The 116,254-nt window shown below is 52.3% G+C and overlaps 1 protein-coding gene across 5 annotated transcripts; it reads left to right on the top strand.

Moving 5' to 3' along the window:
• Positions 1–10,773: 10,773 nt before the first annotated feature.
• Positions 10,774–112,800, top strand: DNMT3A (DNA methyltransferase 3 alpha). 5 transcript variants are annotated; one of them, XM_063077613.1, is made up of 23 exons: positions 10,774–10,844; positions 37,870–38,120; positions 50,519–50,623; positions 64,402–64,672; positions 70,773–70,816; positions 71,261–71,407; positions 94,135–94,350; positions 94,606–94,764; positions 95,123–95,230; positions 95,481–95,637; positions 95,955–96,104; positions 96,208–96,252; positions 96,967–97,046; positions 97,605–97,717; positions 97,868–98,051; positions 98,242–98,326; positions 100,152–100,297; positions 101,048–101,138; positions 101,316–101,464; positions 102,558–102,643; positions 104,370–104,439; positions 105,207–105,325; positions 106,236–112,800. In XM_063077613.1, the coding sequence occupies exons 2-23, from the start codon at positions 38,058–38,060 to the stop codon at positions 106,375–106,377; spliced, it is 2,730 nt and encodes a 909-aa protein (XP_062933683.1). In that variant the 5' UTR covers positions 10,774–10,844; positions 37,870–38,057; the 3' UTR covers positions 106,378–112,800. The 5 variants fall into 5 exon arrangements, with proteins under 5 accessions (XP_062933683.1, XP_062933685.1, XP_062933684.1 ...); XM_063077614.1 differs by lacking the exon at positions 10,774–10,844 and adding an exon at positions 11,345–11,434; XM_063077615.1 differs by lacking the exons at positions 104,370–104,439; positions 105,207–105,325; positions 106,236–112,800 and adding an exon at positions 101,823–101,914 and having other exon boundaries at positions 102,558–102,644.
• Positions 112,801–116,254: the final 3,454 nt, after the last annotated feature.

The raw sequence follows: 116,254 nt of genomic DNA, 5'->3' as shown, positions 1-116,254 counted from the left end.
TCATGTTTGTGGTTAGGATCTAGTGTGAGCTCGATCTGAAAGGGGAATTTTCCTCATTCCTCTCTTTCCTTGTGAGATGGGATAGAGAGAAGCAGGAGAGGTAGTTAATAGTGGTAATGTTAGCTGATGTTTGTGGAGTGTTTGCTGTGTGCCAAGCGCTGTACTAGGCTCTCAACATCTCTTTTAATTCTTAAAACAACCCCATGAGTTCGGTACAGTGATCACTTCCAATATCAATACTCTTGAGCTCACAGCGTCTGATGAGTAGCCAAGCTGGCACACAAATTCATATCTGCCCTAAGCTAAGCTCCTGCGTTCGCCGCAACACCATCCTGGGCTAAAAGTTTCCCTGAAGGAGATGCCATGGGGTGGGGTAAATGCCTTAGCAGGAAGTCTGACCTGAGTTTAGTGCTCTACCCCAGCTCACTGTGTGGACTTGGGAAATGTACTCAACTTCTATGGTCCTTCGTGCCCTCTCTTGTCTAACAGGAGGTTTGCTCTCTGGGAGTCATTTTTATCATTCTGGGCCCTGATCCTATGTTGGTTTAGAAAAGGAATAAATATGCAAAAGGGAGTCAGACCTGGATTTGGGGATCTGGACCCTAAAGTGGGGCTTGGGATTTCTACCCAGCCTTTGAGCATCCTTACATGTGGTCTGAACTCCACCACCTCAGGAGCGTGGCAGGGAGCCTGTTACCAAGCCCATGTTTCAGGAAACTAAGGTCAAATGAAGAAAAATGACTTCACAGGGTCAAAGGGCAAATTAGAGGCAGAGCCAGGACTGGAGCCCAGGTCTCCCAACTCCTAGCCCAGCTCTTTGGGCTCAGCCCCAGCTTGGGGCAGAGAGGGAAGAGCAAGGAAAGGGAGTAACAACAGGCTGTGCTCCTTTCTGAAAGCTCCAGGGGAGAGTCAGTTTCCTTGCCTTTGCCAGCTTCTAGAAGCCACCCACATTCCTTGGCTCATGGCCCCTTCCTCTGTCTTCAAAGCCAGCAACGGTGGATTGAGCCCTTCCCACACTGCTTCGCTCTAACACCAACCCTTCTACCTCCCTCTTCCACTTCTAACAACCCTTGTAATCACAATGGACCCGTTTGGGTAATCCAGGATAATCTCTCCATCTCCAGGTCAGCTGATGAGCAACCTTAATTCCATCTGCAACCTTAAGTCCCTTGCATGTAACTACATATTCATAGGTTCCAGCTATTAGGTTGTAGACATCATTCTGTCTACCATATGTCCCTTGTCATAAAGGGGACTTCTGAAAATAATTACATTCCTTGTACCTGACATGTGGGTTGAGATTTGTGCCTGCTACTCTCTGCGTGCCTTCCCCGACAAAGTCTATGTCCACCCACAGCCTCAGCCCCTGAGGATTTCCCCTTCATTCTATTTCCTGCCCCTGAGGATAGAGGAGCCAGAGGACCCCACTAAGCCACCCACAGATTCCTGAAACGCAGAAACTATGAACTGGTAAATGTTTAAGCCACTAAGATTTAGGCTCATTTGTTATGCAGCAATAGATGACACATACACTCTTTTCTCCTCAATCCCATTGCCCCAGTGACACTAAGTCCCTTTGTCCTTGGCCTTCATTCACTCATCTTGCTCCCCCCTTGCCTCCCTGAGCCTCCTTCTCTCTCCTTGGCCATCATCTCTCCCTATCCCCAAGTTGTGGCCTACCCTGGTATCTCTGGTCACCACACTCCCCTGAGAGAGCCCATCCATTTGTGGCTTCAGTAAGGAGGTAGGTTCATGTCCATGGTGATGTTTCCCTAGTCATTTCCCCCATTCCGCCAGCTCATCTGGGTTCTTTCCATTTCTCATCTGGCCCCTGAATATATATTTTATCTGGATGCTACGATAACAACCCACATCAGTTAATACATCCCTCCTTGTCATCTCTGTTTTTAGTCAGCAATAGATTGGCTTATAGCTCTCCCAAATCCCTTGGCAGAGCTGGGCACAAATCTCCTGGCCTACCTCCAACTCAGACTCACGATTATCAAGGCATCAGATTATCAATGACTCTCAAGACTGTATTTCCCATCGAACCTGCCTGGTGTGCCTCCCACCTGTAGCTCCATCTGACTGTAGCAAATAAACCAGGGTTTGAATGCCAGTTCTACCTTATTCTGCCTGTGTGCCCTGGTGGCCTCTCTGGCCTCAGTTCTCTAACCTGTAGTTAAAAACTGGAAACACCCCAGATGTCCTTCAACAAGTGAATGGCTGAACTGTGGCACATCTATACCATGGAATACTACTTAGCAATAAAAAGGAATGAACTATTGATACACACAACAATCTGGATGAATCTCCAGAGAATTATGCTGTGTGAAAAAGGCCAACCCCCAAAAGCTACATACTCTATGATTTCATTTATATATCATTATTGAAATGACAAAATTATAGAAATGGAGAACAGATTAGTAATTACCCCAGGTTAAAGGGTGGTGGCAGGTTGGTGACTATAAAAGGGCACCATGGGGAATTCTGTGAAGATGGAAACATTCTGGACCTTGACTGTGTCACTGTCAATATCTTGGTTATGATATTACACCTAAATTTTGAGATGTTATCATTGGGGGAAACTAGGTAAAGGGTAAGTGGGATCTCTCTGCAGCGTTTCTTAAAACTGCATGTGAACCTAAAATTATCTCAAAATAACAAGTTTAATTAAAAAATGACACCCCCTTTACTGAGTTACATGAAACAACTTATAACTTAGGGGGTACATTACCTGATAAAAGAATATGAATGAAAAAAACATTGCTGCTTTTTACCCACTAAAATGATTGTATGTGAAAAGTAGAAACACAGTCGCAGGTTTCTAATCTTTTATCTTGCAGTTCTGTTATTCATCCACAGAAAGCTAGGTGGATGGTGAGATTTCCCATCATGCTCCCCCGAGACAGCTGATTGGCATGGAATCAATGAGGTACGGTTCAGTAGGTGGCAGCTCCTTCCTTCTTCCCACTGGAGGAGCAATGGAAAGGGGACAGGACTTGGAGACATGAAGGGAGGGTGCAGTTAGGGAAGTTCTTTAAGACAGAAGAACCAAGTCTGAGGCGTGGGCCAGTGGTAGAGGGAGACAGAATAAGGGGAGTGACTGCAGGTGTACCTCGTTCATGCCCTGCCTGTGCCACCACATACTGCCCTCTGAGCCACAGTTGTCTGCCCAAACTCAACCACCCTTCAGACCCCGCTCACATCCACTTCCTCAGGGATACTTTCATTCCAGCCAAAGTCTTCTTGTTTGCGCTCTACAATTTATTTATTTGTTTGTTTGTTTGTTTATTATTTATTTTTCATTTATTTTAATAAGATGACCGGTAAGGGGATCTTAACCTTTGACTTGGTGTTGTCAGCACCACACTCTCCTACATGAGCTAACCGACCATCCCTATATAGGGATCCAAACCCGTGGCCTTGGTGTTATCAGCACCACACTCTCCCGAGTGAGCCACGGGCCAGCCCTTGCACTCTACAATTTAGCTCATAATTAACTGGCTAATGTTGGTCTGGAGTGAGCGTAAACTCCACCTCATCAGGCTCCTTGGCAAAATGCTAGGCACTGAATATACAGTACAAAAGTAATTGTTGCCTTATATCCCAGTCAAAGGGATAGCCTCGTCAATTTATAAAGAGGTCGTAAAAGTCAAGAAGAAAGGACAAACAACCTTATAGAAAAATGGTCAAAAGATATAAACTGATAGTTCTCAGTGTATAAATGCAAATGAGCCTTAAACTTATGAAAAGATGTTCAATCTCCTCATAGTAAGAGAAATGCAAAAGAAAATGCACAGCGAGAGACCATTGCTCACCTGTTACATGGGCAAAAATCCAAGAGTTTGACAACATACTCAATTGGCAAGGCTGTCTCATATGTATTCCTGGTGGGGAGGCAAAATGCTATAATCCCTGGGGGTAATGTTTTAAACTTAATTTAAAACAATCTCAAACTTACAGAAAAATTTGTAAGCATGGCACAAAGTACTTATTTTTTTCTGAATGATTTGTGAATAAGTTGTCAACATCATACCCCATTGCCCCCCAAAACTTTAGTATATATTTCTTATGAACAAGAACATTCTCTTTCATAACCATGGTACAAACACCAAAATCAGGAAAGTAACAATGATACAGTACTACCATCAAATCCTCAGACCCCAGTCAAGTTTCTCCAATTGTCCCAATAATGTTCTTCAGAGCAAAAAGATCCAGTTCCAAAATGACACATTTGGTTTTCATGTGTCTTTAGTTTCCTTCGACATGGAATAATAGTTCCTCAATCTTTCTTTGACTTTTGTGACCTTGAAACTTTTGAAAAATGCAAGGCAGTTAATTTGTAGACTATCCCTCGTTTTGTGTTCATCTGATGTCTCTTCAAGATCAAGTTCAGGTATGCACGTTTGGCAGGAACATCACAGAAATGCTGTGTCGCTCTCACCGCATCCTGTTAGGTGGTGCACCGTTTTGATGTGGACCATGACTGATGACATCAACTCGATTTTGATCACTTGATTAAAATGATGTGTTCCAGACTTTTCCATTGTAAAGTTACTTTTTTTCCTGTTGTAATTAATAAATATTTTGTGAGGAGTTACTTTGAGACTATGTAAAAATCCCTCCTCATTAAACTTGCAATTTATTCATTACTTATTTCTTTAAGGGTGGACTCTGGGTTATAATCTGTTATTATCCTTGTTTATTTTGGTGCTCAAATTGTCCCATATTTCACCAGCAGGAGCCTTTCTGCATCCCATAATTCTTTGAGCACTTCCTTACTTTTACATGTGACATATTCTAGGCTCAGCTGTTTCTTGCTTGACCCAACTCTGGAATCTGCCATTTCTCTAAGAAAGTACAGTTCCTTTCAGTAAAAAATGGTATTTAGAAACCAAGATCTGGGCACTAGGTGTGCTCATTGCTACTGAGGTTTCATTGCTTCTAGGTGCTGTTGAGGGACAGAAAAAGGATATATATATACACACACACATATACACACATATTTTATTTTATTATTTTTTTAAATTTAATTTTGTTTTGTCAATATACAATGTGGTTGATTATTGAGGCCCATTGCCGAAACCTCCCTCCCTCTGCCCTCTCCCCTCTCCCTCCCAACAACCTCATATCTGTTTACACACACGTATTTTACATCTACATTTATTTTTATAACTATGTGCATGATGGAGGCTGATGCTGGAGTGCGAGGCAGAGGCTGAGTTGTCTGCTGAGGGAAAGAGCTGAACCAGCATCTAGAAGTGAGGGGACTGTTTTACTGAAGTTGCTGTGGGAAATCCAAAGAAGGTAAAAATGCTTGAATAAAAGTATTGTATACTGGCACATATAGAACCACACAGAATGAATTTGTGCCTTTATGGATTTTCTATGAACAAGGACAGTGGCATTTTATGGGTTACAAAGCACTTTCACATCCACTCTTTGTTTTAATGCTCACAGCATCTGTGGTGGGCATGCACGGTAACCTGCTCTGCAGCTCTGGGTCTTTGGGGGCTAGTTACTAGTCCGTGGAGTTCTCAAGAAATGAGCTTACTAGCAGCTGGCTGAGGTTTTAAGGAAGTAGTATTGCAATCCCCAGGCCCAGTGATTGCTCAACCTCTGAAGGAATCCCCAGGAAGATGTGACTGTGCCAGTAGACACAAAGGGGATGTCATTCCTCCAGCCCCTTAAGGAGAGCAATGAACCAAGGAGTTGTCCCAGGAAGTCAGACCAGGACCTGGCTCCCCTGCCAAGAAGTGAGCCCTGGCCACCCCTGCCAGTAGGGTGCGGTGGAGGCCATGGGCTGGTCACCCCTGCATGCTCTTTCCCTTCTCCCTTCTTCCAAAGTTGGTCTTCATTGTGGATAGGATAATCTGTTTTCTCTCCACCAGTGTATATTTTGTTATTTTGGGGTGGTTGAATTTGTAATTTAACCACAGGGTACGGAATAATAAGATGCCACATCGAGGCTTCATGGAGAGAAATGCACATTACTCAGAGATCCTGGTCTTAGAACTGGCTGTGACTTGGATTATCTTCTTATGGGAAAGAGATTAAGTGCATTTTTAGATGCAGTGGGTTCTTTATATTAGCAGGAGCATTTTTAATAATATCTTTTTTACTGAGATGAAATTCACATAATAGTAACCCTTTTAAAGTATAGGATTCAGTGCCATTAGTACATCCACAATCTTATGCAACCACCAACTCTGTCAAGTAGCAGGAGCATTTTTGGAAGTGCATACATGAAAGGGGTAGGTAAATATGGATGCTGGGTGGCCACTGGTAGAGTGTAATGTGTTTGCCAGCAGCCCTTGCTTTGGGAAACAACCCCATCTCTGCTTAATAGGGTGCTGGCTGGATGTGTCCATCCCAATGCCACCTCTTGCACCACTCACAGGGTGGGCATGTGTTCCATGCTGTCTCACTCGCCGTAGAACCTGGTTCAGGGTAGGCTTGTGACCAAAGCCAGAACAATTAAAGTACTCGTTGGGACTTTTCTGCTAGGGATGGCCCCTTGCATCTTTGCAAATGAAGGTGAGATTGAAAAAAGAAAAAAAAAAAAAAAAAGGGACAGTTGTGTGTCTCAGAACTTGAGGCTCAGGATTAGGGGGGCTTATTGAAGGATCTGGAGCTTCATGTCCTGAAGGCATTAGGGGGCTTCCTGAAGGAAAGGAAAATGATATTCTTTCACTGCAATTCTAAGCTGGGAGAATGTGAACCTGAGATTGCCGGTCACCATCTTTCAAGGCTTTGTGGAGTCTGTTTAAAGTAGCAGGGAAAGATGTCAACATAGTGGGAAGCAGATGTGAGTGCGAGAGAGAGAGAGAGAGAGAGAGAGAGAGAGAACTTTGGATTGGCATTTGAATGCCTGGATTTACCTATTTCTAAACCCCCAACCCTGGGCTTCCCACTTGTCTAAACTCTAAACAACTGAATCCCTTTGTTTAAGCTAGTTTGGGCTGGAATTCTGTAACTTGCAATGGAGAGAGTCTTTAACATAACAACCCTACCTGAAAGGCAGGTGGAAGAGATGCTGTGTGTCACAGATGAAGAACCAACACTGAAAGTGGTCCGGATGTAGCTCTCCTGGTGGATGCGACATGGAGGCGGCACTAAGATGACTCAAGTGGTGAGTCACCGTGGGGTGGAAATCACCCAGCAGGTTGGTAGGTGGGCCAGGTCTGGAAGTCACCCACTGTGGCAAAGACAGATGGAATGGCTTGAGAATAAACTGACGGAGAGTACATAAGTCCTAGCAGGGTGTTGGGGCCAAGGGTAGACCTGCCACCACCAGTCTCATCTGAGTCAAGAGTGTGGGAACTGAGTCTTCTGCTGGAGTCCCTGGGTGGAGGATATTAGAGGAGCATGTTGCTGGTGACAGGGTTAGAAGGGCCACTGTGGTAGTCACTGGTGCTAAACAATGTCTGGTTGTCCCTACTCAGAGGCCCATGGTAGCATTTCCTTCCTGGATCCTTATAGTTGAATGGAGCTATACAATTGGCACTAGCCACTGAGTGACAAATGCCTGCTGTCAGTGTGATACCCTCTGGTGCTGTCCTTGAGATAGTGGCTCTTCCATCAGCCTGGGTCCCTGAAGAGTCAATGAGCAGAGCTCTACCCCTCTGCACACCTGCCATAGGCATGTGACATGAGCAAGAAAAAAACTTTGTGGGGTTTTTGTAATCCACTTAATACATTTAATTTACAGGTGCACCATACTGTATTATTAAAATTGTGGTTAAATATACATAACATAAAATTTACAATTTTAACCATTTTTAAGTGTATATTTCCGTGACATTAGGTGCATTCACATTGCTGTATGACCACCACTACTATCTATCTCCAGAATTTTTCATCTTCTCAAACTGAAACTCCGTACCCATTGAACACTAATTCCCCTATTCCACCTTCCTCCAGCCCCTGATAACCACTGTTCCACTCTGTCTCTATGAGTTTGACTCTTCTAGGTACCTCATTGCTGAAGACTGGATGCCCCACCCCACCCCCAACCTCATTGAAGCTTAAATCCTCACTGTGATAGTGTAAAGTGGGTGGGAAATCCTATTATGGTAATTGAAAGGTGGGGCCTTGAAAAGGTGATTAGATTGTAGGACCATGCCTAGTGAATGGGTTAAAAATGGTGGTCAGGGGTGTGTTCTGAGGGCTTTAAAAGAAGACCACATGAGAGGTTGGTCTCTCTCTGCTCTGCCATTTTCTGCCACGTGAGACTTTCTGGGTCACTGTCATCAAGACTCTCACCAGATGTGTTCCCTGGACTTTGGACTTCCTAGCCTCTAAAACCGTTAGCAACGAATTTTATTTTCTTACAAATTAGCCAGTTCTGTGTATTTTCTTATAAGCAACAGAAACAGACTAATACACTCATATAAGTGGAATCATACAATATTTGTCCTTTCGTGTCTGGCTTATCTCACTTAGCATAATGTCTTCAAGGTTCATACATGTTGCAACATGTGTCAGGATTTCCTTTTTAAGGCTGTATAATATTTTATCATTTGTATATACTACATTTTATTTATTCATTCATCAGCTGATGAACATCTGAGTTGTCTCCACCTTTTGAGTATTGTGAATAATGTTGCTGTAAACATTGGTATACAATATCTATTCAAGTTTCTGCTTTCAATTCTTTTGGATATACACCCAGAAGTGGAATTGCTGGGTCATATGGTAATTCTATGTTTAATTTTTTTGAGGAACCACCATACTGTTTTCCATAGAAACTGTGGTTCAGGATTGTTTGTTACTGCAGGAAAACCTAGCCTATTCTGGCTGACACTGCACCACACTCCAGATTATCTAGAATCTACCAGGATTCTGGTGAGGCCACAGTCAGGCAGACACAACTGAGGAGATACAGGGACCCAAAGGCTAAGCCAATCTGAGCTGAACCCAGAGTGACGTTCAGAGAGGAGGATTAGCCAGCAGTGACATGCCTCCTCTTAGGGCCAAAGACATCAGGGCCAGGATCTGGAACCAGCCCTATAGACACACGGTTGCTTTTTACTGGACACAAACCCCCTAACATGGTCACCGTGGGCCTCTTGATCCCAGCAACACAGACATCCAAGGTCCCACACTTCAACGGCTTCCAATGATGGCATCGTAAATAGCCGTATTGAACAGAAACTCACATTTGCCCGTCTTGGCCCTGAGAATTTCCGCTTATTAAGAACTACAATGTTTTAAAGGTGCCGTGTGGTGATTTCAGAGTCAGATGAACCTGGATTTGAATCCTGGCTCTGCCACTTCTCAACTGTGTGGCTTTGACGAAGCCTCAGTTTCTTCACCTGTAGAGTTAGGAGAGTACAAACTCCCTCACAGAGTTGGTGAAGACTAAGGGAAAAGTGCCATGTCTGGTGCCTGGCACATGGCAGACGCTCAGTAAATGGCTGCTGCTATTTGGGGGCAGTGTTATGTAAGCCCTTGACAAAGGTAGAGGAACGTCAGTCATTTTTCTAAAAATGATATTCCCCTTAGCTGAGGTGGGAGCACCGTTCAGAGTGACTGTGCATGCTCATCTTGATGATGTACAAAGCAAAGAAGCGAGGAGCCTGCAGTTCACATACTCATTGAACCAGGGTTTGAGAACCTACAAAGTGCTGGCATACGGCGTTGACAAACGTGGTCCCTGTCCTCATAGAGCATTATCAATCTCTGGAACTGGCCAGGTGGCATCCATGGATAGCAGGGCCTACCACGGGACAATAGCTTGGAGAGTGATCTCAGATCTTCAGGCTCAGGGATGGAGGATGGGGGTGGGGAAGACTGATGGACCTGGAAGCATTGGAGGGCTTCCTGAGGAAAACCTTCTATCTTGGATGAAAGTTCAGCTCCATGTCCCAAAGAATTAGGAACTGTTTGTGACCCTCAAAGGGATACAGTTGTTGGTGGTGGATTGGCGGTGTTGCATAAGGAGAATGTTAAAGTAGTAGGGCTCCAGCATTCTGGGCCTGGGTGCCCATCTCCAGTAGCCCCTGCCCACAAGCGGGATGGCAGGTGCTTAGGAGGGAGCCAACTACGGCGTGGGTCAGGGAGCTCTGGGCCTCAGGGCACTGCAACGCAGCACAAGGGCTGGGGTCATGGGAGGTGCAGAGTGGGAGATGGCTGGTGGGAGATGGACAGAACAGGGAGCCAGGCAAGGAGACTGTGGGTCAGGGAGCTGAGCCCCAAGTCCTAGAGGTGGCTGTCAGAGGACAGAGATGAACAGAGGGTGGCTGTGCTGGTGGAACTGGATTGAGATGCCCCAAGTCAGAAACTTGGAGCCCTGAAAGCTTTATGGGGAATGAACAGCCCCCACAGTGAAGGGATAAGGGCGGAGTGTAGGTATGCAGGGAGTATTGCAGCTGGAAGAGACCGTCAATGTCATTTAGTCCAACCTCCCACCCCATGAAATCTTTCAGTCTTCCAGTGCTCAACTGAGGGCACCCAACTCTACTTGGACACCTCAAGGTACGGGGAACTCACTCCCTTCAAGGCGGCTCATCGCACAGAGGTGCTTGAGCCTCCAGGACGGCCCGGAGGGGCTTGGCGCTCCCACATTGGCCCTGCCGAGCCGGCTGGCCTCAACTCCGCGGCGGCACCTGGCCGGGGGTTGCGGCGTGGCTGGGCCGGCGCTGCTGTCCCCAGCCCCAGTGCTGAGGCAGGCGGAGTGCAGTGGGCTCTGGTGGAGGTCGGGAGAACTGCAAGGCGAAGGCCGCCGGGGGCTCCGCGGGCTGCGGGGGGAGGCACTTGACACCGGCCCGGGGAGAGGAGGGGCCGCTGTCCCTGCGGCCAGTGCTGGATGCGGGGACCCAGGGCAGAGGCAGCGCCAGGTAGCGGGGCGCCCCGCGGGGGGAGGGCTGCAGCAAGCCTCGGGGCTCGGCTCCGGCCCGAGGGGCCCGGAGCGCGGCCGAGGCGGGGTGCTCGGGCCCGGCGCACGGTCCGGGCGCTGCGGGGTTCAGCCCTCCGCCTCGCAGCGTGCGGGGACCCCCGGCGGGGCCACAGGGGCCGAGAAGTCGGGCCGAGGGCGCTAGGACCGGCCGCGCGCCCAGGCCGCTCGCGCCGCGGCGCCCCGGGGCCCCCCAGTCGGCGCTGCCTCCCGGGCCGGCTCCGCAGCGCCGGGGCCCGGGCCAGCGCGGCCGCGGGGGGCGAGCGGCGGGCGGAGGCCTGGGCCCGCGGGCGGCCGGAGGGAGGGAAGGAGGAAGGCGGAGAGAAGGGGTGGGAGGGGGGGACCCGGCGGAGGAGGCGGAGAGAGGGAGCGCGACAGCGAGCGGAGGGAGGGAGCGAGCGAGGCAGGCAGGCGGGCCGGGAGGGAGGGAGGGCGCGCGGGCGGCGGCGGCGGCGAGAGCAGAGGACGAGCCGGGACGCGGCGCCGCGGCACCAGGGCGCGCAGCCGGGCCGGCCCGACCCGACCGGCCACACGGTAATGAGCGCCGCCGCTGGCGGCCCGGGAGGCCGGCTCGGAGGCGGGCAGGAAGGAGGGGAGGCCGGGCAGGGGGCACCGCGGCGGGCAGTGCCCAGCTCGGGGCACGCTCCTGGAGCCCTGCAACTCGGCGCCCGGCGCCCGCGGGCCGGGGCTGCGGGCGGGGACGGCGGGCCGGGCGGGCCGGGGGATTTCAGGGTTTGTTTATGTCCCCGCAGGCTCGGCAGGCGCCCCCTCCCGTCCCGCCCGCTCCCGGCGCGGACCCCCCTCCCCGCCCCCGCCCGGCTCCGGGCTCAAGTTCAAGTCTATACAATGCCGCGGGGGGCCCCCTCCACCGCCGGCCTCAGCCGCGGTGCCCGGCTCGGCGCTGCCGCAGGGGCCCCGGCCTGGCCGCCCCCGCCTTCCGGGCTCCGCTCCCGCCCCGCGGCCCTGCCTGGGGCCTAAGGCCGGGGCGCTGGAGGGCGCGGACCCCAACCCGGAATAATCGGCCCCCGTCGTGGTCCGCGAGGAGCGGGGGAGGGGGGCGGGGGCCGGGCCCAGCACAGGCTCCGCGGCGGCGGCAGAAAATGGCAGCCTGGCACGACCCGGCCCCCCGCCCCTCCCCCCGGCTCCCGGCCCTCCTCGGCCCGGCGGGGCGGGGGACCCGGGAGGCCCCCGAGGGCGGACCGAGGGGTGATCGCGGGGCCGGGGAGCGCTGCGCAGCGATCCTCCTCCGGCCACCTGTGGCTGGGGGTGCGGGGCACCAGCGGATCCGGGAGGGACGGCGGAGTGGCGACAGTGCCCACTCGGGGGACACACCTCCCCACGGAGAGCCGGGCGGCGCGGGTGGGGGTGTCGTGCCTGGCTCCTCCCTGCTCCTGCCGCGGGCCGTGGGAGCCGGGGCGGCGGTGGCGGCGGCGCCGCAGTGTGGGGGCGGGGCGGGGGCGGGTGAAGATCCCGGCCCGGGCCGCTGGGTCCGGAAAATGCGGGGGTGTCGGGAATGGAGGGGCCGGGGCTGGGAGCTGCGCGAGTGGGGACGGCCGGGTCGCCCCCTGCAGCAGCCCCCCGCGCACACACGCACGCGGACACACTCACGCGCACCCCCGCCGGGCCGGTGCAGACGTGTCCTTGAGAGCTTCGCATCCGCACGCTGAAGGACGAGGCCCCGCCGAGGTTGCGGGTTCGGGGTCTTTGGCCCCGAGTCCCCGCGCCCCGGGAGACCCGGACCTTCAGAGCCGCAGGCGGCCGCGGTCCGTGTCCCGCCCTCACCCCGGCTCCCCTCCCCCAGGCCGCCCTGCCCTCCCTTCCCTCCAGCGCGGACCGAGTTGGCGCTGGTCCAGGGCCCGCCCCCGGCCTCCCCCAGCCCCTCAGCGCTGGGGCCCGCGGCCCTCGGGCTGCCAAACTGCGCTTCGCTTTCCTGGAGCCTCCCTTCTTAGGGGCACCCTCTCCCTTCCGTCCCCGCCTCTGCTGTTTTCTCCATCCCCTCCGTCCTTCCTCTCTCTGCTGCGAGGCCTGTTGAGTAGGTGTTGGCGCCTGGGTGCGTAGTGGGGGGCCCGCAGGTTCTCGGGGACCCTCCCCCCAGCTCGCGAGGGGAGCCCCCTGCGGCTGCACCTTGACCCAAGATGGCGTCCTGCGCCCAGCTGGGCAGCTCTGGCCTGCGTGGGCGGGGGAGGAAGGGCTGGGGCCCCACAGCCACGCCACTCGCCCCCTTTCCAACCAGCAGGGACAGGAGCCTGCGGGAGAAGCGCCCTCCGCCCTGTGACCCAACTCGCCCCTCACTGCCGTGCCCAGAGACTGCCATCAGCATCCCCGGGGACTGTTGAGTCTTCATGTTTCACCCTGGGCTGCCAGCGGCTGAACCGCCTCCTGGGCGGGCGGGCGGGCTGCGAAGGGATCCTGGGATCAGGTGCTGCTCCAATGTGCCTCCTCCCTCCCGGGCAGATGTGACAGCTGCAGCCGGGGAGCTATTCCCCTTGCGCGTTGCTGGGGTGGTAGGACTGGCCTGTGGGGTTTGGGGAGCCCAGCTGTCAAGCGGACCCTCTCAGGCTATCCGCTGTGCTGGCAGGGGCCATCTCCAGGTAGTTTTCTGAGCCTCCGGCCTTTGGAGAGTTGGACTGTGGGGAGTTCTTCCTGGGTTTCTGGCGCAAGGTGGTCCGCCTCTGCCTGCAGGTTCCATTGAGGCCCTGGTTGGGCCGCTTGACAGGCAGCTGTGTCAAAGTGCGCGTCCGTGTGTGTGTGTGTGTGTGTGTGTGTGTGTGTGTGTGTGTGTGTGTGTGTGTGTGTGTGTGTGTGTGTGTGTGCGCGCGCGCGCGCGTGTGTGTACATGTGCCGCATCCATCCGGCCAACTTGTGCAGCGAGTCTGGCACCTGTCTGCCTCCCCTCCTGGGGCCCCTCTTCTCTTCTGGGCCCTGGTGCCCTCTCTAGCCTCTTGTCCAGCTCCTTGGTGCTTGTCTTCAGCTCCTCATCCAATAGGCAGCTCCTGGTTCCTGCTGACCTAGGCTTTGTTACACACACCCCGCTGCCCCCAGGCATGATGCCTTCAGGAGGAGACTGACCCTAGGGAAGGTGAATTCCTTCCAGGCTGCCCTCTGAGCACTGGAGAAGCCTGGAAGAGGACGTCAGTGGCCATCTGTCAGGGTGTCTGCAGACAGGATTCCTCTGTGGGGTGGGGGTTGGACTGGAGCTTGAAGGTCCAGTCCAACTTTAACATTCTATGGCTCTGATTCTTGCGGTGGAATTTCAGACCCAGGAATGGGGGCAGGGTGGTCTGTTTTTCGCCGCACACACAGCGTATGGGGAAGGCTTCCCAGGAGAGGGAGGTATGAGAGAGAGCAGGGCCTCCTAGGGGGTGGGTCTTGGAAAGGAGAGGTGGTGGAAGGGGAGGGGGCCCTGCAGGAGACAGGTTTCTCACGGCTGACTCTGCAGAGGGTGTAAAGTACAGCCTCCATTAAGCCTTCACATGTGTGTGTCCTGTAAGTTGATGTGTGTGTGTGTGGACAATTTCTGAGGTTTCCTTCCCAAGTTCAAGTCACAGTAAATCCCTCAGTCCCCTATGGAAACTTTACTATCACTTTCACCCCCATCTCTGCCATTGGTCCTCTCAGAAAGCCAGCCAGGAAGACAGGACAAGCCGTAAACTCTTTTTGTCCAGGGACACCGGGCAGGAGGAAGTGGAGCCAGGCCTGCACTGGGGGAGCTGAGGCTGCCCCACGCCACTGTCTTTCCTGGGCTGCCGCCATGGGTCTCTCCTCTCAGTTTGTGATCTTCAGGAAACGAGGACCTTGCCTTGACCACCACTGAGCCCCCTGTTGGACATTTGACAGGGCTTCCTGGGGTGTCTGCTGAGTGGCAGGAAAGCTCTGTCGACGTCCCTGCCCTCTCCCGGGAGGCAGCAGAGTGGCCGGGCTCTCCACTCCCCGGGCTCCCCTGGGCACTGTCTCCTTACAGGCTGGTTAGGCTCACGCCTCCCTGAGAGACCCAAGTTCTTTCCCAGCAGCAGCCTGGGCTTCCTCCCTCCCTTGAGGCTCCTTTTTTGGGGGAACCAGGGAGAAAGGAGACTCTGAGAGCAGCCTTGCGGGCACTCTAATGGGTGATTTAAAAACAGACCACCCTGTCCCCATCCTTGGGCCTGAAACGGTACTATCAGAGTCCAAGCCTTAGAATTCCAGATTGCAAGAGAAGAACTTTAAGCTCTGAGAGCACTTAGTTGGGCGCTGTTTGAGGTGGGGGAGGGATAGGCCTTGTTCTTCCTATGGTTGGCAGTGCCTGAGGCCAGAAGGGCCACTTATGTGCCTGTCACACATGCAGTTCTCTCCCTCAGCCCTTCCTGCTGCCTCCAGCTTGCTGGCCTGGGGTCCTCGACTTGATGCCCGTATCCCCCCGAGTCCCATGCCCTGCTGATAGTTGAGGGTGTCTGGCCCCGAGCAGTCAGGGCCAGGACACAGCTCTCGGGAGTCGTTTCCACTTCCGTTTTGGTATCTCATAGGTACTAGAGCCCATCAGGAACACATCTGCCCATTGAGGCTAGGTTTCTGCAGGAACTTTGCTGCTTCCAGGCAGGGCCTTAGTAAACTAAAGGTGCCAGATTCCTTTCCACTTAAATTTTCAGGGCTCATTTTCAGTGATTTCTCTCTTTTGCTATTTTTCTCTAAAAGCCTGACCAAATCTGAGATCCATGAAGTGTCAACCTGAGATCTATATCTGTGTCTGAGCTGCCCCCACTTGGCTAGGTGTGTGGGCAAGACAGGGTTGGGCACATGTGTGTCTGTGCATGTCTGCCGGTGCGTGGTGTGCAGCCACGTGGGGACAGCTAGGACTTGCCTCCACGTGAGCCACTTTCAAGGCAGCATAAGCGAGGGCCCTGGGGTCAGAAGGAACTCTGATTTGACCCCTTCCCAGCTGTACCATCTTGGGCAACTAACTTAATGTCTCTGAGTCTCAGTTTCCTCACCTGTGACACGGGAGTACACGCAGACTCTACCTCACAGGCTGTTGTGAGGATGAATGAGACAAGGTGCGTTACTATCCTAGCAGAGTGTCAGTGCTTGCCGTTAGTTAGCTGTGACTGTTCTCTTCATGTGGGCGGCTTGCGTGGGCTGGCACTGCAGGAGGTGCTCTGAGAAGTCTTGTCCACCTTCCTGCCTCTTCTGCAAAATCTTGGTTAGATGAGGACAGCACTGATTCTGATTCAAAATCTTCGGAGGTGGCAGGCTCCTGAGCACCACTTTGCAATCTGTTCTGGAGTTAACAGTTTGCACAGTCAACAGGTTGTTTGTGTATTCACCTTAAATTCCTCCACCATCGCTATCCTTCCAGCTCTTTATTCTTATTCTGTCTTGAGTGCAGTAGCATTTTCCCACCCTGTTTGCTTCTCTTTACCAGAGATTTGCTGATCATCTCCTCCGAGCAAGGCCCTGTGCTTGCTTTGAGGGGACACCGTTGAGTTTAGGATGTACCCAAATAATTAAAGACTGCAGAGTGAGACTAGGGGCGGGGAAGAGGGAGAAATAAAGTGCTCAAAGGAGAGTGAGGTCATAACCAATCGAGGAGATCATGAGGGCTTCTTGGAGGAGGTGGCACCTCAGAAGGGCCTCAGAGCACAGAAGTGGGGCTTCCAAGCCAAGGGAAGCCAGGCTGTTGGAGAAAGGATGTCATCTGGGGTGGCTGTAATACCCTGGAGGTGGACTGGGGCCTCAGTTGTGCTGGGGGCCAGGCTGAGGTCCCCCATAGGTTTGAGGGGAGGGTCCCTGCACTCCTGTATTGGTTATGGAGAATCGCTCTGAACTGTCCTGCTTGTGGTGGCTGTAGGGGGTGGGGAGTGGAGAGAGGACAGGACAGAAGGGAGGGATGGGAAGGGGCCATCTGAGCTCATTTGGTATAGGATCTTGATTTTCTCTCTCCCGTAGACTAGAGCTTAAGAGCTCAGACTTGGAAAGGAACAGAATAGGGTTTAAATTACACCACCTCCAGGGGGTTGTGGTGATTAAGGGAATCACCAGGGTAAGGTCTGATCTGCATGCCAGTCATGGCAATCACAGTGTGGATGGCGGCAAGAGGGTCACTTATCCAGCCTCCCAAAGGTCTCAATGTCCCCACTCATCCACCCCCTAGGCTGAGGTGCCCCAGCATCCAGAACATTCCTGCAAGGGGCTGCAAACGCAGAGGGAAATAGGGGAGGAACATCAGGTTCCCACCTCTGCAGCCCTGCCGCCTCACCGTACCTCCCCCATACTCAGCAGAACCACCACCAACTCAGAGTGCAGGTGCCTGGGCTGGTGGTTGAGGACCCCAGGTGTGGGCGCAGGTGCCTGGCATCCCCCAGCAAGGATGACCAGTGGGCAGGGCCCTCCAGACCAAATCTCCCTTGCTGATCACATCGCCGGCCACCAGCCAGTCTGGAGGACAGCGACAGGTTGGGTGGGGGGAGGTGCTGACACCTGGGGCTTTCATAGCCGAATCCCAGTATGTGGTGGATTTTTTAAGCAGGAACTGCATTGGCCACTCTCGTCCTGCTGTGGTCCTCTCTGACCCCCGAGGCTTCCTAGCCTTACTTAGATATATGACCAGCTTCTTAATTTTGTCCTTCCTTTGGTCACGCCCCTGCTCGCCGTCATCCCTATTGATCTTCCCTCTCTGTTTCTGTTTCAAATGTCAAGGTCATCTTAAATCCTGAGCGAGTTATTAGCTGCTCTGTCTGGGTGCACAGAGGGGACCATCTCTTGCAGCCAATAACTGGAGAGCTGGACTCGGGTCTACTGACTCCCAGCCTAGAGTTGTTCTTGCTGTAGATGAATTGGGGGTGGGTGCAGAAGATGTTCCAGACATAATAGGTCAGCTAGACCATGGGGTTCCAGTCTTCTTTACTTGAAAAGGTAAAAAGATGCTTAAAGAGGAGATTTTGGGGGCATGGGGTTAGATTTGGGGTTTGCTGAGCTATTGGTTGAATGTAGGCAGTGTCACTGTGAAGGAATCGTCCTGCATGATTAATTTTATAGATTCTGAAAGGATAAGTAAATTTGTGGATAAAGGGGAATCTATTTAGATTCCTCAAGAGCTTTTGAAATGAGGTAGTAAGCGTGTCTGCTCTGATGTGTTAGATGTCACTGAGGTGGTGCTGGGTTACCAAAGAAAGTGTGCACAGTGTAATCTCATTTTTGTAAAAAATTCCTTTATAATATGTACAAATATACACATTTATAAGCTTGTACATACATAGAAAAAGTGGTCTGGAAAGGATTCATACCAACCTGTCAACAGAGATTTTGCCTTTTTACTTTATACACTTTTGTATTCTTTGAAAAAATGTAAATGAACATGTGTTACTTTCTTAATGACAAAAACAAAAATAAAATCACATCTTTTTAAAGTCTGTGGATAAGAATATGAAAACAAAATTAAATCACCCTAGAGCTGAGAGATGGACTCTTTTTTATAACGGGTAAGAAACTGGCTTGGAGACTGACAGCAAGGGGTAGGTTACTCAGGAACTTGTCTTTTCTGGAAGGTTGCAGAGAGAAATATTGCAGACACCAAAGGCCTGCACCGGTAGGACTGGGTGAGAGCAGAAAATCTGCAGCTGGCGGCTGCCTGGTTCACACGAGGGACAGTGGGCAAGGGTAGTTTTTAGGATGGGGACTCGAAACTCAGTTCTGACCCAGGATGGAAACAAGTCATTGAGGAGCTTCCCAAAAGGTGTCAGTCTGGTTGTGGCCCGTACGGTTTCCCAGAAACTGGAGATATAATGGGGTTACGGAACTCAGGAGATGTAACTGGGTCACAGAGCTCAGGTGACCCAGCCCGGGCACAAGGGACCTGAGGAGGCCGCACTCAAGGAGGACCAGTTGAGGCTTCAGGAGGCCACACCAGGAGTGGAAGGATGCTTGGGGAACTCGTCTGGCATGTGGGCTCAAGTTGTGCCCAACTTTGTGATCTGGGGGCTCATGAACAGGTGGCAGCGACCCACGTGTCAGGGTGGAGAGGTGAGGAGGGGCAGGTACAAATTCCTCTGCCTGCCATTATCTGGCTACCCCAGGAGGCTCAGGGCTGGTTGCCTGGCAACAGCGCCCACCTTCCCTTCCACAGCCCTCTCCCCGACCTGGACCATGGGTGCCACTAGGTGCCTCCTCTCCCTTCTGAGGCTGCCCCTGAGAAATGCAACACAAGAAGGGGTCTGTGCACTTCTTTGGTCCCACCCCCAGAATAAGGCAGGAAGAGAAATAAAAGGACCTGTCACGTGGGGGCAAGTGCAAGGCTGGTCCCTCTGCGGACCGGCCCCTTTGTCCCAGGCTGGTAGGGGACAGATGTGCAGAGTGAAAAAGAAGCTCGAGGGTCGGCAGACCCGGATTCGTGTCTCGGCCCTACTATGCTCAGTTGCTGTGAGCCCCAGACAGCTTTAGTTCAGCTGCAGTGTTTTCATTTGTACATCAGGAATAAGAAGGCACCCGCATCTAACACGGGTGGCCCCAGTGAAATGAAATATATCATGAAAACAGCCAGCGCGGGGTGGCACACAGTAGGTGCTCAGGAGGTGTGAGTTCCTTTTCTTTAAGTGGGAGTCAGCTCAGAGCAGCGTGAGGGCGAGGACGACCCCGCAAAGGCCCCGTTGTGCTGGGAGACCCTGTGAATGTTGCTTGTCTTTCTTGCCAGCCCTTAGGGTGAAGGGAACAGAGTCGGTGAGAACGACCCCCAAGCCCATGTGGACTCTGACTGTGGGTTGGGGGCAGGGGGAATGGCAGGGACAGAGAAAGATGTCTCTGTCCACCTCAGCTTTCTCTGTCTGAGCCAGGTCCCTTTTCCAGTGCCAGCAGGGAGTTTCTGGGCCTCTGTTTCTTCCTCTGTAAAGCCAGCGTTTGGCTGCACCTTCATTCATCTCTTCAGAGTCCCCTGCCCATGTGGGGACCAAGTAGGTTCCCCAAGCCCTGCTTTCTGGTCTCTTTGGGACCAGTCAGGCAGTGGCCTCCACTGGGTGCTGGGTCTGCTGGCAGGGCTGGCTCTGACCAGGGCCTGGAGGCATAGGAGGGTCTAGACCACAGCCTGGCCTGGCAGTTGGCATCCAGCGGTGGCTCCTAATGGTTTTATTAGCAGCAACAATGTGGTGCTTGTTGCCATCCGCTCACAGGCTGTGGTTCCCAGCCCAACTGGTGGTGGCCTGAGGGCCCTGCCTGGTACTGGCAGCTCAGCTGGGAAGCCCAGTGGGGCTGGGCAGTTGTCTCTGAGTTGTCTTCTGTCAACACCCTCCCAGCAGCCTGGAATCAGAGAGAGCTGGGCACAGCATGATGAGACGCCCGGCCCCCACGCTGGCAGCACTGGGGTTTTCTCGCCGGAGGTCCCTTGTTTCAGATCCGTGATTAATCTTCATCAGTTCATTTATGAAAGACCTACTGGGTGCCAGCAGTAGCTACACAGATGAAAGGAGCTGGAAGCTAGGTGGGGAGTCTGGCAAGGGAGATGGTCACAGTGTGGCAGGCGGAAGGAGGCCTGGCAGGGTGTGCCTGGGCATTAATGGGGCTCAGAGGAGGGAAGTCTAATTTGGGGGGAGGGAGGATCCGGAAGGGCTTTCTAAAGGAGAGAACGCTTGAGCTGAGCCTCCAAGGGCAGGGAGCAGTTAGCTGGGCACTTCCTGTCCCTTGTGGCTGGAGAGGAGGGAGTGATGGGATAGGAGACCGGAGGCCTAGGCCAGGCTGGGCATGGGAGGCTGGGATGTAATCGATGGGCGATGGTCTTGGAGTAACATGCCCATATTTATATTTGAGAAAGGTCATTTTGGGGCATCAAGGAGGAGAAATTGGGCAGGTGATGTTGGGGGCAGGGAGCGTAGGTAGAAGGCTGGTGCAGAAATCCAGGGGAGCTGCGTATGGGCCTGGAGGAAGGATGCTTGGTGCGACATTTAGGCAGCAGAGTCATTAGCAATGGCTGAGTGATGGAGGGAATGAGGGAGTCACAGGGGACCCTCTGATTTCTGGCTCAGCCAGCTGCATGGGTGGAGATGCTCTTCCTGGAGGGAGGGGGGCGCAGGTTGGTGGAGTCCTGGAGAGACTGGGAGAGATTCCCGTGGGAGGTGGGATCGGAGTTAGGGCTTGAGAGCTGGTAGGCTTTCCCCAGGGGAGTCTGGGCAAAGGCCAGGCTGGCAGGAGGAGGCAGAACCTGAGTCACAGGCCTGGAGGTGGGCGGGTCCAGCGCAATAGATTCGAAAGGCAGGTGTGTTTGATACCCTAAGTGGTAGGCCACCCCTGCAGAATTTTGAGAACAGAAAGGACTTAACCAGGTGCTTGCACCACATGCATTGGGGATGCTGATGTTTGGGGACCTGAGCCAAGGCTTCTGTTTCTTAGCAATTCCCTCAGAAGATGAGCTACAGGGCCTAGACCTTGTCCCTCCCCTCCCTGCTGCACAACCTGGGATAAGTCTCATCACACTCTGGGCATCTGTATGGACTGCAAATTGATGTCAAGCTATCGGGACTTGCAGCCATTCTCCATCCAAAGACAGGTCTGCTGAGATAGGTAGGGACAAGCTGGGGACAGCATTTTTGGTAAGCAAACAGAAAAGAAGCAAACAAAACTGTTTATAGAAGAGAAGTGAGTCTTCTGTGTGTCACATGACATGTAATCTGAAGGCTGTTTCCAAAGAATGATGGGAGAAAAATGATGGGAGCCATATCAGCATCACTGAATCCAGGCAGAGGCAGGGGACAGTGTGACGTTGTGCTGGGGCCACCAGGCTTGGTGCCGGACAAACAGTGCTTTCATCTTGGCTGTGCCACCTCCTAGCTGGGCATCCTTGGGCAGATTGCTTAACCTCTCTTAGTCTGTTTTGCCACCTGCAGAGTAGACATGACCTCACAGGCTCGTGTCTTTGTTTGTTTTGAATGTTGCTTCTTGCACAAACCTGGATACTGGATTTCACTCGCCTTTTAACAGCGTCCTCACACGGCTGGCCTCACAGGGGTTTGAGGGGCATATTTGTGCTTGTACGTTCACTGTGGCTAGGAGGGGCACTTGGGCACATGCATGCTCCCCTTCCTTCCCTGTCTTCCTTGCTGAATTTTCTCTGGCTCTTTGCCTCCCAAGACGCTTGTCCCCTCCTGTCCTCTCCATCAATTTTGAGTTCCTTCTTCCTGGGAAGGCCCATTTATCATCTTCCATTGACTCTCTTGCTCCCAATTCTTTTCTTCAAACCTGGGTCACCCCAGTGCATTTGAAGAGTGTCTTTAAGAGCTAAATGGGAATTAGGGGGGGTCAGTTCCTTTTCTCTTTTTAATACAGGGGAGGGAGGGTCTGTGCAGAACTTCCCAGGGGTTTGTGGTGAGCAAGAGGTCCAGGGAGGGCAGTTGCAGGGCCTTGTGGAACCACGGCTGGGACCTTGCCCTGTAGCTGGCTCAGTGTACCAGGGAAAGAGGTACAGAGCTCTGAGACATGAGCTTGGGGGTGACTTGGCCTGGACTGGGTAGGCTGCCCTGTTTGCAGCACCAGAGCTCAGGAGACAGTGGGGCCAGCTTCCTCTGTGTGGGGCATGAGTAGTGGCCATCAGGCTGCATTGTGGCCCTGTGACATGCAGCCGTGCCCATGGGCAATCCTTGAAGTATCTCTGCCTTTTGGAGGCTCTGGTGGGAAGATGCCTTCTCAGCAGGAGCTCTTGTGGTGGTGGTATTGGCAAGAAGGCCTGGCAAGAGTTGGGCTGTCTCTGGCTGGGGCTGGGGTGGGGACCACTGTCGATCTGAGTGTGGAAACCCATGTGATTCTGGATGGTACAGACCTGCGCAAGTGCCCATGCCACACCAGCCCTTTGGTGTGGGGCAGATATGTACTCAGGGCGTGGTGGTGTAATCAGATGAAATGTACAGCATAATTAATCTGGCATACCCTTAATGATATGCATAATTGTGCTGCATGGTAATGAGGTGTAAATGGTAAGCAGTTCACATAAATGTTTTTGTAATTGGTATTAATTTTGCAGAGGCAAACCAAGTTTATGTGGTTTTTCTCTTCTTGCTCTGTTAGTTTTCTAGTGCAGTCAGTTCCCAGGTTTTGGAGGAACTCTTTTGCAAATGTTTGTTTATAGGGCACTGTTTGGTATTTACTTGCAGAACAATGTTATGAATGGTTGAGGTTCCCAAGCTGGTTTCCAAATGCCTCTTTGGCCCATACAGTAGGTGAAATGTGCGATGTGGTGCCTGTGAAGGGGGACTCCGCCTGGGTCCTCCTGCTCCAGGTGCCCTGGAGCCTGCAGCGTGAGGGGTGTGTGTGTGTGTGTGTGTGTGTGTGTGTGTGTGTGCGCGTGCGTGCGTGCGTGCACATCTGTGTCTGTGCACGTGTGTATCTGTATGTGTTTTTCTGTGTGTGTATGTGCGAATGTGTGTATGTGTGCGTCGGTGTTTGTGTTTGTGTCTGTGTGTGTCTCTGTGTCTGTATCTCTGTCTCTGTGTGTGTCTGTGTCTGTGCATCTATGTGCATCTGTGTCTGTGTGTTTGTGTCTGTATTTTTTTGTGTGTGTCTGTATGTGCGTGTGTGTGTCTGTGTCTCTTTATGTTTCTATGTGTGCGTGTGTGTCTGTCTGTGTCTCTCTGTGTGTTTGTGTGTGTGTGTGTCTTTGTCTCTGTGGCTGTGACACCTAAGGCTACAGTGGCAGGTTGAAAGTCTCTGGTAAAGAAGTTAACCATTCTGGTGGCAAAGGTCCTTGGGCTGGGGGGCCAGGAGAAATTTGGGGGCATTAGGTGGGAGAGAGGACTCTGGGTCAGGCCACAGCAGCCATTCCTAGGAGTGAGCGTGAACTACTGCTGGGTGTAGACTTCAGCCAGAGTCTAGATTTTCTAAGAACACACTACTTGCCTTTCATCCTGATTTAATCACATAATTTTTTAACTTAACATTTGTTGAGTGCCTACCATGTTCCAGGCACTGTACTAAACACTTGACTCAGATTCTCTCATATCATAAAATAGACTTATGAGATAGGGACTCTTAATCACCCATTTTACAGATTGGGAAACTGAGGCCCACATCTCCAAGTGACAGAGCCAGGGTTTGAGTTGGGGTCTGGCCGAGCCACCCAATGGTTGAAGGGGCAGATGAACTGCACCAGGGCAGCAGGGGGCAGTGGCCAGTGGTTCTGGGATGTGCTGCTCAGAATCCTAGGGCTCTTCTTCCTTCCCTCGACCCCCTCTATGAGGGGTTTGGTTTTGGATGGGGAAGAGGGTGAGGAGAAGGCAGACAGGGATACATGGCTGGTTCTGGGAGTAGCAGGCTCCTTCTGCTTTAGTGGGTGGAGAGGGGCTGAGCTCTCACAGCAGATCCCAGGCCCTGAAGAACCTTTCTGAGGGACCTCCTAGTTTTGACCTGGAGGGGTCAGGTGGGTGTCAGTTGGTGTTACTCGGTCTAGGAAGATGGTGACAAAGTGGGAGTGGGGAGAGGGTGGTTACAGGCAAGCCAAGGACTCAGCCTCCAAGGGTCTGGGGGGTGGGAGGCAAGACTCCCCCTCTCTGGTTTCCTGTGGTTCACTGGTACCCTAGGACCCTCCTGATGCCCTTCACCTTGGGGGCCCAGGGCAGGTGTACATTCTGGCCTGGAAACAGTGGAGCAGGAGCCTTAGAGCTCCCACAAATGGGCTTGCTGTTGGTGCAGTGCCTTGGAGGGCTCTGCCAAGCGAGCCCTAGAATGGGGACTGTGGGGGCTCACTCTAGGCACCGCAGCACTGTGCTGGGGATGTTGCAGCTGCCTGGGAGTGACTTCACACAGTCCTCGCTGCCTCAAGGGTCACTGGGAACAGGGGCCACTGGGGTGGGGGAAGGTACCGACTGTGAGCTTGGGGAGTGAGGAAGCAAGGTGCAAGACGTGAACTCTGACCTCATTTGTTTGGGAAGACAGACACGTCTGTATACATGTGAAATGCTAAATGACCACCCAACAGAAACTAAAGATCGCTGGTTGGGTGGTCGAGGAGGAAGGGGCAGGGTGGAAGGAGAGATGTTGGACAGAGGCACAGGGGAGGGGGAGCTGGGAGAGCCCTCTGGGAGGGGCCTCCCTCTTGGAGGAGAGAATGGGGTGAACATAGACATGAGGGTGGGATCAGGAGATGCCAGCTGGGGACATTGACTGGTCCTGGAATGATGGGTTGAGCTGGGGGAGGTGGGAGTTGAGGTCGGAGCAGCCGGCTGAGGCCATACTGTAGCCAGCCATTGGTGCAGGACCAGACCAGAGTGCAGATGTTACTGTGTGTGGAAATAACTGGTATCACAGGGTTTTCTGTAACAGCTTTATTAAGATAAAATTCACATTCCACACAGTTCACCCACATAAATGTACAGTTTGATGGGTTTTTTTAAGTACATTCACAGAGTTGTGCAAGTATCACCATAATCAGTTTTAGGACATCCTTCTCATCAGGCACCATGGGGTTTTTGACTGAGGAAGCCACATGTGGACAATCTCTGCTGGGAGCCTGGGGTGGGAGGTGGAGATGCCAGAGGCAGGGAGGCCTGCTGCAGGATAACCACCAGGGTTCTGGTACCTGCGGCACAAAGGGCCTGGAGGGAATGGGGTGATAAGAGAAGCCTGAGGATCAGGTGCCTGCTGGGTGTGGGCACTGAGGGGGAAGGTGGGACCTGAGTCCTCTCCAGGGTTTGGGCTTAGGCAGCTGAGGGCAGGGTAGTACCACTTCAAATGGAGAGAGAAGCCAGAAAATAGAGCTGGCTCTGGGGGAAACTGAGGCCTCTGATCTAGAAGAGTAGGATTGTGTTTGACTGCAAGTCTTCCAGAATGGGTGGGGATATCCAGACAATAAATAAAGACGGAGGCCCTTGCAGTAGGAGGGCTGTGGTAGTTGAAGCCCAGGTGTCTCCGAGGAGGGGAGTTCAGAGAAGGCTGGAGGCAGAGAGCAACCGTTGAGGAGCAGCCACTGGGCAGCCTGGGAGCGAGACTCCCAGCCCACACAGGAGACAACTGCAGGGTCTGAGGGCGGGAGAACCGGGAGCAGGGAGCCAAGCAGAGGCCTGGATGGGTGACAGTGCCTGTGCGTCCACTTGCTTGTGAGCTTCTAGAAGTGGAGGCCTCTTGTCCACCGCGGGGCCGGCTGGGCAGTGGCACTCAGTAAATGATGGCTGAGCGAGTGCTTGAGGCAGGGAGTGATCAGCTGGCAGGTGCTGCGCTGAGCTGAAGGACCATGAGCACAGAAAAAGGTCCTTTGAGGCTGTGGATGAATATATCAGTCAGGGTCCATTTAGGAGGCAGAAACCACATAGTGATTTGAACAAGAAAAGTTTAATATAAAGAATTATTAACTATAACAGGGGATTGGAATAATGAGGGATTGGCTAGTAAGAAGTAAAAAGAACTTCAAAGAATACAGAAATAGCAGATATGAGAACAGCCACTGCCCCTAAGGTTGTCACAGAGTGCCCAAGGAAGAGGCGCCCGGGCCTGAGATCCATACCTTGATGGAGGAGGGGTGGCCATGGATGGTGGAGAAGTCCCTGTGGTCACATGCTGGCAGAACGTGCTGGAAATCTGTTCTCTGGAACTTACTAGAAATTCATCCTTTTGGGTCCCAGGGAAAGTTGTTCATAGGGTGTCTCACTGGAGGCACATTGTTGCTAAACTCCCCAAGGGGAGCGCTGGATAAAGCCACTGGCTGTTACGCACTGCTGGCGCCCCGTGCTACAGAAGCTGTCCTCATTGCAGGAGCCTGGTGCTACTGCAGGAGCCGGGCAGTGGGGAGTTGCATGCTGCAGGAACTCAGTGCTGGAGAAGCTGTGACAGTGCTGGAACTGGGCGGTGGGGAGTTGCATGCTGCAGGAACTCAGTGCTGGAGAAGCTGCGACAGTGCCGGAACTGGGCAGTGGGGAGTTGCATGCTGCAGGAACTCAGTGCTGGAGAAGCTGCGACAGTGCCGGAACTGGGCGGTGGGGAGTTGCATGCTGCAGGAACTCAGTGCTGGAGAAGCTGCGACAGTGCCGGAACTGGGCAGTGGGGAGTTGCATGCTGCAGGAACTCAGTGCTGGAGAAGCTGTGACAGTGCTGGAACTGGGCGGTGGGGAGTTGCATGCTGCAGGAACTCAGTGCTGGAGAAGCTGCGACAGTGCCGGAACTGGGCAGTGGGGAGTTGCATGCTGCAGGAACTCAGTGCTGGAGAAGCTGCGACAGTGCCAGAACTGGGCGGTGGGAGTTGCATGCTGCAGGAACTCAGTGCTGGAGAAGCTGCGACAGTGCCGGAACTGGGCAGTGAGGAGTTGCATGCTGCAGGAACTCAGTGCTGGAGAAACTGCGACAGTGCCGGAACTGGGCAGTGAGGAGTTGCATGCTGCAGGAAGGTGGTGCTGGAGAAGCTGCGACAGTGCAGGAGCTGGGAGCTGGGAAGCTTCGCATCCTGCAAGAGTGTGATGCTGGAAAGCATCCATGCTGCAAGATCTGGCTGCCAGAGAAGTTGTATACGAAGCAGGAATCCTCCAAGAGAGCATAAGAAGTCTAGGAAAAATAATCCTTCCTCCTTCAGCGTCTCTCCGGTGCTCTCCATTGACAAAGTTTAATGTTTTGCCAGATGACAAAGGAAAAATATTTAGAGCCCATCTATATTTTCACAGAGCAGGCAATGAGGGATGAATAAACTGATAAATGGCACAGTCCACTCCTTCACCTTCACAGCTTCCATTTGCACCCTTTTACACACAGCTGAACTCCTGTACAACCCCATGCCCAGATGCCACCTATTAAGGCGTAGTCATCCTTCCTATGAAGTTCTCACCCTTCTCCCCAAACAATCAGAAGTCCCAGCAATCACTTATCAATCCCTGGCTGTATTAATAACTTCTCAAATTCAGTCTCAGTCCCACTGAATATTCTGTTACTTAAAGGCTAAATTATAAAGCTACCTGTCAACAACTTGTATAGAAAACAGTGGGAAGGAAAAAAAAGAAAATGGTCACCATATGTGCAAATCAACACACATATCTATCGAGTAAGTAGAAAACACGCAAAGCTCCTGCGGTCCTCGCTTCTGCATTTGTTCACAGGACTGCATTGCGCTCTGGTTTGCTTCTCCCGTTACCCAGCTTGTATTTCCTCTGCAGAGCCTGCTGCTTTTACTCGGTGGTGTGACCCAAACCTTCATCCTTCACTCCCGAAGGATCTGAATCCTTAGTTGTCCTGCCTTTTCGTTGTTGTTGTTGCTATAGTTTTCTATGAACGCTTACTTTTGGCGTGGACATTCCGAAAGGTGCCAGAGAGAATCCCCTGGTTCCAAACTAGTCCTTCTTGGCTCTGTTGTGTACCAGCAATCCAATTTCTCCTTGGTAACTAGGATCAATCACTCCAGACAGTGGAGGAACTCCTTTTTTTGACTGTTAGTTCAGTGCCATAAGGGGTCTGAAAAAGCCAGGCAAATGTCTTCTCTTTCAGTGGAACCATCATGGGGTCCCCTGGTGGAAGCATTCTCCCTTTGGAGATTAAGTATTCAGGCTGGCTGGTTGGCTCAGTTGGTTAGAGCACAGCCTTCTAACACCAAGGTCAAGGGTTCAGATCCCTGTACTGGCCAGCCAAAAAACAAACAAAAAATGACATCAAAGACATTCAGCATCCCCAGAAGGTTTCAGAGATACGAGGTGGGGAAGCAGGGGCCAGATGCAGGGGGCTGAGGGGAGAGTAAGCCAGGAGCCTCTGGAGCTGGTGGGTATGGACCATTCTTTATAGAAGGCTGGAAAAGCAGAGAAACACACAGGTGTGGACATGGGCCACCTCCACCAGGAGGACAGAATCAGACCCATGCTTGTGGCTGCCAAAGAGCCCATCAGGGACCACATGGCTGGTTCTCACATGGACTTCAGCCTGGCCTCCCTGTGCCTCTGAGCCCCAGACCATGGGAAGCCCATCTGATTGCCACGGCACACGTGGCTCCCAGCCAAGGCTCCTCCTAGCTCACAACACTCGGAAATGGGCGCTCCTTTGTGGAAGTCTGTGGTGGCTCATTTGGCTCCTGAAAACAACTTCAGCTCCTTAGCAGTGTCTGTTTTGGGTATAAACCTTTCCCCCTGATTTTGGGGCCGTGTCATGGTAGCCCCTCATGTGAAAACAACTTCAGCTCCTTAGCAGTGTCTGTTTTGGGTATAAACCTTTCCTCCTGATTTTGGGGCCGTGTCATGGTAGCCCCTCATGTGAGCAGCAGAGTGTGACTCAGACTCGTGGTCACCATGGTGGCTGCAGGTTTGTGTCATCATCAATGCTCACGCTGGTAGTGCCATGGCCTTCAGAGTGTTGTGAGAGCCACAAGTCATGTTATTGTGACTCCAGAGCCAGACAGATGGGCTTCGAAGTGGGGAACAGGATGGCAGGACTGTTGGCCAGTCACCAGTGGCTTTTGGTATTCTGTGGGCAGCTGGCGGTTTGGGGGCGAGTGGGACTCTGAGTCAGAGCAGTGGTATGACGGTGGGCATCTCACTCACAAGTGGCACCAAGACCTCCCTCCCTCCCCCTCCTCCTCATCCAGCCCCAGTCTTATGACTGAGAGAGGCTGTGGCAGGAGGGTGGAGACATGGCAGATAGACATCCCCCTCCAGGAGCCCTCAGCTTTTGCTGAGACCTTGCTCACACTAGGGGGGCATGAGGTGCTCTCCTGCCTTCTGTCACCCACTCATCTGTACCTCCTCCCAAGCTCAAATAGGAAATTCAGCCATGAGGCTGTTATCTGTGGGCTGGGGTCACCCCAGGGGCACAGATAGTTGACCATGGAGCTAGCTCAGGGATCTGTGTTTAGTATGCTCAGCCATGACTGAGCGCTGCCATATTTGCAAGGGCTCTGCGGTTACGTGGAGTTGGATTCATAATCCCGCCCTGGGACTCTCTAGCTGTGCTACCTTGGAGAAGTACTAAACCTCTCTCAGCCTCAGTGTCTTCTGCTATAAAATGGGGATAACAGTAGAACCTACTTCATATGCTTCACAGGATTGTTACGAGGATTGAATGGGACAATGCATGTCCCTTAGCACAGTGCCTGGCACAGGATAGGTGCTCAGTAAATAGCTGAATGAATGAATGAGTGAGTGCATGAATCACTTCTGCATTGGGCAGGGCATTGAATACTATGATTAGAAGTTTGCAGTGCCCACTACCACCCTGTCCCCTGCCCCCACCGCAGCCAAGCCTGACCAACCAGGAAAGGGAGACTGACTGAAACCTTTGTTTTCTGACCAGTCTGTGCCGAGTTAATCTATGTGCAACCGTCACATGGTAATTATCAGACGCTAATGGAGTGGAAAACTGGGCTCCTAAGGGGAACAGACCTGGGTTGTATCTGGCTCCACCACTTACTAACTGTATGACCTTGGCAGTTTTGTTAACCTCTCTATACCTCGTTTTTCTCATCTGGGAAATGGGGATAAAAATAGTACCCACTTCAAAGGGCTGGGGTGAGGTGTGAGGATTGATGAGATGTTGACATTGTACAGCTCTACTCACAGGGCCTGGCACGTCCTAGGAGCTTAATAAGTACAAGCTCCTGCTTGTGTGAAGTCCACTAACGGGCCCTCCAGGGATTTCAAGAAGGGAGAGAAATCTGTGGGCTGGATGAGTCAGGGACTAATAATCGTTAAAATTTATGGAGTATTTTCTGTGCCAGGCACTCTTGTTAGCGTTTTTAATGCATCCCATTTTAATTCTCACAATAGCCCTGCCAGGTGCCTTCTATTATTTTCCCCATTTTACAGCTGAGAAAACTGAGGCACAGTTTTGCCTCAGGTCCCACAGCTTATAAGAAATAGGCCAGGATTTGAACCCACGCAGTCTGCCTCCCAGAGAGGACTTCAGGAGACTGAGATGAGTCTATGAGTCAGGCTGCACCAGCCGCAAGTCACACTCACTCACACCCGAGTAGTGAAAGCTCACGTTACCAGAAGTTCAGGATGGCCCTGCCTGCAGGTACAGCTAGATCCCGGGCCCAGGCAATGACTGCAATGTTTTATCCCTCTGTCTTCACCTCTAGGCTCTTTGTTCTCAGGCAAGCTCGCCCCACATGGTGGGAGGACAGCAGCCGGCAGCTCCTGACTCACATCCGACCCTATTAGCATCTTCTCTCAGCATCGGTGAAAAGGTTCCAGGGAGGCCTCTGATTGGCTCTGCCTGGTCACATGCTCTCTTAGCACAAGCACACCTAAAGCCCCATCAAGTGTGTTCCCCACCTGGAAGGAGGGGACAGGAACGAGATAGACCAGAACAGCCAAAGTCCACTACAGGAAAAGTAGAATCCAGATCAAGGGCTGGGGTGGAAGGACTTGTTACAGAGATGGTCACATATTTTTCCACAATTCAGATAGAGGACTTGAGGTGCAGAGGAGGGGGCTCGAATGGTGACAACATTGGGATTGTTTTTGGTGGAGCAAGGACTGAGGTTTGTGGGCAATGATGGGTTTGCTTTTGAAGGAGGATCACCATAAGGGGGCCTTTGTGGAGGTGAGACCGTGAAGGGACAGTCTGGTTGGTGCTCTTTGGAGCAAAGACACCAGATGCAACTTGGGAGATGCTAGGGTTGGTGAGGAAGGTGGGAATGACGTTGGGGACAGTGGGGGTGGGAGCTGACGTGGCAGGGACGTCTTGAGGCTCCCGGGGGTGTGGTTAGGGCTGGAGCTGCACGCTTGCCGTTTGGGAGGGGTGGGAGGAGGCACAGCGCTGTGCCTGGGCTGCACTTGGTGGAAATGATGCATTTGGAGGATGAAACATTTCGTGAGGTGCAGGGGGCGGAGAGGGCGGTACCCCTGTTATAGCTGGTGATGGAACTCCGCGTGGGTGGGAGGCGCTGGTGACGCTTCTGCTCTGGGCCGCGATGACTTCATAGAACCACAGAGGCGGAAGGGCCTTAGCTGCACTCTTACTCACAGAGGAAGGAGGGGGCCAGACACGAGCCGTGGCTGCAGTCGGGACGTGAGCCCTCTTCCCAGCCCTGTTCTCGCTTTTCTCAAATTAAATTTTAGCGCTGGCTGGTTAGCTGGGCTGGTTAGGGCCGCCGTGTTGATAACAGCAGGGTCAAGAGGTCAGATCCCCATACTTGCCAGCTGCCAAAAATAAATAAATAAAAGTTAAGCTTTAGTTACTCGGAGAAGTGCATGCATATAATTTCAGAAGTTGAAGAGTACTAAAATCTGCCAACAGACGCAGTTGGTCTTGCCTGCTCCTACCCTTGCCCTCTTCGCAGAAGCAACTGCTTTCAATCCTTTTAGCTGTTTCTTCTAGCAATTTTTCATCTCATTTCTCTGAGTGATGCACATATTTTTGACTCATCTATTTAGACATTTTCCATTGATTTAGCAGATTCTCTTACGTGGCCGACCTTTCTACTCCCTAGCCATCCTCCTGAATAGCTTTTGTGGGTAGGCATGCTATTCACAGTACCCTCCCAGTATTCATTCAGAAGTGTCTTATGCGTATATGAGTATACATATATGTATGCATGTGGTGGGCAGAATAATCACCCCCCAAAGACGGCCACATCCTAGTTCCCTGAAGCTGTGGCTATTACCTTATATGGTGAAAGGGACTTTGCAGATGTAATTACATTAAGGACCTTGAGGTGGGAGATTGTCCTGGATTATCTGGGTGGGCCCAATGTAAACAGAAAGGTCTTTAGAAGTGAAACATGGAGGCCGGAGAGTCAGAGAAATGTGACAGGAGAAAAGACTGGCCATCGCTGGCTTTGCAGATGGAAGGGGGCCCTGGGCCAAGGAGTGCAGGCAGCTCCAGAAGCTGAAAAAGTCAAGAAAATGGATTCTTCCAGAGCCCCCGAGAAAGAATGCAGCCCTGCCAGCACCTTGATTTTAGCCTAGTGAGGAGATCCGTTATTGACTTCTCACTTGCAGAATTTCAAGATAATAAATTTCCGTTGTTTTAGGCCATTAATTTTGTGGTACATACAAACGTAATGTATGATGTGTATACACACACACCCACATACACATGTTTGTGAAATCAATATAGAGTGTTAACAATATTGTGTCCATGTAGCTACTGCTCACAGCTGAACCTCATAGTACAGTAATGGTTTCTTTTTGTTTTTTTCCTGAATTTAATAATTGCTTCGTTTTTTCATCTGTCTTATTTTCTTTGTACCTGTTGCTAATACCTGCTGCACTGTCTAATCGCCATCAGTATGGCTTTCTCCACGGGCAGTCACCGAAGGTAAAATATATTTCCATTTTATTTTTTGAGTTATCTACTCTCATTTGGGGCTGGCTGCTCTCTTGGTGTGTGGCACACTGTAGGTGACATTCTGTGCCTTCCCTTTGTGGTCATCCTTGGAATTGCCTTTACCTTCTGGCTGGAGTCTCTGTTTTCTGGCTTTCGTGTCTACCTCTCACTTGGCTTATCCCCTCCATTGGAGCACATCCTCCAGGACAGGATGTCCATCAATATCCAAGTTCATTGAGTTCTTGGGTCAGATAGCAGAGCCTGGCTGTGAGCGATGCCTGTAGTTTTGTCAGGTTAAAAAGCTGGTTCAACGGCAGGAGGCCTAGTGGGGGCAGGGCTCCACATGCTAAGTCTTGAGTGGCACCACTTAGTGGAGACAAGGGCCCTCTGTGGCTTGTGCTGTGTTGTCATCCTGAGGAGTCCCTTCCCTTCTCCCCTGTGCTGGATCTCCTGTGACTTAGAGGACACCTTCCCGTGCTTTCTGAGAAAGGGACATAAGACCCCAGATGCCTGAAAATGTCTCTATTCTACTCTCACACACTTAAATGGTCACTTGCCTGGGTGAAGAATTCTAACTGGAGAATTCTTTAAGAATTTTGAGGGCATTGGTCTTCTTGCTTTCAAGACTGATGTCGAACAGTCCAAAGCCATTCTGATTCCTGATCTGTACTTTTTTCTTCCTTTCTGGAAACTTGCAGGATCTTCTCTTTGTCTCAGTGTTCTGAAATTTCACAATGGTGTGCTTTGGTGCGGGGTCTGTTTTATCAGTTGTGTTGGACATTTAATGGGACTTTTCAGTCAGGAAACATCTTTCTGGAAAATTCTCTTGAATGATTTTGTTGGTAATTTTGTCCCCTCTTTTTTGTCTTTCTGTAACTCATATTATTCAGATGTAGACACTTCTGGACCAGTTTTCTAATTCTCTTTTCCTTCCTCTCTGTCTTCCATCTTTTTTCTTTTTTAATATCCCCCTTCTATTGAGTTTCGCATTTCTGCTAGCATGATTTTTATTGCTAGTTCTTTTTTGTTCTCTGAATGTTCTCTGTTAATAGCATCATGTTCTTGTTTCATGCATGTAGTAGCTTCTCTGCACATAAAGTCTATTTCCTTCAGGTTGTTTTCATTGCGTTGTATTATGGTTTGGTTTTGGTTTGTTTGCTCTGGTCTCTATCTTACAAGCTGGATGCTTCCCTCGAATGTCTGGTAGTCCTTGGTTGTCCCTTCTGGGTTAAGAATATGGTACTAAAAAGCTGATTGGAAGCTCCGAGTATGATGATGGGGCTTGTTGACTTTCAGATCCACGTTGGTTGACCTGAATGAGCCATTTTGACCCCATTTGGGTGCTGGTGTCAGGATTGGCATCCTTAGGCCTTTCCTCCTGGATTAGATTCTCCAGAGAAGAAGGTGAGGGGCTGATACCAGTGTTCTTGGATCCCAGTAGGGGAGCAGCCTGAGGGATCCAATACCAGCATTTAAAATGCCCTCATCTTCTAGGTTTTGATGCATCAACTTTGCTGTCAGCAGTGCTAGTTGGCTCTCTGTGCAGAGACCCCCCATCTAATGCTCTCCGGAGAATATAAATCAGCCCTCAGGCTGCTGGGGCAGGTGGTCTAGGGATTTGCTTCTTTCAATCGCCTCTTCACCTTCACACGTGTGTCCTCCTCACCCCTAGTCCCAGGGTACCTGGTGCCAATGTGTCACGTGTCTGTTAAGGGCTCTGTGTTAGGAGTCAGATTTCACCCTCCTGTCTGAAATTTGGCTGTCACAAGTCTACTTTTCAGATCCCCAAATTTCGCTGGTGGTGTCTCTTCTCTTATTCAGCCCAATCTTGTGATTTTACGTCTTCTTAAAAAATCTTTTTATTAGGTTGGATTTTGAAGGTAGTGAAATTTGGGGTGTACTTTTTAAAAAAATCTCAATTCTTTTTCCACAACAGTTTTTCTTTCTTTTTTTCTTCTTGACCCATAGGAAGAAATCCACAACAGTTCTGTTATTGAAGTAGTGATGACAGGACCACAGCCGTTGTGAGACCAAGATGTTTTCATGACGGATTTCTTAAAAATTATTTAAGTTATTGCTATAAACACTCTTCATGGTCACTGTGGATGTGAAGAATATAAAGGAGAAAATAAATGCTGTCATGGTGGGAGAGTCTTGGCAAGGAGTTTTTGGTGGCGGTCGTTTTCATGGTGCAGCCCTCGGCCTGGGTGAGGAGGAGGCTTTGGGGCCAGGAGCAGCAGGGCCACACCTGTCAAAGGGCCTGCATGGTGGACACGTGCTGCTGTGTTGAGCGTGGGCCCAGAAGCAGCCCACTGCCCACAGCCAGGCTGCTTGAGAGAAGGAAGCTTCTAAGGGCAGGTGGGCAGTGCTGTGTCAAGGTCCAGCAACTTGGCCACCAAGTGGGGGCCCCCAGAGTTGTGCAGTGCGTGGCCTGCCCAGCCACATCCTGGATAATTTTAGATGATGCGGGTGATTTTGAGGGACACTTACTGATAGGGCTGGTCCATTGAGCAGCACAAGGGACCTAGGATCAACCCAGGTCAGCTGCATTTTTGGATGTCAGGGTCTTGGGTGGGCGAGGAGGAAGAAACACTTCCTTTCCTTTCCAGGGTGTCTGCCCTTGAGGTCAATGCCTTGTGATGTTCTGCTTTTCCCATCTGCTTCCTTCCTGTCCCCACTGGGACCAGAGGTCCTCTGAAAGGGTTCTTACAGCACCTCTGGTGGCACAGATGACCCCTGGCTGTCTCTAGGCCCCAGGGCAGTGTTGAGACAAACTCCCGCCACTTACTTTGGACCTGGCCCCTCTATCCTGGGGCTCCTGGTGGCCCTCCCTCCTGTGTGCTGTGGCACCTCCCCTCCTGTTGCCGAGGGCCTCTGCAGCTTGCTTGGCACGTCAGAGCTAGAAGACTTCCTGGGGATCATGTAGTTCAGCACTCCCATTTCACTGATGAGAAGACGGAGGGCCAGAGAAGCCCCATTCAGTACTAGGACCCACGTCTGCTGACTCCAGATTTAGTGTTCTTTCCAAACAGACTCTGCCTCTCTTAGCTTCCGTATCCTTCTGAAGGTTTTGATTTGGGGTGATTTGGAGATGTTGTGACAAATAGGAAGTGGGGCTTGTGGGGGGATCCCTGGCTGATAGTGGACGGAAGCCACATGGAGTTCTGGGTTGGACCAGTTCTCTCTGGCTCTCCAGAGTTGTCTCTGTGGGGTGGTGTAAGTTGGGGGACATAGCTTCATGCAGAGCCCAACCCCTTGGAGCTTTAGAGTCGGAGAGACCTTGGTTCAAGCCTCTGACAAGCCCTAAGCCTTTTGCACTTTAGATTCAACTGTAAACTAGGAACAGTCCTAGTAGTTGCCAAATGAGGAACGTGTCACGTGCTTAGCACAGTGTCTGACACAGGGAGCTACTCTGGCTGTTGCCATCGACTCACTCAGGGATTTGGGCCGCGACCCTTTAGGGAGCCCAGCACCTGCTTCCTTAGGGCTCAGCTGAGGGGCATGGAGTGCTTCCAGCCCGTCTGGGTTTAACTGCCGGGGCCCTTCCCGTCCTGGCCCTAAGCAGGCTTCTCCTGGCTCCAGCTTCCTCCCGCTACTCCCAGGGGCAGAGCCAGGACTGGGGCACCCACCTCTCAGGCAGCCGCCAACACCTGGGGAAGGGGCTGGACCGGTGGGAGAGCCAAGCCTGTGTTTTCTCCGGTTCCTGGTTTTCCAGGGAGCCCTGGCTGCAGGGGGATGGGAGAAGCCCAGAAGGGAGGGGAGCCCTGGGAAGCAGAACCGGGAACTGGAAGGGGAAGGGTGTGGGTGGGCCCGGATCCAGTCTGCCTCCCACTTGCCTCTCTTGCCCGGGGCCCTGGCACACTCGAGGCAGGGGCTGGCCACTGTCGCCTCCTGGGGGTGGGGAGCAGGAGCCCTCGTCGGCGTGTTTCCCTGGATGTTTCCCTGGAGAGGAGCGAGGGAAGGAGGGTGAAGCAGCAGCACCCGCGCCCCCAGCTGTGGCCCGAGGCTCAGGCTTTGTTACTGGCTTGAGGCCCACACCTGGAGCACGGAGGAAGAAAAGCCCCTAAAACTCAGCTGTCTGGTTCCGAGGTCCCCCTCAAGCCCACGAGTTTGGAAACCAAATGGGACAGGTTCCTGGGGCGGCCTCGCAACCTCCCTCAGCGTGGCCGTGACCGTGGCCGTGGCCTCTCCCCCAGGGCGTCCTCTAGGGCACGGAGCAAGCCCGGCCGCAGCCTCAGCTCAGACCCCAGCTTTCGCTGCGCCCAGGCGTTGGTCCTGAAGTGAGGTGACATTCATTTCACTACATCCTGTCACTACTGCTCACTTCCTCCACGTGGCGGGAGCAGGGTGGGGGTGGGGGTGGGGGAGGACAGATTAGAAGGAAAATGTAGCCGGGCTGGGGGCCTCTGGGGGAGGCTGGGATTTCCCAGGGGCTGGTCGGGGTGGGAGGGAGGGTGCGGGAAGCGTTCAAAGGGAAGAGCAGACGTGAACGGAGAGAAGGGAGGAGGCGGGAGGCAGCTGGAAGGCCCAGAAGCGGCACCCGCTGCGCCACAGCACCGCGGAGGGAGGCAGCCAGCGCGAGGCGAGGCTCGCAGAGGCAGGAGGCCGCCCTGCCCGCCCGGAGGGGAGCCCGCCGCTGCCGGACGGTCGAGTCTGCCTCGGTTTCCCCGCTCTCTGGGCTGCTGGTGAGGCTGGGAGGAGGAGTGAGGTCAGAGGCACCAGGCCTCGGTGGGTTGAGGGTGAAACCTGGGGAGGGTCGGGGTGCCCTGCCCTGCTGACCCTTTCCTTTTCCCCCGCAGGTGGAGCCGTCGGAAGCCCAAACCCACAGACAGACGGAGGCAGCGTTTCACCAGAGGGCTCAACGCCGGGATCTATGTTTAAGTTTTAACTGCAGCTTACAAAGACCACGATAATTCCTTCCCCAAAGCCCAGCAGTCCCCCAGCCCCGCGCAGCCCCAGCCTGCCTCCCACCGCCCAGCTGCCCGCGATGCCCTCCAGCGGCCCCGGGGACACCAGCAGCTCCGCTCTGGAGCGGGAGGAGGACCGAAAGGTGAGCGGCGGGCTCTGCTGGGGACCCTCTGGCTGGAGCCAGGAGTGGGAAGGCAGGGCCCATCCCCACATAACGACAGCTCAGGTGTGCCGAGTGCACAGCTGCCTTGCCCAGTCTTCAGGGCAGGGAATGGGGGCGGGGGAGACCATTGACATCCCTATTTGGGGGAAGAGGAAACTGAGGCTTGGCGAGGTTAACTTCTGGTGGTGGAGCAGGAATTGGAAGCCAGGTAGTATGGCTCCAGGACCCAGGCTTTTAACCACTGGGTGTTTGAGCAGAGGCTCAGACCCCAGGTCTGTGCAATTTCAGGGGCTCAGCCTCGCAGAGCCCCAAACCTGGATCCTTTTTTGGATCTGCCTCTTACTGGCTGAGGCCTGTCACTTTACCTCTGTTTTAGCTGCCTCTGTTTCCCCAAGGTATTCAGTAGCTTCTGGAAGGCCAAAGACAAGTTCTAGGGGGAGAGGGGGACACTGTAGACATGAGGCCTTGTGAGGGCTCCCCCTCCCACTCAGACATGCAGGCCCACTGCTGGGTGCCGGGTGCTCAGCCTTTGGAGATGCCCTTTGGAGATGGTGATTTCCCGCCCCCTAATCCAGGCTCCGAGTGAGTGTCACTGGGTGATCCTTGATGTGGCTTCTGACCATGGAGCTGGTGACTTCTGTGTTTTCAGCACCCCATGAGGGGTGACCTCTTCACCCTTCTGCCGAGCTCCAGGTTGGGCCTAAATCAGTTAGAGGGGATGATGTCCAATTGATGGGAACCCCTGGTGGGACCTTACCAACCTGTGTACACCCTCAGGGAAAGCTACCCTTAGCCCCCAGCATTTGGACTGTTCTCCCCCTCTGTCGGTGGCATGGTAAACTCCACTGCCAGCCTTCCAGGGCAGCTGTGATGGCCGTAGACTTCCTGGCATGTCCATCTGGTGTGCTTTTGTCCCCACAGTTCCCTCTGCCTGCTCCCCTTTCCCTGAGCAAGGATGAGGGCTTGCGATGCCTGGTGGTGTCTGGGAGTAGCAAGGCATGTTCATGGGGCAGCAGTTTGTCCTTCTGGCACCAGATGTGAGGCCTCAGGGTGCTCCGGGCTACAGGCAGCCCAGGCACCCACCTGGAGGATGTCAACTCTGCCTGTCTGCCTTATGCAGCAGCTCTGAGACCTCCCCCGAGCACGCCCAGCTCCTTCCTGGGCACACTCATTCTTAGTGTGTGTGTCTGTTTTCTGGGTGGCTTCCATCCATTGTTCTGTTTGGTCCTTGGGGACAAGCCTTCAAACAAGTAGGGCAAGGACAGATGGCCCTCATTTGCAGATGAGGAAACTGAGCCAGGGATGGGTCCAGATGAAAGTCTGGTCTCCTGCCTCTTGGATCTGAGCCCTTCCCACAGCCACCTGCATAGTCCTGCTGTGGACACACACACCTGGTGTGCATGTGAAGCCCAGGACCTGCCTTCCTAGCCTGGAGCCCTGCGGGGTGCCACCCAGTCAGGCAGAGCAAGCTGGGGAGTCAACAGGTGCAGCAGCTCCCTGGACAGGGCTCCTGGGGCTACAGGCCAGTCCCCTGCTCTCTGGTCCCATGGGAAAAGAGCTGATAGTCCAGGTTATCCCACCGGCCTCCTGGGTTACTCCGCTCAGGACTCAGGCCATGGAGTTGGGGACACCTGCAGCCACCTGTGCTCTTGAGTGGCAGCTTTGGCCAATCCCCTCCCCTCCTTGGGCCTGGCTTTTTTTCTCTATTGGATTGGGTGACCCTAAGCCTCCCCCTGCCCTAATTCCCGTGTCCTGACAGATGCTGACACAGCTCTGTGGGACACACTTGCAGTTACTGGTCAGTCACCCCCACAGGTGGGGAAGGTACAGCCAGCCAGGACAAACTCCTGCTGCTGGACTCCAGTGCCCCTGCTGCTGTCCTGGGCAGCAGAGCCTGGCCACCAGTGTAGATAGCAGCAGGCGGGCTCTATCTTATGGCGGTTCAGGGTGGAGAAAGAGCACTGGACAAGGAGTCAAAAGTCTCAGGCTCCAGTCCTAAATATGCCACTTAGAAGAGATGTGATTTCAGGCCATCTCGGCTTGTGTTTGCTCAGCTGGAAAATGGGGATAGTAACGCTAGCCTTGCCTGTTTTACAAGGCCGTTGTGGAAGTCAGATGAGGTCATGGGCATGGAAGTGCCCTGCAGACAGCAAAGTCTGGTCCAATTATGAGGGATTACGACTGCTATTATTATCTCCCCATAGTGACTGCTCTGGCTCAAGCGGCAACAAACACACACCCCGCCCCAGATCCTGGTGCGTGCGGATAGAGCGAGCACACTCACACGCTGGCAGGCAGGTGGGTGTGCCAGGAGATGGCAGCGACCTGGACGACAAGGGCTGGGCTCGGCTGGGCCTCCTCCCCAGCTGCCCACGCCCACATGCGCATGCTGCCTCACCGGGCACTCTGCCCTGGCACCTCTGGGCTGGCTCCAGCAGCTCCAGGGAGGGCGGGTGGAGACACTGACAGCCATCATGGCAGCCCCTGAGAGGCGGGCTGGGGCAGGGGGCTGTGGGGCTGCAGAAGGGGAGACCCAGGCATGGTCTGCAGCCCGAGGAGCCTGGCAGAGGTGCCAGGGGCACCGGGCTCAAAGGAACCATCTGGTGAGCCAGAGGGAAGGAGTGTGGCCATCCACCAGCCCCTTCACCGCCTGGTCCCACCTGCCCTTCCAGCCTCCTTCCCTGCCACGCCTCCACACGCCTCTCCCTCCAGCCTCACTGCAGTACTTCCTGGAGCTGCCAGGCCTCTGTTCCCTCCTCCTGGTGGGCTCTTCCCTATTTCCTCTCCTCCTCTCTGGTCAAAGCCCTTGCTTCAGTCTGCAATGGACCAGTGGTTCTCAAAATGGGATCCCCAAACCAGCAGCAGCTGCATCCCTGGGAAGGTGTTAGAAACACAAAGCTCAGACCCCACCCCACACCTGCTGAGTCAGAAACCCTGGCGACCTGTGTTCTAGCCAGCCTTCCGGGGGTACCGTTGCGCACCAACATTTGAGAACTACTGGTGTAGATGACACCTGGCCTCACTGCTACCTTTGGAGGGCAGGGCCTCAGCCCCTTTCCTCTGTGCAAATCTCCAGGGCCTGGGATAGCACAGAGTAGGTGCTCAGGAAATATTCTGTGGAGAGGACGGAAAGGAATATGAGAGTGGATAAGACCCCTCCACAGGAGAAGAATCCTGGAGCCCACGGTCAGGCAGGTGGGGGCAGAGCTGTGGGTGATGGGCTGAGGAGGCCACGCTTGTGGCTGGGGGTGCAGAGAGGTCTGTGTGTGTGTACCCCTGCCACCTCCCCTACTCCGCCATCCATATGGTGGGCAGGGAACAGGCTGCTTGGGGAGGCTTGGAGGGGGTGGGCTTTGAGGGGCTGAGCTCTGGGGCTGTGGACAGGGTGAGGCAGCTGGTAGCTGTGGCCACAGCAGAGGGAGGGGGCTGGCCTTGTGGGGGATGGGTGGGGAGGTGAGCAGCAAAAAGGCCAAGAGCTTAGGGGGGATCATGGAGGTAAGGTGCCAGCCCTGTGTGTAGGGAAGGACAAGGGGCAGAGGGAGCAGGAAAGGGGACCAAGAGCATTCCTGGGGCCTCCTTAGATCCCCAGATATGAGTCAGAGCTGGACAGTTGTCCAGAGCCCCAAGCTAGGCCCCTGATCTTGAGCTCCCATCCCTCCTCTGGCCTCAGAAACATAATGGCCAAGATGCGTTGAGCACTGACTGTCTGCCAGGCGCTCTTTTAAGCTCCGTACATGCATTATTTTATTTAATTCTTACATTGCCCTATAAGGTAGGCACTATTATTTTCATCATTCTAACTTATTAAGGAATAAACTGAAGCTCAGAGATGTTAAGTCATTTGCCTAAAGTCACACAGCTAGCAAGTGGCAGTGCTGGGGTTGGAACCCCGGCAGCCTGTGCTGTTGGCTTCTCCGCTCTTTGGGCTCCGCCTGCGTGAAGGGGATGGAGTGAACAGTGCCTCCCAGCCTGATGTGTGATGCTCCGTAGTCCTACTCAGGTTTCTTCTGCTGTGGGTTCAAATGTGTTTATTTAGACTGAAAGTCGGGATGGTCAGAGAGTGCCTTTTACTGCTAACAGTGCCCTTACCCTGGGGTGGAAGTTGGGGGTATTTCACGTCCAGAAGGAACCCACGTACACAGGCTCCTGTGCATGATTGTGTGCACACATGTGTGCGCATACACGCACACACACACACACACACACACACAAACACACGCGCGCACACACACACACACACCAGATTCTGTGCGCTGGAGACACTGCTGTGGACACATTTCTTCTCACCATTTCTTCCTTCCTCCCTCTCTGGACATACTGCTTCTCTTCTTTCTCTTCCTCCCTCTCTCCCTCTTTTTTCAGACTTCGATACCTTTCCAGGTACCTAACACATAGTGGGGCTTCACAAGTCTGTTGGATGAGCTGAGTAAGCTTTCCTGAGGACCTAGTAAGGAAAAGGGGATAGGGAGATACCAAGATAGGGGAGAGGAGGGAGGCCTCCCGGGCAGCTCACCTGCTCACGCCCTCTCCCGCTGTGTAGTAGATGCTGCAGCAGGGTGCGTGCACATTTGTGTTAGGGGCGCGCAGCAGGTGCGTGCATGCACGTGTGCGTGTGCGGCCAGCGCTGGGGCTCCTCCCTTCCCCTCTCTACCAAGTCCAGCCCAGAGGCCTGGTAAGCACTGATTTTCCTTGGGGTCTGGGCACTTTCTGCTCTCTGGTACAAAGCTCATGGGCATCCTTGGGTGGGGTCCGTAGCAGTTCCACCCTCAGTTATTCTTGCTGGTCCACAGGTCTGTTGTCCACTCCTGGGCACGCTGTGCCTTTATTGCACTCAGATGCCTCCACATAGTCACTCAGGCCTGGCTCTTGGTTTTATGAGTCACTGTAGGGTCCTTTAAAGAGCCTCCCCCTTGTGCATATAGATAGTCGTGGAGAAGCCATCTACCCCCACTCCTCAGGAACACAGCTAATGATAATGGTGCGCACACTTTTAGCTCGGCGGAGTTATTAAATGCTCGGGCTCGTGGAGCAGGTTTGTAAACAGTGCCCACCCCTGAGCTGACCGGGACTTAAGTTTTGGGCTTCAGAGTCTCTAAAGTTCTCTTAAATTAGACATTATCATGTGTCAAATTTAGTTAACCTGGCAGTCAGTACAGTCTTGGGCGGGGGTCAGTTGGACTCTGGAGACAGACGTGTGTTTGAACCTGGACTCTGCTACTTGACGCAGCCACATAAGCTCTGAGCAGGGAAATGCTCCTCTTCTGCTTGAGAGGTTGAAGTGAGATGATGCATGTAAGCATTAACATATTAAGTTAGCCTCATAATTTATTCTGGATATCTATCACTTATCCATCTACCTACCTACGTATACCTTTGTGGTTTTGATCCACCGCACCCCACGGGCTGCAGGGATGGGAGAAGAGCAGAGAACCACAGGTGGGGGTTTAGAGTCTGCTGAGAGCCTGGCCTGAGAAGGGAAGGCTCCCTCTCTCTGAGCCTGCATTTACAAGAGATCTCAGGTCCCATCACCCGTTGAACAGAAGCCAAACTGAGGCAAGTGGCAGTGAGACCTAACTCCCGATGGTGGGGGCTGTGGACTCCTTCAGGGGCCCATGTGAGGGACCATGGCTGGGCCCAAGGTCCCTCGGGTCCCTTCTGCTCTAAATGGCCACAGGTTAGAACACGAAAGGCTGGGCTCAGCTGTGAAGAGGAGAAGAAGGGAGCTGAGCTGGAGTGGGTGTCCCAGCACACTTGGGAAATGGGCCCTTCCTCGCTGGGACCTGGGCTTGGCACAGGAGGCATGGTCATGCCCTGCGGCTGCCTCTGCAGAGAGCCACAGGGCAATTACTTATAATCATCCCACTTAACATTTGTAAGGTGTGGGAGGATGCATAAAGGAGTTTCCTTTGCTTGGCAATTAACTCACTTAATCTTCACAATAAGTCAGGAGGTGCCTCCTGTCATCCCCATTTTACAGGTGAGGAACTGAGGCTTAGAGAGGTTAAGAATCTTGGCAAAGGACACATTGCTGCAAAGTGGTTTTACCTGGATGCTTTCCCTCTGTAAAGCAAGGGCTGTGCAGAGCCTGGGGATGGCTGCTGAAGGAGTGACTGTGACTGGTGCCCATGGAGATGGCTGCTGGCAGAGCAGTGGGCACTCTCTGCTTTGTTTATGTATTGTCTCTCCCTCCAAACAGAGTTCCCTATTTGCTTATCTTTGTATCCAGTACACAGTAGGTACCCCTGAGTACCCCTGTGCCTGGCCTCACAGGGGCACCGAGACCCCAGAGGCGTGCTACTTTGTGGGTGTGAGGTCCGGCCTACTGTTCCTGAGGCTCGCTGAAGCCAGTAGGTTGTGGAGGAAGTGCTGCAGCCTGGCAGGACAGCCTGGCACAGCCATTTTTAGCTATTTAGCATTTATAGAGCACCTGCTGTATGCAAATATCCAGGGGCTGTGGGGGACTCAGGCCAAAAAGACATGGCCCCTGCCTGCCAGGAGTGTGTGTGGCCTTTCTGGAGGATGGAAGGCTTTCATCAATAATTATAAAGCCTACCAAGCAGTCAATGAATATTTGGTGAATAGTTGAATAATTGAAATAAAGCACTGATGGACTTTGGGAGGTGACTCAGATCAAGAAAAGCAGGAAGTATTGGAGGACTCTGGAAGTGTGAGCATCTGCAGTGATTCCCAGTGTCACTGCTTGACTGCTCCCACCGTCCCCAGCCTCTGCCCCTTCACCTCTCTAGCAGAGCCACCTCTGCAGGGTCAGCCTGGGCATATCCATACGTGGGAGCGTGCGCGTGCGTGGCACATGGGGTACAAGGTCCCATGGCTGTAGTTCTGCAGAGCTTGGTGCTCAGGCGGCCCAGGACAGGGCTCTGCCTGCTGCCAGGGCCAATTCGCTTCAGTGAATTCCACAACCACAGACAGTCCCTGGGAGGCCAGCCAGCCAGCTGGCAAAGGCTGTGCGTGCTTCTTGTCCCAGGGGGCCCGGGCAAGTGGCTGGCTAGATCCGGCAAGTTCATCCCCTAGATTCAAACACCAACTTGAGACATCTGCTCAACGGATGCTGGGTCAGTAGCATCCTGTTTAAGTACTGGAGGGAGCACGTATGTCAGGCTGCCTGTCTCTGGGTGAGGGCCTCATGAGACATATATGTCTTGTGGGGAGGGGTCCTGTGTCTAGGCACGGCCAGCCAAGAGTGTATGTGTCCGTGTGCACGTGAATGCCAGTGTGTGCCTTTACCTTGGATTGCCAGCATCCGATGTTTCAGTGTGTGTGTGTGTGTGTGTGTGTGTGTGTGTGTGTGTGTGTGTGTGTAAAACATGGTATGGTAGAGGATAGTGGCTTGTTGCAGTGGAAAGACCCATGGGCTGGGAATCCAAAGATCTAACTCCTGGATCTGAAGGCCTCCCTTCTCAGCTCTCTGATCTTTGCGAGTCACATAACCTCTCAGAACTTCAGATTTCCCGCCTTTATAATGGAAAAAATAATACCAGCTCTGCTGTCTGTAAAGTGTAAGAATAAAAATGAAATAACATATGTGAAAATGCTTTGTTAATTGCCACGTACAGTACAAATATGAGAGATTATTATTGTCATAGCCCAGCTCATCAGAATGAGAAGTTGTATGTGGCTTAAAATAATCCATCCAGTGAGCTGTGTTGAAATGTAGGTCAAATCATAGCCTCAGAAGTTGAGAGAGGCTGATGGGAACCACCTAATCTAACAGGCCAACAAATGTGAAGGTGCTTTGAAAGCTGTAAGGAATTACATAAATGTAAAGTGACAATTATGTCTAAGCCTAGAAAGTACATTTTAGTCATCCCATTTCCTGCTTCTGAAGTCATAAGGATCCAAGTGGCACTGGAGCCTCATGCATGGTTGTATTTGCGCTGGTTTGTGGATTGTACTTGTGCCTCGATTTGTGTGTATGGACTCAGTTATTTACTGAGCACCTACTATGTGACAGTCACTCAAGTCTTTTTGAGTGCCTGCCTTGTGCTAGGTGCATCAGTCTAGGCATTGTGGATGCCAGCGTGACTAAGATAAAGAGCTCTTGGCCTGGCCAACACCATAGCTGACAGCTGCAAAGCTGGGCAGTGGGCGCATAGGAGAGGAAGAGTCTATCGGCTCAGTCTAGGTAGGGGATGGGAAGAGAATCCAGGAAGCGAGGCTGGAACAGTGAGTAAGGGTTTGCTGGTGAACCTGAGGGGACCATTGGGCAGAAGGAACGGTCAGTGCCAAGGTGCTGAGAAAACAGAAGCAGCCTGCTTTTGTACCTGGTGCGGTGTTGGGACCCCAGCGTGGAGAGGAGACCAAGGCAATCCAGCTGGATCCTGGGCACCTTCCTGCACACAGGCTAAGGAGCTCAGCTGGATCCTCTAGGCCCCTGGACGCCCCCTCAGCAAGGGTTTAAGCTCTGTGGAGTAACATAATCAGCTTTGCATTTTGGAAAGATCACGGAGCCCTGGTCCTTCTGTGTATCTCACGGCCGCAGCAGCAGCACCAGCCAGATGTTGGGATCTGTCTGGCAGTGAAAGCTGCGTATGTAGGGCGCTGAGCTGGGATTGGCATGGGGGAGGGGTGGGGTGGGAGTGATGCGCTTCTGTGAAATGTGCTGGTCAGGACGTGTGAGCCGGGAGGAAGTTAGCAATTCTTGAGTGACTATCATATGTCAGCTTTTGATATATTACCTCATTTAATTCTTATGACATCACTGCAAAGTAGATATTATTATTATTGTCCCCATTTTACAGATAAGGGAAGCAAGACTTGGAGGTTCAGTAGATTGCAGTTACTAATAAGCAAAAGCAGAGCAAAACTCCCAGGCTACCTCTGCCCTCTCCTAAGCCCACCTGTCTAGAATTTCCCACTCCCGTCTCCCACTGGAAGGATGGACTAATTCAGGACCCTTACTTGACAGATGAGGAAACCAACCTGGACTCAAATCTGTTCCTGCTAAATGGGTTACTGTTTTCCAGCTGCTCGAGATTCTTGTCTTTCAGAGTATTAGCGACGCCTCTTAATTCAGTGCTACTTGAAGATTTGATAAGCATGTTTAAAATTCCTTTGCTCAACCCATCGGCAAAGTTATTGAATGAAACAGGCCCTGTGACAGATGTGAGAATGAGCCACTTGATGCGCCTCCTTGGAGCCATCAGGGGTTGGGGGCATGGCCTGAGCCATCTGCTCACCCTTCTCAGTGTCCCAGCCCCCCTCCTAGGAGTGTGAACCTCAGGCAAGCCCAGGGCAGAAAGCACCACCTTCCACTCTGCCCTGCAACTTGTGGCTCCGTCACAGCAGAATGACATGTTGGCAGAAGGTAACATGCTTTTCAGAAAGCTGTGCTTCAGGGCCAAGTGGAAAGGGCATGGGCCAGGAGCCATTCAAGCCTGGATGTGAATCCTGACCCGGGCTTTCTCGGAGACTTGTTTTCCCCAAGCACAGGGGTGTGTGAGGTGTGTGAGGCCTGAGTGCTGGTCCAGGTGGATAAAGTGCCTTGCCCATGCTGGGCACAGCAGCCTGCCTGGTGCTCTCAACGCTCTCTGGACACATCAGGTTCTGGGGAGGTAGCCTGGTATTGGGGGGTCCACCCCTTCTTCCTTGGCTGGGTTGACTTGATAATGTGCTGAGCATCCCTCGCCCGCTGGGCTCAGCATGCATGGCATAAGGTGAGGAATTACAGCAAGTCTGCTGTGGCATAGGGTGGCCTATCAGGGTCCCCAAAGGCTTTCTCCACATGCCTGATGGAAGCCAGGGCTTGCCTGTCCTGAAATGTCAAATGTCTTTGTTTTCAGGTCATTGCCATGTGGAACTCATGCTTCCTTTTTGCTGATCAGAGGCTCTGATTGTCTTTCACATCTTTGATTAGCTCAATATAAAAGTTAGAAAATGAAATGAATCCCTCTGTTATAAATGCAGTTTATTGAAGAAATGGTTCAACTCCCAGAATTTCTGGGCAGGAGTTTTTCCAGACTCTGTTCTGGTCTCTGGGGAATTCAGCAGTGAACAAAATAGACAAGGGGACAAACCATTTATCCATCTGTCCTCTCAAAAGCCTGAGAAGCAGGCAGAGTGGAATCTTTCACACCCCCATTTTATGGATGAGGTAACTGAGGCTCAGAAAGGATAGTCCTGAAACTAGAAAATAGACAAGCTGGGCACATACCCACTTTGGTTTGCCCCGGCCCTTTGCCCTTTCCGTGATGTCACATTGACCCTGATAGTTTTATAAACTATCTCAGCCTGAAATTCATCACAGTCGTATAGATCAAATAGAAACCTTTGCAAATATTAAGCTGCATTGGTAGTATTTCCTCTCTGTGTGATCCAAGGGGTCCTTTCTTAAATGGGGCTGTGGGGTCCTCAGAGGACAGCTTGTATCCAGCAGTCCTGACTTCCCACGGGCATGTGCTCTTAGGCCAGCCTGAGCCCTCACGAGACTCCCCACCAGCTGTCCACTCTCTCCATGGCCTCTCTGCCCTCATTAATTCTTGTGCCTTCCTGAAAAGAGCCCCTCAAGGATCTCTGGTCCTGGGGCCAGCCTGCCCCTCCACACAGGATCCTCCACGCCCCCCATCCCCCGGCTTCCTTTCCAGATTTTGTATAAGCTGGACTCCTTGAATTGTCCTCTTCAGCCCTCCTCTAGCCTCAGTCCTCGCTGCCATGTCATTCCGCACAGCTTAGTGTTGCTGCTCTCGAAGGTCAGCCGTCAGTTATGACCCCTCGCCAAATTTCACTGTCCTCAGCGTGTTTGCAGCAGACGACTTTGGTTGCTTGGGCTGGCAGCTCGCTCCCTCCTTTCTCCCACAATACACCAGGGTCTTCTCCCGCACCTCTGACCGTTCCCTCTCTGTCTCCTTTATAAGCTGTGCCCTCTCTCTAACTTGACCATGGCCACCACTATGTGCCAAGGCCTGGCGCCTCTGTTCCTCCTCCACTTGCACCTCTGGAGGCCTCCCAGAACCTGGGCTGTGATGGTCTGTCCCACAGGCGTGCCTCGGACGGTGGGCCCAGTGATGTTCTTCCCATGGGTCTAATGTCTACAATTGGACCCTTCCATTTGCTCATCCCACTGTCACCTGAAGACTAATGTGGCAAACCACAAGGTGTTTTGCAATCACAGAAAATGAAACTTGAGTGGGATGGTGAGGGCCATCTCAGTGAAACCTCCAGGGAACCTGTGCCCCCTCCATCCCGTGATATCAGCCCTGCTCTGATTGGTGCCTCCCTCGGGAGGGCCCCAAAGCCATCTTTGGCTCTTGACGTTACCCAGGGCATGAAGACAGGCTGTCCCTCTGCTGGGTTGGGGTCCCTTTCTCCCTCCCCAGCATCAGACCTGCTAGTGACTAGTCATGCCGGAGCCCGGCTGAGTCAGAAGAGGCTTGTGGGTGGTTTGTGGCCAGACTGGAGCAGTGAGGCAGGACTTTCTAGGTTTATGTTTCTGCGCCCCAGAGAGAAGCTCCAAGGGGCCTGGCCCTGCGCAAGTGCTGCGTGAGGGCGAGCAGCAAAGCAGGCTTTTGCTCTGGAGCTCAGTGAATGAGAAGCACTGAGGGGAGCCAAGACGTGCCCCCTGAGACACCCCATGGGGTGACAGCATATGCACTGCCAGTGCTACATGGCAGAGACTTCAGGGTGGGGATATTTACAGCAGCTGTAAAAGTTCTCTATTTCCTGCGATAGTCCTCATTTCCAGTATTGCATGTACTTCAGACAGACATCTCTAAATTTTTACATACATACATATATATATATATATATATATATATATATATATATATGTATATACATTTTTTTTTTCTTTTTTGGGTGGTGACTGGCCAATGTTGGGATCTGAACCCATAACCTTGGTATTATAAGGCTGTGTTCTAACCAACTGAGCTAACTGGCCAGCCTGACATCGCTAAATTTACTATTTCTTTTAATGTGAGTTTATTCTTTTCAATAAAGGTGATTCATTAAATAGATCACTAGCTTAATTTTTGTATATGTGTAAGATGTTTTCATATAAATCAACTCCTAACTCAGAAATCCCATATCAAGACTTGCATTATGATTTTGTGGTTCCGAAAATGCGGTCACCAGGAGGGAGCAATGCCTTCTGCCGGGTCAGCCGGGTCTCCCCTGATGTCCCCCCAAGGGTGTGTTCACATGGGGTTCCAAGAAGTGGCTCACACGTTATCAGGCAGGCAGGGGGTGAATAACATCCTGGGGTGGGGGGTGGCATGGTGCATCCCTGGAAGTGTGGCTCTCATGGGGGTGGGATGGAAGGAGGCTGGGGCTGGAATGCGGGCCACAGCCAGCCCAGGAGAGGCCTGGAATGCTGTGCCTCTTGGATTGGCCTTCAACCTCACAGGCTGTGTCTGTGCCCACAGGACGGAGAGGAGCAGGAGGAGCCTCGTGGCAAGGAGGAGCGGCAGGAGCCCAGTACCACAGCCCGGAAGGTGGGGAGGCCTGGGAGGAAGCGCAAGCACCCCCCGGTGAGTGTCCCATTTCACACACACACAAGACACACATGCCTGTGCTCTGGACAGCAGTGATGCGTGTCCTACAGGACCCTGGGGACATGAAGACCAGGTGATGTTGTGAGTGCACCCCTCCAGCTGCAGAACTTGTTCACCTTGCCCGTTCTTTGAGCCCATGGCTACGCTCATATTTCCCCATTTCCTACGCAGAGAACTAGAGGCCCTGAGAGGCCAGGGGCCTTGGCTGGTGGGATTTGGAGCTGGGCCCTGACTGATTTTGACCCAGGCCCCTGACTCCAGCCTCCCTCTGGAAGGGCAGCAAGAGAGCTTGCCAGATTCCCGGGCTGGACAAGGAACCCCCCAAGCCTGACCACACACCCAGCCTGGGTCTCAGCCCCCACCTGAGAACCCGGAGGATGGGAACTGGGGAGGGAAGAGGTACAGGCTGGTGGGACTGTCTGTGAGAGAGGAGGAGACTGAGGGTGCTGTTGAAGTCCTGTGGGGGTGCAGGCCACAAGCCCTGGCTTCTGGGAGCCATTGCCGCTGCAGTCAGGGCATGAGAGGGGCTTTGGAGGACGAGGCCTGTGGGCTGTAGGAGCTGCCTCTCTTAGGTCCCAGACTTGGAGGTGGAGCAATAACTTTCCCAGCACCAAAGACAGCTGGTTCCTTTCTTTTAGTCCCTTGCAGCTGAGCATGGCAAACTTGGAGCAAGAAGGTAAGGGGGAGGCAGGGGCTCTGGATTAGTAACTCAGCCCTTCAAGGAAATGTTCTTGGCAGGGCAGGGAGCCAGGATTTTCTCCCGTGGGGTAGAGAGTCGGGGTCAGTGGTGGCTGAAGTGCAAGAGGAAAGCAGAGGGAGGGAGGTGGGTTCTTAGAGGCAACATTTTGGGAACCCGCTGGGTACTAAAGTGCACCACTGCCAATTCTGCTTGTATTGGGAGGGGCGGGGGGTGGGGGCAGGAGTTAAGTAATTTAACTGGTACATAATTTTAAACATTTTAGTATTAAAGCAAACATGGATATTTTATGACCTGGAATGAAAAATTCACATGACATTGAAAGATAAAATGGGACTTCAAAGGAATTTCTGCTTGTAGCAGACCCTGCAGGCTGCGCTCAAAGATTTGGGGTGCTTCTGTTCTCCACTACTGTCAGAGCACCCGAGGGAGAAGGTGGGGGAGGGGAGTGGGCTGGAGTCAGAGCCACTGACAATTCCTTCCACACCTGCATGTGTGCCCACCTCCCTCCGAGATCTGCAGAGCAAATATCAGATCAGACGGACAAGGAGCGAGAAGGGGGTACAGACCAGTGGGTGGAGGAAGGTTGGCAGGTCCCACCTACCTAGGTCTGGAGCAGGCTGCAGTGGGGAAGGAAAACAGTCTTTTTAGAGTCCAACAGATTTGAGTTCAAATCCCAGCTCCACCACTGACCATCTGTGTGACCTTGAACAAATCACTGCCTGAACCTGAGGGTCCCCTTCTGAAAAACAGAGGTCATGAAGGATGCACTCCTTCTAGACCCCTGTGACAACGAAATGGGTTTAAGTACCGATGAGCCTCAGCAAAGGTCGGGTCTGCCCCTGCCTGCTAGACCTTTCTTCTTTAGGAGGCCACAGCAGCTGTAGGTTGACAGAAGAAACAGCATCTGGATTTACTGCTTCCCAGCTGTGTGACCATGAGCATGTTGTTTAATCTCTCTGAGCTGCTTCCGCATTGGTAAAATATGGCTGCCAGTAGAACCTACACTGTCCAGCTCCTAGAGCGTTTTGCAAACAGGAAAGCAGGGTCCAAATGTGCAGGGCTGGCAGTGTAATAAACTTGCTCCACTGAGGGGGCCAGTGTCCACAATGTGGGGTGCAGGCCTTTGGGGTGGGGCTGACACATTCACTTCTCAGCAGCCCTGGTGGGAGGTGGTGCACATCCTATAAAAGTCATAGTCTGAATGTGGTCCAGCCTGTGTCCTAGGTGACACCTGTAGCCACCTGGACTCAGGAGAGACCCCAGGGTGGGAGCAAGTATGGGGAAGGCAAAACTGGCTGGGGCGTCAGGGGGCCTGTGGCAAATGTGGGAAAAGGGACACCTTGCACACTGCGAGAACAGAAGAAGACTGACCCCAGAGAAAAACAGCCATCATAGCCCCTCCTGGGAGCCCACGATGGGGAAATTCCTGCCACATCCAGGAGTCAGCCTGTGGTCCTCCGCCTGGGTTTCAGGCTCTGATTCGGGGCCTCAACCCTTGTGGAGCAGGTGCTGGTCCCAGCCTCCTCTCTTCCCAGGCAGGAGTGCAGCAGGGACGGCTTCTCAGGGACCTGTTGCAGCTGTGGCCTGGGAGTAGCTTTAGTAGGGAGCTTTAAAGCAGCTGAGTGTGTCATCCCGCTAAGCCTGGAGACAGGAGGGAGCTTGGCGCAGGTCCTGACAGGTGTAATGGGAAGGCGCTGGGAAGTGAGAGAGGACACCCTGGCGGGAGGCTTCCTTTGTGCACACGTTGCACAGTCAGCACTGGACAAGGAGGGCCAAGTTACATCCGTGAGTGTCCTCACCATCACCCAGTCTAAGGCTAAGAGATCTTTAGCTCTCTCCTCCTTTTGCTCCCAAGGTTTCTCTGTCTGTGCCTTCAGCAGGCATCTATCCCTGGATGCCTTCCACTCATTCCTGCTGCTGCGTTGGCCTCCTGGCTGTGCCCTCCCCAACCAAGTCCACCTGCCCCCAGTATGCCCAGGCCAGTGTGCTTTCTAAAACCCCCAGCCCCACCTCCCCTTCATGACGAACACTTCCCACTTACTGAGCACCCACCATGTGGGGGGAAGCCTCACTGATAAAGAAGACTTATCTTTCAGTCTAGTGTGCCACACGTAATCACAAGAAATAAAAGTAAATAATAACACAGGTCACACAATCACTGTAAATGTGATACCTGACACATCTCTCTTCAAGAATCTCCAGCAGCTGCATTTCTTAGGGAACAAGATCTGGAACACTCCACCTGGCGTTCCAGCCCCTCTCCATGTGACCTCTCCTGCCCCTGCACTAGCAGCAGATAGCACCGCTTTGGCCACGGAAGCCTGGTCTTCTCACTGCTCCCTGAACACGCCAAGCCCGCTGCTCCCGCTGCCTCCCCTGCTGTTCCACAGCCCTCCCTTCTCTCTGCCTGCCCTGGTGCCACAGCCCACCAAAGCCTAATAGTAAATGAAGCCCAGTTCAGCCATCGTGACCCACACTGGGCTTTCCCTTCTTGAGCCATTTGTAAAATGAATAAAAATGAACTGACAAATCAAAGGCAAGTCACAAGCCCACCGATCACGTGCTTGGATGGCAGTGGTCTGCACACTTCACTGTGGGAAGCACTGGTCTGCCAACTGTTGCCTGTCTCTACAGAACTTGAGAATAAGTATGGAGAAGCTTTTATATCAATCTGATATTTTTGCCACATTCACGTGTGTGATTTTGTATTTTACAGAAGTGACAATTCTTGGTGGATTAAGAATTTAAATATCCAAAACCAAAACCTGGGCTTTCACCCTAGATAACTTGAAAAGCAGGTTGAGAGAGCTTGTCCCTTCCACAGGTTTTGGCCCTAGGTGCCACCCCTATTGCATAGCTGCCGCCAAGCTGAGCCACATTACACCTGTCTACACAGCTCGCTGAGGACAGAGGCCAGGAGGAAAGGCTCAGAGTTGTGCGGCACTTTTTTCTTTTTTTTTGCCTACAAAGGCCTTTTACAACAATTACCTCATATGATGCTGGCAAAAACCTGCATGAGGAGGCGGGACCACTGTGGTCACCATCCCCACATTCAGACGAAGAGACTGAGGTTTAGAGAGGATGATCTGGACCTGGGCGCCACACCAGCCAGGTGCAAAACCCACGGGGCTCTTTACTCCTCACTGCTGGAGCCACGCAGTCTAGCCGACTGGGTTTCCACAGGTTCTTTTTGAGTTAATGTATGAATGCAGGGCTGCTTGAACAAGTGTGTAGAGCTGATCCAAACAGCATACAAAGAAAATGTAACTGACAAGGGCGATTGACGCAAGTACCAGGGAGCTGGTGTGTATGTGGGGGAGGCTGCGGTGGTCTGAGGATGGGGAGGTGGGCCTGCTGAAGACGGCAGTGGCCTGGTTTGTCTGCAGCACTGGCCGGAGAGCAGGATGCTGCACCCTGAGCCGGGGACAGGAAGCAGGAAGCCAGCTGCAGGGCTGGGCGGGGCTTGGGAGGGAGCTGGCACCTGGGCCAAGGCCTGCAGGCTGGCCAGTGCCCATGCCTGGGAGGAGGGGGCTGGCGTGCGGGGCTGAGCCCGCGTGTAGGGGTGTGTGTTGGGGCGGGGAGGAAGGGGCATTTTCCTGTTCGCCAGCTCCCAGGGACGTTGCAGGATGACGAGGAAGGGTGTCTGCAGCTGGTTCCTGCCTGCTTACAAGCCCAAACAGCCCTGGGAAGGCCTTTGTCCTTCGTGGTGGTTTCTGCTGAGCCACTGGAGGGACAGTTTCTGTCCCTGCCAACCAAATTCTAGTGGGTGACCAGCCTTGTGGGGCACCATACCCTGTTTATTAGCTGTATGCATTTATTCATTGAAGATTTATACCCGCCAACTTCCTCCAGGGTTATTTTCGCTCCGAGGGAGCACTCTGAGGTCACCTCTTGCTAAGAATAACCCAGAAAGGGAGGGAGGAGGGGGAGGGGGCTGGGAGCTGGGGCTGAGCTCGGCTGAGGGCTGAGCCGGAGCCACTGGCTTTCCTTACTCCACATCTGACCCTCCAACACAGCGTAGGAGTGAGTAAGTTCAGGAGGGCAAAACCAACCCCTTCAGAGCAAAAGCCCTGGGGTATGAAGCCTGAGAAGTCAGGGACCATGCTGTGCCACTGCAGCTCACATCAGTTGGGCACAGTTTAACTCAGCTGTTAGGGTTTGCAGCACTGGCTCATTTTCCAACCCAATATGACCTTTCAGTTCTTCTCCAAGTTAAGACAGAGCTCAGATCCCCTCCTTGTTTCCAAATCAGATCTGCTCCTGTGTGAACCCGTCGAACCTTGACCCAGTGACTTGGTGCCCCCTGGTTTTCATGCACAAAACTCCTTGAGACAGTGACTCCCATTCCTGGGCTTCGGCCCCTGGTCAGCCCTCCCAGGCATTTTCCTCCTGTGAGCTGCATCAGGACACACTGCTGCCCGCTCTCCTGTCTGCTTATGTTTTTGAAAGTGTTTAGGAAGGACTGTCATGTAGCTCATGAGGTTGGAGACTTTGAACTGTTCCTTGCGGTTTTGTCTGCTTGTTCCCCAGCCGGAGCAGCCTCACTGACACCCACTAGTACAGTCCAGTGAGGAAGGGCTGGCCAGGGCTTTGGACTTAAGGTGCCACGGCACTCCTAAGAATCTGGGGAGCCAGGAAGACATGTTGGAGAATGTGGGCTTGATGGGGCCTTAAAAGTGGGGTATTGTTTGGAGAAGTCAAGGGAAAAGTGAAAGGCCTGCCTACCAGGGACCTTGCTGAGCCAGGTGGTAGGAAGGAATGCACACGGGGTGTGATGGTATGTTGTGGGGGCCCAAGGGCAGGAGCTGTGGGCACACTGGCTCACACTTGGCCTGGCTGCATGGATGAGGGTTTCATTTCAAAATGAGTTCGATCTCAGTTGCAAAGTGAGTTCACAGACAGCTTGAGGGGTTTTTACTCTTTATCCTCCCTGAAAAAATATGTGTGTAAACTTAGATAACTAGATTTTGGGGAGGAGGACGTGTTTTGGGAAGCCGGCTCTGGCATCCGTGAGCGTGATGGGAATGCAGGGACACAGGGTGGGAGGGGGCCAGAAAACATCCCCAGAACCCGTTGTGGGGAGGGGGAGGGGGAGGGGTGTGTGTGACAATGGTGGGACAGAATTGGCAGGGTCTGTGCTGCTGGTCCCTGGGGATGAGGGGGAGGAAGGGATGACAGGAGATGCTGTAGGCCCCAGTGACAGCACAATAGGGCCAGTGTCAGTGCTGTGGTCAGAGACCAAGGCTTCTGGATGGGAGCAGACTGGGCAGGGGCCCTTTTGGAGGCCACTTTAGATAACTGGTCTTACTGGGGGAGCATTTGAGTAAAATCTCAGAATCTCCATTTTGTGTTTTTAAAAAAAATTCCCTCTGATTATTTTTATCCCTCCCTGGCCCCTTCCCCAGAGTTGCACGTTCCAGGGCTACCCCGATGAGTCATTCCCGTAGGCCTCGGTCTCCATGGTCTCCATGGTCTCCCTGTTCCAGTTGAGCTTGCTAGAGCCTGGGCTGCACCTGCATCTCTCCTGCCGTGGCAGGTACCCGCCGGCACATGCATCTGAGGAGAGCTGTTGACACTGGTCTTCTTTCATCATCCCCACCTAGAGAATTCTGTACATTTTGGTTCTCCCACCTTAAGAGAGACATAAGTGAGCTGGAAAAGCTCCAGAGAAGGGCAGCTAAATTGATCAAGGGGAAGGCAAGGCTGCCAAGTGAGGACAGACTAAAGAGATTATGACGCTCCAGTCTGGAGAGACAAAGGCTGAGAGAGGATGTGATTAAGGCTTTGAAATCATGTCGGGTGGGGCAGGGTGAGCACAGCATGGTGGGGGTGGAGGGACACCCATTAGAGACTGCGGGAAGGTGAGTAAAGCACAGGAAAGAAAGCACCATTTTCCATGGTGGGTTCCCTTCCTACCAAACCTGTCACCCTAGGGATGGTAGAGATTGAAATAGAAATAACTTTAAAAGAGATTTACTTAAATACGTGGATCTTCTATACATATTGGCTTTTTAAAGGAAGCTTCCAACTCCAGAATTCTTTGAGGTTGACTTCAAAGAGCACAGCCAGGCCCTCTTCCAGGTGGACAGGTGTCCCTTCTGGAAACAGAGCCCTGGTGAGATGGCCACTCGCTGGGCATGTTTGTTCTTGTGTCCATTTACCATGGCTTGCGACAGTCTAGCAGGGCCATGGGTTGAGTGACCCCAAGGCTTTGCTGAGCCCTAAAGTTCTCTCCTGGGACATTTGGGTGGAGAGATCTCTGAGGGAAATGGTGGGACCCGGAGGGGTGCCAGGCTGGGGCCAGGACTTCCAGAGTTAGCTCTCTTTGGCCTTTGCTCCTGCTGTTCCTGACCAAACTGGCGGCTCATTTAGCTGCTCCATTGGGAAAAAGGAAATTGGAGGAGTCGTGGTCCTAGTTCCAAAGTTTCAGGGCCTGACTCCATTCACTCCAGGAAGGCTGAGCAGGGAGGCATGTGGGGGCCTCTCCAGGGAGTGGCCCTCTCTGGCTGTCCCTGCCACAGGCCACTTCTGCTGCAGTCAGATCTCAGGGGAGGGCTGCCGGGGGAAGGTGGCTGCAGAAAGGGCTAGGGCAAGGGGCAGGTGGTTGTGGCAAGTGCCAGTGCTTCAGGGGCAGGACGGCCCTGCTTACATGGACATGTGGCTGTTTCCTGAAACTAGAGTCAACCTGGAAAAATCTAGGCTGGGCAGGGGCTGATGGGCAGCAGGAGCCGAGGAACTGGAAGGAGCCAGGAGCAGCGTGTGTGAGTGGAGGCGGCCTTGTTGGTGTGGTTTTGTTTACAGCGCTCAGCATCCATGTGCCTCTCTCCCGTGGCTGGCAGATGAGCTGGGCTGCACCCCTTGTGTGTCGCGCCTGTGATTGTGTGTCAAGAGGCTATGGCTGGCTAGACGCCAGAGTTCCCGGATGACACAGACCTGAGCCCCACGCAGGCCGTAAAAGCACAATGGCGCAGGCCCAGCCTCCGCGGTGACCTTGATGGTGGTGACTGTGATGGCGGGGAGTGCAGAGGTGGAAAGGCTGCAGGAGCGAGTGAGGCTCCTGGTAGGAGAGGCGGGGTGGAGGGAGAATAGCACCCACTGGGCCCCCACCCCCGACACATCCCACCTCCCTGTCCCAGGTGAGCGCTGCTTGGCCTGCAGCCTGGAAAATGGGCTCCTGCATCCCCGGGTGCCTGGGCCCCATTCCCCTGTACTTGTATTGTTACCCTCAGCTGTTGTGTGCCTGGTTTTTAGTTTTGGTATGTAAACATTATAACTCTCATAAAGGAACTCATGAAAATCACTTGCCCCTATCGGGAGCTTCAGCACTTGGCCCCACCTTGGGAGATGTGGCCTCAGTGGGGTGCAGGCGAGGTCGGGAGTTCTGGGGAAGACTGAGGCTGGGGAATTGGTTTGGGTCTGGACAGGTTCTCTGCAGAAGGCTCCTTCTGGCTTGGCCTGTGGCTTCAGGTGGATGCTGCCTGGCCCTTCTCAGGCATATCACAGCCTCCTGGAACCCTTGGGATTTGCCAGCTTGGGCTTTTCCTGACACTCAACCCAGAAAGGTAGTCGGCCTTCACCTGCCTCTCCTGTACCTGGGGCCTTTTGGTGCTTTGCCTCCTAGGAGGTGTGTGACCCAAGGCAAGCCTGGAACCTTTCCTCAGAAAGGTGAGGAGAACAGGGGCTACCTCAGTCATTGTGATCATTAAATGTATTGATCGTATAAGCACGTGTATGCCAGCTCCTGTGCTTGGTACTAGGGAGCGGTAGGTGGAGAGAAATGGAACAGTAAATAATGCAAAGCTCGTGGTCTAGGAGGGAGACACACAGTAAACTGTAATTAGGTGCCGCGGGGAGCGTTGTAATGAGATAGGATGAGGAAGTGTTTTGTAAACAAATGTGGCATGCAGTGGCTGGGGAGGGGCAGGGAGTGAATGCCAGTGGACTTTACCCCCATCCTTTAGGGCCAGGCTGGGACCAGCAGCTGTCCACACCTGCCAACTACCCGGGGGTGGTAGTGAGGCTGAGGGCTCCAAAGACCTGGAGCCTAGCACAATCCCTCCGAGGTGCAAGTGTGAGCGTGTGTGTGTGTGTGTGTGCGTGTGTGTGAGGGAGAGACAGAGAGACAGATAGACACTAGACTTGAACATGTTCCTTATACAGAAAGTAGGGGCTGGCCGGTTAGCTAAGTTGGTTAGAGCGCAGTGTTGTAACACCAAGGGCCAGGGTTCTGGATCCCCATACTTGCCCAGCACCAAAAAAACCCCAAAAAAAGACAGAATGTAAATAGTGGTTCCTGGGGATGGGGGACTGGGGGTTAGTATTTAATAAGGCAGTCCCTGGTCATTGTATCTACCCTCAGCCCAGCTGAGGTCAAAAACACGGTTGACATTTTGGCTCAAGTAGTTCTTTGTTGTCGGGGCTGCCCTGTGTCTTACAGCAGCAGAGATGTTTAGCAGCATCCCTGGCCTCTACCCATGGGACGCTATCACCCCCCATCCCCACATGACAACCAAAAATGTCTCCAGACACATTGCCAAATGTCTTCTGGGGGTAACAGAATTGTCCCTAGTTGAGAGCCACTGCTTTAACCTGTTCGGAATAAACTGTCACAGGAGAGGCCTGAGGAGGGGGTGGGGGGCAGCAGAGAGGCAGGAGGCAGTTGCTCTAGGTCAGGGGTCTTGCCTGGAAGGAAGGTGAAGGTCAGCAAACTCAAAGGGGTCCAGGAGGTGGCGGGCAGGGTTTGAAGACCCAGACTGAGGCATACTGGGTGGAGTGGGCAGAGAATGGGTGGTAGAACCAACCAGGCTTGCCCCACATCTGGGGTGATACTACTTTCATGACCCTCCACCACCCCCGCCCCGCCCCCATGGGAGAAGAAGTGCTCGCTATCCCCATTCTGAAATTGTCACCTGCAACTACTGTTGGGGACTTCTAAGATGGCCAAGAGCTTGTGCTGCCCCCTGGCCCCCAGGTAACGGGCAAAATGAGTGTCTTGGGGGTGTGCTGTGTCTTCTTTCAAGGCAGCTGTCAAATAAAAGCAAACAAAAACAGATTGTTTCGCAGTGACATCTGACATGGCAGCAAAGCTGAGGCTCCTGCCTGTAAGCTTGTGATCATGGCATTCTCTCTTTTAACCTAGTCTTTGCCATTAAGGAATCGATCGTGAATATTTATTGAGCACCTGTCAGGTGCCCTATCCATGCTAAGTCTGGCTGGATCAAGCACAGTCCCTGCCCTTCAGGTGACAGGGAAAGGAGACGAGAGAAGGGCTGAAAGGAGTGCATGGGTAGGGGGGTGGGGTGGGGTGGGCAGAGGAACCCAGGCCAGCTAGGGCATCCTCTTCCGGGCTCCAGGCCAGGGTTCATGCCCTTCTCACCTGAGATGCCCCTTTCAGTGAGCACCCAGCTCCTCCCCGGGGATTTGGAGGGGTGCTTCAGGCCATCTGCCTGCAGACCTCCTTCCTGCCTCTCAGTGGTTTCCTAGAGGTGGATTTGTCCTGCCCAGTCACCCTGGGCCCCAGAGAGTCCAAGTGAAGGGTCACACCCAGCTCAGGGGGTGTCGTGGTGGGTAAGATAGACCAAGGGTTGGCCATGGCGAGAGTCAGGAGTCCCAGAGCTGTGGCTGACCTGGGGCTCATGAGAACCAGAGAGGGTGGGCAATGGAGGATGGAATGGCTGGGAAGAGAGGAGGGTGCGGGCTGGTGGGATGGGGTGTGGGGATTTCAGCCGCTGAGCTAACCCTGGGGCAGGAGCTGTGCAGTGTTTCCCCCTGCCCCCAGCCTTGCTGGCACCTCTGGAAGAATGGTGCATCTAATGCTGCTGCAGACTGGAGTCCTCGGGGCAGGGCCTGGGGCAGGTGCCTGCACGGCATGCTTGAGTGACTGGGCCGGTCGGGACCCTGGTGCTGTGCTGGGGCTCAGAGCTGGCACTCCCGGGTCTCTGCTGTGGAGCTGGCAGTCAACAGGAAGTGAGTCCCTGGGTGAGAGGAGGCCGTGTGGTCTCCAGGCAGGAAGTGAGTGATGGTGAAGTTGTCTTGAGCAGCTTTGTGGGCTCAGAGCCCGCCCCAAACTGAGGTGTCCGTGGGGCAGCAAGTGGCGGGAGGCAGGGAAGACAGGCCATGGTGAGAGGTCAGCTCTGAACTAAATTCTCCACCTGACTTGGCCAGGAGGGACCCCCCATCCCCGGTAGTCTGTGTTTGAGGCTCTGTGGTGCCTGGCACAGCTGGACCCCAGAGGGTGGCTGTCGGGGCAGCAGGTGCCCCACTTTCCAGGCGGCCTGGGCAGTCTGAGCCTTAAAGGGGACTTACCCCAGGGAGGAGCGTTGCAGGCCAGAGGTGCCCTGTTTGCTGCAGCAGGGAGGTGGAAGAGCATTCTGAGTTCCCGGAGCGTCCCGACACAGGATGGACGCTGGGGCGATTGACAGGGGTGACTTGTTGCACTTCATCCCCCTGGTTGTGCCAGCCCCAAGCCCAATGGAGCACACCCCACCCCCACCAGACACATGCTCTTCCCCTTGCTGCGGCCCAGCCGCCGAGGCGCGTACACCCGTGGGCGGCTGTCCTGCAAGCCGGCCTGCCCCAGCCACCCGCACAGCCTGGGGAAGGCCGCTGAGCGTGGCCCCTGGAGGTCCTTCTGCTAGCCCTCAGGCAGCTCTGTGTGCCCGGGGGGGGGGGGGGGGGGAAGCAGACCTGAGAGGACTGGTTTTGTTCTGCTTTTTTTCCCCAAGGACTTTATCCCCATTTGCCACCTCTGGGGGTTCCTCACCGGATAGCAGTGGGCTCAAAGAGTTCAAGTCTCAGACCATTAGAGTGGAAGCAGCCTTGGAAATGGGGCTGAGCAGAGGAGGGGCTGGGGAGCCAGTGCTGGCTGTGTGCTCAAGGGGTATAACTTTCTGGAGGGAGTTTGGCAGTATCTCCACACACTTAGATGGGCAGGCTCTTGAACCCTGCCAGTCTGCTACTGGAACTCTGTCCTACAGAAACACACAGGTGTACAGACCTGTAAGTGCAAGGGCGTTCACTGCTGCAAAAAGCAAATCAGCCCAAATGCCCACCGTCAGGGAGCTATTTACATAGATTATGGGGCATCCATGAAACAGAAGGAGACAGATCCATATGCCCTGGTATGGAGAGATGCCCGTGGGGCTTCGTAAGTGAAAACACAAGTTGCAGAACACCATGAGTAAAAAACAACAACAAAAGCATTGTGAATAGTATGACACCCTTTCAGAAAAAAAAAAAAATTTGAATCGGATGTGTGTATGAATACATATGTATAAACATGTAACTTATACATGATTGTTGGTGCATAGAAAAGTCTAGAAAGGATGCTTGCCAAACTGTTAATAACGGTTTACCTTGGGGGAGTAATTTTGGGAATAGGGAATTGAAATAGGAGCTTTAACCTTTTAACACTATTCCTTTTTTTTTTTTTTTGGTGGCTGTCCAGTACTGGGATCTGAACCCTTGACCCTGGTGTTACAACACTGCACTCTAACCAACTGAGCTAATTGGCCAGCCTAACACTATTCATTTTTTAGTTTGAATTTTTTTTTTTTTTTTTTTTAAAAGATGACTGGTAAGGGGATCTTAACCCTTGACTTGGTGTTGTCGGCACCACGCTCTCCCAATTGAGCCAACCGGCCGTCCCTATATAGGGATCCAAACCCATGGCCTTGGTGTTATCAGCACCACACTCTCCCAAGTGAGCCACGGGCCGGCCCTTTTAGTTTGAATTTTTATAATACCTGTGTACAACTTTTATAAATAGGAAAAAATAAAGACTTAGAAAGAAAGACAAAATGTCCACTAGTCTAGCCTAGTCATCTCACCTTACTGGTGGCGAAACCAAAGTACTCTGAGAGTAGTGCTGTATCTGAGGCTTGTTGAGCTGACACTGCCCCTGCCCCTGCCCCTGTCCCAGGCAGGTGTTCTGCAGATGGAGTGCGTGGGGCATGGCTGCCAAGAGCAGCCTGGTGCCCTTCGGTGTGGCAGAGCACTGAGAATGGGGGCCCTTGCCTCTTCCTGCCCCAAACTGGGCACCTTCAGTCTTCCTGAGATGTCCTAGCCTACTTGCCTCCAGATGGCTGAGGACAGAGTGTGTTCACACAGCACAGCACAGAGGGCATCCAGTTTTCCTGCACCTGCCCTGACCTTGCAAATCCTGTGACCTCAAGCAAATCACAAAATTCTTGGAGAGCTCTGAGATCCGCATCTGCTTCCCAGGGAGGTTAAAGGCTCTAATGGGGTAATGGGTGAGAAAGAGCTTTGCCTGCCATGCAGGGACATGTACACAGACAGTTAGGATTACTCTTTATTTGATTTTTATTACCTGGAACCTTGGCAAGTCCGTTTCTTAGGCTCTAGGGGATAAAGCAATGCATTTCCCTTTTGAGGGGGTAATTTGGGACCCTGTGTTGAGAGAGACTGCAAATTGCTTGCTAGAGCCTTGGCTCTTCTGGGTCTGAATGTCTGGGATGACTCGTGGGAACCTGAGCTGAGGGGAAAGAGCTGCACTAGGCTAGGGGGCCAGGAATGCTTGGGGAGGCCTCCATTGACCCTCATGTAAGAGGAAAGCTGGGAGGGTTCTACAGCAGAAGTCAGGCTGGCCTGGGGTTCCCAGAATTGATCTGGTGGCATTTGAATCTTGGGTCGGTGTGTGGGGGAGGGGAGGTTCTTATTCAAATTATGGGTAGCATGAGGAACATTTGTTTTTAAATAGGGGCTGCAGAGAAAGCCCTATGTAACCCCAGTGAGTAGGGAGGTGGGGTGCCCCGTGGGCAGTGGAACCAGGCTGGCAAACCTGCTTGGGTTCTTCTCCCGTTTCTTAAGCTGGAGTCCATAGACCTCTCGACTGCAGGGGGTCAGGCCCATGAACCCTTTGCTATTGCAAACAAAATTGTGAATGTGTCTGCTTGCATGAAGGTTTGTGTGAGCACAATTTTCTAGACAGAAAGTGCATAACTTTCACCAGAATTTCAGAGGGGTCAGTGATTTAAAAGAGACCAAGACCACTGGTCTAATTCTCCCCTGTGTATCTTTTTTTTCATCTTTCCAGGTGGAAAGCAGTGACATGCCGAAGGACCCCCCAGTGACCTCCAAGTCCCCCTCCATGGCCCAGGACTCAGGCCCCTCAGAAATGTTACCCAATGGGGACTTGGAGAAGCGGAGTGAGCCCCAGCCAGAGGAGGGGAGCCCTGCTGGGGGACAGAAGGGCGGGGCCCCAGCAGAGGGAGAGGGTGCCGCTGAGACCCTGCCTGAAGCCTCCAGAGCAGTGGAGAATGGCTGCTGCACCCCCAAGGAGGGCCGAGGAGCCCCTGCAGAAGAGGGTGAGTCCTCCGCCCAAGGGGCAGCCTCTTTTGAACCCACCGGGATTTCCCTGAGGGTCAGAGACATAGGGATGTAGCAGGTCCCAAGAGGGCTGGGCTGGGGGAAGCCGGGGCCTGCTTGCCAAAGCTGCAGCCTGGAGGCGACTGGCCGACTGCAACCTGGGCGCATGTTTTATTTGGCCCACACAGTGTTTTAAACATTTAAAAAATTAGTTGCCAGTATTTGAAAACCAAGAAATTTCATATAAAAATCTGGAGTTTTGGTTCCTTATGAAAAAAGAAGCTAGCTCTGGCAACAGTGGGCTTGCACAATGCCAGTCGTTGCTAGACTGGAGTAATGGCTGTCCCCTTCCCTCCTGGGCTGGTGTGTGCCTCAGTTTCCCTCAGCCCCCACCTGGCCTGCTTACTCTTCCACGTGACCTGCAGCTCTTAGGGACTGCTGTGTTTGTAGCCCCTGGCCTGGGCACTTGAGGGTAGCAATGGGTGGCCTCCCCCAGCACAGAGGTCCTGAGTCTACCATAGTTTGGTTGACTCGACTGGAAATTTGGTTGTGACAATGGGGCATGGGGGAAGGGCGGGGGGGAGGGTGCTCTGTGCACTGCCCAGCCCAGGCCTCCTCATCTGGGGACTTTTGGCCTATCTCTAGAATCTGGAAAGATGCCCACTTTTCTCTTTCGGGTTAAGCCAACGATTTCAGGGCCAACTGAGCTGTAAACATGTTAGTAATGAGGACAACCAGCATTTGTACAGGGCTTCACAGTTTACAAAGCACTTCCTCATACATTATCACATTTGGTCCTCTCAGGGCCCTGCCAGGCTGTTTTGCATATGTGCGTTTTAATTTCAAAAAGCCTTCCTTCCAAGTGTGCATTGGTGGAGTGAGTAAATTGATTAATTGGCGTAACTTATTTGCACTGATCCAAACCTAATGTTCATGTGGGATAGAGAATATTTCTAAAAAAAGAGATTTCCAAACTTATTAAAAAGCTTTCATTCATTTATTATGCAACAAATATTTGTGAAGCTCGCACCATGTGCAGAGCACTTTCTGAGGTCCTTGGCATTCATCGTTTTCTTTATTCCTGCAATGTTATCCAAGAGGTATTATTATCTCTCTTTTAAGGGGAAAAAAAAATTGAGGCTTACAGAGGTGAAGTGACTTGCTTGTGGCCCCCATGTCTTAGTGGCAGATACAGGATTCATCAAATCTCGGTCTTGAGCCTTTCCACTGTCCTCTACTGTTCTGGCATGGGGCTGGGTGCTGGGACAGTCCCTGAACTGTCCAGGCCTCCTTGCATGTATTCTGGCACGCTGTGGGCAAGGAAGTGTGAAAAGGACCCGCGCGGAGTGAAACAGAGGAGGGAAAGGAGAAGAGACACCATCCCTCCAGTTAACAATGCCAGGTGTGCAAGAGGGGAACCTGCCAGCGCTTCCCAACCAAACGTGGTGCTTCCCAAGGGCTGGTCTCAGTTGACTTCCAGATTCCTGGGATCACACCTCGACTGGTGCCAAGCTGCTGCCCAGGGTGGGGGCAGGTCTTCCTGCCTTGCAGGATGGAGCCATAGCTCCAAGGCTGCTCTTTAGCCTTGAGGGTTTGTTTTCAGCTCGGGATTTCCCTGTCTCCGTCTCTAGTTGTTCTCGGGAGCGTCTCCTTCAGTCAGTCAACAGGTATTTAGTAAACACCCAGGACAGGGGAAACTATCATGAACAAAACCCTGGTTCTTGCCCTCAACGACCTCACAGTCAGCTGGATAGACAGACATTAATGAGAAATCCACACTTAAAAATGTGATTATACAAGAAGCGCTTTAAAGGAAACAGAAGATGGTTCTGTAAGGAACTATAACCAGGGAGCCCGAGCTGGCCTGGGTGCTGTGCCCTACCTGGAGGATGAGTGAGGCCATCAGGTGAGGGGGTGGAGGGAGAGAGTGAGAACAGGTGTGAAGGCTCCCAGGGCACCAGGGACCTGACAGAAGCCACAGGGCAGGAGTAGAGAGAGCAAAAAAGGGCGGGGGAGGCAGTGGGGGCAGACGGGCTGACCAGGCCTTCTCAGGGGAGCCATGATCCACTGTGTGATTTGTAAAGATCGCTTTGCTGTCTGGATCCTGGAACGGAGGAGCTGGGAGGCAAGATGAGAGGTTAGGAGACCGCTGCAGGTGTGTGTGTGGCGGGGAGCGGGTGGCTCTGATGCGCGAGGTGGCACCGAGACGGAGGGAGGTGATGAATGCCAGGGATAGGAGAGGTAAGGGGCAGATGGTGTCAAGGAGATTCCTGGGTTTGGGACTTCCAGATGTTAGGTGGATCCTCTTCAGAATCTTAGTGCTCGGTGTGGAAAAAATTCTCCAAGTCTCCTTGACCTCTAAAGTTCGGCCATGGAGCACTCCTATGTGGTCCCAGCTATCCAGGAAACGAAGACGCTGGCAGGGATGGAAGCTGGTAGGATCCCTGAGGCCACTGAATGGTTTGGATGCTAAGGTTGGTGAGGTGCTACCTAGAGGGGCGGGCAGTGGCCTCCTGGAGGCTCTGCCAGGGTGCAGCGGACAGTGGCTTAATGTGGGGTGTGGAGGCCAGCCACTGTCCCAGCAGTCAGCTGACACAGAACGCACGCTCAGCTGGTTGGTTCAGAGGAGGAAGGAGACCAAGGCCCCACAGAGGAAATGACTTGGCCATGGTGTCCTTTCAGCTCCCCTCATTCCAGGTCTCTCCCGGAACCCCTCTCCTTAGTTCCTACACAGCAAAGATGCAGGACTTTAAGACAGCATCCCTGTGGTCTGGGCACCTTCCATGTGCATGTAGGAGCACCAGATGCTGACAGTACAGCCAGGAGAAAGGCTCGGGAAGAGTGCGATGAGCAGACGAGCAGTAAGGATGAGAGCCAGCACCGGCACAGGCTGGAGGTTGCCCCGGGTCTGCTCCTGCATGCCTAGCGTGGCGCCGTACGACGGTAACAGTGAGGATGGCAGCGCAGCTCTCCTTTGCTGGCTGCTGCCTATGTGCTGGGCATGTGCTGTCCTTGCTGCTCACAGTGGCCATGGACCAGCAGTGTAGGCATCCCCTGGAAAGTTGGAAATGCAGAGTCTCAGGTCCCCCCTCAGACCTGCTGAATCAGGATCTGCATTTTAAAGAGAGCCTCATGATTTCCGTGCATATTAAAGTTTGAGAAGCCTTGCTTGATATGTATTCTTTTATTTCATCCTTGTGATCATGTGAGGAAGTCTCTTATTGTCCCCATTTTTTAGATGGGGAGGCTGAGGGTTCGGAAAGGTTACGTTACTTACCCATGTACTGGTTATACAACTGGTAAAGGACCAGATTAGGGTTAGCACAAAGCTTGTCCCTGCTTATAGTGAGCACAGGGCCCAGTGTTGGGCTAGTGACTGCCCTCTGAGGGAAACCTGGCCTGTCATGGAGACTTGGGTTTATTTTAAAGAGAACTTGGGGTGGCCCCTGAGTATTGTCTCAGCCCAACAGGTAAGTGCTAGAAGCACCCTGTCCTCCCCTGTCCCCAGGACCTGAACTGCCCTAGGGTCATGTTCAGGCCTGCCAGGGCCACTCTGGAAGGCAAGCAGCCACCTGGCCCTGCCCATGCCTCTGGGTCTGGGCCAGGAGCAGATGGGCTGCAGAGGGAGTGCTCAGGGAGCAGCTGACCCTGACTCACGACAAGTGCCGCATTCTGAGGCTGCTGCTGAGCCGAGTGTGTTGTTTTGCTGGGGCCAGGCTGGAGAGAGAGAGAGAGAGAGGGAGAGGGAGAGAGAGAGAGGGAGATAGTGTGTGTGTGTGTGTGTGTGTGTGTGTGTGTGTGTGTGTGTGTGTGTGTGTGTGTGTGATCACTCACTCAAATGGGCATGCGCAGTCTGTCAGGGAGAAAATTCCAGAAAGAAGCCAATTGGAAACTGCATAAGGAGAAGTCATTCTGTTTGGGGGAGCATGGGGGCTGGGGCACTGGCAAGGGGGTGCAGTGGAGAAGGAGCTGGCTTGGGCGTCAGGAGCCCTGAAATCTGATCTCAGCTCTGGCAGTAAGTCACTCCACTCCCCAGGCCTCAGTTTCCTCATCTGCAAAATGTAGGGGCTGGACAAGTACTCAACGATCTCTGTGATTCCATTCAATCTTGATTTCCTTCCGTTCGAACGAATAAACCGTTGCCCTTAAACGTAATCAAATGCCATGGAGGTCCAGGTAGGACATATCTGAGGTCCAGGAGGCTGGGGAGGGAATGTGATCCGGGGCCCCACGGCCCAGCCTTCAGCCCCCGGCTGGGAGCCGAGCGAGCGGAGCGGGCTGGGGGTCGCCTGGCATCTGGCCACAGCCTGCCTGCGGGCGGGCGCCCCCTTCTGGCAGGCCAGAGCCTGGCCGGGCGGAGCGCCGAGGGCCCAGAGCAGGCAGGAGGGGAATCCCCGTGAAAGAGCTGGGGGCCGGCTGTGGTGGGAAGACGCAAAGCCAGCGGGGACGAAGAGACAGAGACACCCGGGTGAGGCGCAGTACGAAGCCTGGCAAGTCCACGCGCCTGGCTGCCCACGCACGTGCAGTGACACACGCACCCTCCTTCCCCACGTGTCGCCAGCCCCACTCCAGGCGCCCTGACCCACGGGCAGGCCCTTCCTGCCTTCCTCCCCCAGTGCTCCGGGCCTGGCTGGCAGGAGTCAGCCTGGACAGAGCCACCGAGGACAGATGCAGTAAGGAGCCCCAGGACTCCTCTGGTGAGAGGGAGGGGACACCCCTCCACCCCCGCCTGAGGCTGTAAATGCTGTGGCTGGTTTCCGCTTCAGAGCCAGGAGATGAAACAGGGGCTGTTTTTTCCGTTTTTGGCTCTTTGTATCCCCCACCCTCCTTCCCCAGCTACCATGAGCCAGCCTTAGTGACCTTCCTGCTTGGGCCCAAGCTCAGTACCCTCTTGGCTTCAGAGAAAGGCGCTCAGGGGCCTAGGTGGAAGGAGGGCTCACTCCCCGACTGTAGCAGGAAGCTGGGCAAGGCATGAGGCCCAGACCCGCAGCCAGGGCTGTGCTGGGCCTGGAAAGGGCGTCTGAGAGGTGAGGACCAGGGTAGGAGCGGAGGGATGTTCTGCAGGAGCGTGGCCCTGAGAAGCACAGGGAGAGGGTAGGGGCCTCCTAGAGACAGCGCTGGGGCGTTTGCACCCCACCGAGACTTCTCTTCCAGGCATCAGGGCCCAGTTGAGGGACTGCCCAGAAGCCAGGGAAAGAGCAGCGGAGAAATGCTGTGGACCAGTGACTCTCTTAGGGAAGGGGAACAACAATAACATGTATTGAGCACCTAGTGCATGCCAAGCTCTGCTCCAGGCACTTCATGTTCACAATAACCTAATGGTTTTAGAACATTCATCTACCTTGATTCAATGAGGAAAGAGGCCAGAAGAGGTTACGGAGGTCACACTGAGTCATTTGGAATCTAAACCAAAATCTTCTAGATTAAAGGCTGACCTGAGATTGGGGTGGAGAATGGAGAACAGAGTCAGATATTAATAATAGGACCATAATATTTAGAACTACAGGAGTACCTAGGAAATCATTTCTAGCACCTTTATTTTCCAGATGAGGAAACTGAATCTCATGGAGAAGTTGCTTCACTGTGGTCTTACCAGTTGGCCCGTTGTCCCACTACCCCCAACACACTCCCTCGGGCCTGCAGGGCATCTTTGCCCACCCAACATACAGAAGCAAACACTCCCGTCCAGGGCCAGGGAAGGCGGTGTGGTCTGGCTCCCTCACGCCCAGCCCTGCCTGTACCCCTCTACCTTCCCGCTCCCTCCTCTGGGAAAGGAGCTCTGTTGACTGGGAGCAGCGCAGTGGGGGTACTTTTAGTCCCCTTCTGTGTGTCTGAGACAGGGTCAGTGGGTCAGACACCACAGCCCTGACATTTCTCTTGTCCCTTTGCACTTGGGCCTCAAACCCTGCCCCAGTTCTTTCTCTGCTCTAGGCCTCACTCTCAGTCCTCAGGGCCAGCACAGTGCCTGGCCCTGATACATGACCAACTAAATGGTTGGAGGACCCCTGTCCCCTGTGGTGCAGACCCCAGGCACCAGGCGGGGCCACTGAGCCACTCCAGTAACTGCACCGACAGTCCTTTGTTCTTCCCTCTCCACAGGCAAAGAACAGAAGGAGACCAACATCGAATCCATGAAAATGGAGGCAAGTGTTTTCCTCACCCCCAGGGGCTCTGTGGATCCTGACTCTAGAAGAAAGCCACAGCTCTGGCCCAACTGTGGCGAGCGTGTGTGAGGGGGGCCAGGTGGTAGCTCCCCCCCACCCCCTTCTTTACACATCCCTCTGTGAGGAGGAGAGGAAGTGGGTGTGGAGGCTGGAAGTCCCCCAGTAAGGCAGCCAGCTCATCCTCCTCCAGAGCTCAAGCACCTCCCTGCGAGGTCTATGTCCCCCGCCCCAGCCCCATCCCTGCCTTCTCTAGCCAGGGGAGGGCTTGCCCGCACTCCCGGTTGCCATCTGTGGCCGGGAGCCAGTTTCTGCATTCTGTTCGAGGTGAGTGCCTCCTCGGTTTCCCCTCCAGGAGGAATAAACCCCGCAGCAGGGCTGCCAGTGCCCACCTTAATGCCTGTCTGTCTGTCGTCTCTGTCCTAGGGCTCCCGGGGCCGGCTGCGGGGTGGCTTGGGCTGGGAGTCCAGCCTCCGCCAGCGGCCCATGCCGCGGCTCACCTTCCAGGCGGGGGACCCCTACTATATCAGCAAGCGCAAGCGGGACGAGTGGCTGGCACGCTGGAAAAGGGAGGTGAGGTGCCTTCTGGCCTGGGCCCCAGCCTGTCCCGCACAACTGGAAAACCAGAAGTTAGCTTCAGCCACCCTCTGGGGCTGTTGTCAGGCCCTTGCTGAGCCTGTTTCCCCTTTGGTTTAACCCCTTGAACTTCCAGGGAACCACTTGACCTCTAGGCAGTAATTGGTCGGTTTGTTCTTTCAACAAATGTTTATTGAACACTTATCATATAGCTGGCAGTGTACTAGGCTGTGTGCATATATGGTTCCTGCCCCCGTGGAGTTGACATCTCAAGAGATGGACAGAAAACAAATAAACAAGGGGCTGAAACAGAAGATAGCAGAGGCCTACTTTAGGTGGGGTGGTTAAGAGAGGCTTCTTGGAGCAGGTGGCATTCAAGTTAAAATCTAAAGGGACTGAAGAGCTGGATCTGTGAGCAGTGGGGGAGAATGTTCTAGACAGAGGAAACAGCACAAGCAAAGCCCTGACTTGTTTGGCAAACTGTGTGCCCAGAGTGAATTGAGCAAGGGAGAGAGGGGCCAGCTGCGGCTGGAGAGGTAGGCAAGGTCCCATCATACAGGGCCTGGCAGGTTCTGGCCAAAAGCTGGTTTAATTCCAAGCATGCCTGGAAGCCAATGAAGGTGTCTGTGCAGAGGAGTGATTTGATGTGGATTCAAGTGGCAGCAGTGGAGACAGAGGCCAGCTTCAGGATGTATTTGGAGATGGAATCAGTGGGGCTTGATGGGGGATGAGAGGGCCAGGGGAACTCAAGCACGACTCCCAGAGGTCTGGCGTGAACTTCTGGTGGTGGTTGTGCCAGTTACTCAGATGGAACAACCAGGGGGAGGAACAGGTTTGGGATGGTGGGAATCAAGAGTTCAGTGTGAGATGCCGAGGTGCCTGAAGTCTGGAGCTTAGGGAAGTCGGGGCTGTAGATTTAAAGGTGTGGTCAAGAGCAGGACCCTGGTATTTACATGCACGGGAGTGGAGGAGCTCACCTAGCAGGGGAGAGAGAGAAGAGACAAAGTCCCAGAATTGTGTCCACAGAAACCCCAACATTTATGGGCCACACAGAGAGGAGGAGTTGCAGGTTTTGGGGACTAGCAAGGCACCAGGAAGGAAGACAGGAAAGACTGGTGTCTCAGAAAGCAGAAGCGTTTCCCAGAAAGTGGCTCCTCAGCCCTCTGGGAAGCTGAGTTCACCCAGACATGCCCATGGCATTGGCCAACCTGGAAGGAGCTGGTGACTTTTAAGAGAAGCTTCTGTGGGGGTTGGAGGGTTGGGAGGTAGAAGCCAGCCCATGGAGGGCTGCAGCCGTGAAAGGAGGTAAAGCGGTGGAGATTGAAAGACCAAGGAGGGAAATCAGCTCACCAAGAACAACTTGGTGGTGTCTCACGTGTTGATTAGGAGAGAAAAGGGGGTGTAAGGAGAAGGGAGTGTTGACCTACCTGCACCAGGAAGAGAGAGGGCGTCTCACTTTCTCACTTCAGCTTTCAGTTCACCTTCAGCCCAGGCTTCTGCATTTTACATTGTGTGAGACCGTGCTCTAGAGAAAGTTCAGAAGAAAGTGGGGTTCTGATGACTTGATTGTTTCTGATTCCTTCTGGATCCAGCAAGGCAGAAATTACCCTCCTGGAAGAGCCTGGAGAAAGGGCAGTGGGTCCAAGGTCTGGGAGGAGAGAGGCTCTTACCCTTGAGCATTGAAGTGTTGTCTTTGGGAGGGAAATTCAGGAACTGGGGGCTATTCCCTCCATCAGTACAGAGAAACGGACTTTGTTTTTAACCCCTTGTTATGTGTGGTGTTTCTGCTGTCTCATAGCTTTGGGGCAGGAAGCTTGGATTTTATGACTTTTAGACCTGGAAGAGCTTTTAGAAATTCTGTGATTCTCAAACTGTGCTCCCTTGAAGAGGCAGTGCAGAGGCCTGTCCTGTTACAATTTTAAAAAGGAGTCTTTTCTCAACTCGCAGGCAAAATTAAGGTAACAGATACATTTTCTCAATTTTAAGCTTTCTACTAAAATTTAAAGACTTGTTTTATCATGAACATTTTCTAACATAAAGCAGAAGAACAGAGGGTAGTGTAATGAACCCCCAGGTGCCTATCACCCACTTCAGTAATCATCAAATCTCTTCTAGTAAATCTTAAACCTTTGGCATCTGCTTCCCCTCCCCCAACCAATAATGGTCACAATGAGCATTAACAGAAAAACCAAAGAAGTTGATTTAATGTAAAGAAAAAAATTTTAGGTACCTGTGACTTGCGATACGGAGACCTCCAAACAGAATATTCTTTCTGCTAGTAAAATTGTTTCCTTTTCATATGCTATAGTTAAAGATGTCCATAAGAATTCCATGACTTCCATACAAGGTTTAGAACTGCTGATCCCTCCTTTTCGGACTAGAGGACTGGGGCTGCAGATTTAGGCCAGCGGCCCCAAGTTCCCCCAGCAAACAAGGCGTAGAGGTGAGGCTTTCTGCTCGCATGTGGGGCCTGGCCCCCCAAGATCACGCTCTCCCGGGGCCGGCTGCAGCTAACAAGCAGGTTGGGGTAACAGGTAGCTTTCAGGATCCCCAAGTTCCCCTTGGACTGAAGATTAGTAACCGCTGCTGTCTGGCCTGTTCTCCAAGTGGTGTAGCAAGGGGACGGAAATCATCCTCTTTTTTTCCATCTCATCTTAGTTCCTTGGCACTTCACCCTCTCTTCTGAAACTGCCTCCCTAGGCCTTCCTGCCACCCCTGCGGGTCCTTTCCCACCTTGTTCAGCTGTGTCTCCTCGGCAGCAACCTCTGTCCCTTAACTGTGGCACCCCCAGATCTCTACCCCCTGCTTCTGCCAGTTTTGATCCACTTACCACTTATCAGCTCTCCTAGATCCACCCACCCACCCGCCTCCCCCAAAAAACACCTCCCTCCTGATGAACCACCCAGGCTTCAGTGCTCAGCTCCTGCCGTTCCCCAGGCAGTGCCACTTGAAGGTCCAGCCAGCATTTCCTTATCTCAGAATGCAACACCTGCTCTTTAAAATTTCATTCAGCCCACCTTTACTGAGCTGACTGCCAGCACCCTCCGTGTCTGAGCGCCACATAAGATAGGGGGCTACCAGAAGCAGAGAGAATTCCTAGTTGTCCCCTAATAGGGTGAGGGTTCATGGCACCTGTAGAAAGAGCACTGCCCTGAGCAGGGGCTGAGACTGATTCTGCCCAGGGTCATCCATGCATCAGCAAGAAGTGACTTTTTGCTTTTCAAGGCTGAACTGGAATGTAGGGAAGGGGAGAGGAAAGGCATTTCAGAAGGAGGTGTACAGCATGTGCAAAGGTCCTGAGGCACAAAACAGCATGGACTTTTCCTGTTCTGGGATGGAAGTTTATCATGGTGGGGCACAGGGCATGTGGGCAGAGATCAGCAGGAAGTGTAGCTGGGAAGGTGGGGTGGGGCCAGGTCACGGCCTGAAGGGCTGTGTGTCCTGATGTTGAACTTCCACCAGACCCTAGCCTGCACCTGCCCCTTCCCCTATCTACATGGCTCACCTGGGGGCCTTTTCCCCTCACAACAAATCCCCCCTGCCTCCAGCTTAATTTCCTTTTCTTTGACTACACTTGTCCATCAGACCATAGTTATTGAGTGAGGCCTACTCTTTACTTTTCTGTCTACCCAAAGTTACCTACCTCCTTGGGCTTTCCCCCCTCAAAAATTTTAGGTAGACTTAGAATACCATGAAATGAATGAAATTTAAAAATCAGTGGATGAAGAAAATGTGACATTTACTCCATCCCTGAGGCTGAAGTGGGAATTCGTGGTGCTGGGAAGCTGTTGTCTCTGTCTGTCCCATGTCCTATTCCTTTCACCTGTTCACTAATCCACTTAAAAATTAAGCTCTGCTTTAATCATGACCAGGCCCTGCTATAGAACCTGCAGTGGCTCCTCATCGTCTCCCCCGTCATGTCAGACATCCTCTGGCTGTTTCTCAATGCCTCAACACTCTGGCCTCCACAGTCAACCCACCCCACTTCACAACAGCTCTCTAATAGAAAGGTCCCCTATGAGGGACCAGCCTCCCCTTATCCTTGTCCGCTCCTTCCTTCCCCCCACCTTTGTTCCTGCCGTGCCTTCCCCTATCCGTTCTTCAGGGTTGAGGCCAGAGCTGCTTCCTCCTCCAGGAAGCTCTCTAAGATTTCTCTAGTTCACACTGACCTCTTCCCATCTCTGAACGCCTGTAGTCCTTACTGTTAATGTTGTTGGATTTAGCACTCGATTATATTTCATGGTATATTTTTCACTATTTCTTACGTGTTAATCATGTCTTCCCCTGTCACCTGATCTGGTGGTAGGCAGGGAGAACAGGCTCAATGAATACCCGTTGGTTGCCTAAGCAGATGGGAGGTTGGTAAATGTGGAACTCCTTTTCCAGGAGCTGGGGCACTTGGATTTCCACAGTGACAAGGGCCCAAGCCCTTGGTTTCCAGGTAGTTTTTGCAGGGGTGCTGACAGGTGTGTCTAGAGAATAGCCTGGGGCCCAGGGACCAGTGTGGGCAGGTGCCCCCCAGTAAGACAATGCCCAGAGTCTTCTCCACCCTGAGTTCCTGCTGTCCCAACTGGGCCTCTGCTGTGCTTGAGCTCAGGAGAACCTTCCTGAGCCTGGCAGAGCTGGCCCAGGCCTGGGCCGGGGGGGGGCAGGCAGGGGGAGGCGGTCCCTCCTCTGAAGGACACCAATTCCTGGGCTCCTCCTCCTCATAATTATCAAGACAAAACGGACCCTGAAGGGGCGCTTTAGGGTTAGGAAGGGCTTCTCCTGTGGGCACTTCATTAGTCCTTGCCACAGTTCTGCCAGGCAGCCGAGGCACAGGGACCTTGGTTCAGTAGCTGGAACAGTCATTTGGCCCCAGGGGCTTGCCAACTTCCAGTTTGTGTCACTGCTTAGGCTTTAGGACTCCATTATAGTCCGGTGATGTTATGACTCTCTCTTTACCCCAACCCGACTCTAAATTATTTCAAGGCAGGGACATCATGTCCTACTGTTCTAGGATCTGGTCTCTTTTCTGGCTCATAATTCTAACATTTAATGGATGCTTAATAAACACTAAATAGTGATAATAACGAATAATCCATAGCCCAAATATCGTAGTCTCTCGTCCTCCTCTCCCTCCTACATTCAGACACCCCTCCTCCCCCAAGGCTGCCCAGAGGAAGCAAAGCCTTCCCATTCCTGAAGGGCAGGGTGCTGATTATTGCAGCCTTTGGGGGCAAGTTCAAGTGCTGGCTTGATTCAGGTCCCATTTACTGGATGTGGGACCTTAGGCATCGCTTAACCTCAACACCAAGCTGAGGTCCCTCCTCTGTGGACAGACTTGGCTGTACTCTGCTCTCCAGAGTGCATCTCATCTCCATTAGAGCAGCACACACCAGTTTTCTTTCTGTACCCAACCTGAGCTTGTTAAATGCAGCCGTTCTGGGCGCCTCTGCCCCCAGGGCTAGCATGTGGGAGGTACAGGGTAAGAGTGTGCTGAATGAACAAATGATTCCAAATCAGAGTTGTGTGGATTAATAAGGTAACACACACAGTTAAAGCTCCTAGCACAGAGCTAGCATGTCATAGGAGCTTGATAATTTTTTGTTACATAAATATTACACAAATACATTCTTGTAAAAAATCCATCCTCTACCCACTTTGAATACCCTCACGAGAGATACTTGATGCTATCAGTTTGGTGCATCTGTGTCACAATTTTTTCTATCCATCTATGTGTGTGTGCAAATATATAGTTTTGCCTCACAGTGTTTTTCTTTTACATAAATGGAACCACACTGTAGTTTAATTTTACAGCTTGGTTTTTCACTTACAATATGTCTGAGCAATCTAGCCACGTAATTACTCTTATATTACACCATGCAGATTACCATGATTTTATTTAACCGTTCTCTTATTGGTGGGCATTTATGTTGTTTACACTAGTATTTTACTGTCTAAGCATTGCAGCAGTGAACATCCTTGGTCATGCCTCTGTGCATCTGTGTTTCTAGATACCTAGAAGGAGGAACCGGTGAAAGGGAATGTGCATTTTGCATTGTATAAAATCTGCCAAATTGCCTTCTAAAAAGGGCAGTGCCAATTTATACTCCTGTGAACAGGGTATGAGGAGACTTCCACCTTTGCCAACATCAATATTTTGCTAATCCAATGGGTGGGGAAATGGTATCTTAGTATGATTTTAATTGGCATTTCCCAGATAATAAGTGAGGTTGAACATCTTTTCTTACGTTTATTGGCCATTTGTGCTGCTGCTGCTTCTGTGAGCTTAGCAAATGTTGCTTCCCCTTGCTTTACAAGCCTGCAGTCTCAACAGACTGTGCTTCCCGTCCACCCTGGGAAGAGCAGCCTGTGAATGTCCAGAGGGTCACCTCCTGCTGTGCTATATTCCATTTAAGAAGTGATCACTAGGCACCTACTAAGTAGGGGGCCTTGAGCTAGGGACTTTGGGAAGGAGTCAAATAAGGTGTGATCTCCTGGGCTTTCGTCTTGTTCAGGAGACACGAAAAGCGGCAATGCAAAGTAGACCAATAAGGGCTAAGACCAAATTATCGGCCAAGTGTGTGGTTAGCAGTTTAGGGTATTCGGACCAGCAGACATTCCTCAGTTATTTGCTATACCTGAACTTGTACAGGATGGCCTCAAAAATAAAACCAGTCTTCCAGGAGATGGTGACATTTGGAGCAGGCACAGCAAGTATACCTTACCGAAAGGCTGAACACATTTTAAAGACGCTGCTGTGACAGCCTGTAATCAGTAGTGACTTCCAGGGCTGGCCTTTAGGTTAGGCTGTGAAAATTGTCACAAAGGGATTCTCCATTTTCCTTTTAAGTAGATGGTCTGTTTGCACACTGGAATATCCACTTCATCCGGGGGCACAGAAAGAGTAGCTCTTAGAACAACCCCCACCTATTAGTGGTGAGATAATCAGTGTGTGTGTATGGGGGGTGGTTAATAACTTGCCTAGGGTCCATAGCAAAGCCTGAGCTGGGGAAAAGGGGGTTGAATTTTACTGAGCACCTGCTTCATGTCAGGCACTGTGCCAAAAGCATTAACTTTCACCACAATCCTAAGACATATTATCCACACTTACTATAAGAAATGAGCCACATGGACATCCTTATGGAGAGGTCCAGTGAGCAAAACTGGACTCCAGATCTCATGCTGCTTTTGTTTTGCACCCAAATGACTCAACTAAAACCCAGTTTTCCTGGTCTCCACTCTTGGGTTGTCATGAAATTAAAGTATGGGTTTACAAGAGAGGGAGAGGGCTGGCCGGTTAGCTCAGTTGGTTAGAGCATGGTGCTGATAACACCAAGGCCCGGGGTCCCGTCCCTGTGCCGGCCAGCTGCCAAAAAAGGAGAGAGAGGGAGAGAGCTGCCGCCAGCCGCCCCTCTGCGCCTCCTGGCTGCCGTTGTCCAGGCTGCTCCTCCTGCCCGTCTTTGCAAGGTCCGGTCCTTTTCAGCCCTTGTGACTGGTCCTTCCCTGCTCCACTCATTTGGTTTTGAGGCCTTTCCCTGAAACTGCTCTTTTCTCATGACCCTACATATGTCATTGTGAAATTGGATTACGAGAATGTTAGAGTGAGATTCAGGAGGACTGGTTTCTGGTCTCAGCTTCTGCCCCTGATTAGCTGGTCAATTTAAAGAAGTCCTTCTCCTCTCTGTACTTTAGTTTCCTGGTTTGTAATGTGACAGAAATAGACTAGATGACCCCAGAAATTGTAAAATTTTATAATGGGGGGAGGGTACCAGAATCACGATTGGTAGTTCCCTTTGTCACCTGTACTCCCTTGTACATAAAGTCTAAATTAAATATTCAAGTAAATTCTCAGACCTCACATACATGCCTCTTCTAAAGTCACATACATAAAGTATCCATGTAAGAATGCTTTCTAAAAAAACTTTCATAAAATTCGCTTGTTTGGTGCTAGAGTCCAGCTTTCCTCTCCTCTTCATTCCTGTCTCCACTTCCTCCTTTATCAGTTTATGCCACATCAGAAAGTAGAAAAGGTCCTCTTTAGGCACCTTGGCCTGGGCAGGAAGGAGGGACTTGAGTTCCTCACTAAAAAGGTGGTGTTGCAAAGTGCACCTGCAGTCTGCACCTGGGTCTTTCCTGGCGTTTAGCTCTGCAGTTTCTTTTTTTTGTTGCTGCAGCTGGTGGGTACAGGGATCCGAACCCATGACCTTGCTGTTATAAGGCTGTGCTCTAACCAGCCGAGCCAACCGGTCATCCCTCGCTCTGGGATTGCTGGCTTTGCCCACCATCTACCTAGATCTGCCCCTTATTGGTAGTTTTCCTTGATCACATCATCATTCATTTATTATTTCAAAGACTTGTTGCACCTTTACGGAGCAGATACTGTGTGCTGAGTCTCTAAGATACCACCATGTGTGTTGGGTATCTACTACGTTCCAACATTCTCTAGACACTAAGGAAACAAATTTAAAGGAAAGTCAGGATCCCACCCTGGGATCCTTCCCTGCCCTGTGAGAGGTAGGCAGGTACATGAATAAATGGTGCTGCAGCCTGGTGAGGGCCGTTTTAGAAATACGGACACAGGCGCTGTGGGAGCAACTCTCTTGCCCTGCCTGAGGACATCAGGGGAGGCTGTGCCCCGGGAGAGGCATTGTGAGGGCCCTTTGCTGGAGCAGGAGTTTGCCCGACAGGGCCATGGGGGAAAGGCATGGAGTGGGATCCTAAGGTCACAGAAATCCTCAAGGAGTTTGGAGTCTAGAGCTCTTCAAGAAGACTTCTTGCATATTTAGGGCAACTGCTAGAAGCATTCTCATAGCACTCTCTGTGGGGCCCACAAAGGAGAAGATGTAACAGCTAATGTTCTCTCTGCTTTAAAAACTGGACCTCTTGTCAGGGAGGCCCCGGATGTTCAAGCTTGGGGTGGTCTGCTGGACCTTCTCTGTGATTCTATTAAGGGCCAGTACACTAGTTGAAAGAATTAATGGCCTTCAGTACCTCCTACTTATTACTTAGTAATTCGTTACTTACTAAATACACACAACACTCTGCTGTTGGTGGAGGAGACCCACCGGACACAGTCCCTGTCCCAGAGACGCATACTGCCCAGTGGAGGAGGCAAGAATTTTCACAGTATGCTTGACTGTCAGGCAGAGTGCAGGGCTTACCCTGTGCACTTGATACCAAGAGCAAAACACAAAGCACAGAGTACACGAGCTTCTTCTGGGGGACTCTGGGAAAGCCTCGAACCATTGAGGGCAAAGAGGAGGCCTGATGCTCTGGTTTGTTTAGGGAACAGCAAGAGCTCTGGTAACTAGGGTGCAGGGGTTGGAGGATGTGTAAGAAGAGATAAAATAGAAAGATGGTCAGATTGTTAAGGGCCTTCCTTCCATAGTGAGAAATTTAGGCTTCATTCTGCGGCAGAGAGCAGGCAGGGGTGTGAGGGAATTGGATATGTATTTTAGGGAGATTACCCTAGCAGCATTGCGAGGGGGCCAGAGAAGGGAAGTTTAGAAGGAGGACCAGTTAGGAGGGCATTAATTACAGTTGGCCTGGACTGAGGGTGGAGGTAATGGGGGACACAATTGAAAGAAGTGCTAGAATTTGTCCCAGTTGCAGGGAAGAAAGAAACCTACCTGGTATTTGGGGCTGTATGGGGGGTTGGTAGTGGGGGGAGAGGGGAGTCATTATCTGAGATAGGGAATCCTGGAGGAAGAGCAGATTTGGGGCTGGAAGGTGGAGGTGAACTTTTCATTTTCTTAAGTATGTATGTTGATGACATGAGCTTTTACTTTTAATAAAGTCCAGTTTATCCATTTTTTTTTTCTTTTATTGGTTAGTGTTTGTGTGTGTTGCCTCTAAGAATTCTCTGCCTACCCCAGGGTCATGAAGATATCCTCTTAAGAGGGGGTGAACTTTTGAGTTAGGTTTTGGAGCAGCTGCTTTTGAGAAGCCAGCAGGTTGGATGTCCATGGGGAGGGGTTTAGAAGGCAGCTCAAAGGTGGGTCTGGACTCAGAAGAGAGTCTGCCATGTGGAGGGGACATGTAGGCCAGAGAGCAGGAAGAGAAGAGCCCAAGGCACAGACAGCAGCCCTACATGGAGATGATCAGGACAGGGAGGACAGAGATGAGCGACTTTTGGGAGTAGGTGGCCAGCAGGCCGGTGTCTGGAAGAACTTCCTGAACCTATTGGAGGGCTCTAAGCCTTCCCCTTCACCTTTCTGTAGAGCCCTTTCTAACCTCCATCACGTCCCTGCAGCTATCCTCATCCTTCACCTGTCAATTTGCACCCTCTCCCATGCCAACTGCATGGGAGGGTGTGCGTGTGCGTGTGCGTGTGTGTGTGTGTGTGTGTGTGTGTGAATTTTACCATTTTTCTGACTTGCCATTCTTCAATAACAGCTCTTCACAGTTGCCATATGACTCTTCCCCTCTTTCTCTTTAGTCATTGAGTGGTCGGCAGTATAATAAATATTCTTTTATTTATTTTTTTGTGGCTGGCCAGTACAGGGATCCAAACCCTTGACCTTAGTGTGTTATCAGCACCACATTCTACCAAGTGAGCTAACTGGCCAGTCCAGTATAAATATTCTTATTTTCACTTCCAACTCAGATGGATTGAACAAAAATAGGAATAACAGCTCTATCTCCTATATATTTGAATCTAGATGCTATTTGAAAGACAACTTTGTGGGTCAAAAAATAAAAATTGAGTTGAACTTGCTTTATAACATACCAAAGATGCTATTAGAATTCAGTGTTTAATTCAGGATCTGTGTATTACTCCATCAGAACCTCCTGGGCAGCACATGAAAAGGCATATTCCTGGGCCCTGTTCTGAGCCTACTGAGGCAGAATCTCTGGGACGGTACCTGATAAATCTGATTCTAGCCTGCCTCCCCTCCAGATGGTTCTGGGGCCTACAACAGTTTGAGAACCACCAAGCTTGTGATGACTGGAAATAAACCAAATCTGGCAAAGAAGAGATTCCCAAAAAGATGCATTGGTAGATGCATTTACTGTATTACCTATATCGGGGGGTCTCATTACACATTAGGGTCACCTGAGAGTTTTGTATGTTTAAACACCACTTAAACCAGATTAATCACATCAGGAAGGGCATTTAGTGGTGGATCGTGGCATGAGCATTTCTAAAGCTCTCTAGGTGATTCTAATGTACAACCTGGGCTGAGACCCTCTGATCTTCAGTAATGAGTAGAGGAGGAAGTATGGGTGCTAAGGCAGGCAGACCTGCGAGCAGTTTCCAAACATGGGTGGGGAGGAAGACTGGAAAGCACTTGGTACAGGAATTTAAATTTTTCCTTTCGGATGGAGATGGCAGGCGTTCCCGCTGTTTTCAGCAATAGTTCGCCACTATGCTTGTCTGCTGGGCTCCTCCTCAGTCTTCTCTTTGGACCCTGAAACTTGAGAGGGTCTGCGTGCCTGAATCTCAGTGGTGGTCTCTTAGGTCCCTCCCTTTGACCCCTGGAGACTGGAGAAGGGGTGGGGGAAGGGTGGGGAAAACAGCCCTGGCTGGTAAGGTTTACCAGGTTCCTTTTGGCCCACACCTTCCTTACTATAAAATTAACACTTCTCTCCAGCGTCCAGTTTCTAGAGCAAAGTGACAGACATCGACATGCCCTAAAGCAAACTTGTCATGAGGTTCCTTCTGCCTCTCAAATGTTATCCCTTCTTGACTTCCTTTGATCCTACCTGTAATACTTAGCAGATATTTGTGGTCTCATTAGACTGGTTAGGTAGCCAAGATCCAAAGAAGTTAGATGGTTATTTAAGGTCTCTATCTCTCTCTCTCTCTCTCTTTTTTTTTTTTTTTTTTTTTTGGCCATTGGCTGGTACTGGGATCTGAACCATGTTATAAGGCTGCACTCTTTGAGGTCTTTTTTTTTTTTTAAAAGAAATTTATTTCTTACAGTTTTGGAGGCTGGGAAGTCCAAAGTCCAGGGAACACATCTGGTGAGGGCCTTGTTCTTGGTGTGACTCTACAGCAAGGCAGAGTGTCACATGGCGAATGGCTCAGCAAGAGAGACTATTTAAGGTCTTGTCATCAGGTATAATACCCCGCTTAGTCCAAGACCTGACACCTCTCCCCTCCCCATTGATTTTCCCAGTAAGGGGCAAATGAGGTCTGGGGTCATGTGGCACTGCCACTCCCCACCCCTGTGGTGGTATCTCTGACCCCGTCCACGTCCCCAGACTCACTTGTAGGTGGAGCTGTGCAGACCCAACAGTCCTAGGTTAGGGGATGAAAGTGACCAGGAAGGAAGATTTGGGTTTGCGGAGAAGCCTTCCCTGATGGAGCAGACCCGGAGCTGCAGAGAAATAGGAGGCAGACAGGCACAGTGAGGAAAGAGAAGCAGCAGAAGCTATGCCTATTGGCAGGTCTGGTGACTTGGGACTTCCAAGCCTGTGCCGTCAGGGAAGTGTAGGGTTGACTGGGAGAGAACAAGGGAGCCAGGGAGGACCTAGGGCTGCTTGGGATAGAGGTGGGGAGAGATGGGGAAGAGAAGGAGTCAGTGGAGAGGAAAGGACTGCTTTCTAGCAGGTGGGCTCCCCCACCCTGCATCTTACTCTCTTGACCAGAAGTTCAATATTCAGAAGAATTTATCTGAGCGAACATGTTGGTGTATCATGCCCGTGCTGCTCCACCCTTCCTAACAGAGATGCCTGCGGCTGTGGCTGTGCTGTGCTCCTCTCTCCTCTTCATCTGCCAGGAAGCTAATGCAATTACAGATGTCCCCAAATCTGCCCACTCCTGTCTGAAAAGCCTGTTCACGTTCCTCGCTTACCCTCTCTTATCTGCCCTCAAGTCTCCTGCCTCTATGGGTCCCAGCCTCCTCGGATTTCCTTTGGCATTTGCAGAAAGCATCCCCGCCGCATCATTTACCGTCTAATTGCATGCTGTCTTGAACAAGGGCTGTGGTTTCATGTGCGGTGGGTCTTGGGTACACAATTAGACTGTGAGTAACAAGCGGGGAGGCCCATCTGTTCCACCAGTTCCTCCACCTCTTCGGTATCCTCCCCTGGCCTAACTCTTGCGGGAGCTCGGGACCGGAGATTCTGGTGATCAGGTGTGTTCCAGGCACACTTAGAAATTGGTCCCAGAATAAAGCACAGCCTCCTTGTGGGTCCTAAAGCTAGACTGCTCGGTGGGGGCGAGTGCCTCTGCCCTGAAGCATTTGCCCAAATGTTGCTCCTCTCTGAGACTCAGGGTGTTCTGCTGCAGGGCCCAGGTTTGGGTGATGGCATGGAGCCCAACCAGGCCAGCACGCTGTAGTTGCCATGGTGACCCTTTTGCTTTTCTTCAGGAGGATGGATTTCTCTTTCAGCCCAAATCATCTGCCTGGGCTGCCATTATTTTATAGGCTCTGGGAACCAGGCTCCCTAGCCCCCCTACCTTCTGCATTCTGCCACAGGGGACAGCTTGTGGAGAGCTTCGGTTTTAAATCACAATCCAATGTCAGACAGCAGCATGCTCTGGCTTGAGAGGGCAGCAACAGGGACAGGCCCAGGAGGTGGGGTGGCTCAGCTCAGATGTGTGCACTGAAGGAGCTTACCTCGGGGTCTCCCTCTGCCTACCCCTCCGGTCTCCAGACCACTTGCTCTTCAGTTAATGGCTCTGACCCTTCGGGGGGCGGGGACGGGGGGCTCAGTCTTTTCTAGGCCTCAGTTTCCTTATTTGTAACAGAAACATCCAGGGTTATCAGTGGTTTCCACATCTGGCTAGTATCAAAATCACCTGGGGAGGTTTTAATAGATTCCTGGGCCCTACCCTAAACCTGCTGATCTACATAGGTAGGGCCCAAGAATATGTACTTTTAAAATCCTCCTTGGGTGATCCTGATGCAATTAAACCCAAGTGAGTTTGTGATCCTCCTGGCAAGATGATCTGTAAGGCCCTCACAGAAGAAAAGGAAGCTCTGTCCCGTTTGGAGGACTGACTGGCCTTTCTCAGTTCCTAGGAGTTTCTGGAGAGCCCCTTACTGGTTAGTCTTGTCAGGAAGTGGTGTTTCCTGGTCATGCTGGCTAAGCCAAGACCAGGCCCCCATCTCTACCCCCAGGAGAAGCCAGGAGAGAGGGAATGACAGGAAGGGGGATGTTGCCATAACAACCAGCTCCAGGCTGAGGCCTCCCTTCCAGGGCTGGTACTTCACCCCAGTGTGGTGGTTTCCATGGAGATGGGTTACTGAAGGACAGGGGGAATATTTGCCCCACTTAGAGCATTAGTCAGGAGCTGCCAGAAGGCAGAACATCTCTAGGTGGGAGCCTTGGACCCCTGTCAGCTTAGAGCTCCCCCCCCCAACATGGCCTCTGCTCTCCGGTGCGAGTCTGACACCTTCTCCCTGCTTAGTTGCTCTCTCTGCGACTGGTCGCCTTAGCAACAAGTCCTGCAAACTCCATGCTGTTGGCTCCGTGGCTATTTTTAGCTTCACTGCCAACAGCCCAGTCCTGGTCATTTGCTTGCAACCTCCATATGGATTACAGGGGCATAGGAAAACAAAGATTCCTGGCCTCTTTTGGGAGCCCTAGTCCAGGACCTCTTAGCAACTATTAGAATTTCTGCTATGAAAACTCTCTGCCCCCCAAACTGGAACTTGGGCAGTGGCTCCTGAGATAACGGTGCATTCAGTTCAGCAAACGCTGTTTTAATCCTCTGTTATATATATGCAAGGTGAGGTGGTCCACATTGCTTCCATACAAAGCAGAATAAGATTCATTCCCTGCCCTCTATGAATTTTTAATCTTGTAGAGGTGAAAGATGACTACACAACCACCTCTGTACAAGGCAAAGATTGGCAGGTTCTAAGAGAGGATTACACAGTGCTATGGGAGTGAAGAGGAAGAGGAGACAGGGTGGAAGACAAAGGACAGTAGGGGAAGGTAAGGGTGGGCAGCCGGAGTAGCACTGTCCAAAAGAACTTTCTGTCATGATGGAAATGTTCTGTGATCTGTGCCATCCAATACAGTAGGCCCCAGCCACATATAGATCTTGGACACTTGGAATGTGGTTGGTGTGACTGAGGAACTGAATTTTAATTTATTTAATTTTAATGAATTTAAATAGCCACATGCAGCTAGTAGTAGCTACCTCATGGACGTGCAGGGCTAGAGAAACTCTCAGGGTGGAACTGGCACAGAAGGAAGGGTCAGATTTGGGCTGGTGGAAGCGGAAGGGGAGGGGCATTCCAGGAAGAAGCAACGGCATGAGGAGTAGCAAGTGGGTGGGCAGAGTGTGGGCTGCGTGAGGTAATGTGGAGGCCTCCAGATTTGTGGGGGCCTTGAATGTCATGCAGAGAGCGTTGACTGCTTGGCATCGGGTGTTTGCGCTGTATGTAGGAGGACAGGTTCAGAACAGACATCCATCCTGATCTCATTCCCTTTTGTCTGGATAAGGTCCCTCTGGTCTTGGGGTCAGGGGGAATACGTGTGTGGCAGAAAATATGTAGCGACTTTCCGGTGTGTTGCTTTGCAGGTGGCTTTGTAGCAGTGCGGCTTCTCTGATTTTGAGTATAGGGACTCAGGTGGTCCTGTGTGAGGGCAGCAACATAACCTGCCCTCATCCTGCCAGCACTGGACTTTATGAGACAAAGCATGCCACAGAATGCTAAACTTAACACCAGTCGGGCAGGAGTGGCTATTCCCACCTGGACTTCCCAGCTTATTGCTCTTTGGTGGGGGGTCATGGGCTAGTGTCTCACCCAGTTCTGTGAGCCTGGAAAGTCAAATTAACACGCTGATGATGGCACTCTTCAAAGACCCAGGAGAGTGATGTACACCAGGATGTTCAATTTACCAGTTTATAGCAAGACATGTCCTTGCCACGCAGATATAATACATGTCCTGCTGTTTTCTGGCAACTTACTCATATCAGAGTCACTGGAAAATGTAATTAAAATTAGAAGTTTGCTTGATGAATACAGGATCAGGGCTGACAGAGTCAGGTGTCCTTAAGAGGTATTTTCATCAGGCGTTGGCGGCCTCTTGAATCACTGCTGTCTGCCTGCCAAACAGGAAATGTGCCCTCTCTTTCAGGTCGCCCTCTCTGTTGGACCACACTGGGTACTTCCTCTCCAGCACCTCTTTTAGGCTCTTGACATCTACCATATCTTCTTTTCATCCAGGAGTTCCTCCTTTCAGTATACCCTTATAACAATTCCAAGAACATGGCTTATTTTACATGATGCTATTTTAGGTTGACTATCTTTATCTCAGTCAACAGACCTATCCCAGTAACTACCCAGGGATGGTTACTTTGGAGGGTCAAGGGCATATGTGACCTGAGGGTCCTTGAGGGCTGCCCTGTTTTTTTTTCCTGACCTTTTACTAAAATCATCTGTCTTAGTTCTTGGGGTATCTTCTGCTTTGGGGGCTCTGTCTACTGACAACAAAAATGATACATCTCTGTTTAAGTGACTCAGTGTATTTTTTTTTTTTTTTTTTTTTTTTGTCTTTTTCGCGACCGGCACTCAGCCAGTGAGTGCACCAGCCATTCCTATATAGGATCCGAACCCGCGGCGGGAGCGTCGCTGTGCTCCCAGCGCCGTACTCTCCCGAGTGCGCCACGGGCTCGGCCCGACTCAGTGTATTAAAGGGTAATGGTTCCCGTCTGCATAGCTACAGGAGAGGGAAAATGCCCTTAGCTGGAGAGCGGAAATCTTTGAGTCTGGACTTCCTTTTGCTTAAGCTGGGAAGTTGTATGGAAGAGGCAAGATTTGACTTTAGTTAGCTCAGTTGGTTATAGTGTAGTGTTATAACACCAAGGTCAAGGGTTCATACCCCCACCCGCCACCCCCATTGGCTAGCCCACAAAATAAATAAATAAATTTAAAGAATTGATTTTAATTTAATTTTAAAGGAATGAGAATAAGGACATTTGACAGATGGAGGGGAGTCTACTTTATATGTGGGCCAAGAGAAAGTTGAGGGGTCTGGTCAGTTCTGAAACTCTGAGTCCTGGCTGCACGTGCAGGCATCATTACTGCCTGAAGACATCGCAGGACCACAGAAGGTAGAGTCTAAGGTATTTAGCCACATTATAATGGAAAAGGAAATGTCATAGGTGAAACAGTATCTAAAATGAGCTGCCAAGCCAGAATCAGAAATGTCCTTTTGAGAGAGACCTGGGGTGAGGTCTAAGGTGGCCTATTGAGAGGGCCTGGGTGCTGAGGAGGTGTCAGTGAGAGACCAGCGAGGCAAGTCATATTACATTCCTTAAAGGTTGGGAGTAGGCAGGAGGTATAAATTCAAGGTTTCTCACCTCTGCTTGGGGTATCTCCTGAAAAATTGTACCAGAAGATGCCTTGACTGGGTTGAAAGATGGGATGGAGCAGATGAGGGCCTGTGTGTTTTGGAACAGCTCCTCTCCTTGCTGTATGGATTCTGGGTCTCAGTTGGGGTTTGCGGGGGTGGGGTGGGGTGGGGATTTGTACCCCTCCAAGTTTTATACGTAGAAGGCTCTCTGATTTGAAGTCCTCCTCCCTCTTGAGGGTTTGCTTGCTTGGATGGCCCTGAGAAGGGTGTGTTGAGTCCCAGGAGGGATGGTAGGCTCTCTTTCCCAGGACATCTCTTGACCTCATTATCCTGCCCCTGTTCCAGCTGCTGTGTCCCAGCTGACTGTGGCCGGGAGCCAGGTACACGGGGAATTAGTTACCTCATTGTCCTCAGGAGATGCTGGTATTCCTGGACCAGGAGGGCTGATGTCATCACTCCTGTTTTGCAGATGAGAAAACAGACTTCTTGGGGTTAAGTGCTTGTTCAAGTTCATGGTGGTAGAATCAGAACTCAAGTCCTGATCTGACAAGTGCAGCTAGTTAAACAGCCCCCTGCTGCTAGGAGCATTTACCTTCAGTCCATCTGCTCTTCCTTCTAATTGACCTTGCAAACTGAAACCAGGCTACTCTTTCTAAAATACCCATTCATGTTGTTTTGTCAGAAAACCTGCAGTTATTCTTCACTGCTATGGGATATATCCATTGACATCCTGCCTCTTCCCATTGTCCAACATTATTTTTCTCTGTGCCACTTATCTTTAGTGTATCAGGAGGGTGGAAGTGGGCAAGGGTCTTCCTCCCTCCTCAGCCTAACATCTTTTACTTATCCTGTTTATCTGACCTCATTCCACATCTGATTCATCCTCTAGGCCCAGTCTCTGCTCCACACTGACCTCTAACCTTGTATATTATTCATACCACCCATTTCTTGTCATCTTCTAAGCCATCTGGCTCTTCTGCTTGGTATTTGTGGCATAGTTATCTTTACATACATTTGTTTTTCAGTGATCTTTTTGTATCTCTCCATGTCTAGTGGAATCTGTCAACTCCTTGAGGGTCTGTTTCTTTATCTGATGCTACAACCAAGCTAATGGAGGGCTGTGGGTGGAGACTGCGTGTCTGCCTTGGGGTTGCACCTGGAGGCTGCACCTGGAGCCTCCAGAAGAGTAACCTAGTCTTCTTGAGCTGCAGATGTTTGTGCCTGGGAATGAAGGAATTACTGCACCTTTGAATGAGTGCCCTCGCTTCCCAGCCTTGCAAACAGGAATGTGAGAAATCCAAGGAAAACCCAGTGTGACCTACAGGCCCCTGAGACGTGGCCAGGAAGAGGTTCTCAAAGCTGAAATCCTCAAGCCATGCTTTCTAAGGCACCCCTCTCTATCCACCTGTCGCGCGAAGTGGAGGGGAGGGGGAGTCCCCCAACAGCTCTTGTTCTGGAGCGCTCCCAATTTCCGTGCGGATGCCTTCTGCCCATCTCCGTCTGTATTCGCTGAGTTTTCCTACCGCTTCCTGGGCCTCTTATCTGTAAGCTTTTTCTCGTTTCCTTTTTTTTTTCCCCCTTGGTTGTGCTTCTGAGAAACTCACTTTGAACAACTTTCTCCTGGCTCTCTCAGACCGTCAGAAACCTCCGATCTTCTTCTGCCCGGACTCCCGATTCTCTTAGGGCTCGCAGCTCGAGCGCAGCCCCTTCCCTCCCTCCGACTCTCCTTTCCCCACTCGGCTCCCCGCAGGCTCCCAGCGTCGCCCCCCGGCTCCGCTAATCTCTTCTAGAGTTGGGGGAGAGGGGGCAGGGCAGGCCCTTCCCGGGAGGAGGGGGATCTCCCTCCAGCGGGGCCTGGGCGGGCCCTGGGAACGGGCAGAGGCCGGCCTCGCCCCCAGGCCTCTGCGCCCCTCGGACGGAGGAGAGGGGCTGGCCCGCCGCCAGCGTCGGAGAGCCGGCCCCCTCCCCCGGCCCGCTCGCAGCCAACCAGGCACTCCAGCGGGGCCCACGTGACCTGGAGTTCTAGACAAAGAAAATGTTCCCTCCCTCCCCCCCAGCGCCCCCCTCCCCTCTCTCTGGCCCCCTCCGCCCCCAGCCCCATCGCCCCCTGCCCCTCCCCCCAGACGGGCAGCTACTTACAGAGCGTCAGGGCCGGGGCTCACACCTGAGCCGGACCGCAGAGGGGCTGCACCTGGCCTGATGGGTAGGTTCCTGGACGGAGCCCTGGGGAGACCGGGGGCGGGGAGGCGGCCGCCGGTGGGAGGATCTCCGCAGCCCTCTGGGTTTGAAAAGAGTCAAGTATGCCTCCCCGGCCCGCAGGAGCTGCAGCGGCCCTGCCTGGCCTGAGTGCTGGAGATGTGACTTAGTGCTGTCCCACCTACTCCCTGCGCAGGAGCCTCAGGGCCCCACTCCTCACAGGGCTCCAGTGGCACCTGGCGCCCTCAGGGGACGGGAAGAGCGCCCAGCCTGGGCAGTGGTAACTGCAGCCTGGGGAGCAGGCAGCCGGGCCCAGTGGCTGGTGGGCCAGGAGTTGGGTGGGAAACGGCTTTGGCTGCGCTGCTGGCAGATGGGTGCATGGCACTTCCTTGTTGCTCTGTGTTCCTGGCTGGGGAACCACGCTGTCCTCAGGGCCCTGCCAGCTTTCGGCCTCTTGAGAGGGACAGCTTCCTCTCCTGCGAGTTCCTAGGAGCCACCTGGCAGGCAGCCAGAAAGAAGTGGCGGGCGGTGGGAGACAGCAGTACGACCTGGACAGGGAGTCGCAGGGGGTCAGCCTGACACCAGCCTGGGACACTGAGACAGCCCAAGGCCGCATGGGCTTGGGGGCGGTGGCCCTTACACCTCTGACCTTTGGAACGGGAAGCTCCTAAGTTGCAGGGAGGTGGAGCGGGACAGCCGCTGAGGAGACTGAACTGGACCGGGAGGCAGTAGTCAGCCAAGTTACAAGTGGCTTTCCCAGGCCGGACAGACTCCAGGCCAAGTGGTAGCAGGGGGTGATGTGGTGTCCCTCAGGGACCCTGCCCAATCTCTCGGCCCCTCTGGGGGTGAGGAGCCATCAGCCCAAATGCAAGAACCCTGAGTTAACCCTACTTTCTCCTATTGTTTGCCGGGGCAGGAGGGTGCTTTCCCCAACTGCCCTGGGCAGACTATTCTAATGAGGCCCCTCCCCCACCAGCCACCGGCTCTGCCCTTCTTCCCCTTTCCTCTGGCCTCCTGCTGCTAGCCCACCCCCACCTTCCTTCCCCACCCCTGCGGCCCTCCTCCTGATGGAGGCCCCTTCCTTCGCCGCCAGTGCCGGGTGCCTGTTCTCCTGCACCGAGCGGGCCGGGATGCTGAGCAGCTATCAGCAGCAGCATCTGACAAGCGGGGGGAAGTTGTGGGGGAAGAAGAATTTTCAGGAACTCGCCGTGGAGGGGTTGAGAAGAGAGACGAAGGGGCCGTGGGGGAAGTAAGGAGGGTGGTGTCAGACATGACTCCCTCCTGGACCTGGGGAGCCCGTGCCCACCCGCTGCTGCTTGCTGTGGAAGTGCCCTTTCCTACCCTCTGCCGCCTGCACACCTTGTACTGGCTGAAGGGCCTCGTCACGCTGGGAGACAGGGTCTTTGGGTCATCCAGGGCAGCACCCTAATCTAGGCCAGTCATCCACGCCTGAAGCTTGAGGGGGCATGGTGGAAGGGAGCAGATGGCCAGGCCGGGCCTTATCTGTGACTGTGACTGGCGCAGCTGAGGATCCCTCGAGAGAAGGTGGCTCCCCGAGAAGAGTCCCCTTCCCCCACTAGCCAGAGACCATGCCTTGGTGCACCTTCTTGTGGGGAAGGAGGTGATAGCTGATTGATAGCGGGAAGGGGAGTGCAAAGTCCCGAGCAGGTGAGAGGTGAGGCGGCAGAGGGAGGGATGAGCAATTACTCTGCATTCTCAACCCCGCGTCCGTGAGCTCATTTTCCCAGCTGCTTGTGGGCTGGGGGCAAAGGATGCAGTTATCTCATTTTAGAGTTTGTTGAGTCAGAGGAAGAACCGGGACTAACATCCTCAGTGTTTTAGGAATCACCACAAGAAACAGATTTGGTCTGTTGCTGGAGTCAAAGACTTGAAGATTGAATGAAATAAAATCAATCTGCAAGACAGTACATAGACTGTTGAGCTTAAACAAAGGTTCTCAACCTGGGACCTTGGATTTGGGGGCTCATTGACAGGCTTTAGGAGAGTCCTTGGAATCTTTGATACGGATTCTTAAACAGGTCAGAAAAGGTTACCATAAATCCTTCGGTTCAAATGCCTTTTTAAGTCTGGAGCAACTCCAATGCGAAGGGACTTCCAAAATCAGCTACTAATTAGTTGCGAAGCTAAGACAGGAATGTAGATGCTCTGACTTCCAGTTTAGAGCTCTTCCTTACACTCCAAGTTGCTTTCTTATACTCTTTCTTAATTTTGAGGACGGGTTTGCATTCATAGCTGTAGGTTCTTGGGGAAAGCTGCATGTTGAAAATGGGATTTTTCTCTGAATCCAGTATGGTGGAAATGGGTGCAGAGCCTTGAAGTGTGAGGGCTGGGTGTCCTGGATTCAGTAGCGGGGGTGCGATGAGCTTGACTGGTTCTCAGAGCTGAGTATCAAGGATTTCATTCTCCTTTGTAGGGCTCCTGGAGCAGGTTTTGAGAAGGAATGGGCGCGTGGATCGTAGCCTGAAAGACGAGTGTGATGCGGTGAAAGGCTGGAGGCTGTTCAATGGGAGAATAACTGGGGTTTGGATTATTAACTTGTTGGTGGGATGGCAGAGAGAGTGCCTGGTCTACAGTGTGTGCTCAGTAAATAATTGAAAGAGTAAATGTATTTAGAAGGGGCCGAATCTGGTAACTACATACATTGGATGTAATCCATAAGACCCAGAATGGCATCTGAGCATGGGAACAGGCAGCCTCTTACCGAGTTTCCTATGGAGTTGAGCAGACGTGGGAGGAGACGTGCTCTTTAAGCCCAGAGCAGTAATTTCATCACCAGTAGATACCACAAAACTAGAATCATGGTCTGGAAACCAGGAACAGATGGGATCGACTGCCCAGGGAAATTGTGGAGAAAAAGATGAGAGGATCGCATTCTTGAATGGGAAGTAAGACAGGAAAGGATGGAGCTGATATCTGTTGCCTAAACGATGGCACACAATTAATATTTGAATAGAACTAACCTCTCCATATCAGAGGGTGGGCAACTGATATGTTGACTAGGTTGAGGAAGATTAGATCCCAGGAGGCAGAGAAGAAGGCTGGAATTGAGCCAAGTGATTTGAGTTCACCTCTCAACTTCAAATCCTCCCATTTTCCATGGCGGGCCAGTTGGGTTGATGAGGGAAGAACTCCTCTCTCCAGTCCTTCACCTCTCATCGCTGTTCCAGACCACAGATAGGTTGAGAAGAGTGCCCTGAGTCTCAGGTGGCCTTGCCAATTCCTGGAGAGGTCAAGGTGACTTCTTGTTCCTGTTTCCCTAGGCTGAGAAGAAAGCCAAGGTAATTGCAGTAATGAACGCTGTGGAAGAAAACCAGGGGTCTGGGGAGTCTCAGAAGGTGGAGGAGGCCAGCCCCCCTGCTGTTCAGCAGCCCACCGACCCTGCATCCCCTACTGTTGCCACCACACCGGAGCCCGTGGGGGCTGATGCTGGGGATAAGAATGCCACCAAAGCAGCTGATGATGAGCCAGAGTACGAGGTGAGCGGCTTGCTTCCTCCCCTGCCTTGTCCAGCTCTCTCCTGGGGCCTTCTGAGCCAGCTCACCCCACCTGCCCCCAAGCCTCCTCATCTCCCTGATTTTGCTCTGTCCTGCTCCATTCTGATAGAGCTCCTTCCTGGCTGTCTTGCTCCCCGCCACACCCCACAGAAGGCCAGGGCTGCAGTTGCCACAGGGGGATTGGGGTGGCAGGGCCTCATGACCACTGGGTAATGATTTCTGCTCCTTGGGGTCCAGGACGGCCGGGGATTTGGCATTGGGGAGCTGGTGTGGGGGAAACTGCGGGGCTTCTCCTGGTGGCCAGGCCGCATTGTGTCTTGGTGGATGACGGGCCGGAGCCGAGCAGCTGAAGGCACCCGCTGGGTCATGTGGTTCGGAGACGGCAAGTTCTCAGTGGTGAGTTGTGGAATTTGGCAGTAGTAGCCTGGGGGAGGAAAGGGGCTTGGTCCCAGGGCCTGTGGTTTTGGCTGGGGGCAGCCTGGAGTTGGGGTGGTAGACGTGAGCTTTGCTCACCCCAACTCTGCGTGCAGTGAGTGAAGCAGCCTTAGAGGTACTGAGGTTGCACTGTGGCCGGAGAGCTGGGTTTTAGTCTCCCAGGAATGCCTGTGCTAGCTAGAATGCCGTTCCACCTGCATTCAGGTCCTTCCGCAGTCTGGGTTGTGCAATTATTTATTGATGCACCCCCTGACCGTTGTGAGGCCCTTGGTAGGTGCTCGAGAGTGTGGGAGGACAAAAGATCTGGCTTGTCCCCCAGGTGTGCGTGGAGAAGCTGATGCCGCTCAGCTCGTTTTGCAGCGCATTCCACCAGGCCACCTACAACAAGCAGCCCATGTACCGCAAGGCCATCTACGAAGTCCTGCAGGTGAGTGTCCTTCGGAGGAACTCAGAAGGCAGGGACCGCTCCCCTGGAAGCTGGAGCATGGAGGCTAGCCCCGTGCAGATTCCAGCCTGACCCTTCGGCGGTGACTCCTCTTCTGCCTTCCTCACTTTCCCCTTTCTGCACTCTCCCTCCTTAGACGTCCTCTCCCGCCTCTTGCCCGTGCCCACCCTCGCTACTGAGTCTGGCCTCGAGCCCGTCCTGACACCCTTCCCCGCCACGTGTTGCCCTCCAGGTGGCCAGCAGCCGCGCAGGAAAGCTCTTCCCAGTGTGCCATGACAGTGACGAGAGTGACACTGCCAAGGCCGTGGAGGTGCAGAACAAACAAATGATCGAATGGGCCCTTGGGGGCTTCCAGCCCTCTGGCCCCAAGGGTCTGGAGCCACCAGAAGGTAAATGTGGGTCCTCCTGCCAGGCAGATCTATGCCAGGGCTGGGAAGGTCATGCTTAGGGAGAGCTGTTTCCATGGAGGGGCCCAGTGGGAGTGGCCATCGTCTCCTCAACCTGGGGTCAGGGCAAAGGCAGTGCTGTTCTGGTACTTCAGAATGATGGGCTCTCCACTGGCTTGCTGGAACCAGAGAGTGGGGAGGCAGGAACAAGTTGGGGACCAAGCTGCAACCCAGTGTAGGTAGAGCAGAGGAGGGGTGGGAGCTAGAGTTCCCTGTCAGCCTCTTTACTGTGATCTTGTTACCTGCTTTTCCTGATCCAGAGGAGAAGAATCCCTACAAAGAAGTTTACACAGACATGTGGGTTGAGCCCGAGGCAGCTGCCTATGCACCACCCCCACCAGCCAAAAAGCCCCGAAAGAGCACAACGGAGAAGCCTAAGGTCAAGGAGATTATTGATGAACGCACAAGAGGTAGTTGGCCTGGCTCTGGAGCATGGGGCCGGGAGGCTGGCCTTCCAAGGAGGGCTGTGGCCCTGGTGGCCTCCTCTGATGCTGGCTCTCCTCCCCTCTGCAGAGCGGCTGGTGTACGAGGTGCGGCAGAAGTGCCGCAACATCGAGGGTGAGTCAGCCTGGGGGCCTGGTGCTGCTAGGACAGGCAGGAGACCTAGCTCCTGGTGTGGTGAGGGTGCAGTGTAGCATTGGTGCTTGGGAAGGTCTGAATAACGGGATCGGGGCCCTGTGACATTGACACTCAGTGATGGGGTCTGTCCTGTGTGTCCCACCACCTGCTTCGTGAACTGTCCATTTCATGGTGCCATGATTCTGCCTTCCCATCAGTGGCATGGGCTGATTGATCTTTAGGGTTTGGGACACCCCAGTGGGTCGGGGAAGGGTGGCCCCTCTTGGATTTGATTAAATTTGCCTGAAGATGCTCTTTTGGCCTTTGACCTTTCCTCACCTTCTTGCGTCCCTTGTCTGCCTCTTTGGCCTAGTGCTGATGGTCTGGCTTGGTGCCTTCAGGGCCTGGGAGGACTGGGGTCAGGGGACTGGGGGCCAGGACATCCCCAGGAACACCTGCAGAGTCATGCCCCTGTTCTCAGGAGTGGGTTTCTGCTCCCACATGGTGGCATTGTTTCTCTAAGCAATGAATGGGCTTTTGAGATGGCCAGCCATAGTGCCTCCCTTTTCCATGGGGTGCCCTCTTGGGCTCCCTTCTGACTTCTCTTTGGCTGCTTGTCCAGCACACCCCTTTCTTGCAGCTTTTCTGGTATGGGGCTTTGGCCCAGGGCGGGGGACCCTTGGTGACGCTTGCTCCACTTGCTCTGCTTTCCAGACATTTGTATCTCTTGTGGCAGCCTTAACGTCACCCTGGAGCACCCTCTCTTCATCGGAGGGATGTGCCAAAACTGCAAGGTAGGGGTGCACCCCCTGGGGAGGTGCAGCTGAGGGTGGCCCTCGGCCCCCTGGCTGACTGTGCCTCCCACCCCTGTGGGCTTGGAGGGGTTGGCACCTTAGAGGCTGTGACGTAGACTTCAAGGTTTACTCTGGAAGCAGAGAGTCCCAATAAAATGGGCCCTTGGGCTTCAAGCTTTTGGCCTGCTCTTATTTTTCTACTCTGAAAGATTATTTTCCTCCCTAATGCTCATTCTAGTCCCCACGTGTGGGCAGGGCTCACAGTGTCACCAGCATGAAGGGGGTGGGTTGCTGTGCCATTGGGAGCCCAGGGCTGCAGGGAAGACATGGTGGGAGTGCAGCTCCCTCCCTGGCCTTGCTCTTGGCACCTCTTTTGTTCCTGACAAGGTGTCCCCTTCCCAGATCTGTGGTTTGGGTCTGACCCTGGCTGGTCGGGTAGCGGGGTCATGTCTCCAGGGCTGAGTCAAGGTTCCAGGAGGCCGGGTTCGTAGCTTGCTTTTACCCTGGCTGCCCTGGGTCCCACTCTGGTGGTCTCTGACCCTCCGTGCTGCTCTCCAGAACTGCTTCCTGGAGTGTGCGTACCAGTACGACGACGACGGCTATCAGTCCTACTGCACCATCTGCTGTGGGGGGCGTGAGGTGCTCATGTGCGGGAACAACAACTGCTGCAGGTGAGGAGCCCCTCCCTCTTTGCCTGGGACCTGGCTTTTCTGCCTGCTCCCTGCTATGCTCTGGATTAAGTGCTTCCATTCCAGGTGGCACACCTTGGCCTCCCTGGGTGGGGGCTGAGAGTTCCCCCTGCTCATTGCGCTTCCTTCTAGGTGCTTTTGCGTGGAGTGTGTGGATCTCTTGGTGGGGCCGGGAGCTGCCCAGGCGGCCATTAAGGAAGACCCCTGGAACTGTTACATGTGCGGGCACAAGGGCACTTATGGGCTGCTGCGGCGGCGGGACGACTGGCCCTCTCGGCTCCAGATGTTCTTCGCCAATAACCATGACCAGGAATTTGTGAGTGCCGGGCCTAGGGCGTGGCCTCGCGCTACCATTGCTCACGAGGCCTGGGCCGTGGGCAGAGTGCCTGAGCCATGCAGGTCTAGAAAACCTCGTGCTCCCATAGTTGGCTGGGAGGGCCAACCCTGGGTGAGGATCTGTGGGACACTCCTGGGCATTTACCTGGCCTGTTATGCTTACTGCTTAGGATCCTCCGAAGGTTTACCCACCTGTACCAGCTGAGAAGAGGAAGCCCATTCGGGTGCTATCTCTCTTTGATGGAATTGCTACAGGTGAGTGGTGCAGGTCCTGAGAGGTGCTGGCCTCCTTTTCCCAGGATGGGGGAGGTGTGTGTGTGTGTGTGTGTGTGTGTAAGTAAATAAGTGTAAAACTCTGGCCAAACAAAATGATTGTTAACATTGCAGTTGTTAAATGCAGTCTATGCACATGGGATTTAGCCAAAAATAAAAAGTAAAAGGAGTGGTAAAACAGCCTGTCAAGTTGGCACTTCCCTCAGTGAAGGAGGTTCTGTAACAGGTAAGAGCAGTCACTAATCAGAGATTAATAGAAGATTTTCACAAAGCCTCAAAAGACAGACTCATGACCAAAAAAGAAACATATACAATTCTGTTGTTTTAATTATAAATGAGATAATCTAAAGAAAGCTATTTAAATTGCCCGTAATTCTATTACTAACATTTTGATGTATTGCCTTTTATGTTTTTTTCTATGCGTGTGTGTTTATGTAATCATACATATACAGATAAATTGAATAAGAGGGTGATATGTGCATAGTTTTGTAACCTGCCTTGCCATTTATCATCTTATCATTACTTTTTCTTTTCAAGCAGTATAGAGCTTACATTCTTTATTTGTAAATTCTGCGTAGGATTCCTTCGAGTGAAAAGTACCATAATTCATTTAACCCTATTAAGTTATTTACTATTTTTTCATTATTATAAGCAATGCTGTGGCAGACATCCTTATACACACATCTTTATGTACCTAAACCATTATCTCTTTAGGAAAAACTCTTAGTAGGAACTGCTAGGTCTCTGTGTAGGCACTGGTTTTTCATGTGGCTCTTGACACTGCCAGAAAGCCCTCTCAAGACGATGTACTGACATATATGCACTCCTCCATGGGCCCCGAGGCCGGGCTTCTCAGTCCTTAAGGAAGGAACAGCTCTCCATACAACCTGTTTTCACCTGACCAGAGGGAGATCAGCAGTCTGAGCCGGGGGACCTCGGCCAAAGGGTGAGGGTGGGGTAGCATCTGAGGCCAGATGTTTGTCTTCTGCTCTTAGCTCAATGTGGATGTTCTGTAGACCTAGAGAAGTTCTTTTACAGCTTTGGTTTCTCAGGCTAGAACCTTGAGGCCTTCTTAAATCATGTCACCCTAAGAGGCCATGCAAGCTCTGTGCTAGAGAGTTCTGTTGGGAACAGTAGAAATGGTGCTGCTGTACCTGTTTATCCTGACGTTTTGGGGGGTCTGTTCTGATTGCTGCCTTGCCTCGGCTGAGCACCGAGCATGTGTGGAGGAGTCATGGTAAGGAAGCCAGTGTAGTCAGTTAGCCCAGGAGGAAAGACGAGACCTCATACCATCTGCAGTCGAAGAGAGGGGCTGAACTGAGAATGAGGTGCAGGTGCTGAGTGCTGGGGGCTTGCAGAGGAGGGGATGCAATTCTAGGGCACTATTGAGTGGGGTGGGGCATTGATGAATCCTTCTTTAGAGTAGGTGGCATTTAGGTCCAGCCTGGAAGGGTAGGGTAGAATTGCAGCAAGACATGACTGAGGAAGGACCAAGATGTAGATGTGGAAACACCCAAGAAAAAGCCACCAAAATAGTCAGCTGCTCTTCTCCCTGTATGCCGAAACCACTGATCTGGTCAGTCTTCCACAGCTTTGACTGTCTTTCAAGTAGGCCAAACGAATATGAAACAGCCTCAGCATTGATCTACCAGTTTGATTGAGAAAGGATTAAGGCAGCTTCATGGGCAGGATGGGGCTTGGCCTGCAGCTGGTGCCATGTGGCTGGCTGGGCCAAGGTCTCACCTGCTAAGATGGTGGTGCCGAAGAGATGGCCCAGAATGACAGCGATCTCTGCCACCTGGCGCAGGGCTCCTGGTGCTGAAGGACTTGGGCATTCAGGTGGACCGCTACATTGCCTCGGAGGTGTGCGAGGACTCCATCACGGTGGGCATGGTGCGGCACCAGGGGAAGATCATGTACGTCGGGGACGTCCGCAGCGTCACGCAGAAGCATGTATGTCGGCGCTGTGGGAGGTGGCCAGCCTTCTTCCCCCACACACTCAGCTCCTGGAGGCAGCCCCCCCTTTCATGTTGTTAATTTGCTCTTTTCCTTTTCACCCTTTCCCCCAGCCTCTCTTCCTCCTTACCTTCCAATTTTCCTCTGTGTTGAAGGTAATGGTAATAGGCAAATTAAAAATGGGAATTTGGGAGCTTGCCTTTTTAGACTCTGGCTACTCCCTGGGCACCCTTTTTAGTAGAGTGCTTTGGATTGGAGCACGGTTCCTGTCCTCCCAGTGCCTTTGGTGAATAGCTTTGCCAGCCTCCATTTCTGGGGGGCTCTGTGGCACGGTCTTGCCCTTCCATTTATCTGGGTCTACCTCTGAAACTACAAGCTCTGGAATCCTGAAGGGCATTTGGGGGATATTCAGATGACCCAGACACCCTACCTAAAGTGCTCCAAGCATAAAGTACTGCCTGGACTGCTTTCCCCCACTGAGCAGCTGCTTTTCCTACTTGGCACACACTGGTTTCCCTGCTGGCCTCAGAGATGATCCAGTTGGGTCTGCTCACTTATCATTTAGGAAGCTGAGCCCAGAGAGTCTCAGTGATTTGCAGGTGGCTGCACAGTGAAGGTAGAGCAGGTGGGTCCCCTCTCTCCTGTGCCAGAGGACTTTTTTTTGCGAAGTTCACAGATCATTTTCTCTCTTCCCTTGTGCCTCTGTCCCTGCACAGCAGGCCCATCACACTACCTTTATCCTCCCAGATCCAGGAGTGGGGCCCATTCGATCTGGTGATTGGGGGAAGTCCCTGCAACGATCTCTCCATCGTCAACCCTGCCCGCAAGGGACTCTACGGTAGGTGCTGTCCTCACCCCTGCCACCTTCTGAGCTGGTGCTCCCGCACTTGGATATTGCTGCCCTGGGACAGCCATTCCCAACAATCCTGTCTTCCCTTGCCCTCCCTGTGCCCGAGCCACACCACTGTCTTACGCAGACAGCCCCAGCTGATGGCTTTCTCTTCCGACCTCTCAGAGGGCACTGGCCGGCTCTTCTTTGAGTTCTACCGCCTCCTGCATGATGCGCGGCCCAAGGAGGGAGATGATCGCCCCTTCTTCTGGCTCTTTGAGAATGTGGTGGCCATGGGCGTTAGTGACAAGAGGGACATCTCGCGATTTCTCGAGGTATAGCCAGCAACCTTGGTTTGGCCAGCTCACTAATGGCTTCTACCTTGGACTGCTGCTTTATCCCTGTCTCATCTGCATTGTGGAGCTGGGGACTGGTGACTTCTGCTTTGCAAGGGGCCTGTTTGGGAAGCTCCAGCCTTCCCAAATAGAAAGGGAGGAAACAGTGGTAGAGGCCCACCCTGGAAAGAGCCAGTGGTCTCACTCTAAGGTGGTATTGTGGGTGTGGACATCAGGGCTTGAAGGACCTGACTGTCACTAAGTAGAGTGGGGTGCCAGACTCCTGGGGTCAGGGATTCCATGTGGCCTTCACACTGGGGGGACCGTTCAGGTGCCAAGATCAATTTTCCCTGACCAGAATGGCTCGTCCTCACTCCCTGGCACCATGGTGGATACTTCATGGCACCTGAGAAGAAAACATGGCTTATCTCAGTTTGTATGCCCTATAATGTGAGTCCCCCTTCTCCCTGAGCCAGGTTTGAGCCATGCACAGAGGACTTCTGCCAGAGGTGTTCTGGGAGGTGGGGGGCATCTGGGAGCTTGAGCCCATGCTTCTGACTGTTGGGGTCAGTGACACCTCAAGCTGGTGTTCTGACTTTAGATGTGAGCAGGCGTCTATTTGGCATATAATCTGGATGTGTGGTGAACACACCCACATGCATTAGAGCTTTCTTAAAGCCTCTGGGTAGTCTAGAGCTTCTTGTCCAATGAGGTTAGCCATCAGCCATGTGTGGCTGCTTTGATTAACATTGAGAATTCAGTTCCCCAGTCCCACTGGCCTCATATGATGTAAAAAAACAGCTGCCTGTAGTTAGTGGGTGGCTACTGTATTGAATGGTGCAGACAGAGAATGTTCCCATCATTGCAGAAAGTTCAGCTGGACCGTGCTGGTCTAGAATGTTCCAGTGAGAGCATGTAAAACGTGGCTAGGTTTAATTCCAGCTTTTCCTGGAGGCTTCAGATTCTCCCAGTGTGTGGCCTCCTGAGAGAGAAGTAAGACCCTTTGAGGCTGTGAGGCTCTAAACCAGCAGAGTTACCAGCACTATTTAATATTCCTTCTTTGCTCATCTTTAAACTGTCTCCTGTTTTATAGTCCAACCCTGTGATGATTGACGCCAAAGAAGTGTCAGCCGCACACAGGGCCCGCTACTTCTGGGGTAACCTTCCCGGTATGAACAGGTGGGTGACAGCTCCTAGGCCTGGGGTGGCTGGGGGCTGCAGGCAGGACAGTCCATGGGGAGAATGGACCACTGAGTGGGCCCTCTAGGGCCAGCCTCCTCTGCTGATGCCGCGCTGCTCTGCCATGTTCTTTATTTCCTTTTTCTTGAGGAAGGATGGGAGTCGGGGTAAAGAAAATACTTGCCTGAGAAACCAGTAACTAGTGGTCTAAAGTAGGACCTTTAAAAGTGCACTTGAGTTGCACGCCACTGAGTTCTGTAGTTCTCCTACAGTGGTGATGTGTCCAGAGCCACTGGTCCTTAGATTCTCCTTTGAGAAAGCCAAGGAGGAGGGGGAAGGGAGCGGGGCCACATCCTGCTCCAGGAGAGGGAATCTTGAAGCAGCACCACGCTTCGAGGGTTTTGCTTAACCTACTAATCAAATGCTTTGTTGGCTTCAGATCCTTTGTTGGAAGGATTTTCTTCATTTGGGTTACACAGATAAAGATATTAATATCCAGGATTGAAGCAAATTTTATTTCTTCAGGTGTACTAATTTCATTATAAAAAGGCCTTTGAGGAGAAAGGAATTGTTCCAGAGTTTGCAGCTCGAAAGCAGAGTGAGGCCACCAGTCTGGGTGCCCATTCAGAGGGAGATATTTTTCTGAATGTTTTGAGTCAATTTTAAACCTCCTCGGTGTGCCTGTAAATAGGAAGCATCGTGGCATCTGGCCTCAGTCTTTTCATGCTCCTCTTTGCTGTTCACGTGAGGTTGTAAGACCTTCCTGGTCTCGTCCTGTTTGGCAAAGCTGCTGTCTTTTCAAGGGCTTGTTGATGGGAAGGAGATGGGTCATGGGGCAGCTGACCTGAAACTGCCTCGGTGTACCCCCCAAAGTTCCCAAAATGTATGTGTATATTGGAAAGATGGGTGGGATTATAGGTACGGTGTTTTCATAGAGCCACTAACTCAGTGTCTCCTGATAGACCTTGGTCCTGTGGGGGGTTCCCACCTACTTCCAACTCTAATATACTAGAGCCCTGAGGCTCTAGGAGGGGCGAGGTGCCATGCAGGGCCGAGTCTGCGTGGATTGACTGTGTGTAAACAGTGGGGGAGGCGCCTGGTGAGCGCCCGATCTGGCTGGAGTCCCCCGTGGTTCCCACACTGAGACCCAGGATCCTTACGGAAGCCTTCGCTAACTATTCTTAAATGTCAGAAGAGGTTAGCAGGGAAGGCGATCTTCAGTTATCCCGTCTGCCCCCTGAGAAGTAACACATTTAGTGTCACAGAATTTTAGTCTTTGGTGGACTGTGCCAAACTTAAGTCTTTTTAACTGTACATTTAAACTGTACGGTTCGATTGAGCTTCCTCCGTTGTATACACCTATGTCACCATCACCACAAATAAAGATGCAGAACATTCTGTCATCCCCAAAGCTTGCTTTCTGGTGGGACACTTAAAACATCGCAAAATTGTGAATAATTTTGCTTTTTTTCTCCTTTTTCTGGGTAGGTGTTACCTGCCTATTGGTAGTTTCAGACCACTTTTTAATTTACCTTTAAGGATTAATGCTCGGTTGATTTGTGTTCGTGGGTGGCTGTAGTGGGTGTTCGTGTTTTGTGCATGATTGGGGGGCCTGTCTTAGCTGTGTGAGTCAGATGGTGGCTGGGGGTTAGTGCCGCTGGCTGCCTTCTTCCTGCTGTTCCCCAGGTTTCTGTTTGGTTTGTTATATTCTCTCTTCTGCCCCTAGGCCGTTGGCATCCACTGTGAATGATAAGCTGGAGCTGCAGGAGTGTCTGGAACATGGCAGAATAGCCAAGGTCAGCCCAGCGTCCAAGACCTCTGCTGGGGGGCAGGGAAAAGGGCAGGATGAGGTGGAACAGTGGCCAGTGCTGGGTCCTGCTGCCCCTAAGGGGCCTGTGGGCACAGCCAGTGTGAAGATACAACATAAGAGGAGGTGGTGCAGGTCATGCAGCCAGTCAGCCAGAGAGCAGGCCTGGGTCTGGTGGCCTTCACCAAGGAGTCCTTACCAAGGGCCTTGGACCTGCTGGGCCTCTCTTTTTAAAAAATTTTTCTTTTAAAAATTTTTTGGCCAGGACCTATTTCAGAAGCCTTCAGAGCAGAGCAGGCCTCCTATGATGTGGAAACTGCATTTATCTCTGGAGAAAGCTGGAGTGAGTGCATGGGGCGTTAGGTTCTGTGTCAGCAGCTTCCAGGGTTCAGGACTGCTGGCACCCCAGAGGGCCTCTTTGAGCCCCAGAATAATTTGGCATCCTACACCTCTGAAAGAACCAGTTCTTTAGAAGACTTAGGAAGCATAGTGGCTAGAGCTGCTACCTCTCAAGTCTTGGGCTGGCTAGATTAGACTAAGGATGACTAGGTGATCTCAAAGTAGGAAGAAAAGCAGGGCTGTGGGGTCTGGAGGCTCATGACTGGCAAACCCGGCCCACTTGGAGCCGTACCCCAACCCCCTGGATAGACCGGGCCTTGTCAGTGTCGGGCGAGTGCCTGGCACACGCGGTAGGCGTGTAGTCAGCGTGTGTTGGTTGAATGAGTGTGTGTTCATTCCTCTTTTCTCTTCTTCTAGTTCAGCAAAGTGAGGACCATTACTACTAGGTCAAACTCCATAAAGCAGGGCAAAGACCAGCATTTCCCCGTCTTCATGAATGAGAAAGAAGACATCCTATGGTGCACTGAAATGGAAAGGTACCCACGTCGATGCCCTGGCGGCATGGGTGTGATGTGTTCTGATCTCACACTTGAGGGAGAGTTCTCTGCCTCTCCCAGCCAGGCCTGTGTTTCCCACAAATGCCATGTGAGCTGTGGGTTTCACCAAGCATTTCCCAACATGACAGACTCTTGGGGGGGGACTCCTGGCCAGCCACCGTCCTGTGCATTTTAAGGCTGGTCCCAAAGTAAGAGGACTTTAGGAATAAATCCACAATGCCCTGGCTCCTAGAGACCCTGCTGTACCCCAAAGAAATACTGCAGCTACAGGAGCTCCCCTAACTTGTGGTGCCAATTTTGTAGGTGTTTTGTGAACCAAGACAGCATAGGAGCAGGCCAACCTTCCAGCCTGAGCACCCTGATTTGGTGCAGACTGGACCCACGGGGCTGGATTACTACCCCCCCCCCCCCATTCTCTGGGTGCGCCTAGGACTTAGCCACACAGAGGCAATTTACACAAACAACCAGAGCAAACAGGAAGTCCTTGAACTTCTGAAGTCAGGCAAGAGTTCAGCTCGTTTTTATTTTTCTCCCCTCTTGTGGGGTATGACACTAGGAATGTATATTTATGACTTAGAGACTTGTGGATCTAAATTTCCTGTGGAGGGGAACATAGAGCGTGTCCTGGAGGTGCTTTTTGAGGTATTTTTCAAAGTACTGACTTTGTTTCTGCTGTGTTGTAAGTCTCTAGGCACTAGCACGGTGCCTGGCACATCGTGGGTGATCGAGTGGTTGAACTGGTTGTGAAGGACAGAGGCTCAGCAGAGCTAAGCATGCGTCCGGGGGTGTGGGGGCCCCCATGGCTCCCCGGGTGCTTCGGGCAGCTTCCGGTCACCTGGTCCTGGCCTGGCCAGTGCTCACCCCGCCCCTTCTGCCTTCTCTCCCCCAGGGTGTTCGGCTTTCCTGTCCACTATACTGACGTTTCCAACATGAGCCGTTTGGCGAGGCAGAGACTGCTGGGCCGGTCGTGGAGCGTGCCAGTCATCCGCCACCTCTTCGCTCCGCTGAAGGAATATTTTGCTTGTGTGTAAGGGACATGGGGGCAAACTGAGGTAGTGACACAAAGTTAAAAAAAAAAAAAAACCACAAAACACAATAAAACACCAAGAACGTGAGGATGGAGAGAAGTACCAGCACCCAGAAGAGAAAAAGGAATTTAAAAACCACAGAGGCGGAAACACCGGAGGGCTTTGCCTTGCAAAAAGGGTTGGACATCATCTCCTGATTTTTCAATGTTAATCTTTAGTCCTATTTAAAAACGAAATGAAACCAAGCCCCTTCCCCTCCCCGTTTTTTTTTTTTTTTTTTTTTTTTTTTTCCGATCAGACCTTTTGTTTTCTACTCTTTCCAGAGGGGTTTTCTGTTTGTTTGGGTTTATTTCTTGCTGTGACTGAAACAAGAGGGTTATTGCAGCAAAAATCATTGGTTAAAAAATAGTAACAATACCTTGGAGAGGAAAGATGGGAGAGAGGAAAAAAGGAAATTCTATAGAAATCTATATATTGTTTTTATTTTTGGGTTTTTTTTTTACTGTGTATCTTTTTGTTGTCTCTAGCCTGATCAGATAGGAGCACAAGCAGGGGACAGAAAACAGAGAGACACTCAGGTGGCAGAATTCCCTCCCAGCCACTGAGCTGTCTTGCCAGCACCATTCCTGGTCATGCAAAACAGAACCCAACTAGCAGCAGGGAGACAAGAATACCACACAAGATACTTTTCTACAGTATTTCAGGTGCCTACCACACAGGAAACCTTGAAGAAAATCAGTTTCTAGAAGCCGCTGTTACCTCTTGTTTACAGTTTATATATATATGATAGATATGAGATATATATATAAAAGGTACTGTTAACTACTGTACAACCCGACTTCATAATGGTGCTTTAAAACAGCGAGATGAGTAAAAACATCAGCTTCCACGTTGCCTTATGTGCAAAGGGTTTTAACCAAGGATGGAGAGAGGGAGACAGCTGAAGATGACGTGTTATCCTGGTGGGTTTTCCCCTTGGTGTTTAACAAGGTGGAGGAGGAGAATTTGGGAGCAGTGTTCTCCCGTTTCTCCCTGCCAAAAAGGGGGTAAGATGGGGTGGTTGGGACCGTGGAAAGCTGAGTGGACTTCATCCAGACTCATGCAATAACCTTTTGATTTTTTTTCCTAAAAAGGAGACTCCCTTGGCGAGGTGGCAGGGTCAGGAGTCTTCATGCCCAATTTCTCACCTTAGCAGATTCGAGGGCTCCTTGTGGTGGGATCAGAAATAATCCAGAGTGTGGGAAAGTGACAGTTAAAAACCCCACCTGGAGCAAATAAAAAAACATACAAAACGTACTGGTGCTTTCCTGTCTAAGTCGCCTTTTGTGTGTTCTTTTATGAGGTCCCCACCATCCACCCCTCTGTGCATAAGGCGGCTCCCAGCCCCTGGAACGTGATGTTTTTGGTCATCTCCAAAGGCTGCAGTTTTATACTGGGAGGCTGATGACACCTTTTATTATAGTTATTCTTATGGTTCTGATTTATAATTATGTTTGTTTTAAGATTTTCTTTAAGAAAATGAAAACCCAACACCCTTCCCTTTAGGTTCAAACCAAGGTGCGGGGGGTGGGGGAGCAGGGTGCTTCTAAGTTAAGCGGTGGCTCTGGTGCCCTGGCTCCCCACCCTTCGGGCCAGGTGGGCCACTGGGCTTGGTGACAGCAGGGCGGCCGGGGTGTCCCCAGGGTCTGCCTTCCGGGCTTGTCACTCTTCTCTTCTACTTCCCCTCCTCTTGAGTCGGGTGTGTCAGGGCTGGAGGGAGGACCGGGCAGGCTCTCTCCTTGTGTGCGTGATTGGAGTGGTGTGTATTTCTTTTCTAGTACTTGGTCTGATGATAGCTGTGCTCTTACCTCGAGTCAGCAGCACCTGGAGCCCCAAGCGCTCGACACTTTGTTCTGCTTCCTACCAAGGCTGCAGGCAGGCAGCCTGATGGCAGTAGGAAGGGACAGCGTTGTTGGCTCCAGGGTGAGGGCCCGACGGGCAGACGCTTGCCTGGGTAGATGGGGTGTAGATATGTGGCATATAGAGATTTATATTTTATAATGGGAGGGGGGATGGCACCTCCTGGGACTGGCAGAGCTGGGAGGTGTGCCAGCAAGCACATGGTCCCAAGTCCGCATCCCTAGAAAGATGGGGCCTATAGGGATAGGCGCTATATAAATACATAGATAGGGTCATGTATAAGAAATATTATGGAGTGGGGAGTGGGGGAAGTGGGCTCAGTATGCTGAGCCTCGATCCCCACTGCAGACGTAAGCCCCACGCCAATCAATCAATCTCACACACATACACAGGAATCTATTTCTATACTGGTGCATAACAAATGCACCCTTCACACCCACACACACGCACGCACACACGCCTGGGAGCTCCCAGTGCTCTTCTCCCCAGGGTTCAGGACTTTGTGGAGTCAGCCCGTGCAGCTATTTACCTCTGTTGCCCTGATTGCAGGTAGACTGTCAATCCCAGAAGTTGCTAGGTGCTGAAGGCGGGAAAAGGAGGAGGTTTTATTTTAGCAGGTGCTCTCCTCTAGCAGGTAGTATTCTATCTCTTTTGCCCCTGGTGATGTCAAAAGATTCTTCTGTTAGCAACCTGTGATACTGACCTGCAACTCTAGGCACCAGGAAGTCAGCCCTCAACTCCCCCTACCTATTCTCCCCCAATTAAAATCAAATTGACATCCAGGTCTGTCTTGGCCAGGGGCTTCCAATTGGGGAAAAAAAATGGGACAATGAACCTCACGTTTTGAATAAAGCAAATTAGTAATTTGTGACAAAACTAAACCAATGCTTTGAATCCCTTGCTCATTGCTCAGGAGTAAGCTCACAGCTGGGGGCTCCTTTTTGGGGTGCTTAGTGCTCAACAGATTAGTTCTTAAGATCACACCCCGTTGCTTCTTGCCATCTCAGTGACATTGTCAGGAGGTGACTGGGTGTCCATGGGGCTGGAGCCGCTAGGAGAGGGGGCAACCTCTGCCCCCTCACTGGAGTCCTTGTGCTAACTGTGGTGCTTACCCATCCCCTCCTTGTTCCAGCTGGGCTCCAATCTTCTGGCCTGGAGTCCACCAGCACCACTCCAGGAGGGCTGGGGGAGGAGGGCTGCCTCTGGCAGTCCAAGGTGCTCCCTCCCCCACTGGCCAGCGCTAAGGTCTTCCCAGTGTTAGGCCTTCCTCTGCCAGCGCTTCTGGCTCTCCCATGCCCTTTGTCCACTGCGTACGTGAAGGAGTTAGACTTTCCCGTGGCCGCAGCTCCACCTTAGCTGGGCCTGGTGCTCCACCCGAGGAGTTGATGTGGGGTCTTGGTGGTCAGGGATGTGGCAGGCTGAGGGATTAGTGCGGGCCGGCCAGCTTGCATAGAGAGGGAATGCCGGGGGCAGGAGAGGCCTCACTGTTGTGGCTTGCTACTTGGGAGCACATGTCCTTCCTGGTCTAGCACCTGACTAGGCCTCAGAGTGGAACTGATGCCCTATGGGTTGCGGGACCCCCTTCCGGGGATGAGCATTAATCACCAGCTTTTCTTCCAGCCTAACCTGTGAGTTTGGTCCCCCAGTAGAACTTGGTAGAGTGTAGGGGACCTAACTTGGCCAAGCTGGGATGTACTTAATCCATTCCCAGCCCTGAGGAGGATTCTGGGCACAGGCATTGGGTCACCTTCCAAAGAAGAGCTATGCTTCAACAGGCTGAGGCAGGGTCATGTGAGGATTAAGGCAGGGGACCGTTAGGCTTGTAGATGAGGCTGAGGGTAGAGACATTGGAGTGGGAGAAACCAAGAAGGCCTAGGGAAAATCCCCAAGTATGTTCCCTGTGGGATTTTCTTTCCTAAGAGCAGGCTATTTCCCCTGGAAACGAGGGTTCTAGGGGCTGAGGGTGACAGACTCCCTGCTGCAGGTGCCAAGTGGAACGTGGTGCCAAAGAGATCCGTGGCCCTTGTCTCGGGGAGGTAGCCAGGTGCTAGTACCAGAGTCACACAGCCCTTGGCCCCCTGCCTGAGGAGGCAGCTGGTTTCCAGTGTGCAGCTGATGCTAACCCCCTTCCCTGTGGGACCTCCTGGTCTGTGCACAGGCTGCCTGGGGAGCAATAGGCCAGGGACCCGGCAGGTGAGGACTAGATGGGGTCTTGCAGTTGGCAGATGATGACATGAGCCTGTTGCTGCGTCTGTTTTTCTCTCTAGACCCCACAGCCTTCTTGCTATTGAGCATCCTACTAGAAAGCAAACTTCCCCAAAGAGAGTCCTGGACCTCTTAGCTTTTGAAACAGACCTGGTTGGCTGCTGGAGATGCCCATGTGATTTTTGGCGAGTTGCTAGGACATGAATTGGGACCCAGCAGGAAGGAAGGCTGACACTGAAGGGATCTATTGGGCCCAGCTCCCCTCATGCCCACTTACTTAGCAGCCACCAGGCTGGGACAACTGAGGAAGCTAGATGGGGATAACCCACCATCTCCAGCACAGGAAATCTAACAGGAGCGATGGAAGGAATATTTCAGCTGAGCCATCTGGGAGATGTTCTTACAGAAAAACGGCAACCATGAGTTTTCATATTTTTGTTTATATAAATATATATATAGAATAAATTTTGGAGGCAGTTTTGAATTCCTCTGCCCATTCTGCTGGGTGCAGAGTTGCTGTGGCGCTAGTGTCTTTCAGAGCTGTCATTTTCAGGAGACTTGCAGGAGCCCCCTCGAGCTGTGGGTTGGGGCTGTGGGGCCTGTCTGCCACCGTACCCTGAAGAGGGCTGCTTGTTTTCTTTGGTCAGGGAATGGCAGAGCTGAGATTTCTGGTGAGAGCTGAGTTTCTAGCCAGGGCCACGTTTTGATCCTGGGAGGTGAGTAATTTGAATTTGTCATCGGGCTTTCTTGGGTCTGCTTGCTCCCAGCACCAGTGACTAGAGGGTGACACCGGAGTTGTCCTTTGCGAGTCCTGCCTGTCTGGCAGGAAGCAGTTGAAGTCTCCCCCAGGATGGAAAAGGTGTTATGGAGGAAAGGCCTGGCGCTAGCACGGCCCTCCCAGCCATTCCCTGCAGAGGTTGGCATTAACTACAAGTGTCGGCCGCTTACTCACCAGGCCTGTGCTGGGGTCAGGAGGGTCTGGGAGGAAGGAGAATAGATTAATTTGAAGGACGAGCCCCACTGTTCCAGCATAAGCTCTCAACTCTTTATGACTCTTTACGTTTTGGTAAAGGAAGGCTGGAGTCTTTGGGAAGCGAGGACCTTGTACCTGTGTGTTTCAGGTTGGCCCTTTGTTGGTGACCTGTGTCTGACCCTAGACAGTGATGTTTTGGGGGAGGGAGAAACAAGCAGGTCAAAGCAGGGAGGACAAGGACGTCAGGTCCATTTGCTAGTAGTGACTTGCTTACTGCCCTGACCAGAGGCCCCTGGACTCCTGAAACTCCAGTAACTGGAAAAGTCCCCAGATCTGCACTTGAGGGCACAGAGGGTGACTCCTCTGTCCCCAGCCTAGCGGCCCCCAGCCCTGTGCCTGAGGACATGAGCAGGGTCTAAAGCATCCCCTTAGTCCCATTTCACTTCACAGACCGATTTGGTTGCACAGCCCTAGAATTCACCAGACGACAAAAATGCCGAAATTCCTTAGAATACGCAGAGGGAGGAGGTGACTCAACAAGGTGCTAAAACATTTTATTAAAAATATATATTGTTAAATTAAGTCTGCTGTCTGGACAATGACTGTTTGTTTTGTTTTCTTGTAGTGGAGTTTAAAAGAGACTATTATTTTACTCTGATATATTATTATTAAAAAGGCATTTTAACTTTGTACTTGAAAACTAAATGAGCGATTTCATGTGTTTTAGCTGAGGCATTGAAGTAGCGGGTGCTTACTTATTTGTGGGAAATCATGTATTCATACTGAAGAATAAATCCGTAGCTGATTTGGTAATAACTTTTACTGTTACAGACGATTTCGCTTTGACCCCGGTGGCAGAGCACTTTTACTCCACATTCCACGCAGCTAAATGCAGGACTTTCCAGACTCTTCTCTCCCCAGCCCTCTTTCCTTTCTCTAAAATTCCTCTTTTTTCCTTTTTTTCCCCCCTGGTTCCAGCATCCTTTCACCACTGTTTTTTTTTGTTTGTTTTTGTTTTTTTTTAATTTTTTTTTTATTTTAGGGTTGCTTCTCTATTTATTGACAATAATAATGTACATTTCACAGTCTGGTTCTGGGACATCCAGGGAGGGGTGCGTGGGAGGGGGCCCTGAGTGGGTCCCTACCCCGCCTGCCTGGTGTTCTGTTGTATCTCTGTGTAAGTGATGCTCGTGACATAGCTGTTTATGAAATAATTAAAGAGGTCAATGCGTACAGCAGATGTAGAAAGTCTGTCAGTTCCGCCTTCATCACATTTTTTTTTTTTTTTTTTTTTTTTTTTGTGCCCAGAAGAATATAATAAAGCTCCTTTCTAATGTACTTGTGCTGGAGAACACTTGAATAAATGGACTGTTTTTGTGCAAAAAGAAAAACGGAAAAAGCACCGTAATAATGTCCTTTTGTCTTGCGTCTCCTTTTCCCTGACACGACTGTTCACAGCCTTCTCCAGAGGGCTGAAGTACCTAAGTGGGGAGGTGTAGCTCCGGGCCAGACCGTGAGGGCCTCCACTGAAAGCATCACTTGCCCGAGTGTTAAAGGGGGGCTGTAAACGAGAGGAGAAACAGCTTGGTTAACTTGAAGCTCAGAGATGAGTTATAGTGAGACAAGGTTGCTGGGAACATGAGTTCTGCCCAAGACTGAGCAGTAGAAGTCGTAAGACCGGAGCAGGGAGCGGAGGTCACCTTGCCCAGGCCAGTGTCCTCTCCAGCCATGGCCAGAGGAGGACTTTTGATCATGGGCACTGTTCCCCCCTAAACAGGGTTTTGCCCACAAACAAGCGTCCAGAGGAGAGCAGCCAGGGGGGCAGACAGTCTGGACTGTTGAGGGACCTTGGAATGAACATTTGTCCTAGAAAAAGTGAGAATTGGGTGGAAATGTTTGCAGACACTGACAATGAGCCCACAGTGCTGGGATTGTTCCAGGTACTTCCACACAGCAGACAAGTGGAGGGAAGCCAGTTTCAGCTGAGCCATAAGGAAGATCTTTTCCAGCCCTGGCCAACAGTGCAAGGGCCACCTGCGAGCAGGGAAGCCCTGTCAGTTAGAGGTGCTGGACATCATGGGGCGTGTGGCTGGGCTTCCTTCAGACCCTATGTCTGGGTTCCTCCCACTGCCCGGCCCTCCCCACAGCTGTCTTGTGAGTAGACAGTGCCTTGTGGTCTGCAGAACCTCTTCACACATGGTGTCCCCTTTGTCCTCGTGACTCTGCTTAACAGTCACTAGTTCCCTGTCCCCAACCATCTAAAGTGATGGTCTGAATAAATGTAAGAATTGGAACCTCCTACCGCATCTCAACTGTAAGACCTCGGGCATTCTGTGCCGCATTCTTCTAAGTGCCAAGTGGGTCCTGCCAGTGGCTTCTTCTCTTAAGGAAGGGTTACTCAAGGTTCCTTTCCTACAGTAGGCTCCTGGGGAGGTGTAGGACTGCACCACTTCTCTGACAGCACGAAAAGAAATTTTAAGGGGAAAATTTGAGAAAGTGGGGAAAACTCTACTAGACTAACAGTTTTTTATGGGCACTTTTTCTTTTCTTTATACTTTTTTCCCACAAAGTTGTAAATGTGCATTTTAACTTTTGTCCTTTTTTTCTCAATATTTTTCACTGTTGATGTAGAATTCTCTTTTTTAAATGGTTGCATAGCATTTTCTTGGATGTTTGTTTCTATATATATATATATATTTATTTATTTATTTATTTTAGCTATAAATAGAGCTTGAATAAACATCTTTATGCTTTAGCTTTTCCCCCTACATTTTGTATTTTCTCTTAAAATAGATTCCCAGAAATCACTTATTGGGGCAAAGTAGATGAACGTTCTGGTTTGGCTCCTGACACATTTGCCTGATTTCTTCCTAGTGACTAGTAGGCAGACAGTGTATCCTCAACACTGAGGCTCTCAGTTCAGAAACAAACTTTGTCCTTAGTTTGACCAATTCAGAACCATGTTTTATTCTCAGTGGGGTAATTGAAGGCTCAAGGGTTTTTGTTTGTTTGTTTTGTTTTTGGTTTTTTTTGAGAAGCTAAAAATTAGCAAGAAGCAAAAGGTAGAATCAACACTGATTGGTCACTGAATTTTGAAAATTGGGGTACTTTGGGCTGGCCGGTTAGCTCAGCTGGTTACACCGTGGTGCTAATAACACAAGGTCTGGGGTTCGATCCCTACACCACCAGCTGCCAAAAAGAAAACGAGAAAAGAAAATGAGCAGACTTGGAGGAATCCTGGGAGGGAATGGAACTCAGACCGAATGTTGGAGACTAGCTCCAAGGCAAAGGAGAAAAGGGACGGCGGGAGGAAGATGGGTTTGGGTGTCCTTTAGCTCAGAAACCCATGCCTTAGTACACCCGTGTCATCCAGCTGGGGTTGGGAGTTCTGGTGAGAACTTATGGGAGGGGGCTGCTGGGGCCATTTGGTTAATAAAAACCTGTGAAGTACCTGGGTTTTAAAAGGTTTTATTTGATGGCAGAGGGGTAGGGAGGGACAGGGGAAGGGTCAGGGCTGGGCAGGAGTCAAGATAGTTGTGAAGCGACAGGGGTCTGCAGTCCTCTGAGACTGCTTAGGTGGCGAGTCCCAGGCCCCTATCCCCCACCCCACCCTGCGTCTGCCTGGGGTGTGGAGGAGGCATTATGCACCAGCAGGTCTGGGCTCGCAGGTTGAGCAGGGTTGACTCAGTGGATCCTGAGTGGAACGGACAAGGGGGCGACGAGGCTGCCCAGTAGGCCCAGTTTACACATAGCAGGGCCGGAGGCGCCAGGCATGGGCAGAGGGTTAACTCTGGGTTGTTGGTGTTGGGTGAGGAGCTTCTGTGAGGGTAAAAAAACATATGGTGCAGCTGGGGGCACAAGAAAGTCACAACCAAGAGGGACGGGGTTCTCCGGGACTGTCTCCTAGTAGCCCGGCAAAGCTCCCTTTCTCCTTGGCACCAATACCCTTCACCTTGGTGGCACGTTTTCCTCCCTCAGCTGGGACCCTATAAAGAGGTGCCGCTAGGTTAGGAGGTTGTAGGCAGAGGCCTCCAAGGGATGGACAACAAAAACAGCGATTTTTAGAGATAGACTCAAACCTCTGAGATCAACCCCAGCAGACCCTAATTTCAACCCCCAAGTCCCAGGTGCCCTGAGCTCTGTCCTGGTTAGAAGAAAGACCATTGCATTTGGACCCCTGATCTGAATCCTGTGTGACCTTGGGCCTCAGTCTTCTCACCAAAACCTGGGTTTTGTCTTCTCTCCTCAAGCCTATGGCCTCTGGTGGCTCTACCCCCAGTGTCAGGTGTGGGGAGGTAGTGGCGGGTGCTGGGGACAGCTAGAAGCCCTAACCATGGGCTTTGGCTGAAGTTGGTCGAGATGCAAATCCCCCAGGGAAGCTTTGGCCCTGATGGAATCACAAGGCCCCCACTCCACCTAAGCAAAGGGGCGGGGTGGTGGTGATGTACGCCCAGCTTAGAGAAGAATCCTCCTCCCCTCACTGAGCAGCCATCCCTTGCCCGGCCCTGCACTCGGCTCATGTCACAGCGACAGGCAGCTTTTATTGATCGCCTGGGTCCTGCCTGGTCCAGTGTGAAGGCTTCCTTCTCTCCCCAGCCTCTTTCCCCATAACCCACCCCTCCCTGCCTGTCTCTCCGTCTTCATTCTGCGCTTGCTCTGCGATCTCCCTCCATGTGACTCCCTCTGTCTGACATCGCTAGAGCACACGAGTTGCCTTCTTGCACCCACGCACCTTCACACACACACACACGTACACACACGCACACGCACGCACACGCACGCACGCACATGCACACACGCACG

The sequence above is a fragment of the Cynocephalus volans genome, chromosome 14, assembly GCF_027409185.1.
Source record: "Cynocephalus volans isolate mCynVol1 chromosome 14, mCynVol1.pri, whole genome shotgun sequence".
Taxonomy (NCBI): Eukaryota; Metazoa; Chordata; class Mammalia; order Dermoptera; family Cynocephalidae; genus Cynocephalus; species Cynocephalus volans.
Note: the sequence above shows the minus strand (reverse complement) of the source record. Positions and strands in the feature narration are given on the sequence as shown.

What these genes read in the sequence shown, in the direction of transcription:
- DNMT3A (XM_063077613.1), top strand. Translation starts at nt 38,058, where the DNA reads ATGCCCTCCAGCGGCCCCGGGGACACCAGCAGCTCCGCTCTGGAGCGG. An exon ending in CCATCTACGAAGTCCTGCAG is followed by an intron (nt 95,231 to 95,480) that starts GTGAGTGTCCTT and finishes GTTGCCCTCCAG; the next exon opens with GTGGCCAGCAGCCGCGCAGG. An exon ending in AACCTTCCCGGTATGAACAG is followed by an intron (nt 102,644 to 104,369) that starts GTGGGTGACAGC and finishes TTCTGCCCCTAG; the next exon opens with GCCGTTGGCATCCACTGTGA.